This window comes from Sebastes fasciatus, chromosome 6 (genome assembly GCF_043250625.1).
Source record: "Sebastes fasciatus isolate fSebFas1 chromosome 6, fSebFas1.pri, whole genome shotgun sequence".
NCBI classification, from domain to species: Eukaryota; Metazoa; Chordata; class Actinopteri; order Perciformes; family Sebastidae; genus Sebastes; species Sebastes fasciatus.
In genome coordinates, this window is record NC_133800.1 from 5,660,778 (window position 1) to 5,779,546 (window position 118,769).

A 118,769-nucleotide genomic window follows, 5' to 3' on the forward strand; every position below is an offset into this window, starting at 1 on the left:
ATCTATCTATCTTTCTATCTATCTATCTATCTATCTATCTATCTATCTATCTATCTTTCTATCTATCTATCTTTCTATCTATCTATCTATTCAAATGGTTCATATTTTGTTACACTTTGTTTAGCTCTTTTTTACTGTGTTAGCTGATGCATCTTGTTTTTTGCACTTTCCCCTTTGCTGTTGTACACTGCAAATTTCCCGACTGCGGGACGAATAAAGGAATATCTTATCTTATCTTATCTTATCTTAATATGATTAACTTTGGACATCTGGGTTATATGATTTTGAGAGTAGTTTTCCCCAAACCATCAAAATGAATTACAGTTCCAAAAAATCTATAGTCAACTGTGATCATTCATTTGTTCCCGTTTTACATTGCTTGTATATTTCTGGTATTTACATGCTGCTCATCATCAGAGAAACTGTGCGTAAATACCAGAGCCATTGAATAAGGCACTGGTAAATACTGAGATGTTGATTGGTTGAATGATACGAGTAGATGTCGTACAGGGACGTTGTGATTGGCCCGCTGATCCATCAATCATGTAAACGCCGGTACCGGGAGGCGGGGCTTGAGCTGGATTGCCGCTGTGGTTTTCTTCAAGATGGCGGGGCTGCAGTCGAGACCGTGTGGCTGCGCGTCCAGAACAAACTCATTGTGAAAGGTAGTCAGGCGCCCGTAGGAGACCGACGTGTCACATTTATCGGTGAGTATTTCTGTAGTGAGCTTGTTGTCGGACTAGCTGAGCAGTTGTGCAGCCGTGGAGATATGCTCAGCCTCATGAAGGCTTGGTAGCATGTTAGCAGGATGTTAACGGTACCGGGCCCGCGGAGCGGAGCGGAGCTGTGACTGTAGACTGTAGAGCTGAGCAGATGCGCTACAACGAGGCTCTTCCTCGTTTATATTACGACTAAGTTGCTTGTTATTTGAACTTGTATAAAACATGAATAATGTTCCTAAGCAAAGGGACCCATAATGTTACCCTTGAGTTATATTCTGCAGCTACATAGTAGTAGTAAGTTAGCATGTTAAATATAATATACAATATGTGCATATTGTATAGTATAAATTGTATATTACAAATAATAAGTTGCCCATATAAGAAAAGATAACAAATATTCAATATGATTAAGTTAAATATGGAAGTAATGAATTGGTATTGTGATTAAGTTATATTAATGGTATTCTGGATTGATAACAAATTTATATTTTGATAAGGATAATTATATCAGTAATTAATTTATATTTCTGTATGACACAGATTAAAGGTAATAATTATAGTTAGAATAATTATAAAAAATACTAATTATAGTTAGACAAATTTAGGAAAATTTAATTAGAATATATGTATGGCTATATTCAAATAAGGAAGCTGGTTAATAATTGACTTATGGAGAAGGGGTGGGATTAAATAAGTTTATACTTCTTCTCACTCCTTTTCGAATATGTAAATCAAGGCATCAAGTGTTGACAATTTATTTTTATTACGCTTTTCTACTACTTGTTTCTGACTGTCCACTTGTTGGTATGATCATTCTTTTTCTTTATTTTATATATTTTTTTTGTATTCTACATGTTCGAAATACATTTTGAAATTAAAAATATTAGGCTACTATCATGATGTTGCACTAACTAACGTTACTCTCTCTGCTCCTTTTTCTTCTAGCTTCCAGAAGACACCAGTGGAGGATGATCAGTGCCTAGATCCATATTAAGCTGAATGCATTGTGATTTCCAATAATTGAGACAGTGATTCTGAAAGCTGTCTACATTAATGAAAAGAACAATGTAGTCAGCTTAGCATTTTCACCTCTGGTACGTGGTCTATACAGGGATGTGCTTCTGCATGCTTTCTGGGTTTAGATAAGAAGAGAGTCTCAACAGGTCAGGTTTTTTTAGACTAAATTATCAGTCTGTATAAGTTGTAGCTCGTTATACAGAGGAAATGGAGATAGATGATGTGCTACCCCCTCTCCCCTTGGAGCCACCTGCTGATTTTGGCCAAGATGAGGGCAGAGCACCTCCACCACCTCCCCTGCAAACGTCCAGTGACGCAGAGGTAATGGACGTTAGCTCTGGTGGTGATGGATACACAGACACCACAGGGGACGGGGAAGCCACGCCACAGCAGCCCGTCGGCAAGGGCTCAATAACTTTTTATAGCCACCTCACAGATGAGGCCAATCCCATCCCAGTGTGCCCCAGAACAGCCCGCCACGCTCCCCCGGTCACCGGGTTTCTACCAGACCTCAAGCTGCTCAGAGATGTTAAGATCCGTGTAAGCTTCACTGAAAGCAGCAATAGCAAAGACAGGAAGGTTTTGTACACAGGCGAAGGGCAGGAGGGAGGAAGTGATGACGGCTTAGACAGCGTTAATGGTGAGATGCATGACTCGACTAGTGAGCAGGAGGCAGCTGAGGGTAGCTCTGGAGCAGGGAACATAGCAGGCGGAAGATCCGAGGAGGCTGAGGTAGACCTAGAAAACAAGGTAGAGTTCGCTGTCCTGGATGAGTTGGATGACTTCTACGAGAACTTCCTGGACAATGACGATGCGGAGCATGGTGGCTTTAAGGCTGAGGGCATAGTTCAGCAGGAGCAAGCAGATGAGGAGGCGGTGAATTTCTCCTATGAGGTATGTATGATTTTATGTCTGCAACAACCCTTGTCACTATCCGGTACTCAACCATTTTGCCCTTCACTGTCACAACAGAAATAATGTAGGCCTATAATACAGCTCATACAGTACAGTCCATACAGGAGAGGGCATTGTTAACACTGTCATTAAACACAGCCTTAGCTGTCATTTCAATGAGACCACTGCGGTGGCACAGCAGGGGTGCAATGCAGCATCATCCTGCAACACACAGAGGGGGCCAGTCATATACTGTATATGCAAATGCTAATTCTCTGTAGAATACCATGTAACATGAACAGTGTTATTTTGCAGTTTACCTCATGTTTTAGACTGAGGAGAACATTACTGCTGCTGTAATAACAAAGCCATACAAAAACACCTGTAGCCATGCAGATACTTTTAGTTTTATTTGGTGAGATTGTGGCCTCCTATTGTGTTATTTATACCTTTTAGTCCTCTACCCAAATTCAATGTCCTGGTAACTGTAGATAAAAGAAGGCTCTCAATGTGATGCTCAGTATTTGCATTGAGATATATTTTCTACCAAAGTACAATCGCCATATAGTTCCAAATGTTAAAGGGATAGTTCGGGTGTTTTGACGTGAGGTTGTATGAGACACTTATCCATAGTAGGTGTATTACTTACAGTCGAGGGTGGTCGGCGTGCCCCCGGCATCGAGACACAGACAGGAGCACCAGAGCAAAGCAATACAGTGCTGTGGACGGGGACGGCAGCAAAACGTATTTTAGCAACCTAAAAGAAAGGCTCACCTAAAAAAAAATTATACGCTGAATTTAGAATATTTTCCGACAGCGAACTGAAACATATCTATACTGTTTTTGTCATCTGAGCCTGCTGGCTTTGGAGGGAGCATAGATAAGTTTCAGTTTAGTTCCCCGTCTGAAAGGAGAAGGAAAGGGCTGTCTAACGGCAAGATAAAGCGGTTAAAATATTCTAAATATAGTACACATTTAGGTGGCTAAAATATGTTTTTCTGCCGTAACCGTCCACAGCACTGTATTGCTTTGCTCCGGTGTCGGTACTCCTATCTGTTTCTCCAAGCTGAGGATACTCCGACCGTCATCTACTGTAGGTAATACACCTACTATACCTCATACAACCCCACTTAAAAACACCCGAACTATCCTTTCAAGTACAAAACAACATTTGATACTAGTAATAGGATAGTTTGCAGTTTCTCCTTTACCATCGCAATTTTGCGGTAAAGACAGGTTAGGTTGGACGTTTTATAGTTATATGCTATTGGCTAGCAGGGCATCTATGAATTGGAAGAGGAAATTTGGGATCATGAAATATAAATTTACATATAGCTAGAACTGAGAAAAATTACTGTTGTAATGATTTCTTGATTTAATATTGCATCACTTTAGACCTTTTCTGCACCAATAGGTGAGTAGTTAAGCCAGGACCAAATTCAGCAGCAGACATTTACATTCAGATAAATGTTTGTCTGTTTTTGTTTATTTCTTTGCATTAATTACTGAAAATGAGAAGTGAGTTGCTGGAAGAGGTTAGTGTCATTTTTAATATCTCCCATTAAATGCTGGGTTTCCTTTTTGATGCAAAAGCAATCAATGGTAATGAAAAGAAGGGATCAAAGCTGCTAACAATGTTGTCATTTAACTTGTAGGAGGAGTTGATGAAATATAGGTTCAATATTGTCTGTTTCTAAATTCGGAAGTATTTTTACTTTTATGCCCCAAAGTGGTAATGATGATTGTTCCTATATTGGGGTAGACTGCCGGGTGGTTTTGTTACTTTCCTCACCAATTGTTCACTTTATGGTATCACATCAGACTGACTAAACTCCCTTAAACATGTGACCCATCCTTCTCCTTCTTAACCACTGACTCTTCCAGGAGGAATTTGACAATGATGTGGATGCTCTGCTGGAGGAGGGCATGCCAGTCCCAAAAAAGATGCGTCCCGCCGAGGACAAATTCGACGGGGAGAGTGATCATCATTCAGATGGTGAAGGAGGCGTTCAGCCCATGATGACCAAAATTAAGACTGTCCTGAAGAGTGAGTGGTGGATCTGTCTGTTTCAAGGCTGGGTACTATTAAGGAAATGCGGAATGTGGTTTCAGTACTATGGGGCACAATGCAATATGATATTCCAGACAGTATATTCTACCTACATGTTACATCTTTTACACGTGTATTCTGAAGTGAATTGATACAAAATATAGGATAGTATCATGTTTATAGTTTTTACTATTATGTTACACAACAGTATGCATTGCTGATAATGATTACAATACAGGGTTTACACGGAAAATTGGTTAGCAGAAGTGGTAAGAACTGCTCGCCTAATGGACAACCAAGTAACCCTCCTTTCTGTGTTGTAGTGCTCTGAAATAGTCTCACAATCGAACAGCACACGCTGATGGGCACCTTTTGACATATGCACAGTGGTGTTGGTCAGGTGGTGAGATGTAAAACACTACATGCAAGGACTCACTAAACTAATCAGGTTTGAAATCCTAATGTCAAACGAGTAACCTGTCTGAAAATTATGACCAGTTGACATAAATATTACAAATTCAACAAACAAAAATCCATCTTGTTTTAAAAATGAGTATCCAAATTGCATTTTCTTTCATTGCTATATTCAAACAAGCTCATTATTCTAAACTCTGCAGATCAGCGATCAAATCATGTTTAATCTATCTAGCTGGAAGAAGAACAAAACTAGCGTTGAACTGTAGTCCAATGAGCCTGAATATCTCTCGACAGATTGTCACAATTAGAAGTTTTATGGTAACACATGAAAGTCTTAAAATAATATTTATATATATATATATATATATATATATATATATATATATAAAATAAATAAAAGTTCCCCATATAAAGTAATGGTGTAGCAATTGGTGCCTGCATTTATATTTATATTCCCCCCTATACCAGGTCGTGGGCGTCCACCCACTGAGCCGCTACCTGATGGATGGATCATGACATTCCATAACTCAGGCATTCCAGTCTACCTGCACAGAGAAACCAGGGTGGTTACCTGGTCCAGACCCTACTTCCTTGGGACTGGCAGTATTAGGGTAAGATGCAACACAAGTGTCATGTCTAATTCACTTGTCATACTGATGTGAACAGTATAACGTTTTTTGCAGTGTTTTTTGATCTTCTTTTTAGTTGGTTGCACACATGTCTAATTCACTTGCATTGATATACCAATGAGCGCATATATGCAGGTTTTTGAAACACAGGAAAACCTGCAAAAAATAGGTGATTGACTCATTTCCAATTGTGAGTACGTGCCGTTGCGCTGGCCTTTCTTTTTTTTCACATACTGATAGGTCACATAGCATCGCACCGGAAAAGGGGCAAAAATAAGCTTGTCCTCCCGGATGTCATGCTTCCATCACTGCCGATTGGAGCTGGAGCCGATAAATACCAGTGACTACAGCAGATTAATTTGTCCCGGAATGAATGCCAATTGAAACCTTTCCCACTGAGGACAAAAGCCAGATGTTAGCGGGTTTTTTAGTCCAGTGGGAAAGGGGCTTTAGTTACACATTTTGCTCCTGCCTCCAGTTAAACCAGTTTGTGGTGCTGGTCAGTGTTGTGCAACTGCCTCACAATAACACAATCTGCCACTGATTGCCTATTGTGAACTCCAGTCTCTTCTCTCATTTTTATTCTTATCCATCCAGCTTAGTTCTCGAAAGTCAGGCTAGTCAGCCGTAGCGCTGAACTGACAATACTAACATTTTGTTGCGACCCTTGGTCTTCTCTCTTGACACAGAAACACGACCCTCCTACCAGCAGTATCCCTTGCCTACATTACAAGAAAATGAAGGATCATGAGGAAAGGGAGCTGAATGGGGAGGTGACGCCTAATGTAGTGAAGTCTCCTGTCAAACCCAGCGATGAGGCCAATGGTGAAGAGATGGCAGGCAAGTCAGATGCTACAGCTGAGGAGCAGGACGGCGTCTGTCCCGCCGGTATGACTGACGGTGCTCCAGATGCAGAGGTTGTCATTATTAACAACGTGCCGGGTAAAGCCCCGACCCACTTCTTCAATGTTGCCCAAGGAGCCTTAGGACAAGTCAAAGCCAAGGTGGAAGTGTGCAAGGACGAGTCCATAGGTAAAAGCTTTTCACAGTACATGTCCAGAGACTTTTGGAAGGTCATTGTTGTGTTTTTGCTGCTGTAAGAACTCATCGAGCTGTTTTCATGAAGTGATCTAACTTGGTAAAACTTCCTCACAGAACTTGAAGAGTTTCGGCTGTACCTGGAAAAATGCTTTGACTTTGAACAAGTAACTGTAAAGAAGTTTCGCACCTGGGCCGAGCGAAGGCAGTTCAACAGAGACATGAAGAGGAAGCAGGCAGAGTCAGAGAGACCTATCCTGCCTGCCAACCAGAAACTCATCACACTGTCAGTCCAGGATGCACCCACTAAGAAAGGTAACGGTTATATGGATTCATGTTTTTAAGAAGAAGGCAGGTGATTAGTTTTCATTATCGGTAACCAATGAAACCATAAAAACAATACATTTATCCTGATAGATCTGTGTAGCCTGATATGCGTCTGACCGGCAATACGTCATCCAGAGTAGGCTCGCATGACAACGCCCCCTTTTAAAGGAGAACAATCCTGTGTCCCTCATAGACGGTAACAGAGTAACAAGAAGAAGTTGAAACGTGTCTCCAAACTTCTACTTTAAACAAACTGGTAATAGTAATAACGCTATGCTGGGGAGTTGCTGTGGTTGCACCAGCAATAAATCCAAAAATGCTATTCTCCGATTTGTTCCCCTGCCACGTTCTAAAAAAGATATGATAGAGGGACTTTATGGCTCCGAGACCAGCATCGCGTCATCACCGAGGCTGCGCTCCCTTTTGGGGGAAAGAAACTCGCTGTCACAGGAGAGAAAATGATGAAAAGCTGTTGTGTAGCGGGTTAACCGAGGCTTTCACGCTGAGATACGATAATATTCACCGTCAGTGTGGTAAATGGCTAAATGATGCTGGTGACATTGACTAGCATGACTAGCTAACATTAGCTTGCGTGGGAGGCTGCTGCAGTAATACAGTCACATTAACGTTATACAAGCATTGGACTGTTGGCTCCAATTAAATCTCAGCCTATCCAACAGTTGGCTATTAACAGGCTGATTATTTACAGACAACACTTAGCCTAATAGGATTCAATCAGATATGTAGAGATGTCTGGATCAGCAATATCCTGCCACTGTGTTGGACGGGGGAAGACTGAAGGGACATGGCGGCGATCAACCTTCATTTATTAAGGTATCACAAACGCTCGGGTTCAGGCAAGATCGCAAAATAATTATTCGACATGTGTATAATAAAACAAATGCATGCGAACTTGTCAAAATTACAATCCAAACACACGTCAAATTGTATTGAAGTCTATGGGATCTTCGGTTTGTTTTCCCCCAAAAGGGGGCGCGGCCTTGACTTTTTGCGAAGTACCCCTATTTGCCGTTCTGATGTACAGCTTATGGCTCTGTGCCACAGAACTCCACAGTCATTTAAAAAGCTATTAAAAACACAGCAGCCATACTGCATTTTCATTTGGGTGACAGATGTTTGCATTGTGATGAACTTGGCTGGTATAATTGTTATTCATTTTTGCCAAAGCAAGGATCACTCTACTGCAGTGTAGTTAAAATGAAAGGAATTTGCTAATTTTCAACTTTAGATTTTTTACCAAAAAGTTCGGAAATAAAAATCAAATGTAGTAACTTTTAAAAAAAAAACTTGAAAAAAGCCTATGAGTGTGTTATTTGTGAGTATGACATACAGTATCTATACTATCTGTCCTTTTTAAGTGTATTGTTTGACGCATTTCAATTTTTCTATTTTAACAGAATTTATCATCAACCCTAACGGGAAGTCTGAAGTTTGCATCTTGCATGAATATATGCAACGTGTCCTAAAGGTTCGACCTGTTTACAACTTTTTTGAATGTGGTAAGTTCTAGGTAATTGAGGTATATAAAGTCCTATGCCACTCTTGCCTTATCAGGAATCAATCATTATTTACAAGTTTCTTTTGTAGGAAAACTGAGTTAGCATGGTGTCTCTGGTATATATTGTGATGTATAAATCTACTCTGCTCATTCTGTTGTCATCTACAAGCCAATACACACATTTCTATTACCCCCTCTGTAGTCACAGAAATGTCATGTGCACATAAAACTATTGATATTACCTCCTTTTGAAATTAAAGTTTGTTGTTGAGCATTACAAGATATCACATCAACCTGAATTTGTGTCCCCACACAGAGAACCCAAGTGAACCCTTTGGAGCGTCAGTCATTATAGATGGAGTAACTTACGGCACAGGAACCGCAAGCAGTAAAAAACTTGCCAAGAATAAAGCTGGTAATTTTCTTTTATTTCCAGTACTTAGCATTGTGAGGCTGGTTGGTGTATTCCACAACTGAATATACGTTGTATTAGCTCAGAGTACTACTGTCGGTGGGTAAAGACATTGGGATTACAGCGAGGTCTTATGGAGGAATTGTGAAATGCCTATAATTGTAAATATTTTTATTTTGTTAAATGTACAGCATCATTGCATGAGTTTAGGGGTTTCTCATAAAGAACCAACTTGATCCTGGTGTGTAATAATCAACCTGTTTTTATACATCATATTGGAGGTGGATGACACTGACTGGAGTGGGACATGTTTGTAGTAGTTTATAGTTTTCATCAGCCAAATGAATCAGCTGACCGACACACACCAAATGATTACTGTTACCTAGTTCGTTGTAGCCAGACAAGTACCAGAAAAATACTCACAAGTTGTTCCCACCCACATAATTTCCTATAACAACAATCATGTTTGTGGCACCCTCCGAGATAAAGATTAGAATTTATGTTCTTATTATATGCAGTAGATAATTGCACTGGTAAATGTCCGTGTTGTAATACGTCACTACTTTTGCTCTCACTGGTAATTTGGTGTGAACTTCAGCTCGAGCCACACTGGAAATCCTCATCCCTGACTTTGTGAAGCAGACCTCAGAGGAGAAGCCTGTTGAGGGTGATGAACTGGAGGTACTTCTTATCTTTTCTCTTTTTTTTACTATTTTTTGACATTCATTTTTTTTTTTTTTTTTTTTTTTACCTGGAATCTTTTTCAGTTTTTAAGTAGAACAAAGTAAGCTAAAGTATGTATCGCCAACATTGAAGGCAAGTAATGAACAATAATTGTTGCCAAAGGTAGAATATGTTTCCCCTGGAAGTTAACCCATCTTTAGAATTGGAGGTAACAACAGTGGTGTAGTGGGAGTACTACTCAGTAGATGGGTCGTAGGTTACAGAGGAGGAAGTGGGTGTACTCTCCTATATTTTCCATTGGGCTTTTTGGCTGATAGGTGGGTGAACTGTAAACCGCCAGAAAAAGAGGTGTGTATACCCTCCACTACACCTGGTGGTAACGTTCTGTCTCATCCCTTTCCACAGTATTTTAATCATATCAATATAGAAGACTCGAGGGTCTATGAGCTGACCAACAAAGCAGGACTACTTTCGCCATATCAGATTCTTCATGAGTGCCTTAAAAGGTAAGGTAATGCGTAATGCCACCAATCAAGTACATTTTAATGAAATATTTTTGGTTGTGGAATTGTTTTTTAAGATTATATCTATAATGAGGATTGTAGTCGGATGCAGTGCATTACGACAGAACACAGTTGATTGCATTGAACACAATTTTATTTTTGTTTGCCATATTGTGATATATATTGATAACAGAAAAATGTTAATATCATGATGTACTCTGCTGTTGAGAAATGATTGCTTTGCCGGGTTGCGGATATATTTAAAATGCACTTTTTCACGTCTTCCCTGTAGAAATCATGGAATGGGAGACACCAGTATTAAGTTTGAGGTGATCCCTGGGAAAAACCAGAAGAGTGAATACGTGATGACATGCGGGAAGCACACTGTACGTGGCTGGTGTAAGTATATCCTAATCCTCATCTACCCACATGGTTCGACTGAACCAGTCAAGTTGGGTGTTGATTTTAATTACCGTGTCGGTTTAGTTTCACCTTATGGAGCGAACATGCACGCAGCTTTCACTGACTCTGTTTTGTACATGTGTCACCAGGCAAGAACAAGAGGGTAGGCAAACAACTAGCGTCTCAGAAGATCCTTCAGATGCTTCATCCCCACGTCAAGAACTGGGGCTCACTGCTGCGCATGTACGGCAGAGAGAGCAATAAGATGGTCAAGAAGGCAAGTACTCTATTAAACACTTAATGTAAAGCTTCTGTGGTCATGGGAAACTTTTGGTCTTCTTAATATTTCTATTCTGTGTTGAGCTTTATTTACAGTAACTATTTCATATTTGATTTTAAGTATTTAATTAATCTTTTGCAGGAGAGCAATGATAAGAGTGTGATCGAGCTCCAGCAGTATGCCAAAAAGAACAAGCCAAACCTTCATATCTTGAACAAACTGCAAGAGGAAATGAGGAAACTAGCTACGCAGAGGGTGAGAATTGTTCCCTTTTCTTTAGCTGATTTATAAGTCTGTATTTAGGTTTTCATTTGTAATTAGTTTCAAACATGAATAAAAGTAAAGCGATAGGCCAAAGCAGAAATCAAAGCAGCCATATTGACTTATAAAAACGCAGATGTTACTAATAACATTGACATTATGGATCTAATTGTCCCAGTAAGCCGTGAGCCAGCATGCACAATACCAGGACCCTGAAACTGAAGCAGTTCAGCCATCATTCATTTTATGATGTACACCTGTGCTTTTCCTACAGTGACAAAACACCTTCTGTAAAAAAAAAAAAGCCTACTGTATGAGCCTTTATTTTCTTTCAGTGTAGGTCTCCTTGTATTAAGTCTAAGGCTGTATATTTTTACATTTGTTCATCCTTTCTTCCCTTGAAAAGAACCAAAAGAGTTTAGTTGTTGTACATCAGACATGTTGTCACCAGTGAATTCATTGAAGGAAAGACGAGGTGGTAGTTTTGATCCAAATAAAGCCCAGCATTTCATTTGGGCAAGCAGTAAATCTGCAGGGTGTCAATTAGTCTTCTCTATTGCAGCTACACTCGATGCTTGAGGCTTTTAGAAGACAGGCACATTTTTACACACGTCTTTACGAGCACAGCTGTCAGTCTCTGGTGGACAAATTACATTGCCATTTGTATATTTTAGAACTGAGGATGGATTGAGCTTTCTTATTTTTAACCATTTTCAGAACGTACCCCTCATATTATGGTTCTTTTATTGTCTTTCTGCACCAGGAGGAAACCAGGAAGAAGCCCAAGATGACCATAATGGAGTCTGCCCAGCCGGGGAGCGAACCCCTCTGCACTGTTGACGTCTAAGTCTCGAAATCACTGATGAACCACGGCACTGAAACCCAGTCACTGTCAGACATCTCACACACCCCCCCACCATCCATCACTTAATTATGCATCACTGAGCTCTAATGGCAATATAGTTACACATTGACCAGGCCGGTAGAACCGCTTGCTTCCTTCGCCCATGTTTTATTGGTTCCGCTGGTAGATGTAAGGGTAGGTCTAAATGCACTAACAGACAGTAGAGCAAATACCGTCTACCTCTCTAGATGCAGCCTCGCTATGGCACTAGAAAAAAAATTTAAAAAAATCACCCAGGCTGCAGAGAAGTTATCATGACTTGATAACACATGAACCACATCAAAATTTTAAAAAAATGCATGCTTCTTTTGACCGCAAAAACCACTACACACCTTGGTTTTGTTTTGAAGTGTCGTCGCAATGTTAAGAGCACCTATTAGTTTTGTTTTGTGCTTAAAGTATTTGAAAGGGACTACTAATACGTGTGTATTTATACCGTTCATTTAATTGGGATACAAAGTTACTTGTTTATTGGGTATTTTTAATGGTCGGTGTTATGGATATTTTGGGTGACGAGTACAAAATATGCCATTTTGTTTTTCCTCAGAATGGACAGTTGCTGTCTTGGTTTGCACGATAAAAACATGCGTTGTGAAGTGATGAATATTCAGAACTATTGATATGCACTTGTGTCCTGTCAGCTATTTTTGTTGACTGATGATGTTGGTACAGGAATAACTGCTTTTGGGGTGACTCGCATTTTATTTGCCTTTTTTTTTTTTCTCTCTCTTTTGCTTTGGCAATACAAGAAAGTGTCGTCCTCCTCCCCATGCCAACACAGCAGTAAACCCAAGCACACGGTACTGTAATATGTTTAGGGCAAATGATCATTTCTTTCAATGCTCTTAGTTCTTGCTAGCTTTTTATTAAAGTACTTATGCCATCCACACAAACTAACCATTTGGTACATTTCAGTAGCATTTCAGTTATGGTGCCCTCAAGAGACCATGTTGGCTACATGTTGCCTTAGTTAATCCATTTCATGAAGGGCTCAGAGTATAATACAGTACATTGGACCTAAAAACACCCTTCAACAGGAAGTGGAAAGACCAAGCCCCCTTTACTTGATGAAGCATTTATTGTTTAGCCAATTAGTATAATGAAGACCGCTTGTAAAACATCCGATACTTTTGGGAAAAAATGCCTCCAGCATGTGTAGATTTTTAAAGACTCGTCTTAATGGATTGTGTATTTTGTTTGTGTGTGTTTGCCATCATTGTGACATATTTTCCGACCACAAGTAGAATACATTTTTTACAAAAGGCAGCCTTTCAAAATTTAGTTGGCACGCTGACATGAACAAAATGCGATCAAGTCATTTAGTCCAACACAAGCTGATGAAAGTGTGTATACCAAAGCTTACATAGTCTTATGCATTTTATAGAATACTTAATGTCGCTGCAAGACTGTACAAGCATCTTTAACAGGAAAATTCAGACTCATTACTTGCTGGAACAAAATAGAAACTGCTGTGCATTCTTTGTCAAGTATTTGGCCCGTGTGTTTTTTTTTCTACAGAATATTTCAAGGACACATCCCAGTTTAAACACCAGGCTGTTGTGATATTGTAGATCGCTTTAAGAATGTGCTTTCTCCTCTGCGTTCGTCTTGCCAAGTGTGCGTCCGTGTGAGAAGAAACAAATACTGCTTTTACATGTGTTGCTATTGAGTTGTACCGATGAGTTGTTTGAGATGTTGCTGCCTAGAAAATGAAGTATGTATTGCAACCTGAGCTCCATGACTTCAGTGATATTTGTTATGCAAAATAAAAATGTCTTGACTAATGACTAGAAGGGATTTGCTTTATTCAGTCACAGAATGATTAAACACTCAAACTAAGGGAAGTTAAAGGTGTTATTGATAACATCTTTATATAGACAAACTCTTTAAAAAAATAATACATCAACAGAACTTTTAGAAAGGTGCCGAAGTATGGCTTTTCCTGAAATAAAAATATTTTTTAATTTTGACGGATCCAAAATGAATGTTTTGTTTATCTCTGTAGAAGATATCTAACGTTTGGTTCCTTCTAACAAGGCTTGTGACATCTTTGTGTCAAATCTTTGTAAAGTGAATATCTGTCATATACATGAGATATTCACTGTACAAAGATATGACAAAGTGAATATGTCATATATCTGTCATATGAGCCAATAGTGTAATGACATTGGTATCATGTGTCAGCCATCAAGTTGCCAGTTAGTGTGGAAAAAAACATAAATGGCTGAGATTGACAGTAAGTACCTGGCAACTACTTGTTTTGAAGTGAATGCAATGGAACAGGGGAGGGAGAGTGCAACATCTAGTGGCTGAATGTTATCAATTGTACCTTTAACAAACTCAGATGGCAATTTGATAGGTTAAGCCAGGGGTGCACACACTTTTTCAGCATGCGAGCTACTTATAAAATGACCAAGTCAAAATGATCTACCTACTATAAAAATGCAAAACATATATTTATTTATAAATATATTGAGTATTCTTTATATGTACAATATATGTTGGTGTACCTTGCATAACTGCATGAACCCATATTGTACAATATAACTCTGTACATTTTTTGTCATTACCTTATTCTGATGACTTGCACTGAATGGAATCAGCCAGGGATGCATAGTCCGGACAGTAGCTGCTGATAGCCAGCCTCAAGCACACTTCCAAATGATCATCAGTCAAGGTGGAACGGTATTTGGACTTAATAATCTTCATGTGGGAAAAGGCTGACTCGCATAAATAAGTGGAGCCGAATAATGCAGTCAAGGAGGTAGCACATTTCCTCATGTTGGGGTACTTTTCCTCTGTGAGTAAGTTCCAGAACTGTCCATGAGCCCTGGACTGAATGTCAGCTTGTAGTGTCAAAATATCATCCTCTACTCCAGATGAGTTCAGGTGAAACAGTGTTGCAATTTGTTGGCTTGACGTCTATTTAAAAAAAAAAAAATTTTTTTTTTTTTTTTTTTTAAAATGCCATGCGATCTACCCACACTACCTTCGCGATCGACCGGTAGATCGCGATCGACGTATTGGGCACCCCTGGGTTAAGCTATTTACTCCATAGTACCCACTTGTGCGGCATTGCCCTCACTAACAGTTGAACAATGTATCAAGAGATGCAGGAAACAGACAGTCCACAAAGCCGAGTTAAGCAAACACTGTGCAATGCATACTGTATTAACACCAAGTTTATTTGAAGCAAAAATTTATATTGCATTACAAAATAAGACATTTGGATGTACTGACCCTTTACAGTTAAGACTATAAGGCCTTGCAGATTACTTAAAAAACAGAAAAAAATGCTTTTAATATTAATTCCAAAGGCTCCTTGGAGTTCTGTGTGTGTGTGCATACATTTAGCCCATGCTACCTATCAAAGCCCAGGGCCTGTTTCTAAAAGGTAAGACCCCCGTCTCTTCCTTATTGCTTGCTGGTCTGCTAATGCTGGGAGTTGTAGTCCACCCTCTCCAACAGCAGAAGCATCTCAACGTGCATGGTCTGAGGGAACAGATCCACGGCCATGGCTCGCACCGGACGGAACGGCGCCCCGTGAACTCTGTTGGATGGTGCTCTGCACAGACTGAAACATAAAATGTTCCAACATGAGATTTACTATTTTAGAAAATTGTACACCTTTATAAAAAATGATATCCGATATGACAGTAGAAATATTTATTCAAGGTTTTGTTTTCTCTTTCACAAGTCAGTTAAAGGAACAGTGTGTAACATTTCGGGGGATCTATTAGTAGAAATGGAATAAAACATTCATAACTATGTTTTCATTAGTGTATAATCACCTGAATAATGAAGAATCGTTGTGTTTTCGTTAGCTTAGAATGAGCCCTTCATATCTACATAGGGAGCAGGTCCTCTTCACAGAGTCAGTCATATTGCTCCACCATGTTTCTACAGTAGCCCAGAACGGACAAACATCTGGCTCTAAAGAGAGCCTTTCTCGTTTTTACATTACCTGAAGGCCACCGTAGTTCTCCGACACGCTTGTGAAACTGCGGTAATGTGAGCCGCAGAGGTCAAAACCGTGGTACCGCCAGCCGCCATCTGACTTCTCCTAAAGTAGTGTTATTATGGTAAGTACGGCCTCTGAGTGAGGCGACCGGCGTTACCACGGTTTTGCTCTCGGTGGCTCACATTACAGTCTTGGAAAGAGAAGAGTGAGCGGAGGGGTGCTCAGTTGCGACGACACCACTAGATGCCACACACTGTACCTTTAATAAAGCTGATGCCCACAAGCAAATTGATTTCATCATAACTGCTGCTTTAAAACAGCCAAATTAAAACACACAATGACTCACTCGATGAAGTTGTTCATGGCTGCCTTCGCATTGCACGCCACATAAACCAGCCTCTTCAGATGCTCTGCCCTCCTGATGGCAAGGATCACCTTGGAATCTGTTTAATTAAGACAAAAACCTAAATGTGTGACAAATCCTGAAGTGAGCGAAATGCATTTTCATGGTTTTGGATGTTTACTCACGCAGGCCTGCCCGCGGTGGATCCACAATGGCTGTGAGGTTGGGTGCCACGAGAGCATTGAGAATGTTGGGGAACACATCCTCAGCTTTTCCACAGTGAAACTCAACATTACTCAGACCTTGAAATACAAACAAAATGAAAAACTGTTCAAACATGCACTCTTAGTTGATCACACTGGGCTAGTCATGAACTAAATTAGAGGATCGAATTCGCAAAAAGGTCATTTTGTGACACCAGGACTGCACAGTACCCATCTACCACTATCAACTAAACAGATCCAACTTATCAACACCATCTTTATAAGTTCCATTATCACAAACTTTATGCTCTTTACACACCGACAAGAAGAACATTAAGGGGGAAACACTGAATACTTCCCAAAAATCTGTAGAAAAAAAATGGTCACACGAAAAGATGAACACAAAATTAGATCAGATAAGACAGAACTTTATTTTTCCCGGGGGAAATTGTTGAATGAACATCTATTAATTTAAACCCTGCCATTACCAGTGGGCAACCTCCAGGGTCTGAGAAGTGAAGACAATGCTGAAGTGCCTTAAACTTGCATTCTTTCTAACATCCAGCATTCTTTCTAACATCCTCTGGTTGCAAAAAGAAGTCTGATTGTATAGAAGTCTGTGAGGAAATGAGCCTACTTCTCACTTAATTTATTACCTCAGTAAACATTGTAAACATGAGCTTATGGTCTCAATCACTAGTTTCAAGTCTTCTTCAATACAGCATGATGTTCATTTAGTAAATTATGGTCCCATTTAGAGTCAAATAGACCATAAAGCAGGGGATGCTTTAGGGCGGGGCTAAATGGTGATTGACAGGTCGCTACCACGACGTTGTCCAGTCTGGGTGTTTTTCGTGTTTTTGTCTTCAACCCCTTCACAGTGTGTTTACAGTTCATGAAAATTAATTATAACATTTTTGTTTGCCTGAAAATGTCTTCTTCAGCGTTCAGTTGTACTAAGCTCCACCCTCTCATGTCACTTCTGGTTGCAAAAAAACAACATGGCGATGGCGAAGGCTAAAATGCCGAACTCCAGGCTTCAAAACGGCAGTCCACAAACCAATGGGTGACGTCACGGTGACTACGTCCACTTACAGTATATACAGTCTATGGTCATTACTGACTGGCCTACATTTATGAATATTCACACTTTATACATAAATCACTGGTTGTAGTTTGATGCCATCTGGCCTCTTACCATTGAGCTTTGCATTAACTTTGGCATCCTCCACGGCTTCCTGGCACAGTTCGATCCCAATCACCTTCTTTACCCTCTAGAGACAAAAGTCAGCAATAATGTCAAAAACTGCCAGAACCTCCATTTTCAGACCAGAAGGAAAAAAAGGTATATCCTTTGCCAATAATTGTACAAACCCTGATACAGCTATTTAAAATAGTGCAGAGGTCACTGTATGTGAGAAGAAGTTAGGACTTGAATGTACTCTTGCATGACATTATTCTTTGCGGCACTTCAAAAAAGTAATCTTATAAGTAAAGAAAATAACAAAAAGGATGAGAAATAAGATTAAGTAAGTATCTGTTACTGACTCCTGTCAGTTGTAATTTATCAAAATATAGTTAAGTTTCGGTTACAGAAAACTATGTCACCTTGGCCAGAGAAATGCCGATGGTTCCTGTTCCACAGCACACATCCAGTACGGTGCTGTCCTGATCCAGCTGGGCCCACTCCCCCACAGCAGAGTACAGCACCTCTGCAGCTCCTGTATTCACCTGCCAGGTAACACACAGACACAGTTTTATATAGAGGCTTTACAGCTGTGACACTAAGACAGAAACCACAGCTCTGTGTTGTAAAAAGCAATACACAACTCCAAAAGTAAACACAGAGGTTTATATGAATGTGCTGGAAATCTTTGAGGTAAATGTTTCCTACCTGGAAGAAGGAATGAGGAGATATTCTGAACTTTAGGCCCAGGAGCTCCTCGTGAATGCTGCCCTCTCCGGCCACATGCTCACAGGGCAAGTCCTCTAGGTTAGGGGAAGTCCTGGGAAGGAAAAACACTAATTTATTGCAGTATTTACAGATTGTAATAGTCTGCTCTCCACTGCACTTTTTCTGATATCGTCAGATGGAGCGTCAGGATTTGTTTCTTACCTTTGACCCTCTCTAATAAAGTAAAGAGAGGTTACTCCGCTGTCTTTCCCCTCTCCTTCTGTAAAGTACTTCTTCATGGAGCTCTTTAATGTACTGACTTCCTCTTCTTCAAGTTTCTAGTGACACATTAAAACAAGTAAAAGACATCAAAAGGAGAAATCTAACTGGAACGGGATCACACACAGCTTGTAAACAGAACATGTCCTCCTCACCTGCGGGTGGAAGAACGCCATAGCCATGGCCTGTTTGGTTCTCGTAGTCCTGACGGTCAGCTGCTTCCAGTGTCCTTCATACGTTTCAGGACTGTACACAGAGTATGATGTTGTCCTATGTACAAAATAATGGAGAGATTAAATGCAATGGAGGAAATGTGTGTGTGTGTGTGTGTGTGTGTGTAAAGACTTTTTAAGTTTCTCTCTTGTTGTGGACTATCATGACCATGTGATGATACCTGATGAACTTCTGAAACTCGCTGACCACTCTCTTGGCCTCGGCGGAGACGTGGCTCGTCTCGGCCGGCCCCACCACAGCACAGGAGCCGCCTTTATATTTTCCCAGGCGGAAACCGATGGTCTTATCCTCACCGTCTGCTCCCACTGAAATGAGGAACTCGCACTTGTTTCTGTACTCCGTCTGCCATGATACAGGTAGAGAAATATGAACAGGATTAGGGGATATAGGATATATGGTGGGGTGTGGGGGGGTGGGGGCACTACTGCATCACAAGGTGTAAAACATTAACTCAGATCACAAAGGTGCTATTGATAACATTGATAATATTCAGCCACTAGATGTTGCGTTCTCCCTCCCCCGTTCTATTGCATTCACTTCAAAACAAGTAGTTGCCAGGTACTTACCGTCAATCTGAGCCATTTATCCGTTTTTTTCCACACTAACTGGCAACTTGATGGCTGACACATGATACCAATGTCATTACACTATTGGCTCATATGACACAAAGATATATGACATATATTCACTTTGTCATATATCTTTGTACAGTGAATATCTTTGTGTCATGTATATGACACAAAGACATTCACTTTACAAAGATTTTTGACACAAAGATGTCGTTGCCAGGCATTTACCGTCAATCTGAGCCATTTATCCGTTTCTTTCCACACTAACTGACAACCCAGAGATACTTTACTATTGGCTCACAAGCCTTGTTAGAAGTGGGAACCAAACATCAGATATCTTCCACAGAGATAAACAAATTTTGGACCCGCCAACATTTTTTAAATGATTAATTCACAATTGTAATAATTTATTTTCAGGAAAAGCCATATTTTTATTCGACACCTTTCTAAAAGCTCTGTGGATGTATTATTTTGAAAAAAATATTTGTCTACATAAAAATTTTATCAATAAGAGCTTTAAGTGTTATGAAAGATAAAGGAATGTGTTGTACAAAGTGCCTGACAGCACACAATTAGGTTATTGTAGTTCTCAAAAATGTATTGATACATACTGGATACCGTCTATTTTAAAACACCAATCTCTAATAGAGCAGTATGTATTTTATGAAAGTATGACAGCAAAATGTGAAATGAGTTAGACCAACATGTACCTGTGTAGGAGATGGTCGGATAGCTTCCAGAGAACAACACATATTGTTGTACTTCCCTTTCTGCGCAAACAGCCACGGCAACATGGCTTTGTTGGTGCTGCCAATCTCTCTGAAAAAGAAACAGTGGAGTATTTGTATCGGTGCCAACAGCGCTAACAGTACATAAAACAGCAAAATTGCTGACAGAGCCAACAGTTTTAACCTGGGGGAAACCGGAGGGTGGGGGCTACACTTCCATGACGACTGCGTCTGTCGGGACGGCGTTATCATCTGTAACCGCCGTATGAGAGAAGTGCAGAGCGACAGCCATGAGCTAGCCAGTGGGGCACGCTCACATGCACTAAAAGTACGGAGACCAGATGTCTGGGATTGTCCCAGTTTCAAGCTGGGTGTCCCGAGTCCCGACAAATTTCTGTAAAATACTCGAATGTCCCGATTTTCAACACAATTAAAATAACAATGACAATATATTATTATACTTACATAGACGTTTATCGTGTTCTGTCCCACTCATTATTACGGAGCCCGAGAGTGGCCATACAGAAAAAAAAAATACAGCCTATATACTGAGGCCACAATTTACAAATTTGTGCGCACGAGATAAGTGTATAGAGACCCAGCACAGCGCATCCCGCTGCAGTGATGTTGCGCACTGTCAAGCCACAATTACGCACGGGCCCGGCAGATCCGCTGGTTACATTTTGTGCAACCAGCCAGACTGTTGTAAAATAACCACAGAACCCCCCGTGCATGTGTGCACATCAAATGTGTCATTTTGATTCCTTATTCTACATGGAAACAAAGCACGGAGAAGCTCGGACTACAACACACACAGAGGGACAGCGACTTCATCCTATGCTCAGGTAGACATTACTCCTCTATATCTTTACATAGACAATAGTTGCTTGCTGCTATATTAATGCTCTGCATATCATATAGAGAACCTTTAAAGTTATTTAATGTGGACACTGAATACTGCAGGAGCTTCCACAAATATGGTATTGGCCCTCAATAGCCTATATTTGGTCAAAATCCAGTGTTGATACTGTAACAACACCTGCAGCAGATCTGTTATGGACACACATTGTACTACATGTATGGATGTATGGATGGATCAGACTCTATATAAAATGACACCACTCACTTGGCCAGCCTCTGCAGAACCCCCACCACCTCCTGCTCCTTCCTCTTCAGCTGCTCCTCATAAGGCACATTCCACAGAGGAGTCACCACGTTGGCTAACTGGACACTGAGCGGCTCCTCTTCCTCGTCCCCCTCCGTCCGCTTGGATGGGGGCTGCCCTCCTGCGCCCTCTCCCTCCTCCTGCTTCCTCTTCCTCAGGATGGGGTCTACTTTGGGTTTGGCCAGCCTGACGCTCAGCACCTGGCCCTTCCACTGCATGCCGTGAACCATCTTCATGGCCTTGTCGCGCTCTTCCTCGTTCTTAAAGGTGACGAAAGCGAACGTCTGCTTGCCGAACAGCTTGATCTTGTGCGGGTTGAGGCTGTGTTTGGCCAGGAACTTCTTCAGGTCGTTGAAGCCGGTGAACTTGGGGAGATTCCTGATCTCCACTTTGTAGATCTCGGATGTGAAGAGGTCCTCTTTGATGTAGCGGTACAAGTTGGAGTCAGAGGCTGCCTCGTTGCCACCTTCAGCTTTGACGTCAGACGTGACATCATCGTTGTTGGAGTCTTTGGGGAGGTCATCAGGCTTCTCCTCCTTGGAGGGTGGAGCATCAGCCACTGGGCTGCCACTAACATCTGCCATCTTCTCTGTTGATGCTGTAAAATTAACAATCTCATTAGCAGACTGAAACTGATCTGACATTCAAAAACACAAAACATATGTGAAAACAGTCTTGTCAATGTTACCAGACACTATTTCTTGTTTTTTAACTATTCTTTTATAATGAAATAACTTGATAGCTGGACAAATTGTGCTTAAATGTCAAACTTAGTTTGGAGACATTGTAACTTTTAACAACAGTTACAATTCACTTACAAGTCTATATGTAACGGTGAAAATGAAAAAGGAACATTTACATTTTAAAGTAGCTTTTATGTAAGTGCATGAAATGCTTCTACAGACTCGAGTTGTGGCTGTATGTCATGCTTAAAGACTTCCATCAGATGTTAGCTGAAGGCTGAGCGGAAACGCGCACTGAAGTTGCGTTCTGTCTTCTTGTTTAAAGAAAACGATTCTCCATGTTATCCGTTTTAATATCTAACAGTTTACAGGTTCCTGTCGTGCTAAATAGCAGCAGCGGACACATTCAGACCGTGTTGTTCACCTACCTTTCCTTCTTATATTTACTTTCTATTCCACTTCTCACTGAGATGTACAGGGCGCCGCCATGTTCATATAACCACGTGTCGCGTGAACTCATTTAAAGCGGTAGACGTCATTTCGGGGCTCGAGCCAGCAAGCCAAAAACAGTCTAAACGGTAACCCGCAAATTGCGAAATCTGATCTGAGATCTGCACGAATTCTCGCGAGACTCGCTGCCCGGCGACCTATCCTAACCTTAACTATCTCGTGAGGTTTCCCCTTCTTTTTCTTCTTCTTTCTTCTGTTAATGGTGAACTGCATCTGAGCAGAAAATCATCATTATTATTATTTGTCCCTAAGAGAAAATGTGACTTCATTTTTACCCCTGAAATTGTTTTGTTAATACGGTAGGCCTACTATAAGCACCACTACGGCACATTATAAACTGACATGACAGAAGCCATCAGGCCACACTGCATTATTACCTGATAATGAAAACTGAGCATGTCTGTAAAGGGGAGACTCGTGGGTACCCGTAGAATCCATTTCCATTTTTTCCTCAGCAGAATTTAGTGTTACCTAGCCTCCTTCGTGACAAGCTAGTATGGCATTGGCATTAATGGCGTTTAAACAAATTTGCACGCTGACGCGTTAACTTTGACCGCCCTAATAAACACACACACACACATATATATGTATATACACTCCTCATTATGCATATATATTTACTACATTCCTGTTTACATTCAGCTTATCCATTTACAATTACTGTCTACCACAAATTTATATTGCTTTATTTCATATTTATGTATGTTATATTTTATCACTATAGTCTAACTTACACTATTTATGTCATAGATTCTCGTTGTTGTTTTTTACTTGTATGATTTTCTTTTATACATATTTAATTAGCATTGTTGGAAGGAGCTTGAGACCCAAGATTTTGACCTAGCCTGTGTGTTGTGAAAAGTCTCCTACTTCTTAAGATAAACTGTTTAAAAGACTCTTGGATCAGTTGGAAAATGCATCGTCACAAAGCTGAAAACAGGGTTTGTTTCTCTGAGCTTGTGAAAAGTTGACTTTTTTTTTTACAGGACAGTGACATTACAAACATATGATAGATGTAGATATAGATATATAGATGCATGGCTGTAAATTAAACTACCAAACAGTTAAAATGAGCACAAACATAAACATCTACAGCAGTAAAATGCAACTCACACATTAATGCAGCAGTAATATCAATCTAAAAAACATAATATGTAGCCTAATAATGAAACACTGAAAAAATCTGAAGACACGCACACACATTTCTTTGTTGCACAACAGTGGTTTTACTTATATCAATGCCCAGTTTTACTTATTCTTTTCTTTTTATGGATAGAGCATCCTAAAATTTCATGTTCAAATGTTTTATTGGCACAAAAAGTACAATGAAGCAGTACAACTACAAATAAATCAATATTTTACATGTTTGAAACAGTTTTATCCTAGACCCGTATTTCCTAACCCGCCCCCCCTGTTCCTCTTTGTAATGATGGAGATAATGTGGTACACACGGAAAGTTTGTCAGTGTACACATGGAATTACATTAAATAATCCCAGAGAAGGGAAAACAAAAAATAAATAAATAAATGGATAAAAGAAATAACAATAATAATAGTGACTAAATCGGGAAGGCGTATGTATACCTACACACACCTACACATACCCATATACTGTACGCATGTATACATACACATATAAATAATGACAAACCATAATACATAAACCAAAATAATGCATTAAAGGAAAGAAAAGAAAAGAAGAAAAGTTGCTGTCACTCAGGCTGCCATGTAAGACTATTGAAATCTGTAGACTGGCACAAGGACCTTATATGGGGAAGGGGGGGGGGGGCTGTGTACATCCTAAAATTTTGCACCTAAATTTTACATTCCAATATATTAAAGCCTATAATTTTGTAATTGATACATTACAAGTTGTAACGTTTTTTTTTCAATCCATAATCAATTGATAGAAGGTTTATGATAGAAACAGCTTCCTGTCATGTGTGATATAGGCAGAGAGAGGCGGTGCGGGTGCGCACGCTGTCACAATGTGGGCGCGGGCATACGTAGGAAATTCTGCGCGCGAAGCTGCAGCAGCAGGAAGTGCGAGCAGCTGAGCTGAGGTGGAAACAAACGGCATCTGAATCTATCAAACTACTTCCATCATCTACAAACATCTACATTAATATGGCAGACCCGAAGGTGAGCTCACGCGTTTTAAGTCATCTAAGGTGTCATGTTCGCATTGAAATCTGAATTTAGTGTCAAACGTTGTGTTTTATATGTGGTAATGTCGTCAACGTTTGTAAAGGAAGCTGCGACAATGATGATGTCTGCCGGGCTGCTAGAGGAGCTCATTGTTGTGCGTTTTCAAGGCCGCAGGATGGCATGGAAGTTGAAGCAAATTCTGACGGACAGATATAAATGTCCTGAGCTAGATGTTATACTCTAAACGCGTTTCTTCAGGGTTAACGAGCTCTAGAGTAGTGAGCAGTGAGCAGCCAGCATGTTAACATTAGCACCAGACACTGAGCATGAGCTAGCTGGGAAGGCAATGTGCACGACACTGCTAACGACTGAACTAAACAGCGATGTGAACGCTGTGTTGAATGATCTGGATGTAACCAGCCGGCCGGAGAGACAACGAGGTTAGCTGCTCTTTGTCTGCCTGGCTAGCACAACAGTTGCTAACATTTGTTGGCTACTGTTAGCTTCACTAGCATCGCGCTGCAGACAGTGACTGCGTATTACCGGCCAGTTAGCAGTAACCAGGTTACACTGGCTGCAGTTAGCCCAACAACCACGTCGCCTACAGTAATGTCAGATTACATGCAGTGTTAGTGAACGACACGCCGGTAAAGACTAACTGTTAGCGTTAGCTCGTTGCTAACATGCTAGTGGAAGGAGGCCTCGTCCACCAACTGACGCTAGCCAGCTAGGCAACTTCACAATGAGTTGTTTTACGGGAACAAAGTGAACTATTTGTTAACATTAATGAAGTAAAATGCAACTGCGACCAAATCAAACGTGTACTATGTCCACCTAATCATTCAAGCCGGTGACCTTTATTACATTATTTATACCGTTATTGCATTTAACGTCAGTAAACCTCCCTTTAGCTCAGTCACAGCGGAGACAGCGAACTAGTGAAGAACTAGTGAAGCATGATGTGGTAGATCACAGGGTTACCACCCCGAAGAAAGGAAAGCCTCCCGCGTTTGCTCAATGATCACTTTCTTGTCCGCAAAATTATACTGTACATCCAGTTATTCGCTCACACTTTGTCACAGGTCACGAACTGGATAGCAGTCTTTATCCTTTTTAGTATGCAGAATATGATGTGCTCTAGTGGTGTACATTTAATCACATGCACATCAACGTGATAACATGCAACCCCCAAATAGAATTAAAGATGCTTGGCTCAGCAATAGCGATTTACTAAAGGCTTTGCCAGTTCTCATACAAAAGCTATACTTAACCAATGAGCTCTTAAATCCCTCCATTGAAGCATCCACTGCCTACTGGTCAACTGTCCGAAGTCACTTTGTTCCAGTGAGTTTTAAAGAATCCCACTGACCCATACCACTGTGTTAATTACTTTAACTTACTCTGATTGTCAGACACAGATAAGTGGAAATGTATTGCATTGATTTGGGGCTGGGCAATATGGCGATATACATCGTCAAAATTATATGTAAATGTCTGTCGTATATATTTTTCTATATTGTTTCTATTGCGATAAAGGCTAGGCCTGTATTTATTTCTGTTTCCTCTACAATTTCACTTAAAACTGTTGTCTTCATTTTGCTTGTTTTTAGGGCTACACCTAACGATTATTTTTTTAACGATTATTTTTTCGATTAGTCTAACGACTAATTCATCAATTATTAGAAATATTTTTTTTATAAATAAATAAATATCAAAAACTTGACTCATTATTTCAATACTTTATTCAAATATCTTCTCTTATAAACATATACATAAAACAAGAATATTATTATGGCATTATTTCACAACAAAAAATATCCCAGTCTTTGCTGGTAATCTGTTTTCAGTCCAACATAAAATTTCTCCAAAATAAAATTAAAACAAGAGCTTGTATTGTAAATTCATGTAAAAGGAATAAAGTGCAATGTTATTTTTGTAGAAAAAGTCCTCCACTCTGCTTTGTCTCATCCTGAAAAACAGACACAGAAGAGCCCATTAGAATAATGATAATAGTGGCACATTTTAAAACGGGTCTAATTTCCACAGCACTGTTGTGTTATGACATTAGGCTAATAATAATAATAATAATTCTCATCAGTATTTTTACTTAAGTACTTAACTTAAAACTTAAAATGGTTTAGACATGGATTTATTTGATCACTGTAATAATATGCAGTTAAGATAAACACTAGCAAATGTACTTTTGCATCAGTGTGGAGAAAGAGAAATAATTGAAACTATTTATAGACTAACAGTCAAAGACTGTAGAACAATATGTAACGTTACTTTAAGCCATTTTCTCACCCGTACATCGCCGTTAAAGTAAACAGAAAAAATAAAAGGCCGAATAACAACATTAGATGACGCGTAGTGTAACGTTACGTTACGTTACTATAACAGTGGTCCATAAAATACTTTTAACATGGTGGTGATAAAGAAACATTTTAAAAACAAACTTTAAATGACTACTGCTAACAGAAACACAGCCGCGCTTTTACAATCTTAATATATCATACCTGGGTGATGAAAAGGTAAACGGGACTTACGGCGGTGTGTTGCTGCTGTCTTCTTCATGCAGCGCTCTGGGATGCCTTCTTGTCAGGTGATGGTGCATTGCACTTGTACTGCTGTGGTACGCCATCTCCATCCTGCACAACTTAGAGAGCACCACATTGTTGGGTCTCTGTTTGAAGTGTTCCCACACCTTTGATGAACGTTGGAGAGGTTTTTTGACGCTTCTTGCGCTCTGGGGGAATCAGAATCCATGCTCGGACCTGGTGCAGCGCATTTTCATTACGTCATCCGATGCGTCGACGCAAGTTACGTAAATCGACGTATTTACGTAATCGATTACGTCGACGAATCGCCCCAGTCTTATTTGTTTTAAGGTTTTAAAATGAGAAAAATACTCAGCACTTTGTCAAGTATTTAATTCACACAGGAGTATACAAAATAGGCTTTACCATGTCAATATTTCATAAAGACTATTTATTTATTGAATTGCCAAAATATGCTATATAGTGATATATGTCATTATCAAGATATGAAATTACCTATATGCGTTATAGACGATTGAGGCCACGTCGCCCAGCCCTACTTTGAGTTAACGCGTCCATTGCTTTTCCCTTTAGGACCAGGAAGAGCCCGACACCACTGCAGATGCTGTAGAGGACTCTAATCATGATCCCCAGTTTGAGCCCATCGTGTCCCTTCCTGAGCAGGATGTGAAAACATTAGAAGAGGATGAGGAGGAACTCTTTAAAATGTAAGTTGTTTTAATAGATTTCTTTGTGATATGTGATCTAATATGCATTTTGCTGACCGTTTGAAAAGACAATACATTGTATATGTAAGCTAGTATACCGTTGCTTTCCCAGGCGGGCTAAACTATATCGTTTTGCCTCCGAGAACGACCCACCAGAGTGGAAGGAGAGAGGAACCGGTGACGTCAAGCTGCTGAAACACAGAGAGAAGGGCACAATCCGCCTCCTGATGAGGAGAGACCGAACCTTGAAGATTTGTGCCAATCATCACAGTGAGTCAAGTTGACACATATCATTTAATTGTTGTACACATAGGTACTTGAACTACAGATACTTGGTCAACACGCCCCCCACCATAATATTTAAATGTTTCAGTGTATCTGCAGAAACCTCAAGTCTGTGGTATTAGTGGTAAGCATTGAACTGTAGGTGAGGCAACAGGGGAGGAAGTCTTGTTATTGCACTGCAACCTGCAGCTTGGCAAACTGGTGCTCACCATCTTTGTGTTCTCACCGATGGAGAAGTTATCATCGACATCCTAAACTATGATGATTATGTTCACGGGTTGACTAAGGATGCCTCTCATTTATGTGAGTAGCAGATTTGCTCAGATAAGTGCTTTATATTGAATATTTGTATTCCTCCAAACATAAGACAAGACAAGCTTATGGTGCCTGCTAACAGGATTATTAGTTTTCCCAAGTGTAGGTAAACATGGACTACAGGTTCTGGTAAGAAGAACAGAAACGGCACCAAACTAATCAAAATGTTTAGATTATACGATTAGCCGTTAGCAAAAGCAGTCCAGCCATGTCCAGCTAATGGTTGTGCAACCACTGAATATGATGATATCATACAGTGTATATGCTGATATCTGTGCCTTCATGTTTTAACCTTATTCCCCCTCTTGTGAACTACAGTTATGCCTAGCATGGAGCTGAAGCCCAACGCTGGCTGTGACAGGGCATGGGTGTGGAACACACTAGCAGATTACGCTGACGAAAGCCCCAAACCTGAACTCCTGGCAATACGCTTTTTAAATGCAGAAAGTAAGTCATTATACATAACAGGGACGCAAACAACTCACTTTTGCCAAATGTTGCTTTTTTTATGTTCATGGAATGTGTGTGTGCGCTCAGCTGAGAGGTGATGTCCCCCACATTTACTGTCTTAATTGAATGAATTATCTTTATATAGCGCTTTTAGAAGTTGAGTTGATTTAGTATATTCACTTGATTTGAGTCTAGTGACACATGTTTTGTTATTTTAGAGTTATTTTTGTTTATATATATATATAATTATATTATAATTTAAAACAATACATAGGCTAGATAAGACATGGGATTAAAAACATGTTCCCCCTTCAAATAACCTTGTTTATTTTCATTGAATAAGAGTGCATTTATGTTTCTAGAAAGACAATATATTCACCATCATTGTGGCATGTCTTGATAAACCTTACAGTGAAGGTGTCAATAAATAAATATAATAAATAAGGTCTAATGATCCTTAATTACAAAAGTTCTGATCAGTCAAGAATAGTTTGATTTTAAATATTAATAGCGATTTACAGACTTACACAGTGTGATCATCACACTGAAGTGACAAACCGCTGTAAGAAGCCCGTTTTCTGCATCTAAACTTAAGGCAACAAACTTCCAGTAGCTATTTTCTTCCAGGTTTTCCTGTTGGCCAGTGAGGCTGCTTAATCATACCGCATTAGCCAACATACAACAGCATGTCGATGTGAATATACACTAACTCTGTTCTGTTTACAGATGCTCAGAAGTTCAAGGGGAAGTTTGACGAGTGCAAGGAGGAGATCAGAAAATCTCTAGATGGAACAGGTACATGAATCTTAAACTTGAGGCATATTTGGATGAGATGCATGTTGGATGAAACATGTTTCTCAACAAATGTAATCCATTTTACGTGGTAACATGCCATTATTCAGTATTTTCAGGGCCCCCAACACACTGCTCTACTTGGGTTTGAGCGTGTATTAAGACATGTTTTAAATACAACTCAAAGTAGGGGCAACATTACATCTTGCATGACAAGTTTCAGGACTATGCAGACTCATACTCTGTTACTCGCTGTTCACTCCAGCCTGGAACTTTTTCTGTCTGCTACATGACCGTGCAGAATGTAACACTTTACTGGCTTTCTCAAAAGCTGGTGTCGGTATGTTCTGCTACATTACAATTCAGATTTATCACAGGTTAACACTGTTTTCTAGTATGATCACATTGGCGAAAGGTCAAACGGCCCTCCTAAAATCATAAATTGCATCTAGTGGCTGTATGAAGAGGTGGGATATTGAGTTAGTTGAGATGCAAAAATAGCAGGAATGTTTTCTGTAAAGACTAACTTGCATGCTGGGCGAGCCGAAGACGTGCAACTGAGTTGTGTTCAAACTTGGACAGCTTTTTTTTTGACTGTGCATTTCACTGTTTTGCCACAGGCAACACTGATACCGCAAACAAAGTGGCAGAGAAGCTGGAGGAGCTCTCCGTAAAAGACAAGGCGTCAGAAGAAAAGAAGAAAGAGGTCAAAACTGAGAAAACTGAGAAGACTGAGAAGAAAGAAGATGAGAAAAAGGAGGTGAAGGCTGAGGAGAAGAATTGAGAACCAAGAACTCGCTTTGCTGATCTTCAATTTATCAGTTTTCCTCTTTTTCTACAATAGACTCTAAATGAACTGAATTTGGACACTTGCATATTATTAGTTTTTTTTTTTATTATCTGTTTTGCCTCAAGATCACAAGTCCTTGATGCCACTGGGGGGGAAATTACAAGATAGCGAATTTATGATAAAAAAAGAAGCCCACCCCCTCCCTTTCCCCTCTTTGCACCATGGAATGCCACGCCTTCCATCCTCGTCATCAACAGTTCAATGTTACATTTGAAAAACTGAAAAGAGGCTTGTGATAGTGATAATTCCCACATTGGGGTATTTTTTTTGTTTTGTTATTCTGAAGCAGAGTTTGTTTGTAGGAGGAGAGGATAATGTAGCCTGCTTGTTTAGCAGCACAGGGTCAGGGACCAGGCATTATTGGAGGTGCATTATACATATAAAATCCCATGATGCATCTCAGTGGGCCTGTCCACGCTTCCACTGTTAGGAACAGCAAGTAATGCGAAGACTTCTCAGTGGATGCCTTGTAGAAGTAGTTCTTTCATGGTTCCTTCTTTCATTAGTTCTGTTGGGAACTTGACTAGAAGAGGAATCCACTCCAGACAGTTGAGGGGCATCAGATGGTGTGCTGCAGATCGCAGCGTCCACTGATGGCTGACTGATAGGAGATCAGATGCACTTAGCTAAGCATTTCAATATTTTGTTTCCTTTTTGTTTGAATTCTCTGAAACTCATTAAGTCCAAAGTCAACGGTTCATCAGTTTGGTGCAGCTATGCTCTGGCTTAAGTTCCTGTTTGTATTCTTTAGATCATAACATTCCCAGACTTGAAGCATGTAGAGTATATGTAACAGAGTGTGCCCCTATCTGATCTGTGTGCTCACCACCCTCTTCCTTTTCTTTCCACTAATTGAGTTCCTAACTTTGCCTCTAAAGTGCATCTAAGTGCCAGTGCATCTGTAAATACATGTATATGGATGAAATGTTGCTTTTCATTTGCACTCAAATGATTGACATGTTTCCTCCACCTTCGAATAAAAGCTGTCAAAGACCACATTTGTATTCATAAAAATCACTTGTTTCCTGGGACGGCTAATGAGAACGTGCAGTTATAAACAATACAGCTCTATATATATATAAGATCATGTGACTGGTTAAATGCAAACTATCAATCATACAGAGGCTTGGATAACTTAAAATATCAACTTAACTGTTTAATAACATCCATGGACCATAAAAGAAACTTTCCACATTAATTCACAAGAATCAATCTCATTCACTCAAAGAGTTGGAAACTTTATTTACTCTGCTCAGGTCATTGGGAAACATTTCCTCTTCACAAAAATAGGAACGCATGTACATTTATAGTATATTCTATGTTTTAATTACATATTGAACTTTCTATTTGAGTTTCAGAAAGAAAAAAAAAAATCAGCTTGTGGCTGATTGATTACTGTCAGGAATGGTCCCTGACCTGCAGTGATGTCCATCCCAAAAATAAGAACATTGGACTAATGGCAGTCATCTTAAAGAGGAATGACATCGATAGTGTTTTCATACGTGGTCGTGATAGACGGGGGGTATTTTCAGGCAACTCTAACGGGTGTCAGTGGAACAGCCAACTGGAAAATACCTATCAGATTTGCCAAAAAAGTATCCCTGTATACCACAGCCTCACAACAGAAACAACTTTTAACAATTCAGAAATACATGACTTGAATAGAGTATCCTGTTACTTCACATTACTGTGTTCATGGTAAGGCAGCTGGGTGAGACCTTAAAAGGGAGACCGTACTAACCAGAAGGTTTTCGATAACATCCAACCTTGTCAGAAAGCAAGACTCTACCACAGCTACCGGCCTTTACACTCTGGAGAGAGGAATCTATATGAATGCATCAGATATGGGAAGAAAACGGATCCTGTAAAAAGTGATGTCATTTCATAATTAAGCGAGATCATTCATTACCTTGTACATTGGCCTTTTCTTCCAGAACTTTCTTATCCAGTCTGTAACTCCTGCCATCTGCTGCTCTAATTATCTCAGTGTACAATTTCAACGAGCCACATTTCATTGTGTATGAAAGTAGCTTTTCCTCTCAAAAGGCAACAATGGTTTATTCTTCATGCAAATGTAACTGGACCAAATCTACCACTCTACATCCATTTTTTTTTCATATTCAGTTGATGCAAAATATAAATAAAAACCTTTCTCTTACTGAGATATTATCAGCTCATTTTTATGGTCGAAAATAATACATGGTCTGAGACTTTTTTTTTTCCAATTAATAGCTAAATAAAAACAAAAGTTTTGCATCTCTGAGTGGCGGGTAATACTGGAGCTGTACCAGACAGCTGCTGCAAATGGATTGATTTGACATGCTCAGTCTCCGTGATGTCATTGTGACATGGTAGTGATGTCACCCATTCCCTGTCTCTGAGAAATGAAGGGGTGCGTTGACACTTTTGGCATGAAATCTCAAGGCAAGCCCAATCCTTGACTCGTGTACAGCACACGTTGACATTGGCATGTCAGTGACTGACTTCACTCATCAAAGATTGTGAATTTAATATCTCACTCCCTCAAATCTCATATCTTGTAATAACATTTCATCATCTTTACACTGCAAGGTAGAGCAAGCTGTATTTACTTTATTTCCATTATAATGACCTCATTTATTTACTGAATTTCTAATTTATCAACAAAACAAAAAAAAAAACTCCACTCAAAATTAAACATCCATTCCAGGCTTAATTATCTGTATAAAAAAAGATGTATCAAACATAGCTTTTGAAAGGTTGGCTATATAAAAAGGAAACAAAGCCATTAAAAAAAAATACAAAATAATGAATGGGTGACCTTCATGTTACTACATGGGACAAATGGCTTGTTTCTCTACACTTTTCCATTCCTATGATTATAACACAAACAACTTACACCCTAAACAATGTTTCTTCTTTTTTTTTTTTTTAACAAAACATAAACAGAAAGTTGTTTTGGTTGTGCAAGGCCGGACTCGTTCTGAACTCTTGGGATGAGGTATTCGGATCTTTCAGAACGCTAACGTATCTGCCAGCACTTGTGTCATGTTGAAATCACCGAACTGAACTCCACTAAAACAAACAGAAGCCGATGACGATGTACTGCACCTTTGTGAAGAGAATAAAGGGGGCTAAGCTATACTCGAGCCCTAATAATCGGAGACAAAGAAGGAGCCATTCATAACGTATGAATTAATATCAACTAGCATCTCTGCTGGTTGCATCCATTCCTGAGAAATTTCTTTTTGACAAAGAAGTTTATTTTTAAGTAACGGCAAGCTTTTCTCAATGAATTTCGAATGCAACCATCAGACATGGTACGATGACTTTCCCCTCTCCCAGCTTCTCACCTCACTTATCTCGCGTTGCCTGCAAATGCAGTCGGTGCTGATCTAACCTATCGGTCCTCCGTCACTTCTCAAAGCTGAACAACTCCAACATATATGCTGGAGACGGCATGAACAGTACAAGTTAATGTGAAGCACCTTGACTTCTTGAGGTCAATTGACTCGGAAAGGACGTTAGTCTTCTCACAGAGGTCCGTAGTGAGGATGTCAGTGTTTAATTCATCGGTAGTGTTTTTTTCTTTGTTCAGCCTTCAGCGCTCGCTGGAGCAAAGTTTGAGTGACATTTTGGAACAACGTACGCTTCATGACCACAGCTGAGAGACAACGGTATTAACATCGACGGTCCACTCTTAAGATGATGAGCCACAAAATGTTAATGACAAGACACTCCTCACACATACAGCCTGCAGCGGAATCAACTGACAAGCAACCCCTCCGGTACGAACACATACAGGCTAGACAGACCCACACAAGGGCAGACAGATCCTCTGATTGGACAATAGCTCCAAAACACGTGCCCCCGCTGACTGGCTGTTATCTAGACTTCACTAAAATAACAGAGAGGAGAGAATCTCTTTGCGGCAGGGGGGGTCGTTGTCGTCGGAGGTGGATGCGGTGTCCCTGCTCACACTGATATCTCATACGTGGTGCCTCCTACACCCGTCACCTTTTTGACGTTACTGTGGCGACTGGGGCTGAGGGTGGACCCCTGGGTGCCGGGATGGCAGTCCATCTGCCCGTTAACTTTCATGACCTCTCTGAGTGGAAAGAAAAGAACAAGGAAAATGATTCAACACAGAACCAAAGAGATAAAACACGAGCTAAACAAATAAAGGTTGTGGCAACATGCAGATTAGTTGTCTGGATGGTTTTAAATGACAAAAAAAAAGATTTGCAACATGGACGATTAGTTGAAAGTGTACTTGTTAGTGAGGCGAAAGACTTGGAAATGTTAGACGAGTAGGTGAAAAGCATGCAAAAGAAAAAGAAATGAGAGGAGTTACACAACTTTATTCATTTGTGAAATAATACAAAAGTTTATATTTTACTAGAAAGGCAAACATATAATCAGAACATAAGAATTCACACCAGACAGTTACTTAACATGAATAAATGGACATTACATTTGGACATACACCATTTACAAATGCTACACGTTGCCTGAGTTAGGGCGAGTACACTAGTGCCCATGAATTGCTGGCTGTGTCCAGCAGAAGGAGCCGGGTTTCCAGAGGGAATACATTCAATGCCCAGCAGTCCCCATTCCGCTCAGTACAATGCATGCAGTTCCACAGGGGTAACGTTACGATTCATACCTTGGGCCCCCCGGACGAGGTGATTCTGTCCTCTCATGGGCACTGATGTAGGAGAGTTTCTGGTGGGAGTAGGAGGGGGATCGGGGCATAGCAGGGGAGTGGGGCTGGTGGGATGGGGACCGATAGGGCCCCTCAGGGCAAGTGGCCCTGCTCTGGCTGCTGTTGCTGCTACTGTGATCTGTGTGCAGGGAGGTGGAGGAAGTCCTAGGGGCACGACCCAGTGTGGAGCCGGCATGGCGCAACACAGGGGTTCGTTGGCCGTAGCTCACCAGCCCGACCCCCATCAGGTTGTCCCTGGAACCTCCATAGGCCGGGGGTGTTGGACCTCTGGATGTGGGGCCGCGAGGCCCATCTGGGTAGCAAGCATTTGGGGGTAGGCCATAGCCCCCATCAAACATGCCAGAGTCCTGGGCATAGATATGGGTCTGGGAGCGCCCATGCAGTATCTGCCGTTTCTCCCTCTCCTCCATCTCCTTTCGCTCCTGGATGGAGGCCATGATGGTCTGGGAGAGGTTGTCGTAGCGCACCGGGGACGGGTCCCTGTCCCTGTCCCTTAGGTGAGGGGAATGCCTGCCAATCCCCCTGGGTGGCATCACTGGACTGTAGGTGGCGGTGACCTGGTGCCTCTGCATTTCAGGTTCCCGGATGTGGCACGTTTTGGTGGGCAGGTAGGGCGAGTGGAACCCAATGGACGGCATGCCGCGGTGGGCCATGCACTCGCTGGCAGTGGCTGGGGAGATGCTGGGGTTGAGCAGGCTGTCGTAAGACAAGCTGCCGTTACGGTTGGAGAGCGTGTTGGGCGAGAAGACACTCTTGTACGGGGTGGAGGTGACCGTCTGCGGCTGCAGGGCCGGGAGCTGGCCCTTCTCCGGCCGGCGGTGACCCTGCTTCAGGCTGAGAGAGCGGGAGGTGATGGGGTCAGCGTCCAGCTGGAGGGGAGAGGACTGGAAGGTGCGGTGGAGGGGAGCGTTGGTGTACTCGGGCAGGTCCAGGTTTGGCTCAGATCGGTAGTCGTGACCGCGGACACCCTCTTCCAAGATAGCCGAGGTCTTCCGGTCATCTGGCATGGTAATCTGAGGAGCAAACAGCAGAATAACACGTCACATTTTAGCAGAAATGTGAACGAAGTACTCGTCCTTAACAACTGCTACTGAAACTTTTGCAACTGGCAATAACCCCCTGGCTATCTGACTAATGATACTACATTAAGAATGTACCTCATATATATAAGCGCCAAACAAATCATGTCTTACCTTCTCTCCAGCAGTGTGGTAGTGGACTTTGGGCATGGTGCCAAAGGACGGCCTGAATTTGTACATGGCTGGAGTGGACGGGTGGGTCTTACCAGAAAGAGAACTATCTACTAACACACACAGAAAGAAGACCAGAGTTAACACTGTGCAGGTAATAGAAATGACACTATTACACCACCTCTGATTGAAAGTCAGTTCTGGGAGAAAGGACAAGACCTCAGAGCTGAATTCTATTATCAGAGTAAAGAGGCTGTAGGGATTGAATTCTTCTGAAACCCACACCATCACCGTTCCTACAAGATGAATTGGAGTGGCTGGATAGTCAGACGGTTTGAGCCCATTCTGGGACTGAAGCTGTGATGTGGCCTTATCCTTGAGGACCTAACTTATGCTTGACAAACGACCTTATCCTTGACGAACTACCTTATCCTTAACAAACGACCTTATCCTTGACGAACTACCTTATCCTTAACAAACTACCTTATCCTTGACCAAAGCATGAAACCTCTGTATTTGTCTCTGAGGGCTATGCAAAGAACTCATACTTCCACAAATTCAGAGTCCTTTAATTTGCTTTTAAAAAATGGAGGTAATCCATTTAGACCGGCTGCAGTACTGTGAAGTACCATCAGGCAGTGATGGTGCTCCATGGAAGAGCGGAAAGCGTTCACTCCCTGATATAATGCACCATGGCAATGGAGATCCTCCGGAGGGAACCTGCTGTTGGAGGTTCACACTATACTGTACATTATTGACACTTCATACTATTGAATGTAACAGTATAAAGAACACATTACCACTGGATAACACCCTTAGCTGTAAAACCATCACCACAATATGATGTCCATCCATCTATCCATCCATTATCTGTAACTGCTTATTATCCTATCCAGGGTCGTGGGAGAGCTGGAGCCGATCCCAGCTGACATCGGGCAAAGGCGGAGTTTTACCTAGACAGGTCGCCAGACTATCACAGGGCTGAACCATAGAGACAAACAACCATTCACGCTCACGCTCACACCTACGGGACATTTAGAGTCAACAATTAACCTAACCTGCATGTTTTTGGACTGTGGGAGGAAGAACCCGGAGAAATCTCACGCTAACACGGGGAGAACATGCAAACTCCACACAGAAGGGCCAAAAGAACCTGCAACCCTCTTCCTGTGAGGCGGCAGTGCTAACCACTGCACCACCGTGCCGCCCACAATAGGATGTCACAGTTCCTAATTTACACAGATGACTTCCAAAGGCAGTCAGTCATCTTTTTTAGTTAGAGTCCTGATTCTAGACCATAGTCCTCTCCCATCCCTCTATGTGGCTCCATTACTACACACCACCAGAAAAAAAAGGTGGTGATTCATGCTGTAATGATTCACTCTGAAATCTCTCCATTGTACCACAAACCTAGTGCTGATTCAGTGAACAGGACTTGCCTCCTCGCTACAAATCACGCCTATTCTCTGGGCCAGCACTAAAAGGCCATTGACCTGCCACTGGGACGGACATTTATCACGCTAAACTAGACGCAAGTCACACACTGGGACACTGGTGATGAACGGAGTTTGGGGGAATTGCCGTTTGGTACCAGCCCTGACAGGAAAGAGAAGTGGGATCGATGATGACTGACAGGAGAGAGAGGGAGAGTTGTTGGTGAACACAGGGTGGCTTTGTTCTCCGGTTTCTTACCTTCGCTGGAGGTCAGCTGGCCCTTCAGCTGGTTGTACCGGTCAGCTTTGGGCGGCAGCGGCGGCTGGGTTTCTTTCTCGTCCAGGCCGTCCAGGCTGCTTTTGGACTACAGGGAGGAGAGCAGGGTGTTAAAAGCATCCAGAGCAGGTGGGGGAACAGCAGATGAAATAGAAAAGAGCATGTGTTAGAGCTAGGGATGCACTAATACCTCTCACAGACGGTCGTAGGGTAGCAGAGCTGCACGAGGCAGCTGCTCTACTTAAGATCTTTTTTTTTAGTGGCTAATTGAGTGGAAATGGTGAAATGATCACAGTGTTGGACGAACTTTTTTTTTCTTAGCACTGTACACAGTTTAAAACCAAAATGGATGCAGCAGAACCAAATATGTCATCTTTTTTAAATCCACAAATTCTTCTTCCTTGTCAAAACCGCCTACATGATCCACAATGCACCTGTCTGTTGACAGTTCATTCAGTTATTTGGTTGTGTTGTGCTAGTAGTAGCGGCTAATGTAGCCTCGAGCTGCTAGTATCAAGCACAGACGAGGAGCGAGCTACAGAGGTCTGGTTAGTTCACTTCTTTCTAACGCCACACTCCCAGAATTTTTTTCATTTTCAAACTTCAGTCCCAACTTACGCTGACTCAGGTGACATCACTTAAGTCTATTTATCAGACTTCATGCAGCTCCCTCTGGAACCACAAAATAATTAATACAGCTGTTTTTTACATATGATGTCGTACTCCCCAACACCTGTAAACAGACTTTGATGTGTAAAATTGTTGTAGTTTCCCTTTAAGTCTTTTCTATTTTGCTCCTAAATTTCACTTAATCGCAGAAAAGTTGTCACTGACCAAACCTGAACATCAGAAAATAATTGAATCTCTCGGGTTACTCTTAAAGGGAATAGGCCATTTTTCTTCACTGGAGACCCCCTCTTTGTACTTTAGGCTGATGAGATGAGTGTATTTTACAGGTACAGACAAAATCTGCTATGCCACTTAAGGCTGCATTCACACCAGATCAGGCGTTGCTGCGATTTGCCGCAGGGTTGCGCAGCAGTATGGGTAACGCCTTTTGTTACCTGTACAGCTCTGGATCGCCGGTTATGCGATTGGCCACTGCAGCATGACGTCGGGTTGCGTTTCTCCAAAAGTTGATTCTACTTCTATTTTTTACAGGTTACCCCGTGGCCATCGCAGCCCAAACGCACTACCACCTTCAAATCTTCGCCAAAATGCCTGATCTGGTGTGAATACAGCCTTAAAGGACCATAACTTACCTATATCACACAATTTCCAAATTTCTGCATGTTGATTTCCATAATAAATGGCATGAAATGAAACCAATGGCCTCTACATAAAGGTTTTTGGAGACATGTTTGCCTTTAAAATCAACCATATAGACATAATATATCCCTTTGAGGTAAAAAATAATGTAATTCATTTCCCCCTATCCGTGAGTCACTTGGCTTTGACGTCAAATGTCTAATAATATCCTGCTTTAGAAATGAGGAAATTCTCTAATGTATCTGACTTTAGTGAGCTACAGCATCCTTTTATATGCTGCCTAGAGCATGAGCCTGTATTTTAAATGGGAAACTGGGAACCGAACTGGGGATACACTATGTTTCACATTTGTGACATGAGACTATGGGAATAAAGCAAGAGAAAATGGTTGCATCCCATGCAGAAGAAGGACTACCTGTAGGTCGGCTGGATGATGGAGAAACAGGGAAATGTCTGTCTGTAATTGTGGAAAAAGTCACCTTGGAGCTGATGATGGTGGTGTGGATGCCGTTGTCACTGATCTTGATGGTGATTTGCCTCTCTGACAGGTCAGGTCTGATGAATGGGGGCTGAATTTTGACATGGGGCTTTTTCCTGGGGTCCATCATGTACCTGCATAAAAAAAGGCAACAGGCATGAACAAACAGATTCTTTACTATCACAGTACTTTCCCAGTTTACAATGTTTAGTATAGTCCTTGCAGTCAGCGCTGCCTTTACATCTGAAATCTTTACGGTGTCTCACTGGATGCAACCAGGATGACAAGCTTGCAACTCTGTAACACAGCCGAACCAGCACACAGCGTACTATTAGAGCAGGGGTGCCCAATACGTCGATCGCGATCTACCGGTCGATCGCGAAGGTAGTGTGGGTAGATCGCATGGCATTAAAAAAAATAAATAAATAAAAAAAAAAAAAAAAAAAATTTAAAAAATAAATAGACGTCAGCCTATCATCCATCCTCACTATGAAATGTGTCACTTGATTGACATACAGGGCAGCCAGTCTGACATCTGATCTTTTCTGATACATGGGTCACCACGCATGCGCAAACAAGCGCGCCAAGTGCGGCAAAACTCTAGCAAGCTACCGAGTTGCCTAGTTAGCCTCCAATTTATTTCTTCTAAACTTAAGAAAGGGTATAAAAATGAGTGGGGGAGCTGGACCAAGTAAGAAGCCAAAAACCTACCACTTCCATACGGACTGGGAGGAGGACTTTTTTTTCACAATGTCATATTCGAAGTGCGTTTGCCTCATCTGCCAGTCTACCATTGCTATTCCGAAGAAGGGAAATGTGGAGCGGCATTTTCGGACTGTTCACAAAAATTACAACACTGACTTCCCTCCGAAAAGCGAGCTGAGAAAGAGAAAGGTGAAGGAACTAAAATCCCAGTTGTCCGGACAGCAGTCATTTTTCTCACAGCTGACCACAAAAGCGAAGGCTGCCACCGAAGCATCATTCCGGGTGAGTCACTTCATCGTTAAGAACAAGAAGTCCTTCCAAGACGGAGAGATGGTAAAAGAGGCATTCGTTGCAGCAGCTGACTCGTTGTTCCGAGATTTTAAAAACAAACCAGAAATATTATCTTCAATCAAAGCTCTCCAGCTATCAAGAAGTACAGTTACACGGCGCAGTGAAGCCATGGCCGAGGATTTGACCCAGCAACTTTGGAAGGATATCGCGGACTGCGAGTGTTTCTCACTGCAATTGGACGAGTCTACAGACGTGAGTGACACAGCCCAGTTGTGCATTTTTATTCGGATGGTGTTTCCCGATATGACTGCAAAAGAGGAGCTGTTAACAGTACTGCCCATGAAAGAACACACGCGAGGAGAGGACATTTTTCAGTCTTTCAAAAACTTTATCGAGAAAACCCAGCTCCCAGTGTGGAAATTGGTGTCCATCACCACGGACGGAGCGCCCGCGATGGTTGGCCGCTCAAATGGATTTATTGCCAAGTGCAGGGAGGACGATGCTTTCCCAGACTTCCTCAATTACCACTGCATAATACACCAACAAGCGTTATGCGCAAAAATGCTCAACATGAAAGAGATAATGGATGTGGCAATGAAGATCGCCTGTTCTATTCGTGCCAGATCTCTTCAAAGACGGCTATTCCGTGCGCATCTGGAGAAGGCTGACTGCGACCACTCTGAGTTGTTGCTACACACTGACGTGAGATGGCTTAGTAGAGGGAAATTCCTGCAAAGATTTCGAGAGCTCTGTCCGGAGATTAAGGAGTTTTTCCGTGTAGCTAAACATGCAGAATACAACCAACTAAATGACGATCAGTGGCTGCTAGACTTAGCATTTTTAACCGATCTGACCAACATGTTAAATGACCTGAATGTAGAGCTGCAAGGAAAAGACAAAATCGTAATCAATATGATCAGCTCAGTTAATGCTTTCAAACGGAAAATGCAACATCTGTCCTCAAAGATGCAGCGCCATGATTTGGCAAACTTCCAGAACCTCGCGTCAGAGCTGGAGACGCAAGGCAAGGCGTGTGTGCAACTTGACAGTGCACGCTACACAGAGCAGATTGAGAACTGTCTGTCAGAGTTTGACAGACGCTTTCAAGACTTTGTTTTACTGGAGCCAGTCGCTACATTCATGTGCTACCCTTTTCGGGAAGATGCTGAGGTTGATTCACTCGCATCAAAAATTGCAACACTGTTTCACCTGAACTCATCTGGAGTGGAGGATGAGATTTTGACACTACAAACTGACATTTAGCTTAAGTCCAGGGCTCATGGACAGTTCTGGAACTTACTCACAGAGGAAAAGTACCCCAACATGAGGAAATGTGCTACCTCCTTGACTGCATTATTCGGCTCCACTTATTTATGCGAGTCAGCCTTTTCCCACATGAAGATTATTAAGTCCAAATACCGTTCCACCTTGACTGATGATCATTTGGAAGTGTGCTTGAGGCAGGCTATCAGCAGCTACTGTCCGGACTATGCATCCCTAGCTGATTCCATTCAGTGCAAGTCATCAGAATAAGGTAATGACAAAAAATTTACAGAGTTATATTGTACAATATGGGTTCATGCAGTTATGCAAGGTACACCAACATATATTGTACATATAAAGAATACTCAATATATTTATAAATAAATATATGTTTTGCATTTTTATAGTAGGTAGATCATTTTGACTTGGTCATTTTATAAGTAGCTCGCATGCTGAAAAAGTGTGGGCACCCCTGTATTAGAGTAATTCACATCAAAGTATACACAACTCATGCAAAAGAGGGAGGGGGGGACACTAGCTTTGTCTTCAGTAGAGAAACATCTGCTGCAAACTGAATTCATTTTTCTGAAAGCCTTTCTAATTCTAGTCTCACTGCACCCTAAATCTTTATTTATACATGAGAAATACTCTGTGTTTCATGTACTGTATCTTATGTTCACACAGAATAACTTCTAAAAATGTTGTGTACAAGAAGACTTGAACTCCTACAACAGTAATCTGTTTTGACACTATATGGAAGGAATATTTAAGTTGTACCAGAGTCGATTGACTCTTTCTAAATAAATGAAAAACACAGGCTTACATTACACATACATATATACAGATATATGACCTGATATATATGCACTGTATATGTATGTACACCCATAAATAAAACATAGAAATTTACACAAAAACAGCTAACATTACTAATGTTATAACTAGGGCTGTCAATCGATCGCATTTGAAAATGGCCATGACAGTTTTTCCTCGCCAAAATTTAGCGTAATTCTGGAGCGTTATTTAGGCGCCAAGCTATGACATGGTTTGACAAGATTTTATAGTTTCATATGATGCCAGTATCTTCACTCTAGCTTTAAAACTGAGCCCGCTACAACCTCTGAAAGATCGAATAGTGGCATTGTGGTATTTTGAGAGGTTAATTAAAAACAAAAACACGCAAATAGTGTTAAAGAAATGAGTGGCGTTAAAATGAATTTGCGTTAACTCCTTATTAAGACGTTAACTTTGAAAGCCCTAATTATTTCAGTACTCATCTCCTACTTGATATACAGCACCTCGCCCTCCACTATCAACCCATGATGCACAGATCCACAGATACAGTGATGAAATTAATGAAGCACTTTTCGTAATCCCATTTGGCTAGTTACACAGTTTAAAACAGACATTTCAAACACAACTTCATGACAGAAAAAACAGCATTCAAGTGAGTCTTACAGGGTTATTCCATAATTAAAAAGGGCTGTCAGTGTAATTGCTTTAATATTTAATGGCGTGGAAGCTCAGGGAGTAAAACGTGTGGTACATTTTACAAGCAAGTCTTTACAGATTTCAAGTAATCAACCCCCACATGAAAAATCTAAATGATTACTAAATGATTTGCAGTCAGATTTAAAAAAAATGTTTTTCTCTTCTAACAGTTCATTCAGTATCAGTCTGTTCCAACATGATTCGAGTCAGTGGTTCAGTAGATAAATACCTCCCGTCAGGGACGACGCAACAACTCAACAGCAGATGCTTGTAACACAGCATCTCACCCCCACCTGATGTTGTCTCTCTGCAGTCACACTGTTGATTTTTATGGAACGGAACTCGTCCCTATAGGTTGTAAAAGTGGTGTTTGGGTTTTGTAGTGTGTGTGTGTGTGAGGCGCGTTGACTAGCTCTGCTCTCTGTTTCCCATTAACTGTTGTTCTTCAGAGTGATTCAATTCTCTCAGCCATCTGCCTTCCCTCAGGGTGGCTGGCTGCTTTCAGGCAGAACTGGATACACACCTCCGCAACCACCTCAGAGCCCGCGCATTCACACACACACACACACAATGGTGCCGCCCGTGTTATTATTGTAGTTACGTGGTGTTGCACTGGGCTTCGATGGGCCACACCCCTATACATATGCATAACCATACACAAACAGATTCTCTCAAGCGCAGGAATACATCACTATTCATTAAAAATCATTCAGACTTAAATGTGTATTGACAAAAACAACCTGAAAAGCATAATAAAGCATCTTACCTAGGTGCCAGGGGACTACATAAGACATACTCCACGTTGCCACAGCAACCCCTGGTGAAGGGATTTACTCCTCCACGAAATTTGCCCGTCACCTGAGGAACACAACGCCTTGTTTAGAGTCAGCAGCGAAGGAAGGCCACAGTTCATACACATGTAGACACACAGAGGTCCAGTGCTTGAATACAAAGAAGGTGATTCATTATGGGATGCTTCAAACAACATGAGTGTGTATTGGATATTATTTCTGTCCACACTCTATTTGGACTGTATTATCCGCCTGCGTGTGCTTGTGATCCACTGTGGTGACCACAGGTTTGTGTGTCAAGATTCTCCAACTATTTCACAGGTTCCCTGAAGCCAGCACGGTTTGCCAGCAGTCAGACAGCTCCAGGTGTGAATGTTTGAGTCAGTGTGAGTCAGTGTGAAGCAGAGCAACGCAGCTCTGTTGACTTTCGCTGGATAAATAACCGAAATTTGTTTGTGTGTGTACATTCGGAGCGAGCACGTCGGCAGCTCCTGCGCTCACCTGTTCGTTGGTTGTTCGACCCCGAGCAACAAGCACCATATGGAAACCTGTGAGTCCCATGACTGGAATAAAGAAGAGCCCGGCTATGCACATCACCACCAGACTGGACACAAAGGTCAAGCTCAATAACAACAATATAGGATCACAAGAACACCAGATGTATTGTAAGAATAACTCCACTGACTCCTTCAGACAGAAGAAGCTACTAGAAACAATGTTTGTCCACTCAGGAAGCATTATTCTGAAATATTAAAGCCATGGTAGGTAATGTCATTTAGAAACCTTTTTTTGTTATATTATTTGAAATTTTCATTACATCTGGACAGCAATCAATAAATCAAATGCTCTGACAATAAAAAAAAATCTGACATCTGTGGCTGTCGCTGACTGAAATAAACCTGTTCAATCAATGTAATCATTGGACGGGCAACCTGCCTGTCGACCTGCGTGCACTCTGTCCGTGCACTCATTGGGCGTCAATCTAGACCTGCTAGCTTGACAGCTAAGAATACTAACAATAGCCTTGTTCGTCGTTTACATTCATTATATGTATACCTTCATAATATAATGATCATTTTGGGGGAGTGGCTTTGGAGGGAGGCCTGAAGGAACGCACTGTCAGTGTTGCTGACTTGGCAACTTTCGAGAATTAATGACTATTGAAGCTAGCGCTGCTAGCTAATTTAATTGGAAAAGAGTTGACAACACTGGGCTGTTTTTTTGCGGTTGGATCATTTAAAAAATCGAGTGTACTCTTGCTGGTTTTCTCCAATGTTGCCATCCCTAGTTTTAAATAGACAACCAACCAAATCGTCCATTTAAAAACGCAGCAGGCTTTGCCGTGAGATTTAAAGCGGCGAAAGGATACGTGACGGTGGTGTGCAGCGCCGCCAGTCTCTCTCGGTGGTGGAGGACGAAGATGAGGCCGAAGGAGAAAACTCCCACCATGTGGATGGTCAGCGACAGCAGGAAGAGGAAGAAGTAGCGGTAGTTCCTCCGTCCAATGCAGTTGTTCACCCAGGGACAGTGGTGATCGAAGTCCTGAGGAGGGAGAGAGGGAGGGAGAAATTCAGAGATGCGATGCGATGCGATGCGATGCGATGCGATGCACTTTTTAAATTAAATGATATAAACTACATCTGGTCTGGGGTTGAGCTTTAAATGTGATTGTAAATTTAAGTTTATGAATTTTGACCTGTGCATCATCTTTTATCATTGGGCAGGGACTAGTTTAAATCTCTCGACCAATAAGGCAAAACAAGTGAAGGAACAAAATGGTCTTGGTTGCAAGGGGCGAAGAAACATTACAATGAAACATTCAATCCATAATCAACCTTTAACTGCAATATCCAGTACTGCCTTTCTGCTCTCTACTTTCATCGGTTGACGTGTAAATAATCATCTACATCCTCATTCAATCCTTCACTAGGCTTTTACAAACACTCAAACCAACTACAACACTGAGCCCTTTTTTAAATAGCACCTAGTGTGTAGGTGTGTGTACATTTGTCAGACCAAAATGAGGATTGGAAAGCTAATACTGATAACAGTATTTTAAGCTTGAAGCTGCAAAAAGCTGATATTTATGCCAGTTACTATGTTTTTTAATGAGGACAATTTTTGCCATAAACACAGATATTTAGAAATTATTTATATATATATTTAGCGTTTGTCTTAGATTTTAATTCTTGGCACGACAGAAAAGCCTCTGAATGGATTCAAGCTACAAACATATGTACTACGTACAAACAAACTGCATCTTATATCATATCAAACATGCCCAACGCTAACAGAGCAGCATGATATTGTTAATAAAAAGCTAATATATTTGTCTAAACATGATGCACACTTAGTTTTCAGTGCCTGCATGTATACTGTAACACACAGTCTTTCTGCACATTTAGTATTCACACACACACACACACCTCCACACAGTTGTCACAGACGCTGCAGTGCGAGCAGCGAGGCGGCCTGTAGAAGTGACAGGTGGCGCACCACTTCATCCGGACCTGAATGCCCTTGATCTCCACGTTCTTGTAGAGCGGCGCCCGGAAATCATCGTCCTTGTCCTCGTCCTCGTCCGCTGTGGGGAAAACACACAGATATACACACACACAGAGGCAGATTAACGGAGCGTAGATGCATATGGTAGAGTGAGAAGAAAATAGTCACAAAGAAGCATGGTTTTGATGTATGATTCCCTTTGACAGGGACAACAGGGGAGCACCTTAAATGAAGCTCTACCCCACTGCTAGCTGTCTGCAGAGACAGCAAACACTGAAAGGAATGAACATTTTTATAGACCTATTCATTCTGTTTTTAACATTAGGAATGATTAAAGAGACTGTATGAACACGTATAAATGTTTTTTAATTGCTTTTTCATTGCCAATGCGTGAACAGGTTGTAACCTAACATAAAAAATGAGACCTTCCACGACTTTTGGGGTTTCCTCTATCAGCCTTTAGATGGCTTTTAATGTGAAGAAGCTGGCCCATTTTTTCCGGGAAAATCCAACAGATGTGATGTCATGCTTTATTTTCAGCTCCGCTTACAGGGCTAACAGTGTGCAACGATAGCTAACGATCGGTTAGAAATGGATGCCGATAACGCCACCAAGCAACCAGCCCCACCACAGCTCAGACTCCAACACAAACTTTACGGAAGCACAGAAAAAACAAAGTTATATCTAGTGAAGCCGGTCTTGCAAAACAGGAATGTGACCGACGTCGGGGGGGAAAACTAGTGTTGTGTGTCGACGTGGAAAGTGAGTTGTGAAGCAAGAGAGAGAGAGCGGCGGCGAAACGAGCAAGCAGCGGAGCAGAAGAGAGTTAGTTTAGCTTTGAGAATATCAAGTGATTGTACAGTGGAAGTTACTGTTTGTGCAGAGATAAATGCTGCAGCTCCTCCAGACCAACAGAGGTTTCCCGTGTCTTGTTTCCCTGCTGCTGAGTGAAGTGGCGGGGGTTAACTCGGAGAGAGTAATGTTATCGACCACAGTGTCTCCCCTGTGCCTTCTGACCACTGTCGGGAGGCTGAAGCAGGAAAAGTTAACACTAGGATCAACATCGGCCGGGCCTTTGATTCATGGAGGGACCTTCGTTTGGTACTGTATGTGAGATATACAGTATAGTGATATTGTGGTTTTAGCTGGCCAATGTTGCTAACGTTCATCAACATGATGCCTGTCAATCTGTATTGTCTGTGTCACCTCATTCTTTTGACCGATGCTCGCTTCTACATGTATGTAGTGCGAGCACAAGCGCGAGCAACAGGACGCTGACTGTCGTTGATTTAAGGTGTCACTGTTAACAAGCAATTTCTGATTCTTACAGAGTCCCTTTAACAAGCACACTGTAACGCATGCATGACAGAAATCGTTTGGTTTAATTCCCCACATGTTCAGACATTATTAGAATGTTTTTTTAAAATGGGAATCAAACCTCTAACCCTTGCAGAGTTTGCTCCATCTGACCTAGACATTTAACTGAACCCGCACCCTGTAAACTACAGTATGAGAGTAAAAGTGGCATTTGCTGCCCTTGATGCGACTCTGCAGTCAATCAAACTGTTTTTCTTCCTTTCCTGCGACTGAGAGCTTTTCGCTGCGGAAAATAAAATGTCTTTCAGCTGATCAAAGGGCACTTTCACACGATCTACACGGAGCTCCAACCTGGGAAAATAATTTCACAGTACAATAATAACTGCAGGGAGATCCAGGTAGCTGAACTCACACACACACACACACGCACACGCACAGGCACACGCACACAGAAAGCAAGAAAGAGTGAAAAGAGAAAACAAGAGAGGAACAAACGGTAGAGCACAGAAATAAACAGTTCCATAAGCACAGATTGCTCTGTTATTATGGCTGTCAAGTGGCTTCAAATAGATTTTAAAGGTAAACCGTCTGCCAGACCAACAGACAGACGGCAGTTACGCTTGCATCTCCCCTGACAGCTTTTCTTTATACAAACACTCGATGCAAGACGCATTCAGCAGACAAAGCAGTGGCCTATTTCATACAACACACACAAAACGATGACAAATATTGTCCAGAAACCCTCACAGGTACTGCATTTAGCATAAAACATACAGACATAGGCAAAGTTGTTGGTAACGTTCCGTTAAAGAGATGATCACTGAAATAACTTGAAACTGACAAAAGTAATAATAAATAAAAATTCACTGAAAATTAACTAATGAAAATCAGATATTGTTTTTGAATTATGGTTCAGCAGAATCATTTAAAAAAACAAACTAATGAAACTGGCCTAGACAAAAATGATGATAACATTAACTTAATATTTTGTTGCACAACCTTTTGAGGCAATCACTGCAATGAAGTGATTTCTGTAACTCTCAATGAGACTTCTGCACCTGTTGACAGGTATGTTGGCCCACTCCTCGTGAGCAAACTGCTCCAGCTGTCTCAGGTTTGAAGGGTGCCTTCTCCAGACAGCATGTTTCAGCTCCTTCCACAGATGTTCAATAGGATTTAGATCAGGGCTCATAGAAGGCCACTTCAGAATAGTCCAATGTTTTGTTCTCAGCCATTCTTGGGTGTTTTTAGCTGTGTTTTGGGTTATTATCCTGTTTGAGGACCCATGACCTGCAACTGAGACCAAGCTTTCTGACACTGGGCAGCACATTTCGCTCCAGAATGCCTTGATAGTCTTGAGATTTCATTGAACCCTGCACAGATTCAAGACACCCTGTGCCAGATGCAACAAAGCAGCCCCATAACATAACCGAGCCTCCTCCATGTTTCACATTAGGTACAGTGTTCTTTTCTTTGGATGCTTCATCTCTTCGTCTGTGAACATAGAGCTGATGTGACTTGCCAAAAAGCTCCAGTTTTGTCTCATCTGTCCAAAGGACATTCTCCCAGAAGCTTTTTTGGCTTGTCAATATGCATTTTGGAAAATTCCAGTCTCGCTTTTTTATGATTTGGTGTCCTCCTCGGTTGTCTTCCATTAAGTCCACTTTGGCTCAAACAGTGACGGATGGTGCGATCTGACACTGATGTACCTTGACCTTGGAGTTCACCTCTAATCTCTTTGGAAGTTGTTCTGGGCTCTTTGGTTACCATTCGTATTATCCGTCTCTTCAATATGTCATCAATTTTACTCTTGCGGCCACGTCCAGGGAGGTTGGCTACAGTCCCATGGACCTTAAACTTCTGAATAATATGTGCAGCTGTAGTCACAGGAACGTCAAGCTGCTTGGAGATGGTCTTATAGCCGTTACCTTTAACATGAAGGTCTATAATGTTCTTTCTGATCTCCTGAGACAACTCTCTCCTTAGCTTTCTGTGGTCCATGTTAAGTGTGGTACACACCATGATACCAAACAGCACAGTGACTACTTTTCACCCTTTAAATAGGCAGACTGACTGATTACAAGTTTGAAGATACCTGTGATGCTAATTACAGGACACACCTTAGTTTAATATGTCCCTATGGTCACATTATTTTACATCTTTTCTAGGGCTACCATCATTTTTGTCTAGGCCAGTTTCATCAGTTTGTTTTTTAAAATGATTCTGTTGAACCACAATTCAAAAGCAACAGCTGATTTTCATTAGTTAATTTTCAGTAAATTTTTATTTATTATTACTTTTGTCAGTTTCAAGTTATTTCAGTGACCATTGTGGGTTTTTCTCTCTTTAACGGAACGTTACCAACAACTTTGCCTACGTCTGTATGCTCAAATCATAACATAGTAAACTCAAACCCAACAGACAACAACAGCTGTCAGTGTGCTGACTTGACTATGACTATGACCCAAAACTGCATGTGATTATCATAAAGTGGGCATGTCTGTAAAGGGGAGACTCGTGGGTACCCATAGAACCTATTTTCATTCACATATCTTGAGGTCAGAGGTCAAGGGACCTCTTTGAAAATGGCATTGCCAGTTTTTTCCTCACCAAAATTTAGCGCAAGTTTGCAGCATTATTTAGCTTCATCCTTCACCACAAGCCAGAATTAAAGTAATTTGCCTAAAATTAATTTAGAGATACTTACATCTTATTGTATCTATATGCATGTACAGTCTGACTCTTTATTAAATACATTTAATCCTGTTATCAGTATTCATGTTAAATGACATTAATCTACAAGTAGAATTTAAATCGCTGACCCCTGCCCTGATAAAATAATTGCTTGCATGAAGGTGGAATATTATTCACATTATGGGTTGTAATACTTCATTTTCTTTGGACTACTGAGTGACACTTTTTTACCCACCACAGCATTGATATGCGTGAGTTGAGCTCAGCATTGACCTCAAATCATTGACCTTTTAGTAATAAAATGAGCACTCATCCACACAGTTTTTACGTGTACATGGCTAACATGTACTTTAGCTGTTGCCTAGGGTAACACACAGTGTGGTTCAGTGTTCTGAGAAGCTGAGCACGTACAACAGCTATTGTTGAGAACAGTACAATGACTAGAACTGCAACATCATATTAAGTCTTTTATTATAGTAATTGTTCTTCCACCGAGGAACACAATAGAAAGACATAATGATAATTTTCTGTTGAACGCCTTTCACATTAAACATAGTCATTGACCTACTGTTAATATAAAATTATTGATTAGTCATAAGACTTTCTTTTAACATCCTCTGGGATTAAACACAAATATCTTTGTATCTCATGTTGCACTTTACAGGTCAAATCACACTTAATTAGATCCCCCCAATTAGATCTCCACCTATTTGCACTGTGGTTATTTGTTGTATATATTTTTTGTACGTCTTATTGCAAGTATTTGTACATATTTCATATTTCTTATATTCTCAATTTCAAATTCTTAATTTTAGTACTTACTTATATATATATTGTTTTTTGACATATATTGTGTTTATATTGTAGCATTATGTACACATTGTTGCATTATTCTATTTTCTAACGTTTCTTTATGTTTATACAAGAGCGACTGTAATGCCCCAATTGCTCCCACGGTGATCAATAAAGTCTTTCTGATTCTGAAATCAAATTAAAGGTCTTATTGATAAAATTTTTATGTGGACGAATATTTAAAAAAATATAATTAATACATCCACAGGGCCTTTAGAAAGGTGTCGAATAAAAGTAAAAAAAAAAATGATCATGATTCTGAATAAATCATTTTAAAAATTTTGGCGGGTCCAAAATGAATGTTTTCAATAGTAAAACGACGTTGGTATCACGTGGTATCTCTGGGTCGTCAGTTAGTGTGGAAAAAACGGATAAATGGATTGACAGTAAGTGCCTGGCAATAGCTTGTTGTGAAGTAAATACAGTGGAACAGGGGAGGGAGAATGTGACATCTAGTGACTGAATGTTATCATCATTATCAATAGCACCTTTAAGTGAACATTTTTAAAAAATCACTTCACCACCACGACACAGTGGGTTACAATTTTAGTGCTAGCCTACTGTATGTTGACCAGATAAAGAAGCAAAACATTTTATGAAAAACATTATTCAGAGAGGGATCCTGCATAGTGTCAAAACACCTTTTAACCTGCAGGGAAACTGAAAATGTCACGACACTCTGACTTCTGCAATTTGCCCTTGCGCCGAGCTGATATTTTTGCTTGTAACTGTGCAGCCTTATTAGCCACAGCCTTCTCTCTCGTCTGTCTATTACCTCATTTTGCAGTTTCCCCAAAATAGAAAATGACAATAAATGACCTGACCTGAATGGAAAAACCCTTAATACACGCCAACCTTTCATTCTCACTTTTACAATCTGGATGACGAAGTGATTCTCTCAGCAGATGTCATTTAATGGCTATGTCGATTCTTCGCTTGGGTCTGCTGCCAGTGAGATATAACGTCAAGAGGTTAGAAAGCTCCTCATCCCTCAGTAGTCTATAAACCCAGCGGGGCAGCGGCAGCAGAAGGCCACTGTCACCTCTGGGGAGGAAGATAGCCTGCGCTTTATACAACCTAATGATTATTACCCCTTTATGAGCAGAGAAAGCACAAGACAGGTGCTTATCATTTACAAGCGCATTACAAACATCCCCGGGGATGAGTTCAATCATCATTACTTAACCCAGCGCTGAGGACAAGAGGCATCAGGAGAATAAGTCAGTGCAGCTGGTTTGACAGGCCAAGCAGCAGAGAGATACTGCATGAGTTTATGTGGACCGTAACAGGCGGTAAGGCGGATAATAGAGCAGTGAGACACTGGGTACTTCGGTGCTCTGATAAATGTGCTGCTATTAAAGGTGTACCCTCTACATGAGAACTCAACATTACTCATACTTATGTGCAAATACATTACGACAGATACTACAGATATTTTTAGATGTCAGATAAATATCGCGGGCAATACCGTTTTTTTTAGAAACATTATTTACACCATCAGAAGACACTAAATCCCATTTGCATACATGCAGACATGCATACAAACCTCTGGGGTAAACTCCAGGGTCCATGAAGGTTGCCATGCTGAAGTTGGCCAAGACGAACAGGAAGACCAAGCCATTGTAGAGAGGCACGGCGGGAGAGATCACCTTCGTCAACCAGGGGCACCTAGAGACACAGAGATTAGGATATTAGGTTAGTCACACACATTTAAACAGCATCACATTTTGATCATCAGAGGCATGTTCCTGTTCACCATGACATATTCAAATGCACTCTTTTAAAGGAGCCCCCTCATTCTGAGTCTTGGTTCTAAATTGAAGCAATAATCATAATCAGAAACATGATTACAGAGAGTAAATTAGAGCGAGGAAAACAGTGGATGCCAGAGCTTCTGACCTACAGAAAATAATACAACACTAAGGTAGCCAGCTTGAATCAATAATCCTAAAAGTACTGTAATTCTTTATAAACTGCCTGAACAACTGTGACTGAAGGCTTGATCCTTCTTTAGCAGGCCCTGTTTAAAGGAGATTAGAGTTTTGCAGGAATTTTTTTATTCACCTTTATTTATTCAGCAAAGGTTCACTGGGAGAAATGCTCTCTTTGAACGTGCTGACCACATTCACACTGGTTGGGGTTAAGGGCCTTGCTCAAGGGCACCTCAGTTGTGGTAATGAGGGAGGGGCAAGCACTGACCGGTGACCTTCTGGTCACAAGCTTTTCTAACCTCTAATCTAAGGCCACCACTGCCTGTATTTGGTCATAAACCAAAGTATTGGACATTTGATGAACTGTCATGAAAAGTTATCATTACAGTTATTATAATTCATCCTGAGGGGTACATGAATGTGTGTACCAAATTTCATAGAAATCCATCCAATAGTTATTGAGACATTTCGCTCAAAACCACAGACTGTATATAAGAGGTGGTCGTAGTCACCGTGACGTCACCCATTGGTTTGTGGACTGCCGTTTTGAAGCCTCGAGTTTGGCATTTTGGCCGTCGCCATCTTGTTTTTTTGCAACCAGAAGTGGGTGGAGCTAAGCGCAACCGAACTCTAAATAAGACGTTTTCAGGTGACCAAAAAAGTTATAATTAACTTTCATGAAGTGAAAACACACTATGAAAGGGTTAAAGATCTAAGATGAAAATACAGACAACTCCCAGACCAACTCCCAGTGGTAACAACCCGTCAATCACAAGGTTGTCACGCCCTAAATCATACCCTGCTTTATGGTCTATTTGACTCTAAATGGGACCATAATTTACTAAATGAACATCATGCTGTATTGAAGAAGACTTGAAACTAGCGATTGAGACCATAAACTCATGTTTACAATGTTTACTGAGGTAATAAATCAAGTGAGAAGTAGGCTCATTTTCTCATAGACTTCTATACAGTCAGACTTCTTTTTGCAACCAGAGGAGTCGCCCCCTGCTGGCTGTTAGAGAGACTGCAAGTTTAAGGCACTTCCTCATTGGCTTCACTTTTCAGAACCGTGGGTAACCCGCTGCTCACAACCCACAAATATCAACCTCAATGTGACGCAAGATGAGGAGTCAGGTATCATCAAAGTCTGTAGGATTCATCATCTGGGGACCTTGAATGTCTGCAAAAAATGTCATGGCAGTCCACCCTGTAGAGATGTTTCAGTCTGGACCAAAGTGATGGACCACAGACAGACATTGCCATCCCTATAGCCTTGCTGCTAGCATGTCTAAAAGTAAAGCTAACCAAACCTGGATGAGGTCTGATCAACTCTACTTGCATGAAAAAGCCTCCGTCTGAACTGTAGCTCAATCCATCACATGCATCTGATGTAACTCTTTACTGCGCCAGTAAATTACACCGATCACCTCAATGGAAACCTGTCAGGTCAGTCACCGAGAACCTCCTTTAAATTCCACCAACATTCTGCATCAAGATTGACCTTCTCCACTGGCCCGCAAGTCATAACTCAGTCAGCGCTGTGAAATATTCACCTGAATCCCACCCACAGCCCCGCTCAATCACCTGGACTCAAATGTCAAGACACTGCGTGTGCGTCCTAGGCTGTCTGTGTAGAGATGAAACACCCAGATGTGTCAACGCCTACGGTTACACGTACTGCAGATATCATGCAGGTCAGAGGCTCAGAGAGAATTTATGAATTAATAAAGCTTCTTGCAAGAGAGGGAGGAAGGTGTTTCACTTTCACTTGTGTTTCCAGCTCTCTTTTCCTGGCATATAATGACTAAAACACACCCACGCCCACTCATAGATACACACACTTTCACATACGAGCATGCTTCTCCAGATTATTCTGACGTCACAAAGTCAATTTCCTGGTTCCCCGTGCCCTGAGATCATCTTCAATCCATATCTCCTCTCCCGCTCCGCCGGCCCTCTTTTGCTTTGTTGAATTATTCAGAGCCGTGGCTGTAGGGAGCCGCTGACAGAGGATAGAGAGACGCAGGCGGGGGATGAGGTGGCCTCTCACGTGACCAGTCTGCGCTGGTCCACAGCTTTATGAGGGGCCCCAGTGTGGGTGTGATTAATTCTTCCAAGATATCACTGCACCATATCAGCTGGGGGCCCATTATAGTCGACTTCATTCACGTCACTTGAAAATGTAGCTCACATGTTCTTCAGTGAAGTACGACAAGCATATTATAAACTCATTAGAGGAAGAGATTCAATTAGACAATCACCAGGAAATCACACGCCGAGTGTTGTTTGTGATATTCTCATTATGAAGGCGTGGATGCAATGAGCCTATAATTATCTCATCTGTCTGATTATCAGCCACACAACAAACTACAACTGGAAAAAAAATATCTGTCACAAACTAAAAGGTTGGCAATTTAAAGAAGCAGTAGGCAGAATTTTTTTTGCATTGTTGGGCAAAAATGTCATAATAACCTTTCAGCATATTGTAATTCAAGTGTTCTGTGAGAAAACTAGACTTCTGCACCTCTTCATGGCTCTGTTTACAGGTTTTAGAAAATCTAGCCCTTGACGGGAGACTTTAACCAATCACAGGTCATTTCGTTGAGAGAGAGCGTTCCTATTGGCTGTTCATTCAACGGAGGCAGCTGTCAATCACTCGCAAATGCTCATTTTACAGCTAAACAGTACACTACAAAATGTTTCTGAAAACATTTTACGCGAGAAATAAGCATTACAGTAACAGAATATTGATTCATATTTGATCAGCGGTGCCTAGTTTAACCGTTTGATCGGAGTTCGCGAGTGATTGACAGCTGCTCAGAGACGGCAAGGCTCCAGCTCGGCTCTGATTGGTTGTTTTCCTCCAGTCTGTAAAATCTTGCAGATGCCGTTAGGAGCACCGGAGGACACAGAGGAACATGATTTTTTTCAGATTACCTGTCTCATGCACTACTGTCAGGATATAGTGACCGTTTTATAAAAACAACTTATTTTTAATCACATCTGCTCCAACCTGCCTACCCCAGCTTCAAGTGTTGGTGTTGCTTATTGTCTGTATACAGTTTATTGTATGGCACATATTTGCTTTTGCAAGATAACAACCTCAAAGCAGTACATTTCAGTGGATCTGCCGTTTACACAGAGGCCTGTAATGAGCGGTGCAGGGCTGTGTCATCACAGCTTTGGCAGCGAGCGGACAAGTTACAAAGGCTTAAAGGACTGATCAAAGAAAAGCAATAGCATGCAGCTCTACCGTCTTACAAAATCCTAAATTTACCTGTCAAAGGATCATGTGTTTTTGCCCACAGTGTGATATAGTTGAGCCAGAGAGAAGGGAAAAAAAACATGGAGTGCAGCTGACAGCAACCATTTTAGGAGTCTGGGAGCAGACAGTGTGGGAGGAAAATGTGACAGAGAAAGCCTGATTAGAGCCACAGACATTGGTTAATTGTGTGGGAGTAACAAATAACCACAGAGTGCTTATCAACACTGTTTACAAGCCACTTAAACTGCTTGTGTAACCATGATACTGTCAGAAAGATTGGACCAAGTTTATAAAGCTGAGGGGGGGGTTTTGCTGCCAAAAAGTGCAGTAATGGAATGAGTTTGGTTGAGTCCTAGCTGGCCAAAGTGGGAAAAAAAGGCCTTAGTTCTCTGTGGTAATTAAAATGCCTGCAAACAGGAGCTGGAGGAGTAATGAAGCGAGCACCCTCCAGCCAATCAGCATTTAAAAACGGCAGATCAAAAGCCCCTGAACATGCCCAGCACACTGTTGCAATAAAGATAACGCTGAGGACTAAAAGAGATGAAAATCACATCTCATCTCCTGGTTGAAATAAGGAAAAGAGCAAAGTAAGGACAAAGGATTAAAGAGGAATAATCCACAGCTTGCTCCTGAGGCTGGCAGAGCAACACACCGTCTCCTCTCTATCCTTAGTCGGATCAATACGAGGCAGACTGCTGGCACAGAGCACACCTTTCCACACAGCAGCCTTCACTTTGTCTTCATACATTAGCATTGTTAAAGTGGAAAATGAGTTTTGACTCTCGTTCTGCAGCTTTAGTTAAATATGACTCATGTTTTGGTGGACAATTTTTATCTAAAATGCCTTAGGTTGGCAATACAAGCTTCATGATTTAATGCGACTACAACAAAATGTACTCGATCAAAGCAATAGCAGCAAAGTATGACACTGCAGATTTTTCAGTCCAGTTATAAATGATTGCTAGAATATAAACATGAGTGAGACAGTATGTTAGGGCTGGGCAATATATCAATATTATATCGATACCATGATATGAGATTAGATATCATCTTAGATTTTGGATATCCTAAAATGGTAATATGGCATAAGTGATCACTAATGTGTGTCACTAATATCGCAAGACACAGTTCAATTTTTGCATTCTGAAATACTGCATTTACAAAAACTACATGTGTTTTTTAAAGCTGCACTAATCAATATTTTTTTATTAACAATGGATCAAATGACTACGCATAATGTGAAAGGAGTTGCTTGTAGTGATGAATCACCCGACTGCAAATCACCTCAACTCTACAGAACGTTTCAGCGTCTTTCAGCTCATTGTTTTGGTTTTACGGCTCATGACTTTATTGTTCTGGTTCAGTCTCACCGCTCTCATCGAGCCAGTTTCTACCAACAGCAGGCAGATAAACAAACCTAGCAACTAGCTGGTGAATATAGTGGCGCACTTAGAAGATTAAGAGCCATGTATTTCCATTGGGAGCCGGTGGAGACCAAAAACAGAGCTAAAAGGAGTGTTTAGGCTTACATTTGTCAGGTCTCCAGAAACATGACACTTTGCTAACAAATTAACCATAACAACTTTAGGATGTGATAATATGTCGATGATGTAGAGCTTGTTCCACTGGCCCGAAAAATAATAATAATAATACAGAATAAATAAATAAATGGATGTAGCTTCTGTTTATTTTTCCTTTCCTTCCTTTTCTGGTCAAGTTGTGTCCAGAACTGAGCAGTAAAAATCTATATTATGAAATATTCATGATAGATCACTTTAGCTGCAACCACCACAAACTGAGATTAGTTTCATCTAAACTGCAGCTGTAACTCACTCTAGGTTGTAAAGCGGCACTAGTTTCCCCCGTTCTGCATCTCTCTACTCTCGCGGGCCTCATCTCATTCGTGGATTACAACGATGCTGTATCCGATATCCACCCCTGGGACATAGTGAAATCATATAATACACACATCCACACACTTCATCCAGCATCAGCTTATGGACTGATAGACAGAATCTTAGCCTAAGGTATCCAATGGCCTTCTCAGTCACCCAATGCAGCAATAGGGGGCTCTGGTTGGGTATTAAGATTAGAGAAAACACCAGGCTTTCGGGTGATGATAACCCAGCTGTCCTTCAAAAAAAAAAAAAAAAAGCCTGGACACAAATCCTCAGCTGCCACCCTTTAAAAAACACAGGCTGGAGTGTGTTGATTAAACAAAATCTGGGTGGAACACTTTGAAACAAGCTCTCTAATCCCACCGCCCAAACCTACAGAGGGAGGAAACCACTCTGTGGTCTCTGTAATGTAATTAGGTGCTTGATGAAGAACGTAAAGCTTTTTAAGGTGGTAGGATTGGTCTGCGATAATCAATCACATCTACCCAGTGGTGGAATTTTCCGGCTACTTTCTACTTCTATTCCATAACATTTCAGAGGGAAATATTGTACTTTTTACTTCACTGCATTTATTCGACAGCTTTAGTTACTTTACAAATTGAGATTTTTGCATACAAAACATACAAAGAGCTTGTAACATTTTGATATGAGGTTTTGTTATAAAATTTAACTACCCAACATTATTAAGTATAACGATTAGTCGACTGGCAACTATACTAATACAAAGGGTGAAAAGAGGTGCTGCAGCACAGCCGGTTTGAGAAAAGTAAAGCGTTTTTTGAACAATAAAGCATGTAAACATGTTCTAGTAGAAACCCAACATACAAGTATGCACCTGAAAATAAAAAATAAATTTTCCTTATTATGCTTAAATACTCTTACTAACATTTTCAATGCAGGACTTTTACTTGTAACATCGTTTTTTTACAGTGTGGGATTAGTACATTTACTTAAGTAAAGGATACTGAGTACTTCCTCCACTACTGCATCAACCATGAAAACGCCGTCGCCATGCTCGCAACACACCACACACCCCAAAGTGATTTGACTACTCAAATCTGCCCGTCCTTCATTTGCCTGCTTTTGGATCGGAGCAGAAAAAGCAGCCTTTGAAGTTTCTCTTATCTGTCTTTTAGTAGCTCTGGGAGGAGGGTGTGGAGGGCAGAGTCTGAACTACCATCAAAGAGAAAACCAAGTCACTCCAGAGAACCTTTGGCACCGACACTCACCGGCAGCACCAGTCCAACATGAAGGTTCACCAAATGCCAGTCTTTGAGAATGAAGGGAGATGATGGACTAATATACACAATACTGTATGTGTCCAATTCATTCAGGTGTTGATTTGCTGCTCAAATCCGTTATTATGCCCGCAAATCCAACCGTTGTTTGCTTCATTGTTAAAGATTCAACATTTTTCATTCTCTTGTTGATTAACTGTTTTTATAGCCAATCTAGAAACACAATACCATGTATGACAATTAAAGGGGTACTCCACTTATTTAGTGCTCCACTTCCATAAAATTAAGGAACGCACAAAAGACAGATTGAAAAGAGAATGGTCACAATTGATGCAACAGAAGCCGAGATATTCTGACTTTTAGTCCCTAGTATGGGACAAGCTCCAAAAAAAGCTGGATCCCATAATGCAACCAATAGTATAATTTCATTAGACCCTCCCTGCCTGGCAAATGTCCATGTCTTTCAATGTCCACACTCTCAGTTTGTAATGCAGGCTTTCTGGTGTGAATTTAAAGTGTCCACTCCAACCCGAGATGACCCTGATGACATCAAACTCTGCTTTTCAGCCTGGTATTAATTTACAGTTTAAGGTGGTTGCCTAGGGTGCCACCTTCTGGGGGGCGCTGGTCGCCCTCTAAAAAAAATTAAATAATAAAAAAGAAAAAAACCGGTGGGCGCCCTTCCTCATTTTCTGCATTTAGGTAACAAATGAACAAATAAAGAAAGAAAGAAAGAAAGAAATACACTTTTCACACCTTTAACTCTCGTTGTAGTGAAACTGACTAAACACTTTTAAGCCAACAATATCAGGGACCAATTGTTTATTTATATTATAATAAATACAGTGAAAATAACATTCTTAATTTTTATTTAAAAAAACCATTGTGATGGAATTTTGCCTAAAGGGCAACAAAAGGGCTAGAGCCGGCCCTGAACCAATTTTAGAGGGAGAATAGGAGAGGAGGTAGATTATTAAAGTAAAATTAGAATCTAGATGAAAAGAAACAAATCCCTGTTCCCAGTTAACACCAGAGTTAGATAACAAACATCTGAGAATAGTGCTTAAAAGAATGCCGTTTGACTGACAACATATTTCAGTACAGGAGCGTATACTGCAGGAAACATTATCAGCTCGTCTTCGCATTCAAATGTTCAAGGTTAAAGATGTTTTCTCTATAGGAACAATACATAAGCTATTATCAACGCCTGTGAGCATGAATAACACCTATAACACTCAACAATGCTGCAGGACCACTGGGAGCACTTACAGTAATGTGTTCAGCACATGGTGAGACCACCATCCCATTGATTAGTTCATTAATGCTGAGCCCAGTTGGACGCACAGGGGTGGTCTGTTCTCCTGCAGACTGCCTGCTGAGACCCAGCGATCCTGAATCTGTTGCAAGGCTGGTGTGATTTCACCTTCCAGGAAGGGAATTTTCATTACGGGAAACAAATGGGAATTGTATTCTATAAGGAAATGCGGGTGAGGGTTTGATTATTAGGTTTTGGTCCTACCTGGTTCATACTCACTCTTGAAATTCTATCAAACCTATTTTACTCCTCGGAGGGATTCATGGCCACCAGCATCGCTCACTGCTAACTCCCCTGGGACCTGCCAATCTCTAACGCAAACACATCCCCAAGGCTCTGCATTCACACACACGTGGCATTTAGCATTCCACGCACAAACACACACAGCAGCAGGCCTGTTGTCAGTGCAGGTGATGGTGATGTTTGCTGGAGGCATTTGCTGGAGCAGAGCAGTTTGAGGCTGCACGGATTGACTGGGTATCATGAAATTCAGTTTCTCGAACCCTAAGTTATTCAGTAGGGATGGGTGTATTCAAACTGCACAGCAACACAATTTGAAGGCAGAATTGTATATTCACATTTAGTGTTTATTTCATTTCGTCTTTAGTAGGGCTGTCAATCGATTAAAATAGTTAATCACGATTAATCGCACATATTTTCTCCTTATAGGGAGATTTGTCAAGTATTTAATACTCTTATCAACATGGGAGTGGGCAAATATACTTGCTTTATGCAAATGTATGTATATAGTTATTTTTGGAAATCAGTTAACAACACAAAACAATGACAAATATAGTCCAGAAACCCTCACAGGTACTGCATTTAGCATAAAAAATATGCTCAAATCATAACATGGCAAACTGCAGCCCAACAGGCAACAACAGCTGTCAGTGTGTCAGTGTGCTGACTTGACTATGACTTGCCCCAAACTGCGTGTGATTATCATAAAGTGGGCATGTCTGTAAAGGGGAGACTCGTGGGTACCCATAGAACCCATTTTCATTCACATATCTTGAGGTCAGAGGTCAAGGGACCCCTTTGAAAATGACCATGGCAGTTTTTCCTCACCAAATTTAGCGCAAGTTTGGAGCGTTATTTAGCCTCTTTCGCAACAAGCTAGTATGACATGGTTGGTACTGATGGATTCCTTATGTTTTCTAGTTTCATATGATGCCAGTATCTTCACTGTAACTAAACTGAGCCCGCTACAACCTAAAAATCGCAAGTTGAGTTAAAGAAATTAGTGGTGTTAAAACAAATCTGCGTTATTATTGCGTTAACTTTGACAGCCCTAGTCTTTAATCTATAAAATGTCAGATGTCATAGTAAGTAATGGCCAGCACAAAGTTTCAGATTTCCACATCACACTTCTGTAAGTTGCTTACTGGACCACGATTGGCTTCTTAAACTCAGATTCAAGGTGAAACTATCTCCCTACAGCAGATAAATGTGGAAATAGCCTTCTAGTGTCGAACTAGAAGAAGGACTATGCATGACCAGACTTGCAAATTAATAAAAATTTTAGAGATTGGGAAACACGAAAACAAGCTGCACCACTTCTGCTGTTTATTGACGAGAGCTTCGAGGAACGGTTAAGACAACAGAGCAGAGGAGGAACCTGTGCAGCTGCAGGGTACCACTGTATTCCATCTGCATTTCAGCTCAGAGCCGATTTGCATATCCATAATCGCATAAGAGGTCCAGTCGAAATGAAATAAAATGCTTTGCCCCCACACGCTGCCCTTTTGTAATTTACATATTCATAACCCCGTTTTTGTGGTCTGTAGAAAAGAGGAAAGCAGGAAATCTATCCCGTGAAGAAAAACATTCCTATTTCCCTCAACCACAAATGCAGTTTAACCAGCTTACCGCAGTAAATTACATCACATTATAAATAAGCCCAGTGAGCACTGATACTATTACAAACACTGCCTGGCTCCGTACCGATGAGGCTCATGTTTAAATGAACTGTTTCATTCCAAAGATATATATTTACAGCTGATACATAATATACCTCTTTCAGCTCAAGAAATCAATTGAAAATCTAAAATAAAATTTCAAAAATGCGTGATGAGTGAGATCATCATTACATTATGTGGTTTAGGATAACAACATTTCATTCATATTCCCTGCAGTTTCCTATTAATGTAGGCATTTAGTGTGAGCAGATGTCACATATTGCAAATATGGATCTCACTTAGTGATAAAACAAATATTTCCATATGGAAGAGGAATGAATTAGTGTGTGTGTGTGTGTGTCAAGGGAAGGGAGTTAGTGTCACCTTTCTTCCCTCTATCCTCCTACTCACTGTCTGTAGTATTAAAAGAAAATACACTCACACACACACTTCCCGTATATTTCCCCGATAAGTAATCCACCAAAGCACAAATCTCACACACTCCCAAAATGTCCTCACACATTCCAGTAAACCTCCAACAACGTCTGTGCTCATAATCCAATAAAACAATTGTCAATCACTTTTCCTGATGAAAAACACTTTGCACTGACATGTGTCCATAAACTGGCACAACAAACACGCCCATATGTGCATGCATTCACAAACACAGTGTGTTGTGTGGGCTGGAGTGTAGTGTAATCTCCCCCCAAGGGGTGATGACACAATGTCCTGCCAGTCTTTCAGGCTCCCCGTGGGAAACTGGAAACCAGTGCAGTGCCATGGGTCAGTTGGAATAAATAAGGTTTATGGGGCCAAAGACACTGAGGCTTAACTAGGCGAGTACAGTAAATATCTGTGGGTATTTAGACCACAGTAGCGAGGACGGTCAGCTCTGCCGATGCAACTGTTGCCGGTGTGTGCGTGCTAAGCTCTGTCAGTTTGCAATATGCATGTAACCCAATCTGGATATTGGCTTTTGTGGGGGAGGAATTCAGGTAACATGGTTGCCCCTTGCTTCAGACAACCATTGGGGCTGCTCACTCAGTTGCCAGGCTGATGTGTACGGAGGGAAAGTAATGCCTGCCAAAGTTGGCTTGCCCTGTGTCACATTCCCAGCCACTCTTCTTCTAAGCCCCGAGCACTGCCGCCTGCATGTGTGGCCGCTGTCAGGAGCTTCAAGAGTTATGACGCAAAGAGGCGACAGACAGAGTCGCCTTCAGGTCCGCTTCGGCCATTAGCCTGTTTTCAGGTAATTGGGTGCTGGACATTAGTGTTGTACAGTAAATGCAACAGAGACAATGAATAGCATTCAACTAACAGTTGCAGTAAAAACCCTACACTAGCACAGCAAAATTCATCCACTATGTTCTCGAAATATGGGCTCTAGAAGTAGATGTTAATGCATTTTACATCAACATCCAAAATCAAGCATGAACCATGACTTGACGACCAGTAGTGAACCACCTCCATGACAACAGAGCAAACTCCGTTTATGGATGAAGGTCTCTGGAAAAAGCTACTAAGGCGCATTGATTAGAAAAGTACTGTTCCCAAGGTAAAGAATGAGCTTTCCCTCTCCAACAAATGACCACATCTAACAATAAGAAGACTCAATTCCTGTTTCAAGTCCTCGTTTCTTATCCAACACATCTATCTGACGGAGGCCAGCCGGTGTAGGCCTCCTTCTCAGCCAAAGCAAAGGGCAACGATGCCAAATTCTGCTCTACCAGCACCCGGCCGGTGAAGACTCAGCAGTTCTAGGAAGAAAGAGAGATAAGAGGAACTGAGCTGAAACCTGAGGAGGTACTCCAGAAATACAGCAGACAGTGGACAGAGAGACACAAACACACAGAATTTAAAAGTCAAACAAACACAAAGCCCTGACGCAGACAAGTCGTTGACCTTAATGCCCATGCCTTAATGCACAATGGCCCTTCACCAACAATTCTGACTGTTGTGGCTATTTATCTGCAAGCGCCATCTGCAAGCTGCCTCCATCCACACCAGTGAGGTCAGTCCAATTCTCTTCTCTTCCTGCAGGAAGCCTCGGTTGAGCCGGGACTGGACGAGCACACAAACACACACGCACAAGCTGCTCTCCAGAGAACAGAGCAATCCTCTCGGTCTACAGCAGACACAATGAGGAGATTTTAATGTGGGATATGATGCACATTAAGACCTGCCTTGTGATTCGGGTTAGACTAATGAGGGTTTTTCACGGCCAGAACTGCAAGGAGCTGATGATAACTGGTCTGAGGTAACACAGGGTAAGTAAAACTTTGATTGGAACTTGGATAAATTAAGATCTCACACACACACACACACACACACATACACACATTTACGCCAAGCTATGTATAATCATGTTGCATCTCGGCGGGTAGTGTTGGCAGTCACTGGTGGAATACTAGCCTTCTGGTCCCGGTGAGATTTACAGTACAACACTCACACACCTTTCCAAAAACCACTGATTAAATGGGATAAGCAAACTGTCGTTTTCACAACTCAAGCATGCCCTTTCTGCTAATCCACGTAACCCCATAACTAACCAATACAATGTACAACACAATGGAAGTCACTATGTAAACAGACCACAGCTACTTTTATGAGTAATGGCAATAATAATGTATTTTCACATTCAGAAAAAATCGTCCTCACAGCACACAATCCATCACAAAGGCTGCCGAGTCATGCTGAACCGCTGATGCAGCCGATGTCAAGCCATAGCCAATTCTGGTTGTATTTTAAATCCACTTCTTGTTGCCGGATGCTTGTCTGCCCCTGCAGAGCCCATCAACCTAATGAACTGTTCATCAATCAGCTTAATGTACACACACACGGGCCCTGGCTGGTACAAAGGTTGGCAGAGATGGATGGCACAAGACTCGACTGGTAATAAAACAAAAAGGGAGATGTCGACGCATATTCCCCCTCCCGTGCAGCCGAAGCTTCGAGACAGATACCAGCAGACAGAGAGGGCTGGGGATCATTCCGGATAGATGCAACTTGTGAGGCAACAACTGCCAGATATTGTCAAAGAGTGATAAAATGCACCTATGGAGCAGTCAGAAAAGAAACAAAGCCTTATATTGCATGTTTTTTCTGCTAATGATAAATACAAGAAGGCCACCTTGCAGTCATGTTCAAGGTCCACAGCTTTCAGGCATCACTGGCTAAACCATTCCTAAGCTTTCCAGGTGCCTGATACAAAAGCTACGTTTGTTTAATGTGCATTATTTAATCGGGTACAGATCATTTCATTACTAATGAATGAACTAGCTATTAAGCAAAGTCTCAGAAACTAAAAAAAAAAAAATCATTATCACGATGGAAACAAAGAGGAGTAAAACTGTTGCTGTTAAAGTGTCAGCGTTCTTATTTTTGGTAACATCAGTGAAGGAAAGACAAACTAGTTTACCCTGTAATTTGGAACTAGGGCCGTTTAAAGCAAGTAATTTTGCTGAGCAGCTGCCACTGCAGCCTCAATGTCAACAATAAAATGTAGTGTAACAGTAGCACAAGTAGAGAAGAGTTACAAAGACAGTAAACTGACACAGTTGTGCCAGTCATACAGCAATAGCTACCTAAGGTTTGCTGAAAACACACTGTGAAAGGGTTAAAGTTGTAAGATGAAAACGAGGATAACTCCCAGACTGGACAACGCCGTGGTAGTGACCTGACAATCTGCTTCATTGTGTATTTGACTCTAAATGGGACCATAATTTACTAAATGAACATCATGCTGTATTGAAGAAGACTTGAAACTAGCGATTGAGACCATAAACTCATGTTTACAATATTTACTGAGGTAATAAATCAAGAGAGAAGTAGGCTCATTTTCTCATAGACTTCTATACAATCAGACTTCTTTTTGCAACCAGAGGAGTCGCCCCCTGCTGGCTGTTAGAAAGAATGCAAGTTTAAGGCACTGGCTTCACCTCTCAGACCTGGAGGTAGCCCACTGGTTTGTGTTAGCTGATGTTCAGTTCCACCATAGGTGACAGTAACCTTCACTGGTTTGAGTGAGTCATACCATCAGAAACAGCTACTATTCTGATCAGAGCAGGGCCGAACCCAGAGCCCAGACGTCACTGCTGTCATGCCAGACAGACACACTGACCAAACCATGAAGCCAGCAGAGCCGTCAGAAACAAAGCAACGCTCTGGCTTTTAGCATCATTATTCAACATGCTCAACAAGCATCGTAAAGCCAGAACACACCCTCCCTTCTGACTTTTTTTTTGTTTCCAGTAGAACATGTGTTTCAGCCAAACAGCTAATGCTCCAACTATTTTGTAACTTGGCTCACCTATACCTCGCATTATAAATGAATACTGGAGAAAATATTTTGAACTTCACTAGCAGTGGGAGCGGTTAAATATCAGTCAAGTCCAGCCTTGCAGTAAACTTAGATAATCGAATTAACTAATCCACTGCAACAGTAAGTTAAATACACCCAGACACACCCAGTTAATATTAAGATCATTCCTCACACACACACACACACACACACACACACACACACACAACACAACTGAAATCCCCTTCTTTCAGGTCCAACACAATCTCCAGGCTTGACACTTCGGGCTTTTTCATTTGGAGGGATTTGGCCTTCAGCTCACCTCTAACAGATTTGACATCATGGTAAAAAGCCATTATTGGACTTTCCCTAAAGACAATATGGGATATTCAGAGTTGGAATATGAAATTCTTAATCCTAAGCGATTGTCCATATGCAGCTCATAATGCTGCACTTTCCAATTCAATACAGCCGCTGACAGATGTGGAAAGAGATTGAAAACGCAGTCGGATTGAATATATATTTAGCACTAAATACCATGGTGCACTGTGAGGGAGGCTGGGGCAGTGTTGCTGCCTGCTGCGCAATACTGACAAACAGTTTGCTGAATATTACAAATGTGATATTAAAATTGAAACACAAAGGGACATCTCTTTCCATATATTATTTTCTTAAGAATGCTCTGAAAATGTCTCAGTGTGTGTAAAATATTCAACATTGGTTTACATAAAATAAGAGACCGACACTTTATAGAGAGAGGTTGCGTGCAGCACAAGAAGCCTTTGTTCAGGAAACTGGGTGAAACACTGCTGCCTCACAGGACTTTCAAAGTGAAGTAGATGATTCCCTCCCCTCCCTCTCATTTACAGTATGGTGCATGTGTTCCATGTGTAGTGCATGGCCTCGGACTCTGAAGGGAGGATTCTGTGGCGTGGTGGTGGGCTCCATAATAGCCTGGCCTCCACAGCAGCCCACATGCCATCATGACAGACTAGGCCTGGGACTAGTCCCGCTCTCCCACCACTGATGTCCAGATGTGCTCCCCGGTGGGTCTTGATCTGCTGCCTGTACCATTGTACTGTAGGTGGAAAATAGCTACGGTTAGCGTAGGAGTGCATGTGTGCATTTCATTGGGAAGGTGCTAGCTGAAGCCTTGTGACCATTAGTAGGTATATTTTGTAAATGACCTGTGAGCTCACGGCATAAACTGTATATAACGATGAACGACATGACAGCTCCCCAAAAGTGAAGCCAAAACATCTTGATCGCCCCCTGGTGGCTGGCTGCAGTTTAGATCATAAACCCCGGCCCCTTTATGTTAGTGGGATGGGACATGGGCCAAAATAAATGTCAAAGTACACTTAAAATATTTTTTGTCATTTCAGGTAGTTCTCATCACGCTGGTGTATGTTCAAGTGTTCACTTTTCTGATAACTTTGGTTTTAATTAGTTATTTGATGCTACAAAAAGGGGGTGAGACGTCATGATTGACAGTTGTGATTCTCTCTCGCGAGCAAGTTGCAGCTATGCTCGGCGCGTGTTTGGGTCGCCCCCCCCCCCGTTCTGACTCTGGCTCCAAATGATGTAAAATGATGCCAATCAGGTGGTTCTTTGCAGTAAGTATACTGGGTAGAAATGAATGTGGTAATGATTTGTTTGTGCCAAAATACAAGCAGCAACTTTAAATTCACTCCACTGAAAATGTAAATTGGGTGAAAACAGAGCTTCAAAGGTTTAAACAGGAGAATTGAATTAAATCAGAGCATCTTTGGATTTGAGAAGCTTTTTTCAGTGCAGAAAACACCCCAAACCCATCTTGGGACCTTTCAATAGAATCTTCTTCCTGAATATTGCGTGGATTTACCATGAATTAACCCCATCCCCAGTGTCTTTGTGTCTGCACTGTATTGATGTATGTGCTGAACAGGCGTGAAGAATTTGCAGGAGGACAAAATGTCCTTCACTTCAAGCTCCGTCCCCCTCCCTTCTTCCCTTCCTCAGTTGTTCCTCTTCATCCATCATGAGCCCCGGAGCGGAGGCAGGTGCTTTCACTAAACCTCCCTGAAGAGCTCGTCCCCTCCTCCTCCTCCTCCTCCTCCTCTTCTTCTTCCTCCTCCAACCCTCTCTTTCTCCTCCTCCATCTCCGTCTCCACGCCTCCCACCTCTCTCCTCTCTCCTACCGAAAGGAACTCATCAGTGGCCCCTTCACATCTGCACGAATCTTAATTGTATATTGTCAAACGAGGATTTTTTTTATCCAGCAAGGGAGGTGATCTAGATCAGCTGGGGGACCGCAGGGAGGCTGAGCACGAGCACACGCACACTTTTTCAAATGAAAGAGCCCGCATGAACACATTTGCTCATAGATGAATGGGCAAAACCCTGCAAACCAAATATACAGTATGGAACAGCATGCTCGCACATATTCATTCACAGAGGCTCAGAGAGAGAGAGAGAGAGAGAGAGCGGGATGGGAAACCTCTGAGGAGATGGAGTATGGCAGCTCTGTGATATCATAGTTCCTTCTCTGTTTGGATAGCTGCGGGGTTTGGGATGAAATGTGACTGTCTGCTGGTCCTTTTGCAACCTTTCTAAAAGCACAGAAGACACACCAATATGATCTGCACCAGCAGGCCGCAATCATGACACGTCACTACGGGCCGGGGCTCCACGTCCTACATGCTGCAGAGGGAACAAAGACTCCCATTGATTTTCCGCGCTGCAACAAGACAAGACAATGATTCCTTTTAGCAACAGAGGCTGGCAGCACTGGGCAGAATCCCACCAGTGTTCTCTGGGAACTTGGGAACAAAGAGAGGGACAGGCAGAAGGGTGGGAGGGTCAACAAACCGGGCTGACCTGTCGTCAATGCGAGCTCTGTGGCTCCTGCATACAGCAAGTCACAGCACAGAACAGCATGACGGCACATACATGACTGGGCACATTCAAGCCAACACAGAACGCTCGCATAATTGATATTACAGCAGCGTTAGCGTTTTACGTAGAGCGTCAATATGTTCCTTCACATGAAGTGCCAATTCACACGCCACTGCCCAGCGGGCCTCGCTTAGTTGGCAAATGTGTTGCCAGTGGACAGATGTAAATATAGGTCGCTGACGTTAAACGCTCACAGGGACAGTTACAGCGTCCTACTGGCTCTGCCGCCCCACCAAAAAAAAGGGCTTCTCTTGTGACGCAGACTCAATCGAGCGTCCATTCTTTCTAAGGGAGCATTTATAAACCTGCTGACTGAAACATAAGAGGGATGGACAGCAGTTAGAAGAGCTCGGGCTAAAAATGTGCCACAGAGGTGGCACGCAACATACAGGGACTGCACAACCACTGTTGCACAACCGATTATTGCATGTGCAAGTGGTTAGCTGATTTTTGGGAGGGTGGAGTTCAAGGGTTGGAGAGGCTAAATACCTGGTCATACCAGATCAGATGTACCAAAGTCTGACAACAAGAGACAAATAACTTCAGGTACAAAGCTATTGACTGTTTGTTGGGACTGTCCAACCATCACTTACAGCTGCAACCATAACAAGGCATAGCAGGCCTGACAAGCTTTGGATTTATCCACATGCCCATGCAGCCCCCATGCGGCTCTGTGAGATAAATACTCTGTACACTTAAAGTTTGTAGGATGGTGTTTTCTTTTTTTGGAAACACAAGAGCAAAAGTGTAAGGAATGGATTAAACACCATGGGCAACTCCAGGGTCTGAAAAGTGAAGCCAATGCAGAAGTGCCTTAAACCAGCATTCTTTCTAACAGCCAGCAGGGGGCGACTCCTCTGGTTGCAAAAAAGAAGTCTGATTGTATAGAAGTCTTTGAGAAAATGAGCTTACTTTTCACTTGATTTATTACCTCAGTAAACACTGTAAACATGAATTTATGGTCTCAAATTAGTAGTCGCTGGTCAGAAATTTGAAGCCTAATTTTTTTTTGTCTACATCTGTCTGAGCTCTTTTCAAAAAGTAGCTACTACGGTAGGAATATTCAGTGGTGAATCTGCCACTGATATCAGTGTAAACTACATGTCGTGTGCCATGCTAGCTACGATGGAGAGCATGATGGGCAAAGCACCAGTAACTAACAGCAGCTTAGTGAACGGTCAATTAGATATATTCTATTGAACCAACTACTGACTGTTTAAACACAGCAGGAACAATACTTAGGACTGATATTTTACAGACAAAATCTCTACATGTCCAAAGACAATTTTGATTGTGCAATGAGACAAAACATTTTTTACATACAAATGCTAGGATGCAAGCTCAGTTACTGCTGATAGAAACCGATTTACAGCTATTTTCACCAAGAAAAATGAAAAGCATTTGCCCTCTGACTCCCTGAAAAGCCAAACTAGGATGTACAATTTCATCTGGCTCTGCTCACTCACACACCGGGAGGATCTTGTGAATATCATGTGAGAAGGCAGAAGTTCTCTTCTAAAGCGCCTGCTGCTGGCCTACTTCCCTTACTAAGGGGATTCCACTGGATGTCTGTCCCTTAACGCGCAGGTCGCGCCATCTGCTCCGGCTGCACTGGGGAGTTTATTATGGCGCGAATTGTGACTCTTAATGAAATTGTGGAGCAATATGTAAGGTCTGATCCGCTTAGGGGGCTGTTGAGGCCTACACCCCCCCACCCCCCGGCAGGCAAGAGCTGGAGAGTCAAGAGCCTAGCTGGAGCCATATGCAGGGATAAACGCTGATGTCAGGTCACTGCTGATTCAATAAGGGGGACTCTCCAGGGCTGCTCTGCTAGGCTTTTACAATAACAACATATTCACATTAAGGGTGTGGGATTTCATTACTGAATTGTTAAGTGATTCCTGGACATATCATTTGCTGAAAGGCTCAGCGGAGTAATGGGGAGTAGCGAGTTGGCGACATGCTAGAATGAAGACTGATGGCCTTTATTGAGATAAATGTATTTTGCTTCTTCACCGTATCAACTCCAGTTACTCAGACTTCAGCCCTGGAGAAGATGAGAGGGATAAAGATGTATTTGCTAGAGTAACACAAAAACCAACACCGACTGCATCTCCTTTTGTTCCTTTCTTGCGGTTTCATTACAGCTTGGACACGAGCGCCAACAGCCGAGCGTTTTGATGTTCTAAAGTGGTCGTTTTCACAGGACACTAATGAGAGAAACTGATAATAGCTGGTGTTTACATAGACTACACTATTCAGGCCATTTAGTGCAACTAGCTCCGTTTTGTGTTTAATGTGTTTGGAAAGACAGATTCTGTCTATAAATACACATGCTGACCCAATTATAGGTGGAGTGGAGTCATCTGTGATTTAGTCTGTTTGAAGCCAGCCAAAAAAAAGCCCCTGGAGAAGGCTGGGTGGGGCTCGCCAATATTCTGAAAACAATTAGAGCTGGATATTTAAAGAAACAGTCAAAAATACATTTTGATATGTTGTAGAAGAATTTGACTCACGAACGCTGTTAAACTCTTCTGAGCTTAGTGTTGCAGGTGAAAATCTACATACAAACGGACACAATTGGTGGAAATTTCAGAAGTAAAATATCTTGACAATACAATCAGCTCTAAATGCAGGTGTGAGTGCACCCAAAATGCATTGAGGACACACTCAAGCCACATTTCGTGATGGTCATATGTGTCCACATACTGTGTGTAGCTACTGTGCGTGTTGTGAATCCAAATGCACCCCATGCCACATAGAGAAACTGCTTGGCTGACTGCACATGTGCATCCTTTTACCAGGTCTCTGAAAGAAAAGGTTTTTGAAGCATGTGGATTCGGGGGCTTTTCCACATGCTGTCATCTTTTCCCAATGATACTGAAACCAGAAAATCCCCATTTGGCCATAAGGAAGGAGGCCTTGATGAGGAAGCCACCATGGGTGGAAGGTGGAAGCTCTAAATCACCACCGAGCCGAACAATAGAAGAAAAAAAAAAAAAGAAACACTGACTTCCTCATTGGCTTAAAAGAATAGTTTGACATTTTGGATATGTGCTTTATTCCCTTTCTTGCTGAGCATTCGATGATAAGATCAATACCACTCTCATGTCCCTATAATAGATATGGTTTGTGCTGGTAACTTGGCAACTGGTCCCGGGCCAAGAAATAGTCCAGCACTCTGTAAAGCGTCATTTTTAGACTGAACTGAACTGTACTGAACAAATGAGATATAAACAACTTATTCAGTGAGCTTTATAGCTGCAGGTAGGAGGATTTTGTTACCTTTGGACAGTCTTTGAGCTAAGCTAAGCTAACTGGCTGATGGTTGTAGCTTAATATTTACTGTACTGACATCAATCCTCTCATCTAACTCTCAGCAGGAAAGCAAATAAGATCATTTCTCAAAATGTCGAACTGTTGTTTTAAGCAATTAGCCAGAGAGATGGCCACCTGCTACTAACCAACACCTTCCCAGCCTTTCAACCGGCCTCATTATCCCAACATCTTCCCTGAAGCACAGCCCCTGGAAGACCAGTCACATCCCTTAATTTAACCTGCATTTCTCCAGATTTTGCATGCATTTTCAGCACTTTTGCACTTATAATTAACACAATTATGTCGACATTTGCAGCTGGGAACTGCTGTTAGCCAGCGATCAGCAAGTGTCCAGGCATCTGCACTATCTGCAATATCTGGGGAGTCAACCCAGATAGTGAGTTCTCACGCACCACCAACCCCAAATGAGAGCACCAGGAATCTGCTTCACACCCAGGCAGCCATTAGGACCCGGGGCGTGATGGGCAAACATCCACACTGAACCAAAATAGAGCTCTGCTTCTTACTAATCCCAGATGAACAGGTGCTTCTATTTAAAAGGACCAAATCCTCTCCAATCCACCAATTGGAATCCCAACCCTCTTTCTCCTCTCCCACTGACTCTCTACTGTATGTGTTTTTCTTCCCTTCTTCTGCCTTTCCTGGATTATGGGCAGAGGAACAAAAGCGTTGAGTCCTGAATGAGCTGTGGAAATGTGCATGAGGAAAACCACTTAAGAAACCAAAGCTTTCACCACCCTTCCCCCTGAGAGAGTGCCGAAATGTTTTACTGAGCACGCTATTTTCAAATACAATGGTGAATTGGCACTTCTCGCTCAATTCAGAATAAAGAAAAACGTGTGCGTCAAGTCAGTAAAACCTAGAGATGATTGCCAATATTAACCAGTTCACCCATAAATGCTTCAATATAGATATATATCATATATATAAGTGGTACAAGAAACATGACTGTGTGAAATGAGAATAGATATAGCATAGCATATACATATAGATCTGGATTTAAAACTTTTATTAAGACCAAGAGTCGCCATAGTGATAAGAACAGAGCACCTAGGGGGCAATTTTAACCCTCATTTAAAGCTGGACCTTGTTAACAAGCAGCTTGATGGCAGAGTGTCCCTGTCATATGTCAGGAATAGAAGAAGGTGTTTTATTCCCAGCTGAGCCTTTAATGAAGGAGATGATGTAGTCAAAGTATTTCAGAGATTTTCTCAGCTATCATTCTGCAATATCTGCACCTCTACTCCTATTGCGCAAAGTTGAGTCATTAATAATCGCGGCGGCGAAGAGCGGAGATTTCCTTGATCCCAGACTGAGGAAACGTCTTCGGAAAGTTCACACAGAGTGCTATGGCAACATGGATGACAGAAGCGGGTTGGAATCAGAGTAGGAGGAAGAGGAGGAGGAGGAAGAGGAGAGAAGGGGGTTACAAAGATTTACTTTAGACTCTCCTTTGTTTTCTTTGAGCTCAAGGCCTCTTGAAAAGCCGAGAGGCCCGTCAGGCAGCGCAACACCTGGCGGACACTGAGTGACGGGACAATATGGTGCGAGTCTGTCTTTGACAGCGGCCACAAGACAGATTGATGGCAGAAACACAGTACGGCAAACTCTCATGATAGCAGCCGAGTTTGAGCTCTGCTAATTATAATTTTTCCCCCCGGGCCAGAAACCAATTTGTCTCTTTTTCAATACCACCAAGTTTCCCCTATCACGCTGACAGAATGGCTCTGGGCGCTGTTTGAAAAGCTGTAATGAAAACAATTTCTTCTAACAACCAGCGAGGTCTGGATTCAGCCTTGAAAAATGCAGAAAGAGTAATCCCTCTCCACTCCTATCGCCGTAAGTGGGTGAAGGAGCCGGCGAGCGAGCGGACATAAATTCTATTGTAGCAGTCCCAATGTGTTATGTTGTTAAAGGGGGAATAAGGTTGACAGGCCCCCGGGGCTAGTCTGGGGAGCCAGCTATTCACACGAGCACAATAACGACCTTTCTAAATATGAATCTCGTACGGCCTGTGCCGTCTTGGCTTTTGTTGCGGACACAATGTGACATGCATGGGCTGCGTCCGCTCAGCAACATACAAAAAAGAAGGAAAAGGCCGGGGGTATCTGAGTGTGGGACAGTGTTCCTGGCTTTTTTAAAAGCCCTCTTTTTCTTTTTCGCGGCCTGTCCTGATGAATTCACCGTGAAAAACTGAGCAGCATGCTACATAGTGACGTCTTGGGTTTAAATGACGTGGGATTTGGTAGCCAGACAATGTGTTTTTTGTGCTGAGGCAGCTGATAGCCGTTATTACTGAGTGTACTAATATTCAATATGCTTGAATATCTTCAATGCCTTTATTGTCTCCCACAAACGTTCATTTCATATCAGACTGCAAATCACCTATTAAAAGGCATCATGGGTCACTAAAGCTTCCCAGTGAAACCCAGAGAAGTGAAATCATGTGGAAACAAGACTAAGAGTCTACAGCCATGCTAGCAGCTCTGAGACTGTACTTAAAGGTAGGGTTGGTAGTGCTGTTCAAATACATGTTTTGTTATATTTGTAGAAATTCTCTTTACATCCCAACAGTAATCAATAAATCAGATGCTCTGACTGGTTGTATGCACTCATGGTTCTATGAAGTGTGGTTGATATAATCATTCTTTAAACTGTGCGTCTAACAGTTTAAAGAACCATCGGGGAGAGAAAAGTTGGGACTTATTAAAGCCAAACCCATCCCAACATCCCTGGGGCTGAAGATCTGAGATCCAAAAAACTGGACTTCATCAGTGAGGAAGAGTGTGGCTTGGCAGAGATACACTCAGCATTTTGTGCACACACTCTTTCTCCTGGTGCTGAATCTCAGCGACTCAGAAGCCTTGCAAAAGTCCACTGAAAGATGAGAGACAGAAAGCCAGCCGGCGGAGAGAAAACAGGTGGCGTGATGCTCTAGGGCGGGATATGAAAGAGTGGACATTCTGTCACTGGGTGTCAGCAGGTGTGGTGAGACTTCTCCCACCTGAGGGTGAGGAACAAAACAGTGGATACACTGAGTGACCCTTTGATATAGCCTACCTCACACAGACAGATATACATGGCTCATACTAGTGCTTCTGAGTTGCAACTACCTCACAAGTCAGGCAGCATGATAATAGCAAAAATAATATTAACATAATGTGTCTCGGTTTCAGAAGACAAAAACAAATAAATTGTAACAACCACCGTCACGAAAGCATTTAAAATGTTGGAATTTTGTATGGTCATCTTGATAGTACTGACCTTGGAAGCAATCAGTGGGCAACTCCGGGGTCTAAAAAGTGAAGCCATTGTGGAAGTGCCTCAAACTTGCATTCTCTCTAATAGCCAGCAGGGGGCGACTCCTCTGGTTGTAAAATTGAAGTTTGATTGTATAGAAGTCTATAAGAAAATGAGCCTACTTCTCACCTTATTTATTACCTCAGTAAACATTGTAAACATGAGTTTATGGTCTCAATCTCTAGTTTGAAGTTTTCTTCAATACAGCATGATGTTCATTTAGTCAATTATGGTCCCATTTAGAGACAAATAGACCATAAAGCAGGGGATGCTTTAGGGCGGGGCTACCTTGTGATTGACAGTTGTCCGTGTTTTCGTCTTAGAGCTTTAACCCTTTCACAGTGTGTTTTCACTTCATGAAAGTTAATTGTAACATTTTGAACCGTGGTAGCGACCTGTCAATCAAAAGGTAGCCCGGCCTTAAAGCATACCCTGTGTTATCGTCTATTTTACTAAATGGGATCATAATTTACTAAATGAACATCGTGCTGTATTGAAGAAGATTTTAAACTAGTGATTGAGACCAGTAACTCATGTTTACAATGTTTACTGAGGTAATAAATCAAGGGAGAAGTCGGCTCATTTTCTCATAGACTTCTATACAATCAGACTTCTTTTTGCAGCTAGAGGAGTCGCCCCCTGCTGGCTGTTAGAAAGAATGCAAGTTTAAGGCACTTCCGCGTTGGCTTCACTTTTCCTGGAGGTTGCACACTGATTATTCCATTTCCAAATGTCTGTCTGCTGACGGCAGAAACACGCATATAAAATACGTGAGTGAAGATGGGACAAAATATTAAGAGTAAAAAAACTAAAATTTAAAAGTAGACACTGATAATCACACGTTATTTAAAAGGGACTTGCACACAAGAAACAATTGCACATCATAGAAGTATTTGCTTTGTGTGCATCTACAGATGATTTATAAAATCAAACACACTGTCAAGTGACAATTAAATCCAAGCGTGTAAGTTTGCTGAGTCAACATTCTGTGAAACTCCAACAGTAGGCAATAACAGACTGAATGAGCTGGAGTTAATCTGGAATACATTAGCCACATCTCTGAATCTGTGCTACCCGTGAATTCACGTCTCGTTTTAGTTTCTAACATCTGAGACTGAGCTGACCGGACGGACAGCGCTTTGCTCTGCTCCAATTTGTATCAACATGACACTTGAGCGCTGGCTGCCCTTTCGCAATATCATCAGTGAATGATGAGCCAGATCCACGCTGCTCTGCCCACCGGGCCTCAGACTGAACAGCAGCACCCATTGTGACTACTACATCAGGCCTGACACCATCAGTATGTCCCATGACACTACATCAGCGGGCTGAATCTCTGACGTGGAGCGATTACCTGAAGAACAACAAACATGTGAGAGTGGCGGTTTTATATATAGCCATGAGGTAAAAGCATTTATATAGGAATAGAAGAAAGGTTTCCCACCAATGATAACAAGTGCATGAAGAACAAATAGGAGTAAAGTCGGGCTCTCATCTCTGTGAACTGCTGAAACACACTGCGCCGTTTTCACACGGCCCAGTTTGATGCAACAGGATGCAGAGGGCATTTTTCTGATCCTCCTTCCAAAGAAATCATTCCCTAGGCCTAAACTTTCACTTACTCCCCTGGTCTTGGCAGGCACAAGGTCGGGCAAAGGGAGGCGCCATGAATGAGAATTTTTCTTTTGGATTTTTCTTCAGTGAATAAAAGGTTCAACTCTGTACTCTGCTCTGCTACTTCCAGGACTTTACTAGCTCTCTCTTCCCTGCAGTAACCTGGCCATGACTCCACCTTGCTTTGCTTTTCCCCCCCCCTTCTTCACAGAGTAAACAGTGTCTCGATATCATCTCTTTTAAAGCTCCTCATCTAGTCAGCGAACTCTTTCTGACACCATCTGTCACTTGAAATCACATCCCTCCTCTCTATTTCCCCCCCTGATATTCTTGTTAAAGTCTGGCATTCTTGACATAAAGGTTGCTGAACACTCGCTATAGTTTCCTCTCAGTAAGAGTATCAGCTCTCCGCCCTTAAATGTTACAGTGAAAGCCAAACAGTTTATCTGACTCGGACCACCTCCCTTCTGGCAGAACATGCATTCATTTTCCATCAGATTTAAGGAAACTGAATCAGCAAACGGGATTCCTTGAAGTGATAGTGAAGTGAGCTTTTGGCTTCACATCAGATGCCGATGGTGGAAGATGTGGAGAATACAGATGGGGGGGGTGTTCAAATAGTTTTTCAGCATTGCAAAAATAAATATGAAAAATTGCATCTGCCAAAGTAATGCCGCTTTTCAGAGAGTATAAAAATGACAAAGAGATTCAATTCTCGTTCAATTTGTGACGGTGGCAGACAGCCAGCCATAAGAGACACACTGTGAAGTCTCTACTCCAGTTGGCTAAGAGAGCTGATGATGGTGTGCGTGTGTGTGTGTGTGTTTTGGTGTTACTTGCGCTTCACACTCTCTGTGAAGGGAAATGAAATGTCATGTGATTGTAGGCTTTTGAAACTGAAATTTTCACGATGTCTTTCCGCTACCTGGCTGCACGATCAAACAAACACTGTTAAAATAACTTAACACTTTCCAGTCCAAAAAAGATTTTAATTAGAGGATTATTTCTTGTGTTTATTGGCCCCGTATTGTTGTGTTCAGCAGTTTTCTGACAGTCACTGAGGGGTGGTGGGGCTCAGTCTCATTCTGTCTGCAGAGAAAGGCAGCAGAGTGGGGTATTAATTGTTCCACTGTCAGCCACGAGCACTCATCTCATCCCTGAACCATTAATCATAAAGTGAGAGGCGGGCAAAGGGTGCCGGGATAAAAAATCACAAATGCACGAAGGCAATTTGTAACACCAGGAATCTGATTGGGGAAAAGCACATTCCCGTGCTGGATGCATATTGGTCTCCAAGATGGGCTGCTTTTATTTCTTTGACATCCTCAGTAGAGCGACACCTTGCTCATCAGTGCATTTCAGACTAACTGGCAGGAAGGGTTTACAGTAAACACACACATGTGAACGCGGGATCTCATTAAGAACGACCACAGACAGAGCAAAGCCTGTCCCTCTCCACGCAACAATGCTGCCTCTCTCTCTTTCAGTTCACAAAAAAACCTCCCTGGAGTCTGGATTATAAGCAGCGCCGGTCTCTCCTGAGCCACGAATAAAGCGAACAGTTCATGAGTCAGAACCTTTTACATCCACACCTATTCACAAGGAGAAGAGAACAGCAGCCGTTACTGGGTGCAGCCTCCGCCTCCCCCCTCCTCAGTTCAATGAATGAATGGAGGCTCTATTGGTCTGTTGCTTCAACCCACGGTGGAAAATATGACGACCCAGCAGCAGGTAGGAGAAAGAGGCTTCTGGGATGGGTGGGAGGTCCCACCACCAACACTAGCACTTTACATACAGCCCCTTGTATGTCTTTGTAGATGTTTAACTGACAGTTATAACCTTTAAGGTTAAGAGTTCAGCTCTGTCTCAAAATTGAGGGATTGCTCTTTGAGTACAGGCAACAACGCACGTGAAAATTAAGTCCCAACCTTTTAAAAAACTCAGAAACATCGTCCCCATTTGCACCAGAGGAGCCTGGTTCTGGTGTTGTCTCTTTAGCCATAAGGCCATATTCAGACCGACTTTAGCCCTGTGTGAAAAAACGCAACCCACTCATTCATTTCAATGAGACCAGTAAACAACAACTTAGGGTTGTCCGGCAAAAAAGCTGAGCCTAGGGGCAGCCGCGGTAGCTCACCTGGTGGAGCGGGCGCCCCATGTGCCAAGGCTGGGTCCTTGCATGTGGCCCTTTACTGCATGTCATCCCCTCTCTCTCCCCCCTTTCAAAAACTATCTCGGTCAATTATAGAATAAAAGCCCCAAAAAATGCAGCTGGACAGCCAAACAATGAGCTGAAACTCATTATGAAGCCGAGGGGAGCTGCGGATTCAGCTGATAATTCTCTGTTGGGTCACCACTACGAGCGACCACTTTCACATTGTCACATGTGATACATTGTTATTATAAACATAATAGGACTGTCAAAGTTAACACGACGATAACGCGTTAACGCAAATTCATTCTCAGTTTTATAGAGTGGAGATACTGGCATCATGTGAAACTACAAAACCTAATGAATCCATCGGTAGCAACCATGTCATACTAGCAAAGGAGGCTAAATAACGCTCCAAACGTCTGCTAAATTTTGGCGAGGAAAACTGTCATGGCCATTTTCAAAAGGGTCCCTTGACCTCTTACCTCAAGATGTGTGAATGAAAATGGGTTCTATGGGTACCCACGAGTCTCCCCTTTACAGACATGCCCACTTTATGATATCGCATGCAGTTTGGGGCAAGTCATAGTGAAGTCAGCACACTGACACACTGACAGCTGTTGTTGCCTGTTGGGCTGCAGTTTGCCATGTTATGATTTGAGCATATTTTTTTAATGGTAAATGCAGTACCTGTGAGGGTTTCTGGACAATATTTGTCAATCTCCCTTTAAGGCACGTTTTGAACAGATTAAAATGTACAATTAATTTGTGATTAATCGTGATTAATTATGGACAATCATGCGATTAATTGTGATTAAATATTTAAATCGATTGACAGCCTTAAAAATAAATAAATAAATAAATAATGATTGTAGAATCTTTAAAACAAACAACAACTGTGAAACAGTCACAAAGACTTAATGTGAGGTGGTGGATGGCACAGTGGCTTTCTCACAAGATGCCCTCTTGGATCTTTTACTGAAAACACAGTAGAACAGTGAGGTCTACCCTACAGTAGATAACAGGAGCAGCTTTTAGAAGCTGCACATCAGCTTTTAGAAGCTGCACATCAGCTGAGTCAAAGTCACGTCGTCAAAAGGTCGGTGCACCCTCCTCCTCCTCCTCTTCCTCCCATGCTCTTGACCTCATCAGGGATGTCATTCTAACCACAGACACAAATTTTGCCCATTACAGTGAGGTGTCCTCGGCTTCATCTCGTGGGACACTGTCTGCAGCACACAGACATTTTGCAGAACAACTACTCATACATACCAATACAGAACATTGCTTGCTGAGAAAGTAACAGCCTGCCTCTCTCACTTCATAATGAATGCAGTGTTACAACCAAGAGAATCAATACAAAGTATTAACTTAGTGCTCATGACAACAATTGCTGCAGGTAATGAACAGCTGCAGTGCAGCGCTCTGTCTGGTACAAGCGGTCGCTCTGATTCCTGGCAGCTTCTAGGAAAACACAGAGTGCCTCTTGTCTCATCTTCCTCTGCTTCCATCCTCCCTCTCGTCTCTTTCCACCTACCTACACACTCAATGCCAAAGGCTGAGCGAACATTTGTCCGGCGTCGAAACAAGTAGGACTTTCGCCTCAAATGTTTCACTCCTCTACAGTGAAATAGCTCTCTGGTCAGAGAGCATCGTGACATTTTGAATGGAGGAGTACGGCAGTAATCTGACACATTTTCCACAAAAACAACAACCCACGACATCCTCAGAGGGTCTGTGAAAACCGGCAGCACCATTTCTGAATAATTAATACACAAAGGACAAACATTTGACTGTTTAAAAAACTAGGTTAGACTGATTTGTTTGTGATATAACAGGCTTAATAACATTTTAGTGTCTCATGATCTCAGTGCTGTTTCAAGGCTTTTGCACACAAGCCAACAAAGCAGGGATGGAAATCGAATTTTAAGATGTCTGTTATTAGCAGTCATCAGCAGATTAAATTCAAATGTGCCTGTTTTTAGCCTGTAAATCACATATTAATTAAACCCTAATGGGATTATTTCAGTCAGGCTTGGCAGACGACACACTGCAACACACTACATTTATCTTAATCACTGCATCAGCATCAACTAGCATCCTAAAACATTATTTATATAATTTATAGGGCTGTCGATCAATTAAAATAGTTAATCGCGATAAATAGTGAATTAATTAATTATTCTATCCATCTATATATTAAATAATATAAAATATAAAATAAATAATAAATGTATTATTTAAAATCAATTAACAACACAAAACAATGCCAAATATTGTCCAGAAACCCTCACAGGTACTGCATTTAGCATACAACATATGCCCAAATCATAACATGGCAAAAAGCAGCCCAACAGGCAACAACAGCTGTCAGTGTGTCAGTGTGCTGACTTGACTATGACTTGACCCAAACTGCATGTGATTATCATAAAGTGGGCATGTCTGTAAAGGGGAGACTCGTGGGTACCCATAGAACCCATTTTCATTCACAAATCTTGAGGTCAGAGGTCAAGGGACCCCTTTAGAAAATGGCTATGCCAGTTTTTCCTCCCCAAAATTTAGCCTAAATTTGGAGCGGTATTTAGCCTCCAAGCTAGTATGACATGGCTGGCCAATGGATTCCTTAGGGTTTCTAGTTTCATATTATGCCAGTATCTTCATTCTCGCTTTAGAACTGAGCGCGGTACAACCTCCGAAACATTGATATCGCAAGTTGCGTTAATGCATCAAAGAAATTTAGTGGCTTTAAACTGAATTTGCGTTAACGCGTTATTATCGCGTCAACTTTGACAGCTCTAATAACTTATTGTACTCCATCTTGTACGGCTACCCATCTCCCCCAACAGTTGCACCATACCCTCGTCGACTAACCGTGAAAAGCAAATTACTTTTCAGAGATGGCGGAGGAAACAACATGACAGGCTTTGGATCCCCCCCCCACCCTCTGTCTCATGCTACCAATCCAACATTAAAGTGACCTGTCAACGTGCGACTATAAACGGTTCTTTTTGAAATACACCCTCCTTTCATCTCAGCCATCGCCCCGTCCAACAGAAAGCTCTGGTCTCGTTGCAATTGTGCAGAACAAAGACAAAAAGAGTTTTCCATTGAAGGCTGTAAAATATTTATAGCTGGTAAATGTAAGAGGAACTTGTTCTATTTCAGCCAGACTGCTGAAGTGCCATTTAACAATATGTAATAATCAGCAGCACACATACAGGTCTCTGTATTTCCATGGCATCAAGAAAACGCTTAGTTGCTGGCCTTTTCTTGACTCAGATTGATTTTGGTGATACTATTTACAGGTTTGCCTCACCGTCCACCTTGTCTAAACTTGAGCCCTCTGTATCACTCAGCCCTGAGGTATGTCACTAATTACTGGCTTCAGGACCCATCATTGTACCTTATACAGCATGGTAGGATGGTCATCCCTCACTCTGCAGAGGTTACTGCATTGGTACATTTTAGTCTATAAGATCATCTCTGGCAGACTTCCTACTTACTTAAACCGGAAGTTTGTAATTCTCCAAAACAGTTTTAATCTAAGGTCACATAAATGGCTTCAGTTTAAAGTTCTTTTTATCAGTACAGAAGCTGGCAAAACAAGCCTGATCCACTACGGTCCTGACCAACATGCTGCACTGTTAATGCACTGTATGATGACGTAATGTATTTCGTCGTGATTCAAAGTTGTCTTTTCATGTGTTGGATGCTGTTATTTGACCCTGTCTTGGCTAGGTCTCACTTGTAAAAGAGTTTTAAAAGGTTTTAATCTCAATGTGACTTCCTAGTTAAATAAAGGTTATGAATGTACCGTGAAGCACTTTCAGACGACACTGCTGTGCTGTAACATGCTTTGAATGTGTTTAATTACATACTGTATCAGAGCTTTCAAGGGGTTCAGGGGCCCTGCCATAGTAGATTGGGTCCTGTCATTTGCACGGCATGACGTCACATTCAACCTTCAACAGCTGCTACAGTAGAAACATTGATTGATGTTAGTGGTGGTGTGACTCATAGAGTGGTTCAATAATCCGAAAATTAATTGGCTGCAGATGACACATCACAGCATACGTACTCTTGTGTATTGGAGTGCTACACAGCTGCAGTCCTTAAAGCAGCAGTAGGCGAGATTGGAGCAAATATGGTTAAAAAAAGTTATCTTTATAAAACGCTATATCGTGACAGTAGTACATGAAAAAGGTAACCTGAAAAAAATCATGTGCCTCTGTGTCCTCCGGTGCTCCTAACGGCATCTGCAAGATTTCACAGACCGGATAAAACAAGCAGAAAGAGCTGATCTGAGGTCTGCTGTCCATCTGCTGTCTATGAGAGCCGGCTGTCAATCACTCGCGAACTCCGACCAAACAGTCAAACTAGGCAACGCTGATCAAATATGAATCAATATTATGTTACGTTAATGCCTATTTCTCTCCTCAAATGTTTTCTGGCTTAGCTGTAAAATTAGAAAGTTTGTGACACCGCCCCCATTGTGAAATCTGGTGAAGGAACGCCAAGTTCCGGTCACATGACCGGAGCACAGCCAATAGGAACGCTCTCTCAATTAAATTACCTGTGATTGGTCAAAGTCTCCCGTCACGGGCTAGATTTGTTAAAGCCTGAAAACAGAGCCATGAGGAGGTACAGAAGTCTAGTTTTCTCTCAGAACACTTGAATTACAATATGCTGAAAGGTTATTATGGAATTTTTGCCAAATGATGCCAAAAATATACTGACTTAATTATACACAGATATCGGATCGGTACTCGGTAACGGCCGAGCCCATGTACCGCTATCGGTATCGAGACTGAAAAAGTCAGATCAGTGTATCCCTATGGTACTGTGTACACACACGCTCTATGCAGCCAGGTAGTGCTAAATTAAAGGTTGGTGAGCTATGACCTCCTTACACCCTGATTGCCTGGCAACAAGGTAAAACTAGACTGAAGCCTCTCCAGTTGAAATGCTGCAAACTAACTTTAGGTATAGGTTTATCTTACACTGCTTCCATGCTGCCAAAGATAGTGTTTCTATTATTCCTGAAGCCACCCATTCTAAGTATGTACGCCCTCTAACGAAGGCACTTTGGATAAAAGCAGTACATTACAGCACCGGCAGAGTGCCTACACATTTGGTACGGGTAGTTCGGATAAAAGCGTCCATTAAATAGCAGATAATATTATATAAAACAGTAGATACAATGGGCAGTAACAGGAACATAATCAGTGCGCTGTTATTGTGTGGTACCAGGCGTCCCATCCTGCAGGGATTAGTCAGGGAAAACTAGGCCTTGTGTCCACTGTCACCTTGCCATGACTTCACACCTTTTTAAAGCTGTGACAGGTCACAGTTCACACACACACACACACACACACACACACACACACACACACACACACACACACACACACACACACACACACACACACACACACACACACACACACACACACACACACACACACACACACACACACACACACACACACACACACACACACACACACACACACACACACACACAGCTGCATAGCTAAAAAAACGTAACAAGCTAAAGCCTTTAGTTAAGCACCTTGCCCTCGGCTTGGCCCTGCATTGTGTGCGAACAGCTTGTTTTGTAAACCCCTGAGTGTGTTTGTTCTGTCTATTCAAGCTGTCAGGTGTCACAGCGGGACAAATATCAGAGCATCTTTGTGTTTAAATGCCTATATTTGGAGTTTAGCACAAAGAGTGCGCTGCGTTTCTTCTTAACGCTGACTCAAAAGTCACCTCTGCCCTGTCAATCTAATAAAACACCCACCACCCTGCACCGAGGGGGGTGTTTCAAGCCTGCTGACGCTCTTATAAGTGGGATGATTTCATGCTGAGAGGGTTGACTTTGACAAAAGATGGAGAAAAGCCATTAAGCTGATGTCCAAGGCTTGCGGATATGAAGAGGTGCTGTTCAACCAGGTGGCAGATAACCCGTGCTTCTCTGAAGTGCCGACACACACACACACACACACACACACACACACACACTAGCTACAACAGTAAATCATTCCGTGTCAATCTCTCTGCATTATTAAATGAAAAGCAGTAGATTAAAAAGAAGGCAGTGTTACCTGCAGTTTAAAAGTCTTCCAATTTGCAAAGAGCAACGCTAGCAGCAATCAATTAGCTGTTTCAATAGCAACAGTCATTTCAATGCAACACATTACCAGGCTTCAATAGAGACCCAGTAAATGATTTGAAACCCATCCACTATCATCACTTTAAATGGAGTTAGCGTGGAGCTTCGGAAATAAAATCCATTATGTAGCAGGATCAAAGGTCATCATTCCAGCTCAACGCCTGCTGTGAGGTTGTATTTTTCTACACGGGGAAACATGAACCGTAATTGTAGTGACAGTCTCTTGGTGTGTGTTTACATGGTGGGAGTTGTTGTGCATTTTGTTAACCCCCCATCGCCAAACCTAATTTCCTCCATGTGACACCAAAGTTTCGAACAGCCGTTCTGTGCCTCGTATGAATGAAGCGTTGGCTTCAGAGCGACAACATGTTATTCATGCATTGAAGTACGGGACAAAATGTTACAACAACCTGCTGCATTTAACTGTTCAACCGTGCTCAGCAAAGCAGTGTCCAGTTTCTCCAGCTGCCACTGTTTTTCCAGGAGACTCAGTTTATGCATGAGAACAAGCCACTGCCGACTGCGTGTGAATGTATGTATAAGCATGACTTGGGGCAGGTGTGTGTGTGTGTGTGGGGGGTGAGCCATAGACTGTATGGAAGAAGTGGACGTAGTCAACGTGACGTCACCCGTTGGTTTGTGGACAGACGTTTTGAAACCTTGAGTTTGGCGTTTTGGCCGTCGCCATCTTGGTTTTTTTGCAACCAGAAGTGACACGAGAGGATGGAGAAACCTGCCAATCACAAGGCTACCTATGGTTTGATAACAATGGCTAACATTAGCCATCATAAACTACCGGTCATATCGGAACACTGTATGTAACAAGTGGACATAGTCACCGTGACGTCACCGATTGATTTGTGGACTACCGTTTTGAAGCCTCAAGTTTGACATTTTGTCCGTCGCCATGTTGTTTTTTGCAACCACAAATGACACAAGAGGGTGGAGCTAGGTGCAACCGAACGCTGAAAAAGACATTTTTAGCCAAAATGTTACGACCCGTCAATCACAAGGTAGCCACGCCATAAAACATGCCCTGCTTTATGGTCTATTTGACTCTGAATGGGACCATAATTTACTAAATGAACATCATGCTGTATTAAAGAAGACTTGAAACTAGAGATTGAGACCATAAACTCATGTTTACAATGTTTACTGAGGTAATAAATCAAGTGAGAAGTAGGCTCATTTTCTCATAGACTTCTATACAATCAGACTTCTTTTTGCAGCCAGAGGAGTCGCCCCCTGATGGCTGTTAGAAAGAATGCAAGTCTAAGGCACTTACACTGTTTATATATTCTATATTTTGTTATGGATATGTGGTGATGATTCTAATATATCCAAATTTCAAGCTCTGAAATTCAAAAGCAAAATCATAGCCAACAGTACAGTTCAAACAAATCCACTATGTGCACAGGAACAGGTGTGTGTGTGTGTTTGTGTGTGTGTGTGTGTTGGTATAAAAAGTGCAACAGCCTGGACGGTGGTTTCTAGAAGGAGACAAGCCTTCAGCAGAGCCCTGATCCTCATCCCGAGTCAGTATCCGGTGCTGGGACGGGGCCTCTGCCAGCTGTGCCATAATGCAAGCCTCATTAGGCCCTGGCATCAAAGAGACTGGCACAACCCGAGCAACAGAGTGGCGCTAAGACACTTAATTTCCTCTGAAACGCAGCAGGTGGAAGAGGAGAACAGAGCACTGATCTCCATTACAGACTAACGAGGAAGTCTGCAACATTCACATTGATTCAAACGGTGATGTGTCGCAGCTCTTTAACATAGAAATGTCTTTATTTGACAAGCTGCCGCCTCACCATCCCAGAATAATAAATACTGGCATACTCAGTACTGTCCACCAAGACTCAGCAAAGGTGAGTGCTATTACAGGCTGAAATAGTGAGCCTAGTTTAAAGCAGAAATCAATCACATCAATCAATCAATAGAAGATCTCTACATACTAAATGTATTTGTTATTTTTCTCCAACAGCCTCATAGTTCAGTTTAAAAGTAGAAGAGCGCCATCGGCCTTCCTCTGCACATAGACTGAGGAAACGCGTCAGCAATATTTTAATCAAATGCAAAGCTCTACAGGCCGTGTTTGCTGTGATGGTGTGCCACCTTTTTTCTACTTTTGAACTGATTTGTATTTTCGAGGTTGAGCACCCACTCGGAACGACTTTTTTTTTTTAGCCTTACAGTTCAGTAAGTTTAAAGGATAAGTCAGTAGTTCATGTTTTCCTATGATAACCACTGAAACCATCAATGAATTTCTACTAACATTGCCTGTCTTGGGGCTTGGTCACAGACAGGATAGGGAAGGCAAAAACAATTTGGGGATGGACTAACGCATTGTTGATTTGGGGATTTTTTTATGGGATTTTTTGCCTATAAGAAAAATATAGAATAATGCCAACCTTAAATATTCAGAAGCGACATCCCCAACGTATAAGTTGCCCGAGACTGATCCCACCTCAGCCTACATTATGAGATCAGTGTGTGTATCTGTGTGCACATGCAGCTCCAGGAGCATGAAGCGCACTTGGTGCTCGACACACAGGTGTCATCAGCAGAATCCCTTCCCCACTTAAGCCCCAGGCCCATCTGTTCCATTCATACCCAGCGGAGAGGGGTCACAGCCACAGCCAGGCATTACGAGTCGACTGATGATCACCAGGTGCTCACACCTTATGCAAGGAAGAGCTCTGTGAATATGAAATGTATCAGCTTGTGATATCGCCAAGAAGTAAACGTCTCCATCAAGATGCCTGAGGAGTCCTGAGATTTATTCATGTTTGCACTTTCCTATGATGTATTTGGCTGAAATGTTCAAGTGGACCAAGATAAAAAAGTTCATCAGAGCTGTTTGCTCAATAAACTGGCCGGGCCGTGTCAGGCTCTTGGGTTTGTACACATGGAAGGGTGATAAAAATGTCCTCTGGATGTGGTTTGAAGATAAGGGCTGGCAGGCGGCCAACACAGTGAGCCCAAAAAGCGACTGAGATTCCTGAGTCCCACGGCCAAGTTAAACTCCTAAATGTCCCAGAACAGCTACACTGTTGTTTTAAATAAAATAAAAAAATGTTTTATCCACGTAGAAAAAAAAGATAGAGGAAAAAGTACAACTATGCGTCAATAGTTGCTGATTGACAACTAACTGCCTTTTAGCCCTGTTACCCATTTCAATGAGAGAGCGCTGTGCTCCAGTTACGGAGGTGGTGGGTGGGTGGGTGGGTGGGGGCGGGGGTGTGGGGGGCGGGGGGGGGGGGGGGGGGGGGGAGTTAAAAATAGGTCTCACTCAGTCACCACTTAGCCTGGCAATGTGGAGAGCAGATTGTAAATGAGCACAGTGAAGTGCTTGAATGGCAGCCCTTGACGCTGGCTCTCTGGACTCTGACGCACACACTGAATGTAAAGCAGTAACACACTGCTCACGATTGAAGCAGTAAGCACACTTATCATGCATTAAGGGTCTGTATGTAGGGCAGATAAGGACAACAGCAGCCCTGTTGCTCTGACAGAGTGCGAGAGGAAATGATGCTTTGTCGTATGGTTGGACCTCCACACTGGTTCGTTAACACACTGACATCACGGCCTCTAACTAAACATCTTTGTTGCACTTCTATACTAAAACTTTACTTTTGCTCTCCCCCTTGGAGGCAGCTGAGGACATGTCATTCTCTATAACAGTGTTTGACAGATGACGAGTGCCCAAAAGTGACCAAAAACTGGTTACAGATTGACGAGCATGTGGCTGAAAGACTTGTAGGCGAGGCGTTGCCTGACACGGACGGGTGAAGTGGTTCCTCTGGGCTATAAGGAATGTGACAGACGAATGCTTACTGCACCTCTTCGCATCCAACTAATCTTGTCCCCTTATTAATCGACCAACAAATGAAATGTCAACTACAGTATATGCTGACACATTCCACTGCGTTGCAAAGCCAATCAGGGAGTTGAATATACGCTAAAGCTCAGTGCTGTTTCTCAGTATCTTTAATGTGTTATTTTGTTATAATAACTGTACTATCTTTAATCCATTTGTGCCAACAACTGATATTTTAATTTCCTTGGTGCAAATGTTCTCTGGGCTTGCCTGAGCACAAATGTGAAGACATTTTCAGAATCGTTCAAAAGTGAATTTTTCTTGTCATACTATATCGAGTCTTTGGGCACAAACATGTGTTAATTGATTTTCTGGCCACTTGGTGCAGTACAACGAGCGGTAAACACAGCATTGACATATAAACAGCGTATAAAGTTGATATGGGGTATATGTATAACGTGTTAGCAAACAGTTGCCTATTTACACATCCAGCAGTTGAGTTGTGTTTCTGGCAACCTAAAGAATGTAATCCAATATTCACTCTCCTTTTAGCTCTGTTTTGGTCTCCACCAACTCGCTAACAGTGTCTGTCTGTTCTTTGGTGCTGGGCAGGAAGGCTACAGTAGGTTTATCAGAGCAGTTTTTGCTAAAAAAAAACAGCTGTTTGTAGAGCCTGGAAACAAGGTTGATGAAAGCGGTCAGAATGAACCAAAACAGTAAAGTTGTGGCTTGTAAAACCAAAACAATGAACTGAAAGGCACTAAAATGCGGCATACAGCTGAAGGGAACTGCAGAGTCGGGTGATAATTCTTGGTGGGCTCTTCACTTTCACGTTACAGTCATTTGATGCATTGTTAAAAAGAAATATTGGTTAGTGCAGCTTTAATAGTTTTTATTTCTTCATTTCTGTAGCCTTTTTTCTGCTTTTTCACGGATTATCTCACAAGATCTGTTAAATAGATTCAGCCATACCACTCTGCCTTCATGAACTTTCTCCATTGTATAGTCTCAGATTATATCAGAAAGTAATTAGCTGCTGCTTCATGTATAACTCATTAGAGGGAAGATCAATACCCCTGCTCATTCTGCCTGTGCTTCATTAAGCGCACCATGAGGGCTTGAAAAGATGCGTTGGCAGTAGCGGCAGCCTCCCTCCTCGCCGCCGCCGCCGCTCCACACTTGTCTGCAAACACTCTGCTTCAAAACACAACTTTGCTTGAGAGGCAGACAAGATCACATGTCTGGCTGCTCCTGCTAACCCACAGGCTAAGTCACGTTGTGTTTTGACCCCGCGAGCCACGGAGAAGTGATTATACAGTGATGGTACTAATGAAATGCATAGAAGTGAGGAGGGTCACAGTATAAAGCACTTTTCCTGCAGCCATGCTTAATATTCCTGCTAATCAGTTATTCTGAAGAAGAAAAAAAACACTTAAAAGTTCACAGACTTTGGGGAATAAAAAGAGTCTGATTAATGTTTTATAGCATCAAAGTCTTTTACACAACAGCACCATGTGTTTGTTGTCATTGTAAATGTACTGCATACGTGTATACGAGGTGCGAGGTCGTGCCAAGCTAGGAGGTTGATGGGAGGACGTGACCCGGAGCGTGACCCAGAGAGTGATCCAGAGATTCTATTAGCAGCACCGACCTGCTTCTCCGCTGCCATTTGGCCTCATGTGGCCTGATTCACATAGTGGGCTGCAGGCTGAGCTGATGATGCTCTGATGTACAAACAGTGTTGATATCGGTACCTGGTTGAAAATTGGATTGTGTCCAGTCACTGAAAGCCACATCTGATGTGACTTATGTGATATTGTTTCATATGGATGCTACGCCAGTAATCTCAGGGAAGCTATCCATATGAATTGACTCTAATGTGCTGTTTTGCTGCGGTACAGTACAAAATGTGTGGCTATTTTGCTATTTCTGTCCTTTAATTTAACAGAGCACATTGTTATGGGGAAATGCCATTTCAAAAGCTTTTCTTCTCGGCCAAGAAATTATGTTAGAGCACTGAATGCTTGACATTTTCTGGCATGAAAATGGCCACATTTATACATAATTAATACATCTCATCTCATCTCATCTCATCTCATCTCATCTCATCTCATCTTCAACCGCGACCGGTTGGGTCGCGGGGGCAACAGCTCCAGCAGGGGACCTCAAACTTCCCTTTCCCGTGCCACATTAACCAGCTCTGACTGGGGGATCCCGAGGCGTTCCCAGGCCAGTGTGGAGATATAATCTCTCCACCTAGTCCTGGGTCTTCCCCGTGGCCTCCTCCCGGCTGGTCGTGCCTGGAACACCTCCCTAGGGAGGCGCCCAGAGGGGGCATCCTTACCAGAGGCCTAGACTACCGCCGCCTGCTGGTGTGGAGAGTTATTTTCTCTCACGCAGGCCCAGAACGTACGTGGTATAGTTGGCTGCTGGCTGTAGTTTTTGCGGTGTGTTTGTGTGCAACCAAAGAGTATGAAAGAGACAAAACTCTTATTATATATTATATTGCTTATTATATTTATAATATTTTATTGTTCAACAAAGGCCAATTCCGTAGAATATGACAATAGATTAGAAATACATTTTGTTTTACTTTTGTACGGCACTTTGTAGGCGGACGTTTTACTGGCGTCTGGTCGTCACTTTCAGTCCTAAATGGCGGAAGCGTAGCTTTGCTTGGTGCAACTTGTCAGCCAAGACGCAGGCGAAGTGAGACGACTCAACGGTCGGCCTTCGTCACTGCTAGTTCTTTGATGTCGGGTTGGTGTGTCTGGGCCTTAAAAGCCTACCAAAATTTAATGTACCAGTAGGGAAAAAAAGGTATTTGTTCATGTTCATGTTGATATCCTGATACATTTATTGCACTTCTGATATGTTAGACAAGTAGCCTGCTTCTAACAGATTCGGTGGCTATACATTTCACAGAGCTTAAATAAGACATTTGTCTATTTTTCAAATAATTCATCTACTGTACATACTGGTACATAGTTGCCCTTTTTTGTACATTTTCAAAGCTCTTAAAGTACACTATATGGACTGTATTTCTCTCCCAGGTGAAAAGTCTCTTTCTGTTTGTTACCATAAGAAATTATGCATTACTAAGATTTTACAGACTACAGACAGTGGCAACAGGCAAATTTGTTAAAATCAACATGACTAACATCCTGACAGGCTCCTGACATGGTGAGACAGATGCTCTGGTTTATGTTAGTGATGGTCTAAAAATATTGTTTTGTGGGAATCTACAGTAGAAGCAGGAAGCTGATGCACAGAAGCATTTTTCAGTTTTCTCCTCTTTAGCCTCGGCTCTGCATATCTGTACCAGTGCTCTCCTGTTCCAGCTGCCACCACACCTCAACCCACGCCGCATGGAAGCAGGCTCCACGGGCAGCAGCTGTCGTCACATTCCCTGTCACCCCCCTGCTGAGGGACCATTTCTCAGCCCCTGCAGACCAGACACAACAACGCTGACTCCTTGTCCATCACTGCCAGAGCTGAGTTGACGTTTTCTTCAAGGGTTCAGGCTGATACTTGACATGCAAGTTACATTGGGCTCCATTGGGTCTTTTAGCTCAGGGGTTGAGACAGCTGTACTGCTGCCACAACTTTGCACAACCCTGAACAATTGTTTATGTTGTTGGTGCTTCCCAGAGCCAGGTGTAGTTTGTGACTGCTCAGCAGTCTCTTTGTGACCCCTGCGCCACCTCCTCCATCTTGAGGAAACTATTCATTTGGGCTTCCCATCAAATCAATCACAAAGCTGTTGATGGGAGTTGTGGCTCCCTGGACAGTCATCTCTCCAGCAGTTCCTGCACTTGGACTCCTAAAGTCTCCCCAAACAATAATTACATCTGTCAGTCACCAAGGCCAAAGACCAAATTGCATGGTTTACTTCCTGTGGCAAGGCCGACTGCGAACTGCACTCTTGTGCAGTTAATCCATCTTATTTTAAAGGAACAGTGTGTAACATTTCAGGGGATTTCTATTAGCAGAAATGGAATATAATATTCATAACTATGTTTTCAGTAGTGTATAATCACCTGAAACTAAGAATCGTGTTTTTGTTGGCTTAGAATGAGCCCTTCATATCTACATAGGGAGCGGGTCCTCTTCAAGGAGTCTGGCACGTTGCTCCACCATCTACGTTACCTGAAGGCCACCGTAGTTCTCCAACGCGCTTGTGAAACTGCGGTAACGGCGAGTCGCAGAGTGCTAAACCGTGCAAACGCCAGCCGCCGGCAGACTTCCGTTGCTCCTAAAGTAGTGTTATTATGGTAATGATGGCCTCTGATCGAGGCGGATGGCGTTACTACGGTTTTGCACTTGGCAGCTCACGTTACCACAGTCTTGTAAAGAGAGGAATGAGCAGATGGGTAATCACTCATTTGGTTCCAATCTGCAACCACACCATTAGATGGCGTCAAATCCTACACACTGTACCTTTAATGCACAGACATTAATTTGAGCTTTGTTATGTTGAAGAACTACATTTCCTTTTTACTTATGAAAATCTTCAGGGAGACTGAAAGTTCAGAAATCTGAGAAGAAAGAGGTCAAAAGTGTGTAATAGTAACACTGCCATGCTGGAGTATTTTAAAAAACTTAAACTGTTTAGAGAGTTTGAAGAAATGCATCCGACAACCAGAAATTCTCCTCATATCAGGAAAGAAAACTTTGTTCAGAAAGTGACAGAGGACTCCAGGGAAGACCTAAAACTCCCTAATAACATTCTGCACACATTCTCAAGGGGAACTTGGGATTTGCGACACCCAGCGCATTAGTGCCGGCAGCAGTGCGCTCAGGAACGAGGAACGCCGGGGCCCCGTCGCAGATAAGCGCCGCAACCCTGAATGATTTCATTAACATGGAGCATGATATATCATGCAAGGCAGGCTAAACCCACAGGCATGCATCGGGGGGGCTTTAACCTGCCACAGTGAGGAGATGAAAACATATGCATCTCCTCACACGTTTTCCCCTGACACAAACTGAACGCAGAGACTCGATGATGGCGTCGCACTTTGGGACCTGAGTATTCTCATCATAGGTGTTTGTGCAGCACTTGTCACTGTGGAGCCAACCCGCCTGCAGTCTCCTGCTTTTCATTTACACTTTAGCAGATTAAAACTTCTAGACAGGTGAATAATATACTGTAGCTGGGAGAAAAATGCGAACTGACACAAGCCGACATCTTCACAAAGCACATGGCGGAGGAAGACGTGCAGGATCAGAATGTAAAACGAATTAAGGAGGACATAGAGAGAACAAAGCCTCGTATAAAGATCAATAAAACTAACTGATTGATATTCACAGGTTAGTCTGGCCAATATTCAGTGATGCTAAAAGCCAGCGTGCTCATGGGAAAAACGCAAAGAGGCACATTACAACTGCTGCATTATTAAATGCGTAAGTGGAACTACAGTAGAGTTTCTGTCAGAGAGAGAGGAGGAGAGAGGTCTTGAGATATTGAGCTCAGTAAATATTTGACTTGAACTTCAACATGTTCCACTTGGAGTAAACTGCACACTCACAGACGTTGTACATCACATAACACACAGTTGGAAAGGACAGCACCCTGTGTAGTGCAACCACGAATCTGGCATCAGATAGATACAGAGGATCAGTTTTTTCATTTGTTATTTGGAGCCATTATTTTATGAGACTTTGACGGAACATATCCTGGAAATTAAAACTTGGGGGCGGTGTACAATTGGTGATCGGCCTTCCGCCTTTGTAAGCAGCGTGGCCATGATGTAAACAGGGAATACTATTAAAACAATTGAGGGATCAGCTGGATTTGGCAGGGTGGCTAATAGCTTCACAGCAGTTTAATCAGGACTTTAGCAATTATTCACACTGCTGAGAATGCACATGGTGGCAGTATAGTGATGGTGGGGGGTGGGGTGCTGTGCAACAGACTTTGAGAACAACAAAGTCTGCTGTTCATGTCAGTTCTGATCAGACGGCTTTAGCCCGCTGAACTAACTGGGCGCAGCCAGGTCACTAAATTAGATCAACGCCGTGTGCAGGTCGGATTAAGACTTAGACTAAGATCCAAATTTGGAGTGGCACTGAATCCACGGTGCTCTGAGCCCCGACACCCAACAGCTCTGTTGTAGTTCATCACTGATTTAGCTTTGGGCCAGTTGATATTTTGCACTTCGGCCAGCCTGTGCAGTATTGTCAGTGTGTGAGGTCTGAGCTTGCATTTACCAAACAGATCAGACTCTAGGTTCCAGCTCACCTCTCAAGAGTTCAGTCAATTCCCCAGAGACACGAGGCAAAACAAACAACATGCTCAGCCTGGAAGAGATAAGGCCGGATGAAGCTCTTTCCCTTTAAGTTAGTTAGAGGACTTAAAGCACTTGAAGCTGCATGACATGGCACACTGCCATAATGTTACATGCGCACAGCCTCCGTCTCCTTTCCACGCTTCCCATTTGTTGGCTATGCAATGCCAGAGTCCGCCATGTTGCTCCGCCATCTTTCTACAGTAGCCCAGAACAGACAAACCAAACACTGACTTTAGATAGGGCCTTCCACGTTTTTACGTTACCTGAAGGCCACCATAGTTTTCCGACACGGGCCACAGAGTGCAAAACCGTGGTACCGCCAGCCGCAGTCTGACTTCCGTTGCTCCTAAAGTAGTGTTATTATGGTAAGGATGGCCTCTGAGCGAGGCGAACGGCGTTACCGCGGTTTTGCACTCGGCGGCTAACATTACCGCAGTCTTGGAAAGGGAGGAGTGAGCGGAGGGGCAGTTGGTTTCAATCTGCAACCACACCACTAGATGCTGCCAAAATCCTACACACTGTCCCTTTAATGATGAGCCTTGAAAGTAATGCTGGGTTCGGTTACTCCTGCAAGAAGTGAGGTCAGTTCCCCTGAGACAAGAGGCGAAACAAACTGAAAACATCCTCACTCTGGAAGAGATAAGGCAGCATGAAGCCTAAGCATATTGAGAGCTGCAGAACCCCACTGCACACTGCCTAACAAAAACATCCAGACCACCCAATTAAACTGCCTGACTGACCCTTATCACCTTAATATGTGAAAAAGTGCTATGTACATAACACTAACAGAGCCAGGGAACAGCTTACTGTAGTTTCTGTGAATCACCGTCTCCAAAGAAGTGAGAAGTGAAGAACTGTCTGCTTCCTGTCCTTGTTTTTCAGTCAGAGATAGAGAGACTATGACTTCATCGGCTGGACACGGACAACATTCACAAAAATTGAAGGCTTTTCTGTAGAATTCTGCACACCGCTGGGCCAAAGAAAACAGTGTAGCAGAGGAAATCCACAGCTCGGCGCTGGCTGTGATGCTCTCTGGCAGACGGTTCAGAGCGCTGCCTCTGTCACAGATGTGGTCAACAACTTCCTTCCCCACCACCAAGGGTAATAATTCACTACACTTTTATTTAAAATTCATATAGTGTCTGTCAAATTTGAATAAAAATAGAACTGCTGCATGATTGGGTCTGCCCGTACAAAACTATGGCTTCAAGATTCAAACTGTGGCAGCGATTTCTCTCCATATGACACACTATATTAGGTCATCCTGGAATCCACAGAGAATGGTGAAGGCCTGAGGGCTGGAAACATTTGTCCATTGTGAATTAAATCTCACTCTAAAATATCCTCACTGTCAAGCATGATGCCATTATTTTGAAATAGACATTTGGCAAAAGGATAACATAGTAACTGGTTGGAGTACAGAGGCCCTCCACCAAACTGGTTCATAGCGAAGCTTCACTGGGGTTTATTTTCGGTCCCTGCATTCTGGCTGTAGCCAAGCATATTGGCAGGGGTTTAATAGACAACCAATTTATTTGGCTTTTTTCATATGAGGTTTGGTGCCAGAGGAGTTCCATTACACTTTCAGATATGAGAGCGGATGACGGAAAGTGTGTGAAAGCTAAAAAGGCTCGGGTGGAAGGCAAACAGCAGCTAATGCACAACACCATGAAACCACTAAATGTATGTTTTGTCTATTTTTTAAAGCAATAAAAAAAATTCCCTGGATGTCCGAGCAATAAACCTAAAACTGTATTCTTATAGCAGCTGGTGCTAAGGTCTACATATATTTGCATATAGGTTTACGAAGAAGAAAGGACATATCTCTCTATAAGTACATGACATTTGGCAGGTCAATAAATATTAATACAAAACTGATGCCTATTCATAAACTGTCCAGAGAGGTGTGAAATAATAGCATGTGACGGACATGACAGGATAAGGTCGCCTCTACAGTGAAGTACAAAGGGACTGGGTGAAAGTCTAACAGAGGTGAGCCTGGCTGGAGCCCCCTGGATCCGGGGCTTCAAAGACGGGAGCGACCGACCACTTATATTTATAGAATGCCACCTTACACGAACGCATCGGACGGATATATCAGACCAATATTAACTTGAGAGTGTAATGTTTCAGAGTATATAAAACTACTGTCATCGGAAAAGTTTGAAAGCGGCTATAATCGCATAACAATTCCACACATATAGTGGCTTTAAAGCAGCACTAGGCGAGATTTGATCAAATGTCATTAAAAAAAAGTTATTTTTATAAAACGGTCACTATATCCTGACAGTAGTGCATGAGACAGGTAATCTGAAAAAAATCATATGTTCTCTGGTGTCCTCCGGTGCTGCTAATGTCATCTACAAGATTTCACAGACTGGAGGAAAACAACCAATCAGAGCTGAGCTGGAGCCTTGCTGTCTCTGAGCAGCTGTCAATCACTTCGCAAACTCCAATCAAACGGTCAAACTAGGCAGCGCTGATCAAATATGAATCAATACTCTGTTACTGTAATGCCTATTTCTCGCGTAAAATGTTTTCAGAAACATCTTGTAGTGTACTATTTAACTGTAAAATGAGAAACTTCCGGCTGCCACGTTGAGATCAGTTGAGAAAATAATAAGCACCTCCAACCAGTCGGAGCAAACTTTCTCATTTTACAGCTAAACAGTACACTACAAGATGTTTCTGAACAAATTTGAGGTGGGAAATAGTCATTACAGTAACAGAAAATTGATTAATATTTGATCAGCGCTGCCTAGTTTGACCGTTTGATCAGAGTTTGCGAGTGATTGACAGCTGCCTCCGTTGAATGAACTGCCAATAGGATCGTCTCTCTCTCTGAAATGACCTGTGATTGGCCAAAGTCTCCCGTCGAGAGCTAGATTTTTTAAAGCCTGAAAACAGAGCCATGAGGAGGTGCAGAAGTCTAGTTTTCTCTCAGAACACTTGAATTACAATATGCTGAAAGGCTAGTATGGAATTTTTGCCCAATGATGCCAAAAACATTCTGCCTACTGCTGCTTTAAGTCAAAAATGTTATTATCTGGATTGAACTCTGCTACTACTTTGATCGCTGTGCCCCTTCATCTCCACAGACTTCTAAAGCCACTTACTTCAAAAAGTGGCAAACGTGCGGAAGACCTGCCCTTATAATCACAGAGTCCGTCTTCCTCTGTGTCCCAGAGATGGACACCGCTTCACTCTTGTAAACACCGAGAGCCTCGGCTCGCAACACACTCCTTGATCTCTCGGAAAGCAGCTCCGGCCGAGGGTGTTAAGACAGAGCTCTGTTTCTACTTATTACTAGTCATGGTCTCTCTCTGGCAAAACAACATGAGGGGAAGAAGGGCGGAGACACCCTCGGAGGGAGAGGCTGGAGGTCTAAATGAATCCCACATGTTCCCCAGGAGGAGACTTTCCAGGCGGCCTCGGCTCGCTCAGCGGGCGGGAGGGTGGTGCAGCACGGCACAACTCTGAGAGCACCTCGCTGCCCTTTCCCGCACTTTTCGCCCACACACTGCTGTGCACTGAATCCACATGGATGCATTTAGCTCAACTATGGCATCACAAGGCACAATTTACTTTTCTTGGCAAGCACCAGAGCTCCAGAAAGTCACGGCTTCAGAGAAACCGAAAGGACTTTAAATAGACAGCAAGAAAGGAACACAGTCACGAACTGCAGTGGGAAACTAAATGAATCTAAATATTCGTCCAACTTTATTGATCCAGAGGAGCGAGGTCACATTCCGACTAATTTAAGACATTTCCTCCCTGTTTTTCATGGCATATTAAATTTGTCTGATTCAGTCGTATTACAAAAGTGTGTACAAGCAAAAAAAGAGGACGGGCTAATTTTAGAAAGCACTGATTCCTGATTAAAACTCAACGTGCGCTTGAACATCATGCTAAGAACATGATGCAATTTGAATTATTTATCACCTGCTGTTGCAGATTAGGATGTCTGTGCTTTTATTCATTTGTGATAAATCATGCTAATCTGCAAACAATTATCTGTTAAAGAGGACCTATGATGCTTTTGTGCTTTTTCTCCTTTCCTTTAGTGTGATAAATAGTTTTTTTTGTGCAAGTAAAAAAGGTCTCGAAAGTTACAAAGTCCACGCCAAAGGGATTTACTCTCCCAAACAGACACACTGCTCCACACTGCTCCAGAACTGCGTGAAACACCTGCGTTGAAGTCCCGCCTTTTCTTCCGTAACGTGGTGATGTCACTAAGTACCACATATAATACCTGCCTATAGCGGCTAGTTTGCCACACCCTGAAACAAAGCTAGTTAGAGCAGAGCTGGAACGGAGTCCGAAGAGATGGTTCGGTTGACCAATCACAGCAGAGTGGGCTTTTTAGGGGGGCAAAAAGAGGTGCTGCAGCACAGCCGGTATGAGAAAAACAAAGCGTTGAACATTAAAGCATGTAAACATGAGCATAATAAGTCCTTTTTAAAGATATATGGTCTTGAGCAGATGGGTTTTTACTGGAATTTAGCACTCTGTTACAACCATTTAAATCCTTCCAGTAGTGTGAAGAATTTGCAGTGCATTTGTTTCAGTAACAGCACTGCAACAGCACTTTGTATTTTGGGATTCTCATTACATTACTTTAAAAATGTACAAGAACAGAGGAAACTGTTGCTCTTTAGCACAGTGCAAAGGTGATCATTAAAATGGAGCTTTACAATGTAATAACTGGTTTCACATAGTAGAGTAGGTGACAGCGACGTTGATTTTGTGGATGATTACAGAGGGACAAAATCAAGGAAAACTTGCCCAGACCTGCAGCTTGATGTGATTTAAAGTTGGCAGTTTGTTGTTTGTGTGGCATGTAGAGTAGGCAGTCGTCCTGCTCTGGGATGCATGGTGGAGAGCCAGGGAAGAGGATCTGTCAGCATTATCTTAACCTAGTTGTCAAGCAGTGACAGGAGGGCTGGGGTGGAATGAGATTAGAAGACGTGGCCTTTTATTCTCTGGGCCTCTTTCACTCATCGATACCGATGGAGGCAGTCTGCTCTGGCTGTATGAAAGCTCTGCCAGCAGCCTGCTGCTCAGGCCCGCAGGAACCTTGATGGAGGGAAGATGAAGTGGCAGTTCAAGATTACCTTTTCTCTTCAGTAGAAGTTTGCCTTTGCAAACTGTGGCGACGGTGTAATGCGGGTTGGGTCTGACTAGGGCTGCGAGCAGGGAGGTGACGGTCTACACGCAGAGTGACCACGAAAGTAAAGTTGTTATTGAGATTAGTCCCTCCTCTTATACTTTTAATGATTCTGATTTTAAAACATATTTGACTATGATTGAAAATGTCAAACCAAAAAATTATAAATTGGCAAAAACTATTTGATTATTCAGACATTTCAACAACAGTTTAACAGACCTGATTGTTTTGTTTTTTTCATCCTTACATTTTATTTGTTGTATAATTTATTTAATCTTTATATTATTTTTATACTGTGAAATATATTTACCGATGTAATGAAAAATCTGAAAATGCTTATGTAACTACTGTATTGAACTTTCTAAATAAAGTTAAATTATCGAGATTAGTCGACTAATCGATGAGTCGATCAACAGGAAAATAATTGCCAACTATTTTGATAACAGATAAGTCGTTCATTTTTTGTTCAAGTAATTGTTCTCGCAAAAATGTCAGAAAATGATTTTTTCAGCCTGTCAAATATGGAAATTACTGCTTTTCTCTGTATTATATCATATTAAACTGAATATATTTGGGTTTTGGACTGACAAAACAAGACATTTAAAGACATCACCTTGGACTTTGGGAAACTGGGATGGACATTTTTCAAGAAAATAATTCGCAGATTAATCGATAATGAAAATAAAAGTTAGTTGCAGCCCTAATCGAGCTGACAAATAAAATGAACAACATTATTTTTCTGCTGCCCCCCCCCCCCCCTTGGGAGTCTTTAAAGGACCTTTGTTGACCTCAGTGAGAACCACTACTCTTCAGCTTTACTCTGAGGAGACACAACAGCTGGACATACCTCGGCTCGACAGATAGATATATGACAGTTCGCTGCCAGGGCGGACAGGACTGGTTTGTGTGTGTGTGTATATGTTGGATGTATTAGCTGTTTGGTAAATGGTTTACTCCATTCAGAAGTACCTTCAGAAACACACTCCTTTAGATCATTATTAGATCAAGACATTCGTCTGACACTCACACTTGATCACATCACTGTCTAACAGTCGGCAGCTAAAAATATACGAGCGATGGAGTTCAGACTCAGACGTGTCGAGCTCCCGCTAGAGTAACACTATGAGTTCTACTGCTGTTTGAAATGACGCTTTGATTTTTGATAGTAGACATTTTCAAAACATCAAAAGCATTTCACCGTGATATACAACAACGACACAATAGATCAGGCACTGCATGTGTTACAACAACCTCAAACTCACTCCCACTGACATCTATTAGATGATAACTCCAAAATAGCTTTTTGTTTTGCCTACAAATGTGGTGAACGGGAGTGACTTTCTGAATCCAGCAAACATTTACGGTATTCCAGGGAATCTTTGTTTAATCCTACCACAGAAACGACATGACTTCTCTTATTTTTGAATGTTAAAGCTGCACATAAGGATGCTCAAACACTAAAGACTACGAGTCTACATGTAGTGGCTCTAGAGGACTATAATTAGGTACAGCGGTGCCTTGAGCTAATAAACAAGAGCTATATACATACAGCACACTAACTGGCGTACATTAAGATCAAATGAATTCAGTTACACTGAACTCTTTCTCATTGAGAGACTCCCTGGAATTCTCTCAAGGACCCCTGAACACCACTCGGGACCCGCTGGTCTCTTCATGCATAATAACTATAGTTGAGTTTCTGAGTAGGTAATGTTTTACACTGCAAATGGAAATCAACACAGTGCTGATGGGTTTAAATAGGAAGCAACTCAGATTGGTGTTACATGATGGTATCAAAGACACAGAACTTCAAAAGGACTTTTTGCTTCTTTACTGATGAAATCAGGACATGAGGGGGGGGGGGGGGGGACACAACACTGTTTAAGTGTAAATCCTTCACAGTGAATTAAATCAGTCACTTTGACTTAACTGTGGTGGAACAGGGTTTTTTGACTGCCACACCATGTAGCTGCTTTAAAGGGATTTAATTGTATTGTTTCCCATAAATGTTGCTATTGTGGCTGTATGGGGCTAATCATCCTCTACTTCTGTAGCACAAACCATGGATGTATAAAGAGAACTGGATACAGTGTTGGAGGCGCTTAGTGGCGCATAAAGCAAAAAAAGTTTGACTTCCAAGTATAAAATTACCCAGATCTCCCAGCAATCTTCCGCATCTATTGGGCCCACAGAGCAGGCGCAGTAGCGTTTCCTTTAACTCCGCCTCCCAGCCCGCGGTCCAGCCTCCGTCTCGGTCTCTGGATTCGGCTATTAGTGCATTTTACAACTTTTAGGACTTAATGATTTAATTGAGGGCTATTCTAGTGTTCGTATTGGGAAGTTGATTTACCTCAAAAAAAATTATCCGCCGAGTAACAGACGTCTCTTTCCCAATGTAAGTCTATGGGAAAAAGTATTTTTGGACCTGATGGCATCACGTGACGGACACGGAAGTTGTAGTACCGTCGTTTGGCCACTATGTTAAATTTGCTTCGAAGCCTGGCGCACTTCCTGGCGGCATGGAACAAACACACACTGAATGGAAAGCTATCCACAGTCTCACAACAAACCGATGTGCAAGGATGTACAGTAGATCCCTGCATCAGAATCAGAGACAAGTGCTTGAAATGATTTGTGTAAAAACAAAAAAAGAGTTCCCCAAATCTCTACAAGGAGGTGGAGAGTGCAAAGTTAGCACAAGCCATACAACCACAATAGCCAAATGAATGTGATGATCTGACAGGTTGGAAACGTGCCTTGTGGTAAACCCTAAACCACAATAAGAGGGAAAATTAACCATAAATCAGCACACAGGCTGAAAAAACATGCTGTCAAAAGCAATAAGACCGTAATGTAATGTAATGTAAAAAAAAAAAAAAGTAAATTTATAAGTGTGGCCTTATCTTCTGCATTACCTCAAAGAGAAATAAGACCCCTTGCCTGTCACCTTAAGTACCTTCTGAGAGCGACACAACCCTGCATTGCAATGTCAATCTCCAGCCCCTCACTCCACAGGACCTACAGAGGAAATTACATTGTTATCTAATCTAACAAAGCTAGCCACACCGCACCAACCTGCTACTGGTTTTATCCCAGTTATCTCGACAAACCAGGAGTCTGCGCCACATGGATTTTATGAATAGGCAGAGGGAATATTTTGGCCCCGGTGAGCTTGTACGTCATCGGCTACTTTTGGCCCCCGTCAAGATGATCAAGTTTTATCCTTTGTGTGACATGAGGACAGGATAGTTCCTCATCCACCTCAGCTGATGGGGCTCAAACCGAATGCTGAGACAGTGTGTGAGGACAGAATAGTAACACTTAAGCGAATGTTTCTGGTGGCAAGATGAGAAGGAGTTAGAAGACGAATACTAATGAGCTCGCCTGCTCTCACGGGAGTCGTGGGATATATTTTTATAAAGCTGACTCGGAGGTTAACGTGAGTATCACATCAGGGAGGCTGAGATTCTCTGGTTTCTAGCTTTGATAGATGCTTGTTCATGAGACCCTGAAAGAGCTACAAGGGCTTCTTATTCATAACATGTGAATTGGTAATTTCCTCCTTCTGAGAAACGCTCTGCCCTTGCCACATCTCAAACTTGGCAACATATCCTCAATCACACATTTAAATAAACAAACTAAAGCCAAATCGGTCCCAATGTCATATGAGCAATATTTAAAACAGGCAGCAAAGACGGCCAGGTTCCCACAGCGAGCATAAACAGGACGAGTTAAACCAACAATTCATTTCACTACAGTCAAACACCGGCCGCCTCGAAGCCACTGACGCCGCACAGGAGGAAGGGAAACGGGCTCTAATGGACACTAATACCGAGCAGCGAGGCGTTGATGGTTACGAGCTTGTTTACCGAACCTCTTGACAAAAAGTCGACAGCAGCTCAGCATACATAATCACACGTGGGACGCGGATTAGGATCAATGAACCAACATTCAATTATGCTTTTAGACCTTCAATTAATAAGACACGGAAAACCACGATGTTACAAACAGCAGAGTGAAGAGGGGACGGGTGAACAAAGAGAGTGGGACATTACCAACATCTCTGGCCATATGTTCAATGTAAAAGAAGTTACATTTATAGGAAAAATAACACCATAAAGCTAAGGGGACTCTTCTGGTTAGCCCACATTAAAGGGGACCTATTATACTTTTTCCCTTTCCTTTAGTGTGTTATATATTTTTTTTATGCATGTAAAAGGTCTGCAAAGTTATAAGGCCCAAAGTCCACGCCAAAAGGGAGTTTCTCTTCCCCACAGAGACACTGCTCCTGAACTGCCGGAAACGGCTCTTCCGTAACGTGGTGATGTCACCAAGGGATTTTAGGAGTGGGGGGCAGGGGGACAGGAGCTCAAACAGAGCATTTCAGACAGATGGTGAAAAGAGGTGCTGCAGCACAGCCGGTATGAGAAAATGTTAACGTTTTTTGAACATTAAAGCGTTCTAGTAGAAACCCAAAATACAAGTATGTACCTGAAAATGAGCATAATAGGTCCTCTTTAAGCAATTAAATCAGAATCTTAAAAACTCTCTCATAAAAAGGTTTGATAAGGAACCCCGGGGTTGTACCCCTTAATTAATATGACACATTTCAACAATGTTTTTCACTGTAGGGCAAATGTTCAGTGTTTGTTTCCCTGGGTCATTTATGATGTCACCCATTGGTTTGTGGACTGACGTTTATGTTATGTTACCTAATTTTGCTCAGTATGAGGTGTATTTGGCTAAAGCTGCTTAAAACATATGACTACTGGAATTATAGAGATAGATAGATCTATGACATGAAACACATCAGTAAATACCCCACTTGTCAATTTTTAAGCTTTTATATGTCTTAAAGGTCCCATATTGTAAAAAGTGAGATTTTCATGTCTTTTATATTATAAAGCAGGTTTAAGTGCTATATAAATACTGTTAAACATTCAAAACGCTCAATATACAGAGAAATACACACAGCCTGTATTCAGTAATTGTGCGTTTGAAACAAGCCGTTAGGATTTCTGTCCATTTGTGATGTCACAAATATAAAATATATAGATTATTACATGGTTTTAAACATAAACATTCTAAATGTGTCCCAGTTTATTTCCTGTTGCCGTGTATGTAAATAACATCAGCTGTCAGGAAGTAAACATGGACCATGGACTGTTGCCTAGCAACGCAATTCCCTTGCAATTCCGTTGAAATGCACTAAAATGGAGCGTTTCAGACAGAGGGTAAATACAGGTATATTCAGGCAGACAGTATGAGGAAAATGTAGAGTTTTTTGAACATTACAGCATGTAAACATGTTCTAGTAGACACACAAAATACAAGTATGAACCTGAAAATTAGCATGATATGGGACCTTTAAAGAAGGCGGTTTGCTAACAAGTGGCTAAACGAGACTAAACGTCATCATGCTGAACACTAGTCCGCCTTTAGCTTGGTGACGTGAAGTTATGCGACCGTGGTGTAAAGTATTTCATTTATAGCCGAACATTAGCTTCTTGCTTTCTTTGCTTCTTTTACTGGCAATCACATTTATGCTTAGAAAATCATAAAAGTGGTGTTCATTTGTGAAGGTGTACTTGCTGAAGAAAATTGTTTGGAACTTTTGTCGAGGGAACCAGGGTGATGCTAACTTCCGGGTTGGCCTACAAAAAAATGGTCAACCTTGCAGCAGTCTACAGCCATATATGTACCACGATATAGAACCTAAAAGGTTAAATATAGGAACACTTGTTTTAACAGTATATCACCCCCCTCTTTCCTATGTTTCGACAACTCTGCACTCTCTCAACTAAAATCGGAAATACCTTTAAAAATCTCGACAAGAACCTCAGAGTGGAGCACAAATGCAAAACAATGCATCGGGTAGAATCTGAATGAAGTCCGACTGAATGGATGTACAGTGAAAAGGAGGAAACAGATGTGGAAGCTGGAGATTAGATTCCTGACAGGCCTGTTCTCATTCAGCCTGGTGATTGTGGCTCCACCACTAACTGCCTCTCTCATAATTCACCTCCACGCTGCAAAAACTGCTGAACAGAGGTCTCGGCCAGATGATCAATTGACAGTTTCCACACATCTATCCATGCGTACTCTTTAAGTATGGACTATTAGGCTTGACAACAGATGATAATAGCCAGCCTGGCAGTTCTGTCTCCTGAGCAGGTTATCCTTTTGGCATATGGTCAAGGGCGGTGCTGAAGCCATCCTGAGGAATTACTTAAAGGCAAAAGAAAGCTTCTTTTAGTGCAGCCATAATACAGAGCTGGGACTAATTTAGACCCAGCGAAGAAGTCTAAGCTACTGTATAATAGAATCTCCTTATAGACCCAGATAAGGCTGGGATAATACTATGACGGCTAAACTGTGACTAAAAGCTTAATTTATCATCAGTATTTTTGTGAGGAGTCGTGGTCATGCTGTGCAGATATAAATAATTCTGTACTAATGTGTTCTAATTCAATCTCTGTGGGAAACACAAACTGTCAGGCGTCAGTAAGCCAAACAGTATCACACTATGGACAGTGTGTGTGTGTGTGTGTGTGTGCGTGTGTGAGAGCCATAGCTGGCTCCAAGTCTCATCGTCCATTGCACATATGACACCAAGTGGCCTGCTGGCAACAGTGGGACCTTTAACACACTGCGGCCCAGGAATAAAAAAAGATTTGTGTCCCTGGCACTCAGCTGTACATAAGCGTGTATGAGGGACTAGTATAGGTCTTTAGTTTTAACCCCTGCACGTCTAAGCTTGTGGCTGCCAAAACAAAGTTTGCGACATAGAAATGTAAAATGGTCCTACTTTTGCCAGACTAGACTGGGTCCAACATGATGGACTCTCTCTATGTGTGTGTTTGAGAATGAGGAGACATGGCCTAGTTTGGCTGTACACTGCTCCCCGGGGGGTTCCATTATACGCGACTCAATCCTCCAGACCTTTTACTGGGAATAAAGGAGCAACCACGTAAAGTCTTAATCCTCACCCTTGAACCATCTGCTGGGAGGATGAACCTTAATGTGTAGATTGACGTGAACCCAGCAAAAGAACAACTATTTTTTTTTTCAAACTGGGCTGCAAAAATTCTGCTATTTGCAAACAACGTGACTGAAATGCAAATCTCTTATTAAATCATAACACATTCATTCAACACAAAGACTTGTAAATCAGGCCATTTGTTTATGCAAAGCCCTAGACACTAGACACTACGAGGAGCGCTGGGATTTTTAAAGATACAATCCAACCTACCGACGCAACCCCACAAACACCATATGTTTCCTTCAGTCTCGGTCGCTGACCTGACACTGAGAGTGCAAAACTACTCGGAGGGGCAGCTCAAGCATTTTCTGTGTTTACCTGCATTTTCTAGTTCATACAAGTGAAGAACAGATTCTGTATCACACTTTTGCAGATACAGATCTGTGTCAAAAAGCAATAAATGATTTAATGGTACAAAAACACGCAACCTTAGATCAACAACAGCTATTAAAGGAACAGTGTGTAACATTCAGTGAGATCTATTGGCAGAAATGGAATATTAATAAGTTTGTTTTCTTTAGTGTATTAACACCTGAAAATAAGAACTGTTGTGTTTTCGATTCCTTAGAATAAGATGCTTATATCTAGATAGGGAGTGGGTCCTTGCCGGCCACCATGTTTCTACAGCAGCCCAGGATGGACAAACCAAACACTCTAGACAGCGCCATTTGCGTTTTTGCATCGGCCACCGTAGACACGCTTGGTGCACCGGAGAATTTTCAGTTGGTTGCAATCTGCAACCCATCCCTAGACGCCGTCAAATCCTACACACTGCACCTTTAAGGCTTCAGTAGGCAGAACGTTTTTGGCATCATTGGGCAAAACTAGAGTAACAGAATATTGATTCATATTTGATCAGCGCTGCCTAGTTTGACCGCTTGGCCGGAGTTTGTGAGTGATTGACAGCCGGCAGACTCCAGCTTGGCTACGATTGGTTGTTTTCCTCCAGTCTGTGAAATCTTGCAGATCCCATTAGGAGCACCGGAGGACACAGAAGAACATGATTTTTTCCAGCTTACCTGTCTCATGCACTACTGTCAAGATATAGTGACCGTTTCATAAAAATCACTTTTTTAATCATATTTGCTCCTATTCTACCTACTGCAGCTTTAAGTAAAAATATGTGTTAGAAATGACAGCAATTGCCTATTACGCTAATACAGTGACACATCATCTACACACCCAACATGTACAGTCTTTAAAACACTGTAAACCCCCCCACCCCACCTCGGAGCAGTTTTATACTTTGGCAGATGACAACATGGCTCTCTGTGTAGGCTAAAGGTTGGATGATCTAACCCAATAGTCCTCAGTCCAGGTCAGAGGTTTCCAACATGATCCCCCCTCAGGGGTTCCTCACGAATGTGAGATTGAGCTGATCACTTCACTGATAATCCATTCACCTGGGGGTTAGCAGTAGAGGAGAATGTATGTGGGAATGATGATTCAGACCAGACACATCACTCTCTCTGCTGTTATCTCCCCTCCAACAGCGACAGCTCTATATTAAATCCATAGCACTGACTTCCTCTTTCATCAGATGGAGTCTGGGACGGTGATGCTGGCTGTGTAACATCGTAATCATCCTGATTGCAGCTGGTGTGGATGAACCACTGTCACCTGCTTGTCTGAACATAGAAATTCACTTTAAGTGAATTAATATCTGCTTTTGAGAGAGTAAGGACCTGTTGGCCTTGGTCAGAGGCTGCCCATAATCCTTCTTGCCTCCAAAAGGAAAACTTAAATTACTGTATAGGCCTACACATTAGGGCTGGGCGATATGGACAAAATCAAATATTACAATATTTTTGACCAAATAGCTCGATTTTGCGACAATATTGCAGAAAATTACATCAATTTACTACAATGCAGCCTTTAAAACCAGGAAAAGACAACACTTGGGCCTATGCCACATTATGATTAGGGATGCACCAATACAGATATCGGCTATCGGCCGATACTGACTCAAATAGCTGGTTAATTTTATATCTATGTATTTATTTGTTACATTTTGTTTTACAAAGTTAATAAAACAATGTTTAAGTCAAGCCTCATGTTGCCTTAAGGCTCTGACACACCAAGCAAACGGTCGGCCGTCGGGACAATTTGGGGCCATCGGTGAGAGTCTGTCGGCTTAGTTTTTGCAGAGTGTCCCTCACTGTCGGCTCTAGTCTGCCTGTGTCGGAGGAGCTCATCGGTGAGAGAAATCACTCCGATTGGCTGTTCAGCGTAAACGAATCAGTGCACGAGAAGAGAAACGGAAGTGAGGAAAGCAAGCCAACGAGTAAAGTCAAGAGGAAAAACAATGAAGGCTCTTCTCATTTTTCATCTTCGTCTCACCTGATCATTCCAATACACGGATATTTTCACAACAACATGGACATCTGGAAGAAGTGTGAAAATGGTCGGCAAATGGCGCTTTATTTCGTGTACGTATCATAACAACGGCTTGTATATCAGCAGTACTCGCGGTGTGATCAAATGCAACTTGTGGGCCAAAACAAAGGCGACGCGAGGCGATGTGGGGCGATGTGAGGCGACGCAACAGCGGCCTTCGTCGCTGCTAGTTCTCTGATGTCGGGTTGGTGTGTCCCCAGCTTTATACATAATAGAATGATCCCAGTCACTTCCACACAGCAGGCACAGAGCTTAATAATTAAACTGGTATTGATGGGTACTCTGTATCGGCTGATATCCAAAGCCCAGGTATCGCTATCGGGACTGGAAAAGTCAGATGGGTGAATCCCTAACTAAGAAATTACGATATCTTAAATCTAAGACGATATCTAGTCTTATATCACGATATCGATATAATATTGATAAACTGCCTAGACCTACTACACATGGTGGTAGATGCAATGAAACCTAGCTCAGGACTCCTGCAGGACTCCACTTTGGGAACCCCATCAGGCTTATTAATGATCATAATGCCTCTTGATGGGTTGTGTGACACCACTGGATCTATCCCATCTGAGTGAGCACGAATCAAACCCAACCCTCCTGCTGTTCCAATGAAACCATCTTAATAGTATCAACAACTGCCTGCAGCATTTCTTCAATGGAAAGTGAGTAACTGCGGCCTAAACTGGAGGATAATAGCGTTGTTAAACTTGCATGGCTTATTGGAAGTTTGCCTGGCAGGTTTTGGCTGAATGGCTGAATGGCTGAACGGTCTGTCTGAGGCTGCACACATGAAGGCTAAAAAAGCTGCTTTTTTTGCAGACCCATTCCAGACTCCCAGATGGGGCAGATATACACTCCTATAAAACCACCTCCTCTAACCTAAGTGACTGAATCCACCCATGCAAACTTCGAGCTGCAAATCCACTCCTGTCTGTGTGATCTGGAGGCACACACACACACACACACACACACACACACACACACAGTAGAGGAAAAGCAGCCGGCATGCAACGAATGAGAAGACATAAGAAGCGATGCAAACTTACGTAAAAACGAAAAATAAAGTGGTCGATCCCACCAGGAGAGTGGCAGCAGTGGACACTGGGATGTATTTGGTGGGTTTAAATCTCTTTCCAGCGCTGGTGGGCATTCTGTAATTTCCACATTCCTCAATTATTTATTCCGATTGGAGTCGCATGTAGAAAAGAAAACGGTCCAGGGTGCAGTATGCAGGCCTTTCTGTGGCTAGTAAAGGTAGGTCTTCTGTGCAATCGTTGGAGCCGCATAGATCCTCAGATAGAGAGGCAGGAACACACAGAGAGAGCAGCTCACTCACTGGAGATGATCCCTCCCAGTCCAGATCCAGATCCAGCCCTCCAGATCCAGATCCAGCCCACTGCTGAGCTCACTGAACCGCCTGGAAAGGTGGAGCCTCTGTCTGTGTAAACCCTGCGAGTGTCTTCAGAGGGAGAATGATCGGAGCAATGGTGTTGATTAGCATTTCATCGGAAAGCATTAGTCACTCTGCGCCATTTATTTATTTATTACCCAGGAGATTTTGCGAATATAAAAAAAAAAATTAAAAAAAATCCTCGCCGCCTCTTTCAATTTAGCTGTATATTACAATAATCTAACAGCAAAATGTCTCAAAGTTGAAGAATAGCAATTTTAGAAGCTCCTCTGCAGGTTGGCAACACAAAACTTCATTTACAATCGTGCAGTTTAATGTAGTTTCTCTGACCTACAGACAAACACACACGGACAAACCAGACCTAGTAGCTTTTACAGAGAGTCCACTTCCACTCTTGAATCCGGTGTGGTTATTGTATACCAATAGGCAACCATTTAAGTGAAACTAAAGTTGCTAAAATGACGCCAGCCACTGTCCTCCATCACCAACATAGAGGATGGATGGAAGAAGCAGAAGCAGGGCAACGTTTGCAAAGCTTTTTGTAATAATTGACATTTTACTGTCATCTTGTTTTGATCTGTGAGGCTAAATCAACGTCTCAGTAGGTCATTAATGTAACCCCAGTGAAATGTTGCATGGTGAATGGAGTTTGTAACAGATAGCAGACAGTAAGCAGGGCTACTACCATGGAGGACTACTACTCTGAACTACTACTGAGGATTCAGGGATCAGATCGCCCTCTAGTGGTTCATGTTGGACTCACTGGCTGGGCTAGGGGCGGGGTGAGGAGCGGAAGTCGTCATCGTTTCAGAAGGAGGCAAATGGAAGTTGTTTTTTTGTTGTTGTTTTTTTTTATTGAAGATAGTTAATTTACAAACATTAAGGCATTGTAATCTAAACTTAATACTTGTAACATACAAAGCACAATTAGATAGGAAAGATATCTTAAATTATAAAATAAATAATATAATAAAAATAAAAGAGGGTAGAAAATAATTGAAGGAACAAAAAAGAAATGCATAAATAAATAATAATAAGACTGCACTCTTCCATAGTAGCTCTAGGGGTCATCATCATATATGTTCAGTTCTTCATAAGCTCTGAGGAGAGACTTTGCATGTTGTCCTTTCATTAAATGATTGTCCACAAGGTCCCTTTTTGAAAACGGAAAATAGGGGTTTAATTTTCCTCCATTTGGATGCATGGATGAAAAGATTTGCCAGAAGTATCAGATTGTTCAATATCAAGTCACTCTTAATGTCCTTCATGCTAATACCAAACACAATATTTTCTCTTGTGAGAGGAGCAAGTAGTAGGATTCTGGTTGACAGCCAGTCCTGCAAATCTTCCCAGAATGCTGCAGAATATATACAGTGGAGAAACAGATGATCAGTAGTTTCAATCTCAGTCTCACAAAAGTTGCAGTTGTTGTGATCAACATCGACATTAAATCTCAGTCTTAGCAATTAGGTAAATGGAAGTGATGAATGGGAGCGAGTCCCTTCATCTAGATGTTTTTGGTATTCCTTATTTGAGGATATACAGCAGGAGAAAGCTTGGAAAATTTGTGATAAATACTGTATCAATAACAAACTTAAGGAAGTGTCTTTCAAGATATTACATAGAATGTACCTGGTAAAAATTGTGTTAAAAAGATTCAAGCTGGATATTGATTACAAATGTGATTTCTGTGGACTTGAAAAAGTGAGTATTTCCTATCTATTCTTTCATTGTATACATACAAGAATGTTCTGGATGGATGTAGCCAACTTTCTACAAAAGAAACTGAAGATGAATGTTGAAATAAATATGTTTGATGTAATGATATATTTTAGTCACGATAAGATTGGAAATAACATACAATTATTTATTATTTTGGGAAAATGTCTTATTCATAAGACAAAATGGTCAGGAATCAAGTCAACTTTCCTGCACTTTATTAATGAATTCAAACAGTATAGCACCATCACATCCAATATTAAAAACAAGAAAGCCATTAAGACTTATAAATTATTAAATTATTATAATATGATGTATATAACATAAACACAAACTCTGACATTATGAAATGTATATGTAATTATTTTAGTTTTGTCTTCTTTTTGTCTTGTTATTTTTTCACCTGTCTATGTATCTGTACCTCTGTTAATGAGTATGAGTTCAATAAAGAAAGCATTATTCTTTTTTTTTTTAAATAGATGGGAGCAGAAATCTTTTTGTTTTTAATGAACATGAGACAATAGCAAAATAAAAATTGAACTTCCTAATGAAAAACTGACAGTTCATGCCATTTTTTGTGCCATTTTTGCCAAGAAATACTGACAAAATAATAAGCTCCGAGACAGGTGAAAGGGACAGTTTATGTAGACTGAGTAAGTAAATTACTGTCCCCTAAACAAGCACTCCCAGGATTCTGTGGTTAAAAAAAAACACATTTTGCGGTTTTATTATATATGATAAGTTAAACAAAATGAATAAACAAGACAAGTATGAAAGTCAACACAGATTGGGAGACAGTTTCCCAGCACTGCCGCCCACGATTTAAGTTAAATAAATTACATTTGGAATTCGGTTTAAGAAAGTAGTATGATTCTTTTCATATTGCAGCCGATATGATATGTCCTTATGCGCCTGCATGGTGTATGTTTAAACCAGTTTGGAATTTACTGTCATTACAAATGATTAGAGGTTCCTCATAGGGATTAGCACAAATCCACTTTAAACCGTAGTATATGAAAGGTCACTGTAATAATAATCAATAAAAAAAAATACATTCAATTAAAATAAGATTAAACTAGTGCTCCAAACTAACTGCCACTTGGTTCGTTTTATTGGGCAATTTTATGTTAACATGTTATTTAAACAGTGCGCTATTTGTAATAAATGTATGTTCTTCACCATGTGGTTCCTTGTGCATCATATGGTTGTGTCATATCTTTTTTTTACATTTGGACATCTTTCCAATGAGAACATAAGAACCATTCATAGGGTTAGTGGGTAATAGACAAATAGGCCTACTGTAGTCTATTTAACGATAGTGTTGCTGCTAATAGGTCCCACTTTATTCTTTACATGCTAATTTGTACATTATGTGTGCTTTAACTAATATTTACAATACAAAGTAGCAACACAGGAGGCCCCCAAAACCAAATCCTACTAAGGGCCCCCAAAAATCTAGGGACGGCCGTGCAAGTAAGACAACAAATGAACACTAACATAGCACATAAACAGGTGTCACGAATGGAAATGAAAGACTAATGTATTATCTAGAGAAACAGAATATAATTGCAAATTCAGGAGAACAGGAGTGATGGGAGGACACTGTAGGAGTTAACTACCTTCAGCAGGTGGCAGTAATGTAACACTGAGGATGTCAGCTGCCTTTAAACCTCAAAGGAGAAGAAGAAGAAGACCACCAAAATATCTATCTCCAAAAGGATTTCAGACCAGGTGTCAGTATATACAGCAGAATTAGTGGCAATCATTATTGCATTACAGTGGGCTGAAGAGGTCAGATCTGACAGAGTGATAATGTGCACCGATTCAAAAGCTGTTTTGGAAAGCAGTCAACAAAAGCTGTAAGGGAAAATCTACTCATTGAACTGTACTGTAGCTTGCTAAGACTGCATAGAGGGGGTATAGATGTACTATTCTGTTGGGTTCCAGCACACGAGTGGGTGAAAGGGAATGAGTTTGCCGATAAACTAGCAAAAAGTTCATTGCAAAAGGAAATAACAGTACCAGCTTTACTTGGGAAAGGAGAAAGAAAAGCGGTGATTAAGAGGAAAGGAGTGGAGATATGGCAGAAAAGATGGGAGGAGGACCAGAAAGGAAGGAGATATTTCAGAATACAAAAGTCGGTCATAACAAAGAAATATAAAGAAAGGAACAGAAGGGAGGAAATCATCATAACAAGACTCAGACTGGATCACACAGGTCTTAATAGCACTTTGGCTTTAATGGGGGAAAACGGAACAGTGACAAGTGTGGGGATTGTTTTGTTAAAGAAAATGTGCAGCATATCCTAATTCATTGTAAAAAAGTATGAGGCTGAAAGACAAAGATTACAAGACCAAGTCAGAGAGGAGGGACGGGATTTAGTCCATGAGCCAAACCCCCAAAATATAGCCGTCGTGCCACTTTGGAGGGACCAGGTCTCATAGTGATTTTTTTAAAGGTCTATGTCCCAAGTGTTGGAAAGAGTTACTGGATCGGGCAGATACAAACTGCACAAAGTTATGTTTATTCTCATAAGAAATGTTGTTAATGTTGTCATTCAGATAATATATCATTTTAAAGCTCTTTTGTGCTCTTTATGTTGGAACTATCCATGGGCACATCAGATCAATATGAAGTTAGTTATAAGGGCATTTGGCGTGGCATTCAGAATTTGCCCAATTGCAGCATTAGAGGTCAAAGGTCAAATTCTCTTGAACTCAGTGTCATGACAATGTGACCGATGGATCGATTATAGTTTAAGCTTTACAACGATATATGACTTCATGATATTGTGTGTTGTTTACCCTCTTTTATACTGGATCTATGTGTAAAATGGCGAAAAAAAAGATGGAAAAAATTGAATGATGGAGGGATGAAAAAAGGAGTGATAGCACATAAAAAGCTACCATTGCTGCAATGCTATCGTGCATTTCCCAACACTAGGGACGTAGACCTTTAAAAAAATCACTATGAGACCTGGTCCCTCCAAAGTTGCACGACCAATGGACTAGTTGGTATTTGATGGGGATGCTGGGAACAGAAGGTGAGGGGGGTTGAAGGCACCAGGAAGGCACTATTATTATTATTATTATTAATGTTCTTAAGAGACACAGGATTGGTGGGTAGAATTTAAGAGGAGCAGTAATGTGTAAAATGCAGATGCAATTAGGAGCACCAGAGGACACATGATTTTTTCAGATTACCTGTCTCATGCACTACTGTCAGGATATAGTGACCAATTCATAAAAATATTTTTTTTTAAACATATTTGCTCCTATTCTACCTACTGCAGCTTTAAGTAAAAATATGTGTTAGAAATGACAGAAATACAGTGACACATCATCTACACACCCAACATACAGTCTTTAAAACACTGTAACCCCCCACCCCCAGCAGTTTTATACTTTGGCAGACGATAACATGGCTCTGTGTAGGCTAAAGGTTGGATGATTTATCTCAATAGTCCTCAGTCCAGGTCAGAGGTTTCAACATGATCCCTCCTCAGGGGTTCCTCACGAATGTGAGATTGAGCTGATCATTTCACTGATAATCCATTCAC

The 118,769-nt window shown here is 41.9% G+C and overlaps 4 protein-coding genes across 6 annotated transcripts; 2 read left to right on the forward strand and 2 right to left on the reverse strand.

Moving 5' to 3' along the window:
- The first annotated feature begins 551 nt into the window (after window positions 1-551).
- Window positions 552-13,843, forward strand: dgcr8 (DGCR8 microprocessor complex subunit). Its single transcript, XM_074637305.1, has 14 exons — window positions 552-707; window positions 1,668-2,633; window positions 4,518-4,680; window positions 5,569-5,711; window positions 6,419-6,761; window positions 6,885-7,082; window positions 8,513-8,614; window positions 8,930-9,028; window positions 9,624-9,706; window positions 10,115-10,215; window positions 10,505-10,611; window positions 10,764-10,891; window positions 11,036-11,149; window positions 11,919-13,843. The coding sequence occupies exons 2-14, from the start codon at window positions 1,947-1,949 to the stop codon at window positions 12,000-12,002; spliced, it is 2,352 nt and encodes a 783-aa protein (XP_074493406.1). The 5' UTR covers window positions 552-707; window positions 1,668-1,946; the 3' UTR covers window positions 12,003-13,843.
- Window positions 13,844-15,225: 1,382 nt separating this feature from the next.
- trmt2a (tRNA methyltransferase 2 homolog A) lies at window positions 15,226-22,705 on the reverse strand. Its single transcript, XM_074637312.1, has 12 exons — window positions 22,547-22,705; window positions 21,397-22,033; window positions 20,253-20,361; window positions 19,134-19,315; window positions 18,895-19,009; window positions 18,683-18,798; window positions 18,461-18,572; window positions 18,175-18,297; window positions 17,765-17,840; window positions 16,549-16,665; window positions 16,367-16,463; window positions 15,226-15,633 (listed from the first exon to the last, which is right to left on the reverse strand). Exons 2-12 carry the CDS (start codon window positions 22,017-22,019, stop codon window positions 15,492-15,494), a joined length of 1,812 nt encoding a protein of 603 aa, XP_074493413.1. The 5' UTR covers window positions 22,020-22,033; window positions 22,547-22,705; the 3' UTR covers window positions 15,226-15,491.
- A 1,905-nt stretch (window positions 22,706-24,610) lies between these two features.
- Window positions 24,611-31,728, forward strand: ranbp1 (RAN binding protein 1). The gene is made up of 6 exons (XM_074637313.1): window positions 24,611-24,769; window positions 27,907-28,040; window positions 28,153-28,310; window positions 28,959-29,087; window positions 29,817-29,885; window positions 30,503-31,728. The coding sequence occupies exons 1-6, from the start codon at window positions 24,755-24,757 to the stop codon at window positions 30,664-30,666; spliced, it is 669 nt and encodes a 222-aa protein (XP_074493414.1). The 5' UTR covers window positions 24,611-24,754; the 3' UTR covers window positions 30,667-31,728.
- Window positions 31,729-31,949: 221 nt separating this feature from the next.
- Window positions 31,950-113,556, reverse strand: zdhhc8b (zDHHC palmitoyltransferase 8b). 3 transcript variants are annotated; one of them, XM_074637309.1, is made up of 11 exons: window positions 113,127-113,556; window positions 53,540-53,661; window positions 47,052-47,209; window positions 45,995-46,167; window positions 45,127-45,229; window positions 44,601-44,692; window positions 40,086-40,218; window positions 38,320-38,425; window positions 36,631-36,737; window positions 35,378-36,450; window positions 31,950-34,819 (listed from the first exon to the last, which is right to left on the reverse strand). In XM_074637309.1, the coding sequence occupies exons 1-11, from the start codon at window positions 113,228-113,230 to the stop codon at window positions 34,687-34,689; spliced, it is 2,304 nt and encodes a 767-aa protein (XP_074493410.1). In that variant the 5' UTR covers window positions 113,231-113,556; the 3' UTR covers window positions 31,950-34,686. The 3 variants fall into 3 exon arrangements, with proteins under 3 accessions (XP_074493410.1, XP_074493408.1, XP_074493411.1); XM_074637307.1 differs by having other exon boundaries at window positions 36,631-36,740; XM_074637310.1 differs by lacking the exon at window positions 31,950-34,819 and having other exon boundaries at window positions 35,058-36,450; window positions 36,631-36,740.
- Between the last annotated feature and the right edge of the window lie 5,213 nt (window positions 113,557-118,769).

What these genes read in the sequence shown, in the direction of transcription:
- dgcr8 (XM_074637305.1), top strand. Translation starts at nt 1,947, where the DNA reads ATGGAGATAGATGATGTGCTACCCCCTCTCCCCTTGGAGCCACCTGCT. An exon ending in GTGCAAGGACGAGTCCATAG is followed by an intron (nt 6,762 to 6,884) that starts GTAAAAGCTTTT and finishes ACTTCCTCACAG; the next exon opens with AACTTGAAGAGTTTCGGCTG. An exon ending in GCACACTGTACGTGGCTGGT is followed by an intron (nt 10,612 to 10,763) that starts GTAAGTATATCC and finishes ATGTGTCACCAG; the next exon opens with GCAAGAACAAGAGGGTAGGC.
- trmt2a (XM_074637312.1), bottom strand. Translation starts at nt 22,019, where the DNA reads ATGGCAGATGTTAGTGGCAGCCCAGTGGCTGATGCTCCACCCTCCAAG. An exon ending in GTTCTGCAGAGGCTGGCCAA is followed by an intron (nt 20,362 to 21,396) that starts GTGAGTGGTGTC and finishes TTTCTTTTTCAG; the next exon opens with AGAGATTGGCAGCACCAACA. An exon ending in TCCACCGCGGGCAGGCCTGC is followed by an intron (nt 16,464 to 16,548) that starts GTGAGTAAACAT and finishes TTAATTAAACAG; the next exon opens with ATTCCAAGGTGATCCTTGCC.
- ranbp1 (XM_074637313.1), top strand. An exon ending in GATTTGTGCCAATCATCACA is followed by an intron (nt 28,311 to 28,958) that starts GTGAGTCAAGTT and finishes TGTGAACTACAG; the next exon opens with TTATGCCTAGCATGGAGCTG. An exon ending in AAAATCTCTAGATGGAACAG is followed by an intron (nt 29,886 to 30,502) that starts GTACATGAATCT and finishes GTTTTGCCACAG; the next exon opens with GCAACACTGATACCGCAAAC.
- zdhhc8b (XM_074637307.1), bottom strand. Translation starts at nt 113,230, where the DNA reads ATGCCCACCAGCGCTGGAAAGAGATTTAAACCCACCAAATACATCCCA. An exon ending in CCCTGGAGTTTACCCCAGAG is followed by an intron (nt 47,210 to 53,539) that starts GTTTGTATGCAT and finishes TTTTCCCCACAG; the next exon opens with CGGACGAGGACGAGGACAAG. An exon ending in TGTAGTCCCCTGGCACCTAG is followed by an intron (nt 40,219 to 44,600) that starts GTAAGATGCTTT and finishes TTTTTTATGCAG; the next exon opens with GTACATGATGGACCCCAGGA.